The sequence below is a fragment of the Clupea harengus genome, chromosome 10 (genome assembly GCF_900700415.2).
Source record: "Clupea harengus chromosome 10, Ch_v2.0.2, whole genome shotgun sequence".
Lineage (NCBI taxonomy): Eukaryota > Metazoa > Chordata > Actinopteri > Clupeiformes > Clupeidae > Clupea > Clupea harengus.
The window spans coordinates 12,985,756-13,119,651 of record NC_045161.1 but is presented as its reverse complement, the minus strand read 5'-3'; the positions used below and the strand labels follow the sequence as shown (position 1 = coordinate 13,119,651).

At 43.8% G+C, this 133,896-nt stretch overlaps 1 protein-coding gene across 2 annotated transcripts; it reads left to right on the top strand.

The window, feature by feature from the left end:
* The first annotated feature begins 29,587 nt into the window (after window positions 1–29,587).
* Window positions 29,588–70,308, top strand: znf644b (zinc finger protein 644b). Of its 2 annotated transcripts, none has more exons than XM_031575418.2 (7): window positions 29,588–29,848; window positions 35,395–35,444; window positions 56,319–59,117; window positions 60,532–61,158; window positions 65,711–65,833; window positions 66,034–66,136; window positions 67,962–70,308. In XM_031575418.2, the coding sequence occupies exons 3-7, from the start codon at window positions 56,333–56,335 to the stop codon at window positions 68,176–68,178; spliced, it is 3,855 nt and encodes a 1,284-aa protein (XP_031431278.1). In that variant the 5' UTR covers window positions 29,588–29,848; window positions 35,395–35,444; window positions 56,319–56,332; the 3' UTR covers window positions 68,179–70,308. The 2 variants fall into 2 exon arrangements, with proteins under 2 accessions (XP_031431278.1, XP_012694882.2); XM_012839428.3 differs by having other exon boundaries at window positions 60,529–61,158.
* Window positions 70,309–133,896: the final 63,588 nt, after the last annotated feature.

The window sequence follows — 133,896 nt, the reverse complement described above, 5'->3', positions numbered from 1 at the left end:
GGCTCGAGTGTGTCGAGTGATTGATGTGGCGGCAGGTAGAAGAAGCGGGCGCTTTGTCACGGCGCGCTCAGCCCTATCGGGCCGTTTCACAGGGCCGTGTGAGCCCCACATCTACCTCGTCTGCTTTTCACATTCACTGCATAAAGCACTACCCTCGCCACGCACCAACACCACATGACCTGCAGCGCCAGGGCTCTCCACAAACACACCATGACTGCAGGATGGGGACGGGGGTGCGGTGGGGCGGAGAGCGGGGCAGGGGGTGGTGGTGGTGGGGTGTCACGGAATCTGTTAAATAAAAAGCATGCAGCAATCTAGGTTTATTTGTTACATTAAGGATCAATTGCCATTCATCAACAAACTATTTATTGAGATTACATAATCATTCAACACTTCAGGAGAGGGAGAGGAAATACGAGTAGTGTGGCTAGCTTGGCTTTACCATTGTACTAGTTGAAGAAAGAAAATGAGAAAGACTGTCATTATGAAAGAGGAAAGAAAATGAGAAGGACTGTCATTATGCCTGTGGTCACCATTTCCCATTACTACAGAGGTTCATTGCCTATTCATGTTCTGGTCAAAGGATGTGTATACCTAAAGCACACTAAACTACCAGAGGAGGGATCGGTGTGGAAGAAACCCTCACGTAGCAGTATATGAGAAACAAGAGCAGTCGTGGGTTTCTACTCTGATGGAATAGTTTAATTTAAGTCACCTCTTTCCCTCTCCCTCACCCTCTCTCTCTCTCTTCCTAAATCTGCTTGTGAGCTCCTTCCTATTGGATTCTCATTTGGATCTATCAAGTGTAAATATTTCAGTCTTCCATCCCTTGTATGTTTATGTCTACAAAAATTATGAGCGCTAGCTGACCTAATAAAGCGGAGTAGCTGGATGACCTCGCTTTAAAAAAAATTAACAGATGGTATTGGTGCGCTGGCTGTGAAATGGGACGTTCAGCTACGGTGATGAAGTGGCTCTGGTTGGCGACAGCAGACAGATTCATTAGGCCATTTCTCCAAACCTCTCCCTTCAGAGCGTCCTCTCCCCACCACTGGATGACAATAACAGTGTGTGTGTGTGTGTGTGTGTGTGTGTGTGTGTGTGTGTGTGTGTGCATACTATAGAACTCTCTGTGATACAAGTTTATGTACGTTTGCTGTGCACCTTTGTATTTGTGTGTGTGTGTGTGTGTGTGTGTGTGTGTATATGTGTGTGTGTGTGTATGTGTAGGTCTATGTCTGTGTGTGTCTGTGTAAGTGTGTGTACTGTATATACAGTATATGCCCAGTGTTAGGTCACTTCTGGCCACGACTCCTGTCTGGTCTTCTCTCCTCATGGCTTAGTCTGTGATTTGCGAGTGTCCTTTGTCCAATGCAGTTAAACTATGATGCATCATCCAGATGGATTTCAAGTGTATGGAGTGCCAGTGTGTGTGTGTGTGTGTGTGTGTGTGTGTGTGTGTGTGTGTGTGTGTGTGTGTGTGTGTGTGTGTGTGTGAGTATCTGTGATAAAGGTTGGCTGGTAGAAGTGGTAGGGGTGGTAGTAGTAGGTAGCAGTGACAATGGTTATTGGATACCACAGAAAATATAAAAACTGTAACAGTATCAGATGTGATATTTATGAGAACAGTAAAAAATAGTCTGATACAATTCTGTGTTACACTGTCGGATCAAAGGGGTGTTGAGATGACACAGATTCTTTGTTTCGATTTGAAGGCACATTCAGTAGAATGTTCTAGTTTAATTCTCTTTTGACCTTTAAACAAGACTTTACAAGCCTTTTGCTGGTCTCTTAACTCAGCTCATTGTGCCAAATTCAATATCCCTCTTAAAGATGGGTGACAGTCCTCCAGTTTTATCACGCTGTCATGGCAATCTCATCTCGCCGCCATGTGCCATGTGTCATTTCATCAGCAATACTTTCAAACCACAACTGCTTTTCCATTACGCTTGGTTCGTGAAGAAATATCACTTAGCATCCCACAAAGTTAAAAGAGTCTGAAGTAAGGTGTAGTAGTTGGTCCAGTTTTTTTTTTTTTAAAGGAGTGTGTGTTTAACCAATCAATACATACTCAATATCAGAGAGAAGTGCGTCAATGGCCTTCTGGAAAATCAATGAGTAGGCTGCTTAAGTGTATCTACTCAGCGATGTTGTTCCAGAACAGCGACTCACACAAAGCCTTTTGTCCTTTGTTCTAATGTGTGCTAAACTGACTGAAACAGTTTGGAGGAGCTGTGAAAACTAACAGACGTTAAATTCATCTTGTTGACTGCACACGGGCCAGGGATCATTCACCACCTTCCCCTTCTTCCTGTTTTCTTCATCGTCATTTACTCCTCCCTGTGTTACTTTCTGTTCCCTTTCTCTGTCACCTTTTCGACAGAACAAAACAACAACAAACAAACAAGGATGACTTTCAGTCAGTTTTTTTTGCACATGTGTTATATATGGAGGTGACACAGGACAAACACACACACACGCACAGACGCACACGCAGGCCTGAGGTCGCTGTGAATTCACTCTCTGCTTTTAACCCATCCCGAATCGTCCTTCCTCCAGGATCCTCCAGGAGCAGTGGTCAGCTTCTCAGCGAAGGTACATCACCACCTCTGCCGCTCTTTCTCTTTCTTTCTCTCTCTCTCTCTAGTTATCATTATCTCTCTTTCTTTTTCTCTCTCTCTCTCGCTCTCTTTAACGTCTCTTTCTCTACTGTTCTCCAGAGAACTCCACATCAGTACCTCAATCTCTCTTTCTCTCTGATAAATACTTTGGGCAATTGTGAAGGTGTTGGATAAATGAATATGGAAACGTGGTCGTGTGTGAGGCTGTTATTTCACTGATTTATTTATAATACATTTAAGGTTTGCATAGTTCTTCTCAAATTGAGTAACAATGTGCCAGTGAAGGCTTTTTTCAAGTCAAAAGTCTTTGCCAGAGACGGGCCTATCCTCACCTCAGCTCCTCTCCAGGCCTCACCTCATGCCTGGCGTCTGAGATGGCTGTGCTCCTGCCTGGGCTCTGCTAAGCTCATCTCTGCCTCCGAGGATCCCTGGGGGATGTTTCAGCGGAGGAATCTGTGTATCAGTTCATACCGTCTGACTGCACCACTCGCTTTGGCCTCCTTCGTCTTCCCAGAGATCAAGGCCATTCCCAGAAATGACTCTGTATGTGTGTGTACATATGTGTGTGTGTATGTGTGTGTGTGTGTGTCCATCTGTGGTTTTGAGTGTGTGTGTGTGTGTATGTTTGTGTGCATGACAGTATCTGACTGTGAGTGTGTGTGTGTGTGTGTGTGTGTGTGTGTGTGTGTGTGTGTGTGTGTGTGTGTGTATGTTTTGGGCAGGAGGGTTATGACTTTGTGTGTGTGCGCACGCGGACGTCTGTACATCACATAAACATCTCAAACAGCCGGCCTCTGGAGTACCTCTTGCGTCTGCAGACAGACACAGCTGTTGGCGAGGACAATTCAACCTGCCAGAGAGTCCACGAGCGACTTGAGGTATGATCAAGTTCGCCTAGACTCCTTCACTCTCCCATTCTCTCTGCTGGAGGAGAGGAAAAAATCACCGCCAGCTTGATTACTTCTCGAGTAAACAGTCCTGTAAAAAACTCCCCACCGGCCCCCTTCAGAGGGGCGCGGGTCAACGGGGCCGATTCCTCACCCTTATATGGCCGCCGAAGAACCCAAACGCGGCAGATAACGACCTGCCGGGCCATTCGTTTCGAAGTGATGGTGTTTACGTGACCATCTCTGACTCGCAGAGATTACGAGGGTATCCTATGGAGGGGAGCAGCTGTGCCGAAATATTTACGACTCAGGAAAGTGTTGGGGGTGTCGGCAGGGGATAGGGGATGAGGGAGTGTAAAAAGAGGGAAAGGAGGTGGGGGGGGGGGGGTGTACCTTTGCAGTTATGTGTCCTAAAAGTGTGACAGTCGAATATTTGCATAGGGTTTACGACCAGGGGGAGTTGGTCGTACGGATTGAATATTACTTAAGGGGGGAAAAGAGGGATGGAGAACGGTATACTGTAGTTGCCAGAAGTGTTGGGTCTACGCTGAGGAGTGTGTGTGTGTGTGTGTGTGTGTGTGTGTGTGTGAGTGTGTGTGTGTGTGTGTGTGTGTGTGTGTGTGTGTGTGTGTGTGTGTGAGTGTGTGTGTGTGTGTGTGTGTGTGTGTGTGTGTGTGTGTGTGTGTGTGTGTGTGTGTGTGTGTGTGTGTGTGTGAGTGAGGATGCTAAGCATTCCTGCTCACCCTGGAGCGCCTGGCTGCAGCTGTGGCTTGGCTGCTTCGGCAGGAGATGTCACTCCATGGTTCTACACAAATAGATGCACTGCAGACACTCACTGGGACTCCAGTGATGAGGATGTGGCAGCGGTGGAGTATTTACTGGCCTCCAATCTGGTGTAAATCAGCTAGAGGCATAGCATGCGTGTGTGTGTGTGTGTGTGTGTGTGTGTGTGTGTGTGTCTGTGTGTGTGTGTGTGTGTGTGTGTGTGTGTGTGTGTGTGTGTGTGTGTGTGTGTGTGACTCTGCATTTATGGTCCTGGGTGTAAAAATGTTTGTGGATGTGATTAAGGTTGTGATGACAGGACATGTTTAATAGGAGTAGGTGGCCCATTCCGTTAATTGTATAGTGAAGACAGCATGGCGTAAAATGAGTGTCATAGATAGCCTGGCTTTGCCATTCCACGTTCAGTGTGTTCTTTGTGGTCTGAAAGCATTCCACTGGATACCTGGATTGAGCTGTGGGTGTCTTTAATGAGTATCAGTTCCAATTATACTGAAAGGGATTGGATTAGCTCATAGCTCACACCATCAATGTTGGGCTCATGAGATCTTCAGGGTGAATAGAGTCAGTTTTGTAGAAAAGCCTTACCTAACTTTACATTGAACTCTTAATACACGCCAGTATAGGTTCTCAAATAGTTTGTTAGTTTACGGTAATCTAGCCATTTGTACACATCTCCTCTTATGTCCATACACTACAGTGCAATTCTAGGTCTGAGAAACCACAACTCTGGAGCCCAAGCACCTGCACACTTCACACTTTCAGGGAGAGTCACCCTTGGCTCATCACACTCACTGAACACTGGACATGTACACTAAAATCCACCAGGAAGGGAAAATCAGACGCTTGAAACGGCACATTTGAAACTGCATTTAAGATAAATGTTCTCAGTCAGAGTATTGTAATAGCTTACCCAGATGGACATTATTTACTAATTAGACATTTTGGCGTCCTTTGTTGGACCTATCCGATATCGCTTCAAGTTTGCAATACACTAAATTAGTCCACACTTTGAATACTCCCATATCATAAATCTCTCACCTATAAATCACTCACAACAGTACTGCTCTAATGAAGCAGCGCCTTTATGCTGGAAGAGTTCACACTATTTAAACAAACTTGATATAGGGTTTGAGTGCCAGTGTTGCACTATTATATGCTGGGTCAGGAGATTAATGAAAAATTAACGGTTGTGCACTTCCACTCCACACACACACTAGCACGTGCACACATACTTGTACACAGACATACACACACACACACACACACACACACTAGCACGTGCACACATACTCGTACACAGACTAACACACACACACACACACACACACACACACACACACACACACACACACACACCCTTGTGAACACAAGTTTATAGAGTTGAAGGGCAATACAATTCTTCTGGGCCTCTTTTTGAAACCTCAGAAGATAAATATGTTGTGCTTAATTCTGCTCAGGCCCCAGTTTGTGCTTTTTAGTGCATAATTCCCCAGCAGTGGTTTCGTAGAGGTCAATTAAATATAATTTAAAATTCCTTTGAGTGTAGCATCATGAGAAAATAAAGAGGGAAGAAATAAACATCCATTTTAGGCATATCTTAAATGTGAGCAAAAGCAGGACTATTAGGTTTAACTGTGCATGAGTGATTTAATGCTGGTTTCTATTTAGTTGGCATATAGCATATGTTTGATCACACTCAAATGAATGCAGTCCAGTAAACCAGATGACATTGCACTCTGCTAATTGATTATGCCTTTGATATTATACAGTACACGATGCATTACAGCTCAATAGCAGCACAATTAGCCTCTAAATGCCATTATTCACATGGCATGCTGCTCTCCATAGCTTATTTAATGCACTACAGGCTCATCTGAACACACGGCGCTCTATGAGCACAGAGCTATAAATACGAATACTTTGACCAGCATTTTTGTAAATATCCTGGCATGAATGGAAAACCTCCATTTGTGTTCATTGCCAACGCCTATAAAAAGGCACCCTGTGTGTATGTGTGTGTGCATTTTCTGCATTATATGAGTGTAGGTATGAGGTCACATGTGTGTGCCAAACATGCAGAAACAATGGACAGAAACAATAACCACTCCCTCCAAATAGCCTAAACCCTCAGAGAGGTTGAGAGGTTGTGGCTTATTGTAGTTTGCCCCCCTGTAAATAATGATTTCGCGCGAGCAGATTTTTAATGTCACTGTACTGGCCATTGACATGCACGTCGGCGCTGCGGGCCAAACATTGAGGGAGAAAATAGCAGAGTCTGATGAATAAGATTATAGGAGCACTGGCCAAGTCCTAACCCAGGAGAAGAAAGAGGTCTTTTGTTTGTTTTTTTGGTCGGAGGGGCCTGTCTCTTGAGCTACAGCGTAACTATTTACAGTAAAACTTCTGATTGACCAATCCCCCGAGGGTTTTGGCCGCTCGATGAAACGAAGTAAGAACAGCGCAAAAAGAGAGAGAAAGCCCTCAATCATCATGTGGAGTATCTGTGGTCGGAGAGCTTTAGAATACTGATTATAGTGTGTCGAATGTGCTTAGCGGTGTTTGAGCTTCGCTTGTGTAAAAGGACCCGTGCTCGCGTTAATGGTTTTGCATACTTCCATGAATCCTTCACCGATGTGAGCAGTGTTTTTTTAGATGAAACAGTGTCCATCTATGAGGTTATTTTTTTGTCCTTCCCCCTCCATTTTGGACTTGGCCAGAGCATTTTTTTCATCCCCCAATTATAGCGCTATGCACAGAGGAAAGGGTTTGTCTATAGAACAAAATAGAGAACCATCCATTTTGGCCATTTTATGTCTCTTGTGCTTTTGAACTTTTCCACCCTTTGGGGCTCCATATGGAACCTTGAGTGTCCAAAGCGTGGAGGAAGCATTAATGGGCTGTAATGCATGTACTGGCGGCTGTGCTAACCCACCACCCCTGTGCCAGTTAGCAGTTAGGGTGGCCATGCCTACTCCACCATTGCACACGTGGTATATGCAGTGGATTCAGAAAGTATTCAGACTTTCACTTTTCTTTTTACATTTTGTTATGTTGCAGCCTTGTGCTAAAATCATTTCAATTCATTTTCTCCCTTGCAGATCTACACTCAATACCCCATCATGACGAAGCGAAAATTTATACAATTTTATTGCAAATGTAATAAAAAGGAAAAACTGAAATATCACTAGCATAAGGAGTGTCAAACTTGCATTGAGAGACTTTGTGTGAATTTCAAGCATTTCCAGCTTGGATTACGTATTTGACTGGTCAAAAAGAGCAAAGTTGGATGAAGACCCAGCTACAAGATTATCTGGTCTGCTGAAACCAAACTTGAACAGTTTGGCCTCAATTCTAAGCATCATGGCTGGAGGAAACCAGGCACCGCTCATCACCTGCCCAAAACCATCCCAACGGTGAAGCATGGTAGTGCAGCATCATGCTGTAGGGGTGTTTTTCACTGGCAGGGACTAGGACAAAGTGGAGATATCTTTAATTGAAACCTGGTCCAGAGCGCTCAGAACCTCAGACTGGGCCGAAGGTTCACCTTCCAACAGGACAATGACCCTAAGCACACGGCCAAGACAACGTAGGAGTGCTTTAGGGAAAACTCTGTGAATGTCCTTGAGTGGCCCAGCCAGAGCCCTGACTTGAACCCAATCGAATATCTTTGGAGAGACCTGAAAATGACTGTCCACCGACAGTCCCCATCCAACCTGGCAGAGCAATGGCAGAAAAATCCCTAAACCCACGTGTGCAAAGCTTGTGTCATACCCAAGAAGACTCAAGTCTGTAATCGCTGCCAAAGGTGCTTCAACTAAGTACTGAGTTAAGGGTCTGAATACTTCTGTCAATGTGATATGTCAGTTTTCCTTTTTAATACATTCAACAGCATTTCTAAAATCCTGTTCTTGCTTTGTCATTTTGGGGTATAGATTGATGAGGGGAGAAATTAATTTAAGCAAAAGGCTGCAACATACCAAAATGTGAAAAAATCAAAGGGTCTGCAAACTTTCTGAATGCACTAAATGTTGGTATGTGAGTCTGCTTTTGTGTGTGTGTGTGTCTGCTTTTTGTGTGGGTGGTGTGTGTGCGTGCGTGCAACTAGAAAGTCGCTTATCACTTTTTCTTTTTTAGATTTTTTCTAACAAAAGTAACCAAGGCCATTAAACTTACCACAAAAAGACAATTACGCCATTCTCCCCCAGAGCAGTCCTATTCCAATATGGTTTACATTTTAAACACATATTAAAAAACTGTGCTTGAGGACCATGTGACTGTTCCAGGCGTGGCGCATATGTCTGTGTTTATAACTCTGGGAGTGATCTGAACTTCAACAGTGATGGGGTTCAGACTTTATCTTCATTCTCTCACCAGTGCTATGGTGGAAAAAAAGGTTTGCGTTCTCCCCTTTATCAGTCATAGTTTGTCAGACAAAAATACACTGGTGGACGTGGGGCAAACGATGTGACAACTGGGCTCTTTGACATGCTGTGAGCCTGTGACATGCTCTTTTTGTTGAGAATTCTCATCTGTGGGTCAGTTCTGCAGAGAACATAGACAGCTGTGTGCAGGCATGAGAGAGAGAGAGAGAGAGAGAGAGAGAGATATAGAAAGAGATGGAAAGAGAGAGGAAAGAGAATGAGAGAGAGCTGTCACATACATCTCAGCATTTAGCTAAACAGGAAATGGCCTAATGGTGTCACAATCCATTTCACAAATCCATTCCTCAAGCCACTGGGTCTGAGCCCGACAAGGACAAGTGTGTAAGTGGAGGAAGCCGCGCCCCTTTGTAGAAATCAAATTGGCGACATCCTCCGCATCTCTCACAGGACAATCACTTTCAACTCACTGCACATGTCACAGTATAAATCCGGCAGGAGCAGGCAAATGTGATTAAATGGGTCTGTGTATGAGTGTGTTTATTTGTGTTTGTGTGTTTACCACCCATGGTCCTCCAGTTCCATGTTAACAAGCCCAGAGGAGACTGGTTGTCTATGCTGCCTGTGCTGTCACCAGGTACCTGGACTCAACTAGGCTGCAAATATACTGCCAGAAGCGTCACCTCTAATAACATATTTAACTCTTAATTTCTATTTAGAAAACATTTAGAAACTATTAGAATGGCTTTCTCTGTGTATAGACTTGTGTTGGAGTGGACCACGATAATATGCATATGCATTTGTATCCCTGAAAACGCTTCAGTTTTTCTTCAAGCACCACTGGGTGTCCTTGAATCTCATTAAAAACCAACCAGACTCATTTTTATTTCATCATTGCCTGAATAACAGCTTTCTTTTCCATCATGAGCTCACATCTCCTCTCTACTGCTCCCTCTCCTCCGTCCTTACCTACCTAGTGTTATAAATTAGTTCCTTCCAGAGGCAAGAAGGGAAACAGTTGAACCATTCAGCCTCATGAATAAGAGCCAGACGTGGAGGAGAGGAGCTGGGCTGAGAGCCCCTGATCTGCACCCCTCTCTCCCTCTCTCTCTCTCTCCCTCCCTCTCCCACTCTCTCTCTCCCTCTCTCTCTCTCTCTCTTTCCCTCTCTCTCTCCCCCTCTCTCTCTCTCTCTGTCTCTCTCTCCCTCTCTCTCTCTCTCTCTCCCTCTCTCTCTCTCTTTCCCTCTCTCTCTCTCTCTCTCTCTCTCCCTCCCTCTCTCTCAGCCTCCTTCTGGGGGCTGTGAAAAGGCAGCCTGTGCTGGATCCCTCCGTGTGCACGTGGCAGGAGCGGGAGCCTGACTACCTGCTGCTCCCAGCCACCTGTTGCTCAACGCTGAGAGAGGGAAGAGGGGAAGGGGGAGAGGTGAAGGACAGCAACCCCCCATCCTCCCCTAGACTCTCCTCAAGAGAGAAAGCTGGAGAGTCGCCCTGGCTGGCGTAAGCCCAGTGAGTCGCTCTCTGGTCTGGAGAGACAGATGTACAGAGAGAGGAGGGTAGAGACAGACGGACAGAGTGATAGAGAGAGGGAGGGAGAGAGAGAGAGAGAGAGAGAGAGAGAGAGAGAGAGAGGGGAGCACAGCCATACACATGCTCTTCTCAGCTGTATGGAAACGCAGGGGAAATGTTAATCACACACACACACACACACACACACACTCGTCTGTATCTGCAGACAGATCCAGCTCAGACGGTGACTGGCCACACTGGAACTTGAGTGCAGAGACGATGGAGCTCCCGTGGGACGGCTCCTGGCAGAGAATCCCCTGTCCCTCGCGCTTCTGTCCCTCTCCTCCGGAAGAGGAGGAGGAGGAGAGGAAGAGAGGAAGAGAAGAAGAGAGGAGAGGAGGTAGGGAAGCGGGAAGGAAGAGAGGAGATGAGCGTTCCTCCTGTGGCGAGTGTCCTCTGGCTCCTCATCTGTCCGCAGAGCCCCGTCTGACCTCGCAGGGGGAGTCCAGCGGTCCTCTGTGTGCCAGATGACTCTCCGCTGTCGGGGTCCTCTCCAGCACACAGACACTGTCCTAGACCCAGCCATTTCCGAGTGCAGTCACTCCAGCTCCAGACCTTACGAATGAAGCCCAGCAAATGGCTCTGGTGGCTGTCTGATGGCTGAAAATGATGACATACTGATGAATTAAAGGTTCTCCGGTATGTCGGATAGGGTATATATTTTTTGTTTTTGTTTGTCAGCCTCTTCCATTTGTTCACACCTGGGGATGTGAAGCCCTGTGTTTGGAGAGTTCAAGGGCTTTGATTCAGACAAACTGCAACGCTTTCTCAGAAAGGTCTAGGTTTTCCTCTGTGTGTGAGAGCAAACATCTCTTCCTGGAAGAGCAGCATTAAACACCCTAGATCAAAGAGACAAGAGGCCATTGCCTCCGAAAAAAAAGAAAAAGAAAGAGACCTTTGCTTGGCCAAAGCCCTTCTGACTCTGGTAATGAGTGCTATCAGTACTTCAGTGCAGGGTATTTGATTTCTCTTCTCAGTCACAAAGAGAACTGGTCCTTATTTAGGGGCTATCAAAGGAGTTAGCTTTGCTATCAGGCAGAAGGATTTAAAGGGGGGCTCCAACATTTTTTAACCATGGCCCAATTTTCCATCATTTTGGGTCCAAATGTTTACTAGGGACAAAAACAATCGAAATCAATCGAAATCGGTCCAGTATTGCGTTAGAACGCTATAAGCGGCAAACTGCACAATGGTTATACAATGTAATTAATGTACCTTGAGAGGATCACTACAGAGATACACCTGTGTCTGTACTGTGTCTGTAACTCTAAAGAAAGTCAGAAGTGAGGGGCGGAATGGAAGGGAGGAAGGTCTGTGACCATAGCCGAATATGGCTGTTGGACCAGATTGCTGCTTGTTTGCGCTCGCTTACCTCCATCCCCCCTCCCCCCTCCCCGTTGCAAGTCTTGAGTCCTGTCATGTTGTAAAATGTATGTGCTTATGTGCTGAGGTGTTTTTTTTCCTGCTCCCACACTGTACTCCTCTAGGAGCATAGTCTGGGGGTCGCCTTTTTTTTCTCCTCCCTTTCCTCATGTTATGCTGCAATTCTTCCCTCAACCTTGTCTTCCCGTCCTGTCTACCCCCTTGTCCGATGGCGCTTGTGTAGCGGCCGTGGAGATCTCGTGCAGGAGATAGTTTGGTGATACTATAGCCTGCATGGAGAATACCCCCAAAAATTCCTAGTATCTGTATACATGGCGAAATAAAGTTGAATTATGGAATTATGGAATTATTAATTATGGGAAGAGAGAATCAGAAGAAAGCAGATCAATTCATACATACACAAGCATCATACATGCATCAGAATAAAACATAAACCTAAAACATATTAGCACACATGCAGCATATACTGTATACACTCAAGGACACTACCAGTTAAATGTTATGGGATAACTCAGGATACATACAATTAAATGTTATGGGATAGCCATATGCATTCTGAATGTGGGGGCTGTGATACACTTCAGAATGAGCGCGTCACCTCACAGAAAAGATTATATCCAAAGTAATATAGTTGAAGAAAAAACGTTCCCTCTCTCTCTCTCTCTTTCCCTTTCCCTTCACCCCCTAACCCGATACCACGGCACAGGCATTTGGTTGTCAATGCGACCTTGAGTTTCTCTGCCTGCAGTAAATCAGCTGTGTCCTGAAGGTGGGCGCTGTCAGTCGAGGTGAGCGGCCCACACCTCAGGGGGTGCTGGCCCGCTTTCAGATGGTATCGCTTGGCTTCCATTGCCATAGGACATGTGTTGATTGGCACGGCCGGAGGGGCCGAACGGTTCCGCACTGCCAGAGCAGGAGTTTGGAGTGGCATGGCGCCAGCTGCTGGGCTAGCGTCAGCCCAGCTGAGATCACTGTTTGCGTGTGTGAGGGACCTGACTGGGTTTTGAAGAGCTGACATGCACGCATGCATGCACGCGCACACACACACACACACATGCACACACACACACACATCTTCCATATATACATCAGTCATATTTATTCACACACACACACACACACACACACACACACACACACACACACACACACACACATCTTCCATATATACATCAGTCATATTTATTCACACACACACACACACACACACACACACACACACACACACACACACACACACACACACACACACACACACACATGACCATCACACACATTTAGCCACACACTGACACAATCATACACATGCACACTGAAATATACACACTGCTTTGTGTGGGGCCAAGTCTGTGGTGAGTGAACCCGGTAGAATGAACACCTACTGTATGTGCATGTAAACAGGACATTATGTCTCCCAGACTTTTAAATTTAGTTTGGTTTCACCCCCCACCCACCCCACCCCAAGCCTCTACACACACATTGTTTTTTCGGAGCAACTATGTTGAACAGAGTCCAATTTTTGAAACCACACACAATTATACACACACACACACACACACACACACACACACACACACACACACACACACACACACACACACACTCACTCACACTGACCACTCACTTGACCCCTATCTCTCTCTTCAGAGAATCGGAGATAAACAAAACAATGAAGCTAACTTTAACTCTGTGGTTCGGACTCCCTAAATCACTGATGACAGGCCTCATATTCCATATCAGTGGGGGGAGCAGAGTGGAGGCACATTCCAGGGTCTCGCTGTTGTTGTTGTTGTTGCTGTTGTGGCCAGCGTCGTCCTGGAGACAGGCGCTGGAGTCATCTCTGAAGCGATTTGCTGAGGTCGCGAGGTGTCCTCCACCAACTGGGGTTAAAGGGGCGGGAGGGGGGGGGGGGGGGCTGCACCAAGACCCTCTCCAGTTGAAAAGCCTACTTTTTCCTGATATACACAATCACCTTAGCCCTCCCACTTCGCCCACTCATGTACACAAACACACACACACACACACACACACACACACGCAAACACACACACGCAAACACACACACACACTCACACACACACACACAAACACACACACACACACAACCACACACACATACACAAACACACAGACACACACACACACACACACACACACACACATAAACACACATAAGCACACGCAAACACACACACAAGAACACAAGCACACATAGACAAAAAAAAGAAATACAATCACACACACCCTGACCTAGGTGTCCCCTATCCTCCTTACAGATATACACAGGTACCCAACAGAGTCTCTCTCTCTCTCTGTCTGTCTATCTCTCTCTATCTCTGAGGGGGGTTATACTGAGGGTTCAGGAGTACTAATGATGGTTTATGGTGCCCGATTCCCCTTTTACTCTCCAGTGAGTTCCTGTTTACTCCCCAACAGTTGGCAAACACTCAAGCCAGAAGGTTGTGTATATGCGTGTGTGTGTGTGTGTGTGTGTGTGTGTGTTGTATGTGTGCGCTAGGAGGAGCACTAAGCTCATTCACAGAGCTGTCAAGGCCAGTTGTGATAGAAAATAATGTACCACAGGCTTGTCTGACTCCTTGGAGCCGAAGGGGTGTTGAGACCAATATAACACTCCCTATCACAATGTTAAAAGCTGGCACCTGGCCAAAATGTTTACTCACACACTTACATACACACCTTCACACATGCACGCTCTCTCTTTCAGTGTCACACGTGCACAATGAACAAATATTCACACAAGTACGCACATACACACACAAACACACACACACACACACACACACACACAAACACACACACACAAAGAAGAAAACATACACACTAATACATCCTCGCACAAGCACGGGCACTGTCTTAAGTACACAAAATATAGCCTACAAACTTTTGCTTAATTCTTCATCCCTTAAACCCATTGTAAAGTCTAGAAATCTGTTCTTTTTCATGTGGATAATCATGTGCAGTCACAACACCTCAGCCCCTGGCACAGGACCCGCTCATTCAGAGTCAATGAGCTGTGATGCTGACACACAGCAGAGAGGGACCCTGTCACATAATTATAATTGTAGCCATTCCTCACGCCGGCGTTAACTACAGCAATTAACCCTCCAAATCACACACTCTCCAGGTTAACTAGTCATTATTCAAGTAAGAGCACAAAAAACTGACCACGTGCCAAACACGCTCACACACACACACACACACACACACACACACACACGCACACACGCACACACACACACACACACACACACGTGCACATATACACTCAGGCTTACACAGGAGTATCTGTGACACCACTATGCATACACACTGACACACAAACACACACGCACACACACAAACTAAGCCAGCTGGATCATAATGAAAATCTGCTCCTTCTCATATTAATATCTAGCTGCTATCAACACTTAAAATTGCTGTGGTCTATTTTCTCTTCCGCTTAATCTCCCTCTCTTACACTTTCTCCTTGTCCCTTCATGAGGACAGGTTTAACCCTGTGAAGCGCTGAAAATTCTTCAGCGTTGGCTCCCTCTTGTGGCGCTATACGGAATTGACAGCGGGGAGATATAGCTATCCTGTCATCTCCTGTCGGGGCCGACCTGCTGCGCTTCTGTGAGCCTCTCTGCCATTTTTCACTGTACCAACAGCGCCTTGACTGCTACCGTTTGATGGTAGATCAATGGAGTGTGCGAGGGCTTTGGCATCCTTCTGGAATTTTCGGCGACAAAGGCATACAGACGCCATTACCCTTCTTGCTCTCTCTCTGTTCTCTCTCTCTCTCTCTCTCTCTCTGTTTCTTTCTCTCTCACCTCTCTGTAGATTTGGCTTTTACATTTATTTTTCTTACATAAATTACATAATGTTCTGTTTTGTCTTCTAATGATAATTTGTATGCAAAACATACAGTGACAGGCTCAATGGCATCCATAGCAAGGTTAAAATGTTAAGTATTATGACAAGCATTGATGTGTAGCCAGTGATGATACATAATGACAGGAAAACAGAGATGCGCCTGTTTCAAATGATAATACTCCTACCTCCTTTCTTTAACCCAAAGTATTGTATATTTACATTTAACTTACTCATTTTATTTCTAGATCGATGTGTTTGGAGGACATGCTCCAGTCCTTTACTGAAGTGATTAAAGTGAGGTCAGTTGCATTCATAGCCTGCAACACATTCGAAAACAATAGTGGTAATAAGACATTTGAAAGGCACCCACAATCATGCCATTTATTAAACAATGAAAATTGAAATAGTTTGAAATCAAAAAGCTGAAAATACTAATATCAGGTGCCTCTAGACAGGGATAGAAAGAGCATGTGGGCCAGACTGGTGTCTATTGGTGTGACATATGTTCTTTAATCAAATCATATCATTTAAGTAATATCATATTATATTTATAAAAATTTCAGCCGTTTAATGGATCTTATAATAGATATGGAAACCCGATCTGAGCGGATCAAACCAGTGAGATGTGCAGACTACACTATGGAGGGCATGTGTCAAAAGCCAGAGTCTGCATTCCTGTGCAATGCAATCCAGTTCAGCAGTACAGCACAAACACACACACACAGCACACACACAGCACACACACAGCACACACACACACACACACACACACACACACACACACACACACACACACACACACACACACACACACACACACACACGCATTTCTGCAGCTGGTTGTACAGGAAGTGACTTTTGTTACAGCAAGCTATGCCAGACAGTGTGTGTATGTTGGGGGGATAGGATTTGAACTGAAGGGTAGGGCTGAAGGTAAAGTGTATACATACTTCAACAGGAAAGAGGTGCCCTGGAGTGCTTTTCTGAGAGTGATCCATCCAACAGGCCAGACACCTGAAGAGCAGACTCTGTACTTACAAACAAATACAAAAGCTCTTCTACACACACTTACACACTGTCTAGAGACACACACACACACAAACACACACACACACACACAACTGCCGCCTGGGTAGTAAATATTCTCCTGCTGTGCAGAACCTTGTGCTCTCTCTCTCCCTAAAAAGGCCTGAGGATGGCCTGAAACAGGCCTTGCTTGCACACTAGTGCACTCCGGAATCCCAGCTGGATGTTCTCCAGCCAAGGCATTCCAAACCTCCTCTAAACAACTCCCAAGTAAATATGTTTTCCAGCTAACCATGTAAGGCCTCTGTTTGTTGGTTAGGGAATTAAAAAGGGGACTCAAATAATAACACAGCCAGTTTGATATCTATCGCATATCCAATTATATCCAGTTGTCAGCTTGCTCGTGTGCTGCAGGTCTACACTGTGATAAAACCAACCGCCTCCAAAGGATTTGAAGAATATAACGATGCTGAAATGACTGTGATTACATGCTTAAGCCCACGCGTAAGATGCACCAGCCGCAGAATGGTCTCTGCCAAACGCTCGCTAAATTTCGTCAGTTCTGGAGAATCATTAGAGCAGACGAAAAAAGCCGAACGCGACATCACTAATTTCCCAATGGGGTGATCCAATAAAAAAACAACCCCCCCCCCCCCCCCAAACAAACAAACACACAGAGACTAAATTAGAGCATGGAAGGCCACATCACAATAGGGCTCAGATGTTGCCGTTCTAATTATCCATCTCTTTTCGTGCAATTTGGTACTATTTCTTTGTGGGGTCTGTTTTTTGTATCGTGCAGCAATCTTTTATCTGACCTGTCAAGGCAACTACATCAAAACCCAAAAGGCTACCCCCCCCCCCCCCCCTCCCCCCAGCCCGTCCCTCCAGCCATCAAAATCTAGCATCTACCAAAGGACTCAATTTGTTTGACGGCCTTGGCCACTAAATTTCCGCCAGCGGTCTTGTTTCGGACTGGAGTCGGCTGGAACAGCAGCCCAAAAGCCTTAGTGCACCCCACCAGCATCTATTATTCTTCAGTGAATCATACCCAATTCTCTTTATAGCATCTGCCAGAAAGGCACAAATAGGTTTATTGAAATAATGAGTGTGTATATTGGGCAGACACGCACACAGACACACACACACACAGACTCACAAAGCAAAAAATCACAAGATATTTCTCTTCCTTTTGAAACAGAATAAAGAGATCGTGATTTTTTTAAAGCATTCAGCTTACTGTTTTGCCATAGCTGGGTTGAAAAGAAATGGAGAAAAGCACGCTAGTCTTTAACAAGCCGCCCTCATCTCAAGTGAGCTGAACTAATCAGTCTGAGAAAGTCGCTCAAGATCTCTCATTTGTGATGAGTATCACTCAGCCCCCAAAAGCCAGGGAACATGAAAGAGCGAGTCAGTCAAGAGGTTCGCTCTCTCTGTAATCTAGCTCAACCAAGTGAACGCTAACTTGTTTACTCAAAGATCAATTCCCCTCTTAAATAAACAAAACAAAACAAAACAAAACAAAAAGTAAATTACAAAAAGAAATGACACAGCCATGAATTATTTACTCAGTGAAATAACCTTAAACTTTCTGTTATTTGGCCACAAAAGCTTCGCTTAAATTCCCCGCTCCGAGCAGGGTCGCAGGAAATCAGCCGTGGAGCTGTGGTTGGATCTTACTAAAGGCGGGCGTAGCGCGCTCCTTTATTGCAGCAAAGTTGCCAGTGCCTCTGGCCCCCTCGCAAAAGTTTACACAAGTTTACTGAGGGCTGTTCCACTGTTCCTCCGCTCCGACTAATCAGCACCAAATAAGGGGATGAAATCAGCCCCATGCTGGGATCAATACTGGTGGATACAGAGGATTTCATCATGGCGCTCGCAAATTGTTTCAAGCCTGACTGGAGTCCGCGTGCATAGAGGGCCGATCGATTGCTCGCTCACATCTGAAATGATCTGAGTCAAAATGGAGGCTTCAGACATACACTGTAAACAGTTGATTTTTCTTTCATGGGGGAAAAATGATCGTTTGAGGAGCGGCTGAAACTCAAAGAGCTGAAAAAGCCTCTGGCCCTGACACAGTGGTTTGAGCTTCCATACAACTCAGGGAGGGAAAGAGAAAAGCTCTGATGCAATCTAATCCGATGTACAGCAGGAATGCTAAATAACTCTGAATGAGTGCGCTATGCTACAGCTTTTCATGGTTTAGATCCTTACATGCCAGTAATTAAGGACAAAGTTAATTGCATCCAGTGGTGCCACACTTCATACCCAAGTATGGGGTGGGCATGGGGTGGCCTGGCAGTTTTGTTTTGATTAGTAGCATACTGAAGAAGCTTAATGTGATAATGTGAAAGTAAATTGGAATAACCTTGAAATGTTTAAAATACAAACAAGAAATTAACATAGTTTGATTGAACTTTTTAATGAAAAAAACAAGAACCCCCAACTTAAACAAGAAAACAAGCAGACTGAGCCTAATTTAGCAGTCACTGAATAGTGTGGGAGTGACCGTTGTCATTTTGTATGAGGCAAAATCCCTATGAGAATGATTGGGGTTTTGGAAAATTGACAAAATAAATATGTTAGTGTTATATGTCTCAATTAGACCGTAGACCCATTATATCCCTAAAGTATGTCTGTTGCTATCACTCTGCTACCAGAGAAAAAAATAACAGACTCCTAGAAAAGGCAAGTCACTTAGCTTAATGCTTCACCGATTTTGCAAGGTGAGCAGAAGCTAATCATAGCTAGCATTACCGATCAGGGATTGCAAGTGTTCCTCACAACAACCATGAAGTCATCTTAAAGCAGCAATAAGGAGTTCTGTTCCAAAACTAGCAAGCTAACTACTTAAAAGGCATGCAAATACCTTGCAAACACCACCAACAGCCCAGTTGACACTGATAGAATATTGCCAACACACTAACTGGTGTCTTTTGGCAGTATAGCTGGCAATGTCAATGTCAATTTGGCAATTTTTGCAGGGTATTCCAGCCCGGTATACAGAACTACATAGGGCATATCCTGGATGGCTAGTGGAAAAGACACAGGTGTTTATCTGTCCTTCACATGACCATATGCTATCAAAATTAATTTGAGGATGGTACCAAAACTAGTTGCCTAAAACCATACCTCAAAAAGTGTTAAATTGTTGCATAGTGTTACTTTAAGTAAATACATTGATTACATAAGGATTTGATAGCCAGGGGAATAAAATGGATCAGAAGTTTTAGGCGCTATAGCTGTAATGTTGAGTTTAATAAGAAATCGCAGGGTGTCGGGTTAAGAGTTGTGTGTAACCATGGATACCACCCTAGAGTCCCTCGTGTTGCCTGAGGGAAATGATACTGTCGGTAGACGATGGGTGGTAAGCAGACGATCCTGGTAAGGTCCTGTTATTAGCCTGATATTAGCCAATCAAACGTATAGTGTTTTCCGTTCCGGTCAGGTGACCAATCAGAGTCCAGAATTGCTTCCTGTTACCACCGATCGTCTGCTTACCACCCATCGTTTACCGACAGATACGATGTAGTCCATTCTTTTTCTGCTTTAGCATCTTGTTAGCAACACCTTTATTTCTACGAGACAAGACAACAGTTCATTACAAAAGACTAACTTTGCAGATTTTGTGAAAACCCATTCATTTTTCCATAGGGATTTTTTCTTAGGAATCAGATAGTATTAAAATGCTAACACTAAAAACTGCAAACTTCCAGTCGACTCCCATACTCTATTAGCATAATGATGCCCAGATGTTGAGCTGGAACAAAACAATACTGCATGGAACTGATTCTGATCTGTGCACCATCCTAAGTGAGTTAGTGGCCATGTAGGCATTCCTAATATAATTGACATGAGTTCTACTGACAATGCCTGTCTTGACTGCCATTCAGCAGTTTGAGAAGTTTAGACAGAGACATTGGTAGTATTTTAACTAACTGAGTTTATTAACTAAGAACTACGGCAAAATGAGAGCCAAGTCATATTTTGGCAAGAGCATTCCTTTAAACTACCATGAAGTTGGTTCAGGTTATATAATAAGATAATGTTCCAATCAACTGATTTCTTTTCAAACATGGCCTGTTTAGCAGTGCAGTCTTTATCACACTGCCCCATTCTCCATGCGCTCTCATTCACTTCTGTTTACTTCGAGAGATGGTTTCTCTACGTATACTGAAAATGAGCCTCTGTGGTCGTACAACTTCCTTAAGTGTGCGTACCATAAAGGAGAATCCTGCGGGTGCCCCGGATTGCATCCATCTTTCCGTTAACTGCATTGGGAAAAAAAATCTGAACAGAATGTATGGAAAGTGGAATAGTTAATTACTGTTACTTTGTACTCTCTGTTACTGTTACTTTGTACTCTCTGTTACTGTTACTCTGCATCTCCCACAGTCTGAGGCTTATGGTGACGCTGAGATTGGTTGAGTGTTGGAGCAGGCTGTGCCAGTCCACACCCAACCACTACAGAAGTGGAGCCAAGTGTTCCTCCCTTGCTCACTGGTACAGATCATGATGCTGAGTCATCCTTGGTCAGCAAATCTGTGATCCAGAATTATTCCCCTGGCCAACACCATAAGCAGCACAAAGCCAAAAAAGGCCCTTACACAGTCTTCCAAATATGGCCTGAACCTACATTTATTTTTTTGTTTCCAATTCGCTTTCTTAGAATTCCTATAGACTCACAGGGATGATTAAGATGCAGACAGGTGAGACTTTTCAATATCATCAGAGTTTGTATTGACTGCCCAGGGGTGAAACACACAGAAATAAATATACTTTTCTACAAATACTGTTCTGTTACGGGTAAGAGCTCTTTTTCCCAAACATTGGATCATTACACACCAAATCCACATTGTGTCCTCTTTGTCTGTCCACCCTAAGGCCTCACTTCGAGGCAGTCTCACCAGCATGGGTCTTCAATGCTTTGAGTTCAATGGATCTTTACTTGTTGAATATGTACAACTAGAACTACAGCCTCCAGAGAAGCGAGCCTGCGGTCACACACAAGACAAGTTCCTGAAAGGGAAGTCATTTGAAGTGAGCCCAACATCCCATCCCCATCGCCAGAAAAGAAAAAAGATAAAGGAACAACCATAAAATAATCTTTGAATAAAAGTCCAGTGTCTGTGATGTGCATTTGCTCCTCCTTTCCCATAAGTGATCCAGTCTCAGAGATCTATACTGAGTGATACTGCCTGCATGTCACCAAACCGTACAATGGTATTATTCCTAAAGGTGTGCAAAAATGTAGAGCCTATGTAAACCCAACAACATTAGCACAACACATTCTCGAGATGAGCGCCACAACAAGAGAGTGGACACGACCTCTTAGTGTGGGAGTGGATGGCTTAAATAAGGTTTAGATCTGTTCACATTGATGAGACTGTTGGAAACATTTTGTTGACATACTGTTCCTTTGGGTACGCCTTAGTGAACCATAACAAGAACCTGGGTTTTGCCAAGACTTGATGATGACCACTGATTTGCACTCAAACATGCTTCCTCACGCCCTTTTTTAGAATAAAAAATTCCACTGGAAAAATTGTATCACTGACAAGATAAAACTTGCCATCAGACTGGAGTGACCCAGTTTATTCTATTACAACATACAAATACTCTATGATAGATTTATAAACTGAAACGTTTTAATGGCTGTTGGACTAGATAAAGGGGAATATCAGGCAGTGAGTCCAAACTCAGAGGTGTGAAATTACACACACATTAAAGAAACTCGCTCTAAAGACGTTAAGAAGTTTAATATTTTATGACAGGAAAAAAACATTGCAAGACATGGCTACCACTCTTCAAAGGAGCAGAGTTCAATATGTGCAATATGTAATATAATCAGGTTTAATGGATTAAAACAGCCACAGGTATTGCTAAATATTTTAAAAGACATGTTGCACACTTAGTGCAGTATATTTTTCTAAGGTTGGTTTTAAGGCAGTGAATGGTCAGGGCTCTTTTAATCAGTTTTCATGTGCCCCCTTGTGGCTTCATTGTCCACTGCAAAGGTTGGTGCCAAACCCATGTGTTTCATTTGCCTAGCAGAGATATAAAGGGGCATTTGTTTGCTACTTTCAAGCGTGTTCAGGAAAGACCAGTCAAAAACGGCAAGCAAACCTCAAGGGAGGTTACATTTGCTACTTTAGCTTGATTGAAGATTGATTTTTTTGAAGATAAGTCTCTTTGGAATGTTAGAAAACAAATGGGCCTGAATAGCTTCCAGACTGCCACTATGCCATTTTGGTGTGACTTAAGATGATTTAATGCACGTTTTAATGCACGACTAAACACAGCTTGCAGTTGCAATTTGCACAAAGCAGCCTACAGTGTCTTTTATCGGCAAAAAAACATTTAAAAGGTAATTTTAGGTCATGTTCTTAACTTTGTCGTATCAAACTAAAGCAGGGAAAGCCTCCTTTAAGAACGGCCACCACGTGTCCTTCTCCAGATGGACAATGATGACTTAAATAATTAAAATAGATTTGGTTGGTTCCAGTTGCCTTTTAGCAAGGTGTTACTTACTGTAATTCGTTAGAGGAAACAAAGCTACAAACTCTGCATGAGGTATGAACACTGAGGGATGCAGAGCATTCTGTTTGAGAACGGTTTGGTAAATACAAGAACTCTCTCACAAGGTCTCTAGACCTCAGCCAAGGCCATGTATCACTACATACGGCACTTAAAAATAGTGGCATTCGCTCTCCTCCTCACCACATCCCCAGAGGATTTGGCACAGCTCAGACTGTTAAACTTTCATTTACAAGGCATATGGATGCTTACGTCTCAAGGTTCAGCTTTCAATCATTCATCAGAGCTGGGGTGATGAGCTGTCACCAGCCAATCATCTCCCTTCATTGGCTCTCCCTTCAACATTTAAGTCATTCTGAAGTGTCAAAAAGGGCAACATGTGTTCGCCCCTCGGCCTTGGATTTGCTGAAGCCTTGGAGTCACTGGATGATCTAAGTGTGACGGGGTTGGGTGGAGGACTACGTTTTTTTCTTTGAAAGGCACTTGAGGACTCCCTGGAGGACAGGTGGAATAACTACAATAACAACAACAACAACAAAAAACCTGTGACCTTCAATTAACACAGTACGGCCAGAGAAGTGGGGCAGGCTCCGAGTGACTGGAGCCACACTGAAAGAGTAAGCGTGCCGGAGAGAACGAGGGGAGCGAGGGATGAGATGCACGAGCGTAAGCGTGCCCCTCTCCCCAAGTGCAGCATCTCGAGGAGGGCAAAAAAGAGAGAGAGAGAGAGAGAGAGAGAGAGAGAGAGAATAAACCCTCCGCAGGTCAGAGCGGTGAACTCTGTAATCTTTTGTGTTCTTTCGCGTGCCCCCATGATTTAAACGGCTGCTCTGCCTCCTCTCTTTGTTAACAGGCTGCAGCATAATGATGTGGTTTTCTGTGATGTTCCAACGCCATGGCTTCAGGCTGCAGCTTAGTCGGCAGCACACGGGATCAAGAAACACAAAAAAGGGGGTAGGGAGGTTGAGTTTGAAGGGGGGGTTGGGGGACTGGAGGGGGGTAAGACAGTGAAAAATGGAGAAAAGTGGCTTGCTCTACCCCAAGGTAGGAAATAAATTGCAGATGATCACTAGTAGCATGAGGTACAAACAGCATAATAAATTGTCAGAGGTTTTCTCTTCTTCTTCTTTTCTCCCCCCCCCCCCCCCCCCTAGTTCTCTGTCGGTAAAAAAAAAAGAAATAAAAATCAAACTTGGGGCATGCATGCTTGGCAGGCAGGCCATTAAAAAAATTACTGTGTGCTCTGAAAACAGAAGCCCACTGTCACTTCACATCCCTCATCCCCCAAAAAAGACTAGGGATGCATGACGATATCGGCACGACATCGGTATCGGCTGATAAAACTTAAGAAGTTAATTATCGCCATTTCTGCCGATGTGCCTGGCTGAGAAGGTCTCAGGGAAGCATCATAGAAACCTGTTCAAGTGGAATTAGATTTACATTTTTATTTGAAAATGTTACTTAAAAAAATAAATGTGGCATATTTTACATCTAGTCCAAGTTTAAATGATTCCTCCTTTTTCCTGAGTGAATGTCTGCATTTGTTAAAGGATACATTTAGAGTAGAATCAACGGAAATGTTTTATGTCTGTTTCTAAAGCAAGTAGGCCATCACAATAACAGTATTAGGTTATTGTCACTGGCACGGCCCAAAATGAGTTCAGCATATCGAAAAATGTGCATCCCTAAAAAAGACAACCCACTCTTCAGGCTCTCTACGTATTGATGCGCTGTGCTGTCTTTTAGTGCGTCATATTGTTTCATACGGGCATAAAACGTGCTTATATTTTAACTTGAATTACTTTGGCAAACATTTGTGCTGAGAGTAATGTCATATACAAACGTTTCTCCTTGATGAAATCATGTTTTTCTTGTATTTCCTTCCTTCAGTGTTCAAACACTTATGACTAACCATTTTCTTTATTTGCCATTTTAATGTTAAATGTTTGGAGTTTGTCATTAATTATTAACAGAAGCAAATTCATGAAAAAAAAATCAATGTTCTACCATATACAGAGTCCATTCCACACGTTTGATTAACTTAATATTATTTAAAAAAAATTGTGAAATGCAATTCTACAGCAATAAACAATGAATCAGTTTTTTTCAAGTATATTTCAAATATCAAAGAAACATTACAAGACAAAAGATGAGCGGCCTAAAATTAGAACCAAAAGTGTCATACTACTATTTGACTATTTGATTTGAAGATGTATGTGCTAATAAAGTCAAATGTGTGTGTGTGCTGTTTGTGTGAGTGTGTGCTGTATGTCTGTTGTTTCAGATGTGAGCAATGTGACTACAAATGAAGGGTCAGAGCTCAATTATATTGCCCATCAACTCCCTTTTGCATTTAGGACACGGCCATCAAAGCACCTCACTGCTACACCTATGGGCAAACATATGATGCAGAATATAGTCAAACAAAAACTGCTATTGTATGGCTTCAAATCCCCAACTCATTTCACTACTGTCATCCATATGCTAATCTGGTTCAATTTTGTGATATATATAAATGACAGATTACATTTTTTACAAATAGCTCATACACAAAAGGGCCCAGCCAGTAAGAACAATTTATTGAAAAAACTATTTCAGTCCATGAAACAGAGTAAACATAACGCATTACTACCCACCTTTAATTAGTAGGGGGAAGATGTGGGATAAACCAGTCATTTTCTTGGTATTACCATTTCAATTGCTCAAGGCGAATGCTGTTTTAGGGATTGTTAAATGGTAATTGAGACACTGTCAGCCATATGACTATTGAAGAGAGAAAGAGAGAGAGAGAAAGAAATATTAAAATGCTTTCTTGAGTAGCGATAAAATATCATATCAATTTGAGCTGCAACCTTGCCACTGCGGTTTAATGATGAGACATAGAGCAGACTCAATGGCTCCTGTCAAAGAAGGATTTACCTTTGGAATCCAGACTAATGAGGTTTAATGATCGGGTAAAATATGACCATCAAGGATGAATGACTAAACATGAAATTCAAATGAGACATATGAAATCCAAGAAAACATGACTAATTTATCTCGCCTATGATGTTGTCATGCTACCTGAAGACCTTGTCAATGGCTCATTTAAAGGGGTTTATTGTTTTTTCAATGTCTGTCTTTTCTTTCTCTCTTTCTTTATTCCTTTCATCCTCGTCTGAGTGACAGATCTATAAATTTGATGGTATTGAATGTCCAAAGGCACTGTATGTACTTATGGACTTGTGCTGAATGCATTTTCATTGCAAGCATCACACTCCTGTAGAATACAGCTAATTAAAATGAATGATTTTTGTTGTCTTACAAAGTGGGTCATCTGTGTAATACCAGCTTGTACATAGGCCATGATCTGACACAAGAGGTTTTCTGAAAAATATCCAATAGCTTAAATGTGGAAGCACTCAATGCACTGTTTACTTATACATAACAACGATGGGATTGGGGGCATCTGCTTAGCAAATAAATAATGTAATAACATCAATAATTCACTGACAGTGTGTTATCATTATACAATTTAAATGAGGGTTAAAGCTGACTGGGATGCCTGTGTGAGCACTCCCTTCACTGCTGAAGCATACTTCTACCATTTCAAATTTTAATATGGAATATTAAAGATATGTTGCATGAGAACTCACTAGGCCAAATAAAACTCTTTCCGCCCAAAAAGATGACAGCCACTCCATGCTACATATTTTTGAGCTGGTTGCTTCACTGTGTATTGCAATTTGTATGCAACCTTTTGGCATTTACAAACCAACTGCGTGGGTAGTGTTGGTTTGTGGGACATCTGTGTTATGTCTAGGAACGGCCAACACTGTCCATCTGTTACACCATAAGCGGCCTGCTGAATGACTCCCTGCCACCGATTGCCAAGGCACATTCGCCAGTGCAGCTTGACACCCATCACTGGGGCCTGACAATTTTGACAGACGTTTTCTGACACTCAACTCTTGACATAATTGGTGTTAAAAAGTTCTACTGTCCCATTCATAGAGAGGCTTCTCAGGGTCAGATACAGTGGCCGGTTGCATTTGTATTGGCCCTGACTCTTATTGCATGTTACCCTCATCTGATGCTCTCTCTCTCTCTCTCTCTCTCTCTCTGACCTCCAAGCACTTGATGTGGACAGAGAGCAGCAGTTCTTTGGCCCCCATATTAACAACACCCACCTGTGTGACGCAAGGTCTGGCCAGCCATATAGCATCAGGGTGATTGCCTCACACTGGCCACACAGAGCAATACAGGGGGTGGGAGAGACACTGATGTGTCCAATTAAGGCCTAATGGTCACAGCCAGGACAGGGGTAGCCACGGAGACCCAAAATGGCCGAATTTGGACACTGACATTTGACTTGGCTTAAAAAGAAGCACGACCAAAGAACAAACATGGTCGAGTTCTTTGGAGACTTGTCTTTTACACTGATAGCCTGGGACGGCATATGACAACACATTACTGGTTGACTTGATAAAAGAGATGGAAGTCTTGCAATGGCATTGCATGAGAAGTGAGTGCGTATGGAGCAGCCAGCCTCTAAATTCAATGCTGAAACTTTTTTGACTTATTGTTGGCTTTTTTCAGCCAACACATGTTAAGGTGTGCCCAGAAACCCAGATTGCAAAAGCCCAGTGGACCACAGTCGGCCCACTGGGGGCAGAGCTGGTGGTCCACTAGCCCTATTGCTCATCGGCCTTTGGGCGGTCCACTGGTGAGTTACAGACAAACAGCCCACCGTTTTCCACTTGCATTAAAAAAAATTCTCATAAACCTTTAACATTATAGATGTTACCAGTGCGTCTAGTCTTTAATTGACAAAGTCATTTTTCAACTTGAGAGCCTTCTAGTGCTGTGAACAACTTCTGTTTAGTGATGATATTTTAAATAGACTATGCCAAGGATATGACTGGAAAATTACAGGAATTGCTAACATTTTATGTTATTTTCTCAATATTTACGCCCAGTTAGAGCCACTGTCGAGGTCCAGTGGGGTGCCGACCAAAATCCACCGGATATGCTTGCTATCTGGGAAAAGCTAAATCAATTAGGCTATACATTATGCACTGTGCAAGTGTTTGTAAGCATGTGTGTCATTTTTCGTAGTTTGTCAGCAAAGACTAACGCTTCATAAGTACACTTGTAGGTGTTTATGACACATCAATATGCTTAGCCTAAGCTTTGCAAACTGTACCCTAAAATGTTACATTGAGTGTTGATATGTATCTCTCCAAGTTAAAACATTATCAGTCATATTGTCAAGGTATTGTCATATTGCCTATGTCTTAAATGTTCCTATATTAGTTTCTGCAACATTTTTGTTTGTGAAAATTCAAACCTTAGTTTCTAATTGTAGCCAATTGCTAACATGAACAATGTGTTGATAGATTGATATGTTACATTGCTAACCCCCACAGCTGGTTGATCATAACAACATCAAGTCTACTTGTGAACAAAGGACTACATCTGGAAACAGCCCTTCTCATCCTCAGATTAGTTACAGTTTTAAAGATCGCATAGCCCAATGACTGTTAAAACAATGGACAGCACACACTCAGTACCTATTCTGTTTAGTATGCATATTCTGACTTCAAAAGGCACTTACTGCATAGACTGGCTCCAATATGTTGACCAATTTGGGCTTCATTTCTTCTCAACGTACGAGCATAACACCATGTGGTCCATCATTTTACAGTCATATGTTCAGCCTATTTAGTTGTTCGCAAGCCATGGACTATTATTAGTCTGAAATTACATTAATATTTTGAGGGTGTCATGTCTTACAGTAGACTACAAAATGTTTCCCATGACCTCTGGAAAAGATATTGACTTTCCACTCAGTCAGAGGAACAGAACAGGCTATTTTTTGTTGTCAGTGAGATGTTGTCCCCTTCTCCCTTCTTGTATTCCTATCAATATAGTTATAACTATAGTTATTACTAAATTCACGTTAAGGTCTATATTAAATTACATACACGCCTAATTGTATTGTTCAAGGGATATTTTACCAGCAAATCAGTCATTTATGCATTGAACATCTAGCCTATGTTTGGCTCCACTATATAAAAATCATGGCAATGGGCCTGGTTGGTGCAAAAAGTTGCAAGTATAGTGTAGTTGTAGTATAGTCTCTATTGAAGACATTCAGGTGGGCCATATGTAGTTTATTAGCTATGTGCGATTTCAGTCGAGACATTTTCAAAAGCCTACATCTGTGTCGAAATCACACAAAAAGCATGCAAAATAAATGACCATTGCACTCTCCAAAAAGTAAAGGAGAAGTAGGTTTTCTTCCTTGAAATGTATATTTTCCGCTACACTGTACAATGAGACATACATCTAGCTATTAGCAATTTAGAGTGGTTACAGTTCTGCTATACGGTGGTTGGTGGTAGCTTGTCTGCCACCATTGCTGTGATCTTCCAAACAGCAATTTAGAGGCAAGAATTTTTGTAGCGTCTGCCTGGAATAATCCATATTGTTAGAAGGGGACCCGTATTTTAGTCAGAACAAACTACGGTCACATACGAAAGCGGAAGAAATCAAGACAATGCCGACCCATTCAAATCATACCATATAACGTTTAATAAAAAGTGAAAAACATTCCCGTACCATTACAGTTTGCAGATATTGTGTTTCCCAAGTGCATGCTACTCCGGCCACATCCCTATCCCGAGTTTTAGTTCAACCTGCAGAATTTTAAGCAAAATGGCGACAGGGTAATGGATGGAGGACGAAAACGAGCAGTAATCAAATGTAATGGCAAACTTACCGATTACTATCAATTTCTGCACTGGAAAGGTAGGTATCTATCTGATCCGGCAACCCTGTCGATACAGTATTTGTGCTTATCGTGGAACGACAGCAATGAGGCGTGCTATTTGAGCACAGGTTTGGGCATTGAGCGTACCTAAGGGGTTTACTCAACGTAGATAAGAAGCCAGACATGCATACACTGTTATTAATATCTGGTTAATGGCATATATCGACTTTGTGCATGCTCAGTTAACGCAAAACAGTTGTGTCACCCTTTGTCGTTGTTCTGAGATTGCATTGCACTTTAGAAGAAAGTTAGAGCGATTGAACAAGTCAATGCACTTGCTAGCTTTGTCGTCTTCCACCGAGCAGGAACTTGGCGTTTTATCCCCTTTTTTTTACAAGACTGTTGTCAGGATCGATCCAAAGCAGTGTCAATCACGAGATAAGGCAAACCGTTTCCCCGTGTTAGCACCGCTCTCCCCCTTTCTACCTCCCCTGTGTAGCAGCTGCTCCTAGTTGGAGATTTGACACTTCAAGCATGTAAAGGGGAGAAAAGCATTGGCATTCTCTTACAATCAAGGTCGCTTTCGGTTTCTGCAGTCAGAGCATCCGCTCAGGCATTTTGGCAACGGCAAACAAAAATTGTGCTCTGCAGCTGGCACGATTTCAGACTAAGTTCACTGTTACCGAATAGCAAAGGTACCCTTAACTTAAAACATCACCGCAGTCTGCCGGTGGCATAATAACAGATGGCGTGCAGCGAACAGGTTTTGATTATTTGATGGAAGCCTGCATCTTGCTGCCCTTGTAGGCCTTCGTCTTGTAATTGCACGAATTATTCAGTGTTGTTTGAGGTCGCCCTACGTGAAAGGAAACCGGCTACAAATGAAAGCTTTTAACACTTTAATGAAGTGTGGTTGAATTGAAATTGTGTGGTTATATAAAAATGTTTGAAATAGTTATAGAGAATTCAGACTGTTTAAGGTAACCACAACCCCTTTTCAGGTGACAAAGAGGGAATGATTCATTGCCTGTCTGAATCTGATGTAATTGACCTCCTTGACAAATAGCCTAATCCTTTTAAAGTGAGGATGCTTAGCCATGCTGTCAATTTAGGTGGTACTGATGTTACTACTACTAGGGAGAAAAAAAAATTGCACTGCGGAGATGGCTATATTTGGAATGTCTTGTGTGAGATAAGTAACATAGTAGGCCTATATAAGTCAAGCTGCAAGTGGTGCAAAATTCCCAATGATTTTGTGATGGTGAATAGTAGCTTGAATAGTGAGCTCCCCAGTTAAATCTCTATAGTATCTCTGATTAGGTCTGGTGAGATGTAATTCCCGTATGCCTATTTCCTGTAGCGCTGTTTCCATGCAAAAAAACCCTATTTTTTCTTATAACCTCCTTTATTTTATTGTTTATTGTGGTCATATTGGGTTTTGGTCAAATGATCATGTAGGCTCCTAAGGCGCTATATTCTGTAATAAAAACGTCCTGCCCCAGTCCCAAAGTTAGGGCCACTTATTTTCAGTATTTTCCACTGATGTACCCAATACCCCCAACTTCCCCTCCAAAAAAACTTGACACAGCTTCTTCCAGAGTTTCCAGCGTGTGTGTTTCATTTAAGTGGAGCTACACTACACAGCATTGGCTGTAATAACAAAAATGTCAAAAGGTTAAGTTGATCTGATAAACAGTATAGCTTTGGATTTTTTATTCTTATATCTCCATAACTTCTGTTTACAAGGATACTAAAAAAATTGTGTTTTTTTTGCAGTGAAGGCACTAATCTGAGTTAATCATATGTAAAGAAATAATTTATAAATGGATGTAGCCGGGCGTGACGTGTCCATTTTTGAGTCTGCATGGCTGTTAGGTGTCATAAAAACGTGAAAGGCCCTCTATAGTGCCAGTGTTTTGGTTTGTCCCTTCTGGGCTACCATAGAAACATACCAGCGCTACCACCGCAACATGGTGGCCTCTGTGGAAGAGGACCCGCTTCCTACTTAGATACAAAGGGCTCTTTGTAAGTGAACGAAAACACGATTTCTAGTTACAGATGATTATACATCAATGAAAGTTATAATTATGAGTGCTTTATTCCATTTCTGCTAATTGATCACCCTAATCCTCTTTAAGTGTTGAAATAACCAGGGGACATTTGTCCCAACTACTCAGTTCATGAGCGGTATCTCAGTGTAACAAGTTTGAGGGGCTACTTTTAAATCATATAAAAAAACTGTCATGTGACTGTCTGGGACATCATCAAATAGACTGAAGACCTCTGTGGTGCAAGTTCTCTTTCTTAATTATTTGATAATACACCTTTTCATGCCGTGGTAACGTACATTCCCCAAAAATAGAGTCAATATGCCAACAAGGAGATAAGAAAGGAGATAAGAAAGGAGATAAGAAAGGAAATAAGAAAGGAGATAAGAAAACAGATAAGAAAAGTATATAGTCAGAATAATAGCCTTCCATTATTTCTGGACAAAGAGCCCCACCTTCCTATAAAACAGTTTCAAGAGAAACCATTGAAGAGATTCTCCACTCATCCTGATTGCATTAATTTATTATAAGTGAACATAATTAATAACGAGTTTTTATTCATGTCAGCCATTTTATGTTTGCATCAGATCTGCATTTTAGCTATTGAAGAAGAAAGCAGGATGCCTTGGGTGTAAATCCAGATCACCCAGTAATCAGGAATTTGTCAGATGCTTCTGTTGTCATTTCCTCAGGAATGTTATTAAAACTAATTTTATGATACAGTCTAATACAATAACAGTACAATCTATTCATTTCTGACAAAACGTCATTCAGAGTAGGGAACCATGGTCATTCAGTGTAACAGATATATTTATGCAAAAAAGTAAAACAATATACTTATACTGACCTGTCCTTCTGACAATATATAAAATAATGTGTGATCAAACTAAATGTAATTCTATTTGAAATGAATTTGAAACGTATTGCTGACAAATGGGTAAAATCTTGTGGTTTGAAGGATATTGGCAAAGTGTAAAGATTTTAAATTACAAGTAGTATTTGGGGGCTGCATTATAGAGATGTAACGATTTACAGATAGGAATCAGAAACCGGTTTTATCGGTAAAGATGCGAATACATTGGTAGATGGACCCCTGGATCATTCTTAAGTTATGAATTGGTTGACTGAAGCTTTGCTGCTAATTACGCTTTGCTGTCATATTATTTTCAAAGTAGTAATGACTGCCTCTCTTTTGCTAATGAATCTGCACAGCATCTTTTTACTTTTTACGAGAGTAACATTAGCGTTATGTCGCTAATATATACTACAATGGTCATTGCTCAAATTAAACCCTTCCACAATTAACTGGTAGCAAAATGTAGTGGAACAGACACACTATGCTATCTCCAGTCGAAGATGCAACAGTGGTTTGGTCATGTTAGCATTGCGAAAAGGTATAGATGTAGGTATAGCTAGGCATAACAATAGCTCGTTGGATATTAATATTATTTGATTTCAGTGTTGAGGGTTCATAAATTGCAATGTACTGAAGGGCTAAGACTTGTGTTTTTTTTTTAATATTAATTTCACATTTCTCCCCCTAATTAATTGCCAAAGTGAGGCACCAGGGCATGGGTGTGTGAGACAGACTTCAGTTTATATTCTTGAATAATAATGTCAACATTTTTTTTTTTCTAACTGTGTCTTGTAAAAGTAATAAACAGTTACTGGCCACTTTTATAAAATTATTTCATTATGATGGAAAATTAATGTCTACTTTAAACAAATGTTAAGAACTGTATCAGATTGTATTGTATCGTATTGCATCGCATTTAATTGCACTGAGCCGTTCTGTAGTAAGATGTATCGTCCCTGAATCATATCGTAGCCCATGTATCTAGATATGTATCGGATCGTCTTAAAAGTGGGAGATGCATATTCCTAGTCAGCAGGCTTTTTTTGTCACTTTTATTGAAAGTCGAAATCACATCAGGTTAGTCTGTGACCTCCAGTGGAATCTGCTGGAAAATTGCCTGATTAAATTCCCATCTTCAAACTCATCGTGTGGTGTTTATGCCACAGCTCCACTGGGATGTAGACAAAGAATGGAGAGTGTTGTTGAAGTTTAGGCTTCACTCATTCTGAATTGCGATCCTCATAGAAAAGTCATTGATTTCCTGCTGTTATTTGTGCGGTATAACACCTTGAAATGGAAGAAAAACAAAGTGTTTGTGATGATAATAGCACACTCAAAAGAGGGCCATTGTTTTTTAGCGCATGTTGGTGATGAGAAATAGGCAGTCATATAGTGTCAATAGTATCTCCAGCATCACAGTAAAGTTGACCAAAGCGCCAAATAGCCCTTTATGAAATGCACAGTCTTTTTTCAAGGTTCCCCTTACACTTAATTAAAACGCTACTGAACTGAGAAAGTAGGCCACCTCAACATTACCTTTTCTTTATTAAATGGGTAGCATAAATCAGGTTCAGAGGACACATGATTCTCAAGACAGTCAATTTGTTAGCCATTACCTTGATATTATGTTGAAGTACATCACATTGAGCTCTGCACACATTGCCCCCTCTCACACACTCGCGCACCCGGCACTTACAAATCTGCACCTAAATCCCTTGCAGATAGACTTCCTGGCAGAGCGATGGAATAAATCGCTCTTATCAGTCCACGGCGCTCTCACACAAATTGATTATGTGTCAGATGACAAGGTCAGATATTGGTAGTGGAGGCTCATCGCTTCAGTGTGGCGAGTGATTGAGAAGGGTGCTACATGCCTAGCCTCCACGCCTGCTTTCCCAGCACCCCGAGCAGCAAATGAGGACGCAGGGGAACTACTTAATGGGACAACGCTGCCCTGAATTAGCAGCTACACCAGAGAACATCTGTGCCGACAAGCTATTTCAGATAGCTCTTGATCTACCTGAGAACACTGAGACCCGCAGAAGAGAAAGAGGAAAAGGGACAGAATTATCTTCCCTTCCTGTTTTTACCCCTTCACAGCAATGCTAAGAACTTATTTTGTGCAGTGCAATGTGTAACCGACATGTCTTTGTTTATTTCAGCTAGCCATCAGGACACACTCTGTACTAATGTTTCCTACTTTCTTGTGCGTCAGCACTTATTTAATCGAGCATAGAAGATCCAGGAACAATGTAAAAGCTGAAAAGTGTTTCCACAAGGTTAAGCGTTCATTGTGAGTGGGCACAGTTTGCAACTTTTGCTGATGCTCGAGCATCTTGAGGCTTAGGTGAAGGATTCCTTCTCTTCAGAGGAGCCCATTTAATCTCCTCTCTTGCCCTTCGGTTTGAGAACATTCAGTCCACCGCCTTCTGGGAAGGCTCTTTGTGGCAGTATTTTATTTCTTTAGTCGCACAAAGGAAGTTGAATTGAATGGCATATTTGCCTTGACAAAACATGGGAGACTTTCATGTTATTTCGAGTGACTGGGCTGTATGTGGTCTTCTTATGTGTGGTCAAGGACTGTAGGTGACATTTCACTAACTCTGCAACTGAAAACCTGAAAGGAAGAAGTTTTATTGGTCATAGCACATCGTCATATCAATAATGTTTTGTTTTGCAGATGGGATTTCAGGAGAAGTCCAGGCAGGCCCAATGCTGTGGAACAGAGTGGTAAGGAAACTTTTGTTATTGCATTCCTGTCCTCTGATGCCCAATGCCTGACATATCTGCAAGTCAAAATGTGAAACTGACCCCTTGTGTAATCATGGGGTCCTTTCTTAGACCCAATAGTTCTTTCACCATGCAGTTATAGTAATGTAGAATATTACATTTTAAAGTGGACAAGTGGATTAACACAGACTAAAGGATGAGCCCCAGATATTTAAATCTAGGAGCATTTCACCAAACCATGGCCTTTGCTAAGAGGGTTGTCAGCTGCAATGCAGTGATGAGAGTTGACCAGCATGGGTGAGCACCTCCTATATACATGTATTTGAAAAGGAAACATGTTGGCTCTCCGGTAGGAGACTTTGCTAACTTTAATTCAAGACTAAATTATGATTAGCATGATTAGCAACGCAATTTTGAAAGATGGGAATTTCCAATCAAATTATGAGATTCAACTTTAGTTAGTTTCATATCAACATCTTGTTAGCCAATTCACTATGTTAGTGTAATTAGCCTAAACCTTTGGTTCATATAAACTGATTAGAAAAACAAGAAAGTTGCATACTCTATGCTATGTCTCTATGCTATGCTATGATTATGCAATGTCTCCAGCAATGCTATGTGCATTACATAGATAATTAGGAAAGCAGGCACAAGCGACTAAATGTAAATCTTGTGATAGTGAACCCACAGGGTTATGCTATTCCTCACTTGAACACAACTTGTGCAATGATGTGAAATTTGGTTGGTGCAATTTGTTTTATTACACTCTATGCTTAACATCAAAGCGTTACTGTCGCGGTGTGGTTGTGTGCACTTCCACAAGCCCCCAGTGATGTGAATGTAATAGTGAGAAGTTCATTAAATGTTGCCGATAACAACACAGAGCGGTTCGGAAAACAATGTTTTTCAAACTCCTTTTGATAAATGCATCATTTCATGTATTAATGCAGTGAATATAATGTTTTATGATTTGTTGATAACATCAATTGAATGAATAAAGAATGGGTAGTGCATGAACCTTGAGTCTTGAAATATATAAATGATATAGGATTTCTTTTTTTGTAACTATTCAACTAATCGGGTAATTGAAAAAATGATCTACTGAATAATTGATCATCAAAATAATAGTTAGTTTCAGTCCTGTACTATAGTTGCCTGTCCATGCAATGAGGGCCCTGAGTAATACTGAATACTGACTTTGGTGACACTGTATCTTAACAGTTATGGTAACAAAGCAACTTGAATTGAGTGGGCGAGTGAGTGAGGTGCGTAAGTGAGGTGTGTGTGTGTGTGTGTGTGTGTGTGTGTGTGTGTGTGTGTGTGTGTGTGTGTGTGTGTGTGTGTGTGTGTGTGTGTGTGTGTGTGTGTGTGTGTGTGTGTGTGTGTGTGTGTGTGTGTGTGTGTGTGTGTGTGTGTGTGAGTGAATGAGTAAGTGAGAAGTATGTGGTTGAATGAATGAGTGAGAGAATCACTTTTACAGAATGGATTTCAGAGTAAGCATAACGCTAGCTCATAATGGAACATTGCATTTACAAAAAATCTAATTGGACAACAGACAACAGTGTCAGACATTTGTGTGTGATGAGGAGGTAGTATGATGCCACCATGGATGAAGATGTGCTCCTCCAGGGGAGCATTGGAGGCAGGCACTGAAGTCTCTGATGGCCATGGACCAAGTCAGACTATAGTACTGCTAATAGCTTTTTGTTGAGTAAAATCCCATTTCTTGCATAACCCTAGTAGGCTGTAAGGTATAGTCTGCAAGTAAACAAGATTATTATCAAGGCAGTGACACTACGAGATGAGAGAAATCCTATAAATAGTTTTTTTTTTTTTACAACATCAGCAAAATGTTGTTTGGGCGAACATCATTTCCCCAGTTTAGTGAACCTACCCTGCTTAAAGTTGCATTTAGCATTTAGCATCACTTTACATCAGACAAACCCAGATGGGGTTTGGCTTTGGCCACTGAGGTTTTTGATAGATTACGTCGTCATAGAAATATAACAAATTGGCTGACAACCATGATGCTGTCCATGTCTGACAGTCAAAAATAGATTTTCTGTTTCTTGCCACTGAAGTGGAGGGCAGAGGTCAGCCTGAAGCTTCATGGAGAATGAAAGGTGGTTTTTGCCTGTCCACAAAAGTTTCCACTGTTTTTTTATTTTTTTTATATACGTTTTCAGAACCAGAAAACTCCATTGTCGTGTGGACTCGAGGCCAAAACGCAACAAAATGTCTCAGTTTTCACCGTTGTGGTGTGAACCCCCCCGAGAAGAGTGTTTACTCTGACAAATTCCTCAGAACAGAATGTGGAATTTGTTGACGCTGCTGTAGTCTCTGTCTCCAACCTTGGATGTGACAGCAAGAAGTGAAGCCCGCATCACGTTCTAGACTCGCGGCTGCACTCCCCTCACACCTTCAGCTGTGCTTGCGGGGTATGTGAAAGAGCTCTGATACTATAGTGGCCTGTCATAAGCCTCACCACATCTTGTGTGTGTGTGTGTGTGTGTGTCCGTGTGTGTGTCCGCAAGAGCGCAGAGGACGATTGGGAGCGCACAGGCGCTGGCAACCTTCACGCTGCTCTAATTTAGCAAAATGGGCCAGAATATTAAATGTGCCTGAGCTGAGCTGAGGCCGGTGCAGCAGAGTCATCAGAATAAGCGTGCGCCGCCATGCCGGGTCGGGCGTGGGAGAGAGAACGCTCTGTGGTCACTCCTCTGCCGATGGTACCAAATCGGTAGCAAATGTTCCCAGGTGTATGAAGTGCTGGCTTTCTACCTCACCTGTGATAGGGGCTGTGTTCTATATAAAATGGTTTGAAGTATCGAGAATTTGTGGTACATGTACTGTAGCCCACTAAACAGCAGTATCTCCATTATAGTTATCAATATCGGAATCATGCTTTTTAAAAATAAAATATTTTGTTTTCATTTTTTCAAGGCCAAAAATATATACAAATGCAAGGCCTGATCAGCACAAGAAGCAAAGAATACACAACAGCACAACAACACTGTTTCCCATGTCTTTACCATGCCTTCATTATTGTTCATCCAGAAGCATTTTTAGGTTTTGACCCAAAAACTATTGACTGTGCCTTTAATGTTGCTGCTAAGCGTAACGGTGCTTTTTAAGTGTTGCATTTATATGTATGATGCCATGCAGTTAATCACTTAGTAGTGTGCAGACAGAGCCCCCAATTCCCCAGAACTCATTACCACTCATTAATCTCCTCTTGCATTAGTCTCCTCATTAAGTCGCTAAATCTGTAATAAGTGGCCTCACCTGCCTCTCCCAGGTGTGAAAGAGACTCTGGCTGGGGCTGTAACTTTTTTGGCACCTGTGGAAGCAGGTGAGAGTTTACCCTCCCCCTCCCCCTCACCCTGCTCACTATGAGTAAGGTTGCCGATGGCAAGGCTCAGCACAAGGGTAGGAACCACCGTTTTGCCTCTTGCACCTTCAACCTTTTGTTGAGGACCAAAGCACTGTTGTGGATGGCGTCTGCCACTAGGGGGCACAATATGACTGCTGATCCCTCTGACCACTACGGTGAGCCGTAAGCTTTGAAAATACCAAAGTGCCACCGGTGGTACATTGTGTTGGATATTTTTCTCGTAAATGCAGGAAAAGAAATAATTTAACAAATCCAGTTAAAGTTTTAGGTATAATGAAATTACTTTGTAACCTTTGAATATGGTTCTCAAGGAAGACATGTCCCATAGTGATGTTGATGTCTTAATTACTATGAATAGGGTAGTACTAAATTGAGAGTCCATCTGGTAAGGCTATGGAGAAGGTTAAGCAGTAGGGTAGGTGAACTGCAATTATGTATAAATGACTGTAAACTACAGTTGTCTCAGTGTTGCATGTCTCCCCCCATCCTCTCCAGCAGTCACTGCATTGTCTGAATATGAATGTGTATCTGTACCTGCGGTCTCTGACAGGAAGGCCAAAGGCGTAGCATTCTAATTAAAATCTGACCGAAAAAGGAAAAAAAACTACAGAGGATGCGACCGAGTCAGAGAAGACATGTTTGTAAAGCGTGTACAAGCAGCGATTCCTCGGAATCGATGCAACCAAGGCTGCAGGAGTGTTCCATTGACGCGCTGAGACACGCTCGCTCGCTCGCTGAACTCCAATTAACCAAAATGAAATCCACTCTTCCTAGGCACTGAAAAGGGTAAAGGCAAAAAGTTAGCCACAAAATCGTCTGCAAGGCTTCAGATCCATCCTCTCCTTCACTGTCATCCCCTCTGTCTCTCTCTCTGTCTCTCTCTGTCTCTCTACCTTTGCAATATCCATCAAGGTAACAGTTTGGACGGCACTGTCCTCATTAAATCTCCCTTTTATTCCCGGCGCCGGATGTGATATTTGAGAGATTTGAGCCGGGGTTGCACAGGTGATGTACAATTATGCTGATTCGGCGCAGTCGGAGCTCCACGCAGTGTGAAATTTGGCATTCTCAGATGAGTACCGGTGCTGTAGCTGGTTACACAATCATTAACCTCCGGCCCATTCTCGCTCACTCTCTCTCTCTTTCTTCTGGATGTCTCCTGCATACAGATCCCCCCTTCCTTCCAGCATTCTGCGCACAACGCACACCTTCTGATGGATGACCTTCAGAAGCATAGATTATTGGTATTTTCAAACCCTTTTCGCAGTGCTTTCACAAGCTTGCGCGGGAATATATAATGAGAGAATGTGGGGGATATACGTTGGATTGTTTGACTTAAAAATGCAATTGATTTCAGTCCTATACAATTATATAAGGTAATATAAGTTTACCATAGTGCAATTTTTGTGAGGATAGTAAGATAATACTTCTATTAAATTGCCGTTAGCATTAAATAAAAAAATATAGGAGCTCTTTTTCAAGCATGCACAGAATGTGCAGAATTGTGAAGTGGTTTCTGGGCTCAGGCCCAATCATTCATTCATGTCCCAACCCTCAACACAGTGACTGCAAAACCAGGAGGACGAGTGACCATCCGTCAGTCGGAACAACAACTGAGCCTCTCTCTCTCTTTCTCTCCCTTGCGCCACCTTCTAATCCTCTCACTGCTCTGTCAGTCTATCGCAGTCTGAAAACCTGCCCCCAACTGTGGCTCTCTCAGTACTGCGTCGCTCACATGGTTCAGTTCTCAAACACTGACCACATAGAGACCATGTAGATAACCTGCTTTGGTTTAGGACCTGGTTAAAAACCTAGAGCTCAGTTGGTAAAGCAAGAGGCTGTCATTGCCAAGAACAGCACTTTGATTCCTGCTGGCAGCATAACAGTTCAGGGAAGAAAATGAATCGTTGTATTGTGAGGTCCTCTGGACAGCTGCTTTCACTCTTATTGTGATGGCCTACTTGATGATACAGACATAAAACATTTCTTTTGAATCTTCCCTAGACATTCACTCATGAAACATAAAGAATCGTTTAAACTTGGACTAGATTTAAAATCTGCATATCTGCCGATTATTAACTACTTCTTAATGGGCTAATACTAATGTTATACTGACATCATCGTGATTGTAATAAAGTGCTCGGGTTGTTTCAGAGGTTCCTCTTGAGCTCCTGAGCTGAATTTTTGGCTGCGTAGCATGGAGCACCACAGTGGTTTGTAAAGAAACTGTGGAAAGAGTGTCTAGCTGTTGAAGCACTGTCATATTTAGAGCTGTTAAAGTATATTCCTTGAGAGGAAACTAACTGATGGGCCCAAATATGGGTTTTAAACTAGAATGCAAAAAACCCAGTTTTTCTTTAAAACGTGCCAGATTGATGAATTCGTTTTACAGCTTTTTAAAATGATTGTGTATACTACATTTTTGAAATAAGTGCTGAGTTTCTTAAATTTCGGCACAAAAACATTCCAATATCTTAAACATAATGGAAGACACCTCATACGGTAACACTGCCTCAAAACAATTTTCAGTCCCCCCATGATTTTTTAGATTTCTTTTGTGGTGGTGATTTCTAAACATTTCAGGGGGAAATTGCTAGTCTTGTTTCTCTTTATACCCAACTTAACCTCCACATATACTAGAAAACAAATTATTTTTTGTGTGTTCCTATGTCTTCATTTCATGCAATGGAGACATAAGAGCACTAATTTTAGATGCGCCATCTGATATCACAACCATAGACAGTGTTTCCCCTACCGTTATATTAGGGGGGCGCCCCGCCCCCCTGGAAGGTCAAGTTCATTTTGTTCAATTTTATTTTCTATAAAGCGCCAGATCACAACGGAAGTAATTTAAGGTTACCTTTCCTATAGAACAGGTCTATAGCTTGTTCTTTTATTAAACAAAATAAATAGCCTTATGTTATTTATCTTATTTACACGACGGCATGTAATTTCTGTCTCTACATGGTCGCGCATTTACAATTCTCTGCTCTCTGTATCGCGCATGGCGGAGTTCCGCCGCGATGCGCACAAACACACACACACAGACACGTGCGCGCACACACAGGTGAGCACGCTCCCACCAGCGGAGATAATTGGGCTTAAGAATCAGTGCACAGCTACGGACACTTTTAAGCTTTAAAAAACTAATATCCAGGCGTTCATGAATCCGGCAGAGATCTTTTCCTAGGTAGGGTCGACAATGAGGCCCAGTGAGAATGGCTAAAACAGACGTGGAAACAGAACGTACGTACAGAATGTCCGCACCGAAAATTCAGAAATAGATCTGGCTTCCATTTTTTATCATTTTCCGCGAGTTGTGCGTGGCCCTTTTTACATAGAGTCTGGTAATAAATCTATGAAATGTAACGAAAATTATTTATTTTGCTGTGAATAATGAAGGAAGCAATAAATCCGATTATTTGCCAAACCCTCAAGAGCTGTTGCCATGGAGATTTAACGTTACTTTCTGTTTGAAGACAAGGTAGCAGCTAGTGTTGAAGAATGGATGACTTGAAATTGGACGACTTAAAATTAATATATGAAATTGAACATCAACACCTATACGGATAAAATAAATAAACAAGGATAGCAAAACAGATTGATAAGCAATGAGAACGGCAGAAACACAGGCAGGACGTCAGATGACGAGACAGATCATAGTGACACAGGCTGTTTTTTTTTTTTCGTCATATGAAGGCTGAGACATTCATAACATTTTATTCAGTCTTACTGGTCCTTTTGTAATGCCAACATGTGCACTTCGTTGTGGATAAGTAAAGCCTATTTTGCTACATTTTTGTAGTCCTGGTAATCTTTTGTTTGGCATATTGGTGAGGTTATTAAGAGGACCATTTCTCAATCGTTTTGTTCTTGATGAATTAATGTTTGTTTATTAATCAATTATTTTTCAACAAATAACTCAATTATAATTACAAAAAGGACAATTCACAACTTTTTATCGCAACTTTCACTTGTTTCGCCAATTTCATTGCAACAAAAACCTAAAAATAAAAACTGTCATCGCAACTTTTTGGAAAAGCTCCTGCGAAATCAGGAGTTTTAGGCCGCAAATATCTCAACTTTTTTCTTCTAGAAGCCCAGAAAGATACACCACTGCAGCGACAAAAGCTGCATACTTTGTGGATAATTGTCATAAAAAGACATGTTCCGATGTTTAGTTGTTATATTGACTGCTGTCATTAAAAGAAACACATGAACACCATGATTCCTTTAAGCGTTTGTGTCGGCGCGCCGCACACCGTGCCGCCCCCCCCCCCCCCCCCCCCAAAGCTGTAAACCTAGGGGAAACACTGATAGACATTCACAACCACCTCTGAGAACTTTCACAACCACACTTATACGTCATTTCATTCATGCTAGAACGTATTGAAATTAAATAAAATATCAAACTTTGAACTCAATCACAAGTTGTTGTCTATTCAGAACAACAGTCATGAGGAATCCTATACTATTGTATCAAACCGTATTTAACATTTCACAACTGAATACAATACCATACACTCCTGGCCTTACTTCACAGATATTCTATTCACAGAAATAACCTTTCAATATGCATGAAGTTAAGAAGGGATTTTTATTTTGATGTCTGTGCAAGATGAATGGCAGAATAAACAGTTGAATTCAACAATATGCCTTAAAGTTTTAGTCATTTTCGAATAGTATTTACAATTTCACAACTGAATACAAGGCCAAATAACACAATGTACAATTAGTTAATTCAACTTTCAGGTAGATAACCGTCATAGCTTCCGCTATGTTGTGAATGTCCTTGTAAAGCAAATGTCCTATATCAAGCTAACTTCACACCGGTCGTCAATTCATCTAATCATGCACCTGACACCAAACGAATGAGACATGAAGATTTCAGTCCTATACAATTATATAAGGTAATATAAGTTTACCATAGTGCAATTTTTGTGAGGATAGTAAGATAATACTTCTATTAAATTGCCGTTAGCATTAAATAAAAAAATATAGGAGCTCTTTTTCAAGCATGCACAGAATGTGCAGAATTGTGAAGTGGTTTCTGGGCTCAGGCCCAATCATTCATTCATGTCCCAACCCTCAACACAGTGACTGCAAAACCAGGAGGACGAGTGACCATCCGTCAGTCGGAACAACAACTGAGCCTCTCTCTCTCTTTCTCTCCCTTGCGCCACCTTCTAATCCTCTCACTGCTCTGTCAGTCTATCGCAGTCTGAAAACCTGCCCCCAACTGTGGCTCTCTCAGTACTGCGTCGCTCACATGGTTCAGTTCTCAAACACTGACCACATAGAGACCATGTAGATAACCTGCTTTGGTTTAGGACCTGGTTAAAAACCTAGAGCTCAGTTGGTAAAGCAAGAGGCTGTCATTGCCAAGAACAGCACTTTGATTCCTGCTGGCAGCATAACAGTTCAGGGAAGAAAATGAATCGTTGTATTGTGAGGTCCTCTGGACAGCTGCTTTCACTCTTATTGTGATGGCCTACTTGATGATACAGACATAAAACATTTCTTTTGAATCTTCCCTAGACATTCACTCATGAAACATAAAGAATCGTTTAAACTTGGACTAGATTTAAAATCTGCATATCTGCCGATTATTAACTACTTCTTAATGGGCTAATACTAATGTTATACTGACATCATCGTGATTGTAATAAAGTGCTCGGGTTGTTTCAGAGGTTCCTCTTGAGCTCCTGAGCTGAATTTTTGGCTGCGTAGCATGGAGCACCACAGTGGTTTGTAAAGAAACTGTGGAAAGAGTGTCTAGCTGTTGAAGCACTGTCATATTTAGAGCTGTTAAAGTATATTCCTTGAGAGGAAACTAACTGATGGGCCCAAATATGGGTTTTTAAACTAGAATGCAAAAAACCCAGTTTTTCTTTAAAACGTGCCAGATTGATGAATTCGTTTTACAGCTTTTTAAAATGATTGTGTATACTACATTTTTGAAATAAGTGCTGAGTTTCTTAAATTTCGGCACAAAAACATTCCAATATCTTAAACATAATGGAAGACACCTCATACGGTAACACTGCCTCAAAACAATTTTCAGTCCCCCCATGATTTTTTAGATTTCTTTTGTGGTGGTGATTTCTAAACATTTCAGGGGGAAATTGCTAGTCTTGTTTCTCTTTATACCCAACTTAACCTCCACATATACTAGAAAACAAATTATTTTTTGTGTGTTCCTATGTCTTCATTTCATGCAATGGAGACATAAGAGCACTAATTTTAGATGCGCCATCTGATATCACAACCATAGACAGTGTTTCCCCTACCGTTATATTAGGGGGGCGCCCCGCCCCCCTGGAAGGTCAAGTTCATTTTGTTCAATTTTATTTTCTATAAAGCGCCAGATCACAACGGAAGTAATTTAAGGTTACCTTTCCTATAGAACAGGTCTATAGCTTGTTCTTTTATTAAACAAAATAAATAGCCTTATGTTATTTATCTTATTTACACGACGGCATGTAATTTCTGTCTCTACATGGTCGCGCATTTACAATTCTCTGCTCTCTGTATCGCGCATGGCGGAGTTCCGCCGCGATGCGCACAAACACACACACACAGACACGTGCGCGCACACACAGGTGAGCACGCTCCCACCAGCGGAGATAATTGGGCTTAAGAATCAGTGCACAGCTACGGACACTTTTAAGCTTTAAAAAACTAATATCCAGGCGTTCATGAATCCGGCAGAGATCTTTTCCTAGGTAGGGTCGACAATGAGGCCCAGTGAGAATGGCTAAAACAGACGTGGAAACAGAACGTACGTACAGAATGTCCGCACCGAAAATTCAGAAATAGATCTGGCTTCCATTTTTTATCATTTTCCGCGAGTTGTGCGTGGCCCTTTTTACATAGAGTCTGGTAATAAATCTATGAAATGTAACGAAAATTATTTATTTTGCTGTGAATAATGAAGGAAGCAATAAATCCGATTATTTGCCAAACCCTCAAGAGCTGTTGCCATGGAGATTTAACGTTACTTTCTGTTTGAAGACAAGGTAGCAGCTAGTGTTGAAGAATGGATGACTTGAAATTGGACGACTTAAAATTAATATATGAAATTGAACATCAACACCTATACGGATAAAATAAATAAACAAGGATAGCAAAACAGATTGATAAGCAATGAGAACGGCAGAAACACAGGCAGGACGTCAGATGACGAGACAGATCATAGTGACACAGGCTGTTTTTTTTTTTTCGTCATATGAAGGCTGAGACATTCATAACATTTTATTCAGTCTTACTGGTCCTTTTGTAATGCCAACATGTGCACTTCGTTGTGGATAAGTAAAGCCTATTTTGCTACATTTTTGTAGTCCTGGTAATCTTTTGTTTGGCATATTGGTGAGGTTATTAAGAGGACCATTTCTCAATCGTTTTGTTCTTGATGAATTAATGTTTGTTTATTAATCAATTATTTTTCAACAAATAACTCAATTATAATTACAAAAAGGACAATTCACAACTTTTTATCGCAACTTTCACTTGTTTCGCCAATTTCATTGCAACAAAAACCTAAAAATAAAAACTGTCATCGCAACTTTTTGGAAAAGCTCCTGCGAAATCAGGAGTTTTAGGCCGCAAATATCTCAACTTTTTTCTTCTAGAAGCCCAGAAAGATACACCACTGCAGCGACAAAAGCTGCATACTTTGTGGATAATTGTCATAAAAAGACATGTTCCGATGTTTAGTTGTTATATTGACTGCTGTCATTAAAAGAAACACATGAACACCATGATTCCTTTAAGCGTTTGTGTCGGCGCGCCGCACACCGTGCCGCCCCCCCCCCCCCCCCCCCCCCCCCCCAAAGCTGTAAACCTAGGGGAAACACTGATAGACATTCACAACCACCTCTGAGAACTTTCACAACCACACTTATACGTCATTTCATTCATGCTAGAACGTATTGAAATTAAATAAAATATCAAACTTTGAACTCAATCACAAGTTGTTGTCTATTCAGAACAACAGTCATGAGGAATCCTATACTATTGTATCAAACCGTATTTAACATTTCACAACTGAATACAATACCATACACTCCTGGCCTTACTTCACAGATATTCTATTCACAGAAATAACCTTCAATATGCATGAAGTTAAGAAGGGATTTTTATTTTGATGTCTGTGCAAGATGAATGGCAGAATAAACAGTTGAATTCAACAATATGCCTTAAAGTTTTAGTCATTTTCGAATAGTATTTACAATTTCACAACTGAATACAAGGCCAAATAACACAATGTACAATTAGTTAATTCAACTTTCAGGTAGATAACCGTCATAGCTTCCGCTATGTTGTGAATGTCCTTGTAAAGCAAATGTCCTATATCAAGCTAACTTCACACCGGTCGTCAATTCATCTAATCATGCACCTGACACCAAACGAATGAGACATGAAGCAGTGGCAGTGAGTATGACAGACTGGGCATCACTTTATACCATCATCAGGAGGCCAGAGGTCAGGCTGCTGAACAGCAATAGGTATCAAGATAAAAAAAATTGCTAAATTGTGCAAACTGACATGTCTGTTTTTAGCTAGCTTGCAGACTCTGTTTTCATAACAGGAAAGGCTCTAAAGTCCCTCATTAAGAAGTAGCCTACGGGCTGAAGTAGAGGCATTAAGACGTCAGCATTCTTTTAGGTTTGTTACAATTAGGTTGTAAGTGAAGACTTACATAATTACGTAGTTACAATTTGATAATGACTTAAGTAACTGTATGGGATTTTTAACAAACTGGCCGATAACCGACGTAGCTACGCTAACACTTTTGCACTGTACTGTATACATAAAAAATGTACTGCACTCTGCATCCTCTTATATAGCAACATGACTGCCCTCTCCATCCTCTTATATAGAGACATGACTGCTCTCTCCATCTTCTTATATAGCAACATGACTGCCCTCTCCCTCCTTTTATATAGCAACATGACTGCCCTCTCCATCCTCTTATATAGAGACATGGTCATTTGGGGTGTACAAAGTAGAACATTAGTTTGTTGCCTTGTAGTGTATGTGTAGTGTGAATTAGCATTTCAGGTTTCAATTATGGTGTCTTAGTGTGTAGTAAAAATGTGAACAGGAATAGAGGAATACTTTCATGCATGCAGTTCATCCCTAAAATGTTCATGAACATTTCCTTTATGAGGTCATGTGTGAATGGGAGGAGGGATCGATATTCAGGGAAATCTGTACCGACAATTTCCCACCTCTAGACCTAGTAACACTTCAGAGAAAAGGCCTTTTTGGCTGTGTTGTGAATGAAAGCAGGACCATTGCAGGCACAAGCAAGCAAATCCATCTGCCACTTTCTGCTGGACTGTCCCTTGCCCCATCTATCCCAGCAATGGCATGTGTAAAAAGGTGCAAGAGGGAAATGTTCCTGAATGTAGCTGGATGTATGAGTATTGAAAAATCACTACAGGTTATCCCAGTAATTTACCCAGAACTATGTGTGAAAGAGACTTTAGTTTTCCTTGTCACGGCCTGGATATAGGCACTAATCACTGACTGGTGATGTCCACAAGCTCTGCGGTAGAGTCCTAATGTCAAATCTGTTCTGTCCTTGGCCGAATAGCATCAACAGTATGACTTATTCCGGTAGGATAGGAGGGTTAGAGGTCGCATAGCTATCAAAATAAGCAATTCTGAAGAGCTTTAATTTGCTCAGCTGTTTTAATAATCTAATGACTGGCTGTCTTTTGAACCATTCCTGTCTTTTGACAGTGGACTGACGGCAAAAATGCTCTGAGGCTGGAAAACAGACGGTGGTGGAGGAGGAGGGGTGTGGGGAGAGGTTTCCAAAATCCTCCCATCACCAAAACCCCACCATTGATACAATTATATCAGTTTGACTGAAGAGCCAGATAAGAGAGATGGATAGCTAGAGCGAGGGGCACAGACACAGAGAGAAGAAGAGACAGACGGAAGACAGTGAGAGAGAAGATCTCCCCTCCTCCTCTCCTCTCTCTCCCTTTCCTTCCCTTGTCTTCCTCTTTTGTATACATTTACCATTACACTCATTAGCTTCCCATTGCCTCCAAGCAAGCAGCTTTTCCACATCCCCTCAGGGTCCCTGGGGAGGCAATTTGCATCTCTCCGTGGAGCCTCTGGCAGGCCACTGAGGTAACAATCCCCCCTCCCCCAGTCCCCTCTGAGCACCACCCCCCCTTTCACCAGTCCTTCCTTTAGCTCTTTGACATGTTTGGGGGCCAGGGCTGATTGAGAGGCTCTTGGATGTTAATGACCGACAATGAGGCTGGGTCCACCTCTTCATTTAGGGCTGAATTGATGTCATTGACAGTGGCATTGAATACTGATTTCCACACTCCCTTCCCTCTTCCCTCGCTCCCTCTCTCACGCCTTTCCTCCCTCCTGCCTGTGGCGTGTCTCTGAAGCTGAGCTGGACTCGAGGGTGCTCGGGGGGACACCGGTCCTTCAGGAAGGCTGGCCTCTTTGAGATCACCACGGCTTGGTGTCTGGTGGGGAAGGTCAGGCGCGCCGTTTGATTGGAGATTTGATCCTGTCTGATTCAGCTGCCAGACAAGGCCTCCGACCGCCAAGAACAGCGATGGGACTCATTATGAAATGCTTTAGGCCAAGAATATGTCTTTCTATCTGAATACAATGGTCTCTGAGGATGTTTTTTATTAAAAAAAATGTGGGCAGACAGTTTTGTTCCATGTATGGCTTAATCTGTATCGTGCATGCTCTGGTAGTGTGGGGTGAGATTTATTTTTTCTTGGCTTTGTGGCCGCCCTGTGACAAGTAGCACTTTTGCACACTTTCCCCTGTAGAACATTAAACACAAATACATTTTGTAATGGCAACTGTGACAAAACAAAAAACAAATCTCATTAAGTTTTTATTTTTTAGTTATGAGTGGGCTGTTCTCAGGACTCAGAAAAAGTTTGTTTATCACTTCCTGTGACTTTTTTATTTTTTGCTTGACGGGTCTCCCTTTGTCTTTCCTCTCTCAGTCTTCGTAAACCATCTCAATGTTACCTTTACAGGAGAGGATTGGACATCTCATAAATAAACAGCAGTATGGCAACCAGGCAACCCCAAAATTAGCTGCATTGTATTACCTCTGCTATTCCATTACCCCTACCTTGTGTTCCATTGAGAAGTGTACCTACGGTACTATATGATTTCCTTGTAAGAGAAACGTATACGTCTGCAATTCTAAAACTTTTGAAGATGTTGCCTGTCCTCAAGAATTGTTATAGCCATTAAGTGAGGCCACAATTTCGCTCTCTTCTCTTTCTCCTTCTCTCTCTCTGTCTGTCTTTCTCACGTTCTCGTGCCAAGAGCACGCTCGCCCTTCACATTATGCCTTGTAAAGAAAAGGCAATCGTCGATGTTTCATCTTGATATGTGCGGTGCCTGACACTCCTCTAAATTTAAGCGCACTGATGTCTGAGGCAGACTGGATCCCGTCCTCAATTTGGAGAGGAGGTTTGACATGGCTGCCTTTCATCTGCGGGGGGTCACGTGTCTACTGCAAAGCGGCAGCGACAAAGATAGGGTTTTTTTTTTTTTGCTGTTTCTCTTCTGCCCCCCCCACCCCCCCATGACACCCTGCCTCCTTGCAACTCAACCTGAGACAGATGCATCTCCTCACGCATCCCGATCACAGAGCCTTCTTGTAGCCCATGCAGCCCCCATCGTATTTATACAAACTCTGGTTATCATCGCATTTAATGAAAAGCAGCATCTAGCCCCTACAACTTCATAAAAAAGTCTGCACCTCAGAGAAAAGCATGCTCCATATTTCCATGTTTTTCTTTGAACAGATGAACTGAGATATTTTTTTCTCTCCTTCAGTCTCCCTTTCTCCTCAATGCAATAACGCATGCAAATTCTTCTCTCCACCTTCCATGCAAAACCTGGAAGAACACAATTAATGTAAATTTTCCTCACCGGGGTTTTAATAAATGCACAGTTAAGTTTCTGTAGTGAGGTGGGTCGATAAACCTGACAGCCTTTTTTTTTTTTTTTTTTTTTTGTCTCCTCCTGTGCGGGTTCTGTTTTTTCTTGTTCCTTCACCTTTCCTTTTTTTCCCTTTAAAGACACATCCTAAGATATGAACTCTGTATGTCTGACTCCTCATGCTGCAGGAGACTGGTGTTTATCAGGCGGACGCTCTGCTCACTGGAGAGGAGACTCTGGGGCTTATCGGCCTCCACATTGTGAGAGCGTTCTCATTAAAAGCGTCACATGCCTGAGAAATTTCAGACCTGCTGATTTTTTCCTTTCCTCTCCTCTCCTCTTCTCTGTTTCTCTCCTCCCAGTTTCTTTCTCTCTCTTTATATATATATATATATAAAAAAGAGGCAGAGAGAAGGAGAGAGAGAAGTTTAAAACTAACAAAGCCCCTGGAAATCCCCATCAGACAACCCTCCCCTAATCCGTTTAATTTTGAAAGGTATTGTTTAAAGCTTCAAAGTTTATATCGTTTAATCCTCCCCTCCTCTCCCGCCTCAACCCCCCCACCCCATCAACACTACAGGGCAGCAAATGAGGCCGTGTCAGCAGCTTGAACAGAGCTAATCTGCTCCGCACAACAGAAAATCCTCCTTCAAGACAAGGTTGCACGGGTTTTCCTCTGAACTCGGACCGTTTGATGTTCCCCTACCTGCTATTGAACATGACTCCCGCCTTAACCCAACTGTCACTCCCGCGCTGTCCCCTTTTATCACACCCCCGAGTGCTCCTAGACACCCCCCCCCCCCCCCCCCCTTTACCCAGCCAACCCCTACCATCCACCAAACTTCCTCCTGCTCTGTGCTAAAGCTGCTGGCACTGGAGTGCAGCCATTTTAGGTGATCGCCCATCTTTCTTTCTGGAGGTGAATGTGTGTGTCTGTGTGGGTGTGCATGAGGGTCTGTTTGAGAGAGGAGGGTGTTAGTTAGGAGGAGTTAACCTTTCAGAGCATAAGTGTGCAGGATGTGATTAGGACTTGGGTTCAACTTGATGAGGAGAGTGCAGACAGGATGTGTTGGCTGTCTCTCTTCGACCCGAAAGCTTCTCTGTACCTCTTGGGCTTAATTGATTGGGGTTTGGGTTTGGGTTTCGCGTTGCAGTGTGTTTGCGTCATTGCTGTTCTCAGCGGTCGACCTCAGGAGAGCAGTCTACGATTTAAAAGGGTCATTTAGTTGTTTTTCACACCCCATCAAAAAAATATCAGGTAAATCCAGAGTAATATGCGATATATTAAATAAACATGTGCTCTCACTTATACAAGAAACATAGTTATTCATTGACTTTTTACAACAATATTCAGCATTGTGAAAGAGAGCAGTACTGAGCGTTTGGATGCAGTCCAGCTGTCAAGTCAGACAGAATCGGACACCTTTTCAGACTTTCTCTCCAAAATATGAGTTCTGTAAGGGTGAGAGTTATGAGACTTGTGAAGCCTATTTCCAAGAAATATTTTCACCCTGACCTATTTGTTCATAAGATTCTCCAGGCATCTTGGCGTAAAAGTATGACATGAAGTTTTTGTGAATGAAGAATTGCTGAATTGAGGTATTTTTACACACAGTAGGTAATCATGAACACTAGTAAAAGATTAGTCTAAATCAGATCACCCTTTTACTTGATCTTTTGTGCAATCAAGCCCGGACGGAAATATGTATGAAGTATTGGATTCTATATTTGTGCCATATGTCTAATTAAGACTGAAAGATTTAGGAAATAGTTATGCAGCCTCTAATGTTAACTCTGGATAAAGCAATATTAGTAAACACATCATTACTGCAAGCTTGTATTACAGTTTGACACCCAGCTTCCAGAATTTCAACACCTTGACTGGCTGAATTTCGTTAAACAACTTGATCTTATTGAGGTTTTAGAGGAGCTTCAAACAAATTGGTGTTATATTTATGAAGAACATATGAAGCTTCTGTCCGCTCGTATCTGATAGTATTTGTTTTTTTTGCCGAAGCTTATATATTGAACTTGAATTTAGTACCAAATGGAAACCATTGTCAAAAATCAGGACTTGAAATGAAGAAAGCACGTAACATGTAATAGATGTAGTGCTTAAAGAATAGGATGAATGAATGTTATTACATTGCACAAAATTCCAAAGAAACAAGCAGTATGTCAATAACATGTAGGCTTGATGTAATTTGAATTTTTGAAGCTCACAAACACATTCCGGTGTGAAGTTGGAAATCACAAGTAAAAATGTATGAGGATATGTTTAGCTGATGTGCAAATGTAGTCAGTTAAAGTTCTCAGTTAATGCAGCAAAAGTACCTGGTGCACACTCTGTTGTAATTCAACCATCTGTGTGAAGATCTTAACTGTTTTAAACATCTCTCAAGCACTGTATGGTAATGCAGGAGCATTTTCAACACGTATTGCTACTCCGAAAAAGCAGACTAAATTGATGTCATTTCTGAAAATTTGAATCTAGTTGTGAATGTTTTTGTACATACTGCTCAAGATCTTCTCAGGTTTGCTATCACTGTAGGAAAGTCTTAAACTGTCATATATATTTTAACAGTGGGTGAAGACAGTTGTGCATTGTTACAGTTCTTGGATGACTCCTGTCTTTCCATTACAAAATGACAAAACTTGAACGAAAAAAAAACAGGCTTATTTTAAAAAGCCAGACAAAGTTTGTACAGTTCGGCTTGCAATGAAGCACCATAGACGTTGGAGTATCTGAATGTTTTTGATGAATTAGTCATGAAGAAATGTTTGGCCTCCTGCCTCATAGACATCAAGTTAGTAAAACTTGTATTTGACTTGTTGATCTAAATTGGCAATAGAGAATAACTGCCACTATTCCAGCTCCCATTTGTCCATTTGTCCCATTTGTCCAACCTGTATCATTAGGTGTTTCTACCCCCAGTGGTCTGACCTGGGAGGATAGGTAGAGCAGGTGAGGTAAGACAGGGATGGAGGGGAGAAGCCAAACGGGTATGGTGGAGAGCAGAAGGGTGATGTGTCTGCACCTGAGTGACGCTGGTCCCAGCTGGTCCTAGTGTCTGCATTGCCAGGTTGGGTTAGAGGCCATTAGCAGAGCGATAGGAAACTCCCTGACATACAGCCCAATCAGATGAGACATTGAGTCTCAAACCGCCCCCATTCTCAATAAATCTCCCTGTATTGGCCTGATGATATCTTCTTAAAAGCTGTTTTGTATGGGTAGCATTAGTGACATGTGCTGTTGAAGGTATAGGAGTGCAGACACAGACACATAGAGAAATGATGCCTCCACATTAGGCTGCTTCTTTGTATCTTGTAGTAGTTGTTTATAGTTTTATATTCGCAGTAGAAGCTGTCAAACATGAAGAAAACACAATGGAAAAGTTATATCTGTTGTAAGTTCAGAAAGGGGGAAAAAAGGAGAGCATTTCCTTGCTCTGTGTTCTTACATGATTATTAAATATACCAGAGAAGGTTGATTTTATGTGGGACTGGAGAATAATGTGTAATGATAATAAGCAATTATCACCTCGTTTTTTTCCCCAGCGATAACCTCAAGATGAGGTGCAACAAGAGTGTTAGTGCAAGTGACAAAAAAAGAAAAAATGGGATCCAAAAAGCCCTGCAACATATGCACGTCACAGATGTGTGAAGTGCCCTTCTAGCTTGTTCCGACTGAGCCCAATAGGACCTCCTCTGTGACTGTGTTTTCACATTTTGTTCCAGTATTCACATTTTTCATTTGTGAAGTGAATGAAACTAAAGAAAATAAATACAAACATAACCGTCAAGAGATGAATGTAGCATATCAACACAGATTGATTTAGGCTTTAGCCTAAGTTCACAAAGCTTGTAACACTGCTTCCAGTGGGTCAAAGTCCGTTTTTATACAGACTAAATGCAAATCCGAGGGATTTTTAAAAGATTCAATGCAGTTGACTTCCCTGTTTTTTTTTTGTACACAGAGCATTGCATAGAGTGTGGCATGTGGCTCCTTGCTAATGAGCCTGCCATGAACGTGAGACCTGAAATCAGGTTCTACCGGGCCGAGCCACCCCCGCTGTTCTGGGGTGTAAGCAGTGTAAGTTGGCTTTTCAGAAAAACACGGGGCATATGTTCTGCCTCCAAAAAGCACCCCCCCACCCCACCTCCATCCCAGTCGCTCTTTACTCCCACCCCAAACCTCCTAACACCATGGCAGATGGATGGAATATGGAGCTGGGAAAGGTTTTACCTCTGAGGTGGTAACAGTGAAGCCACTCATTAACACTGAATTTACCACTTCGTTAGCGACGAGGCTTCCTGTTGAGCTGAGCCCCGCATCGGGGATGACAGATCCACAGAGCATGCGTTTGTTGACTTAGGAGACACAATTGGAGTCTTCCTAAAATGCACACACATTAACACAGACACACAAACACACGTGTGGCATTTAACAAATTTTGTAACTCAGACATTCAGTCATAACTCAGAAAGGCAGGTCTGTAAATAGACAGCTCTGTGAAATTAGATTTCTGCCCGTCCCCTTCATTTAGAGGTGCAAGGTGGGGAGGGGCCAAGTTTCACCTCCCTTGTGTGTTTACTTTCAGAAGGCAAGCTGTCCAGTGTTTGTGTGTGTTGTTGTGATCTATGTGTGTAACTGCATATGTGTGTGCGTGAGAGTGTCTGTATGAGCCTGTTTGTGTGTGTGTGTGTGTGTGTGTGTGTGTGTGTGTGTGCCTGTCTGTGAGCTTTTGTGATGACATGAGATTTTCGGTGTGTCTGTGTACACTGGCACATGTGCACCAATTTGTCAGGATTGAAGCAACAACGGTCTCGTGCTGGGATCAGCTTTGGCACCATCTGAGAGTGCTAAGACACAGCCCAATCTCATAGGTCGTGCACTTCGTTCCCATGGAAATTGATCAATTTTAGCAAGGAGGCTGAGAAACTTCTGAGTGTGGGGGGTGGAAAGGGGGTGCAGATGGGGGCAGGGAATGGGGTGGGCTGTGGCAATAGAGGGTGGACAGGAAGGTTCCCTCCCTGGTGTGTACACACATTATTAACCCCCCCCCCCCCCCCCCCCCCCCCCTCCCGCCCGTTCTCCTGGGTTCCAAAGGGGAGCTGTAGGCTGGGTTGTGAATAGAGGTGGGGAGCCCTGTGACGCTCAGAGTGATGAATGCCCCTCCTGTCACGCCTTCACTCCCACCCCTCTCCATTTGGGCGAACAGTGGGGGGACTATCAGGGCCTCCACTGTGCAGCCACCGGTTCTTTGTGTTGGGAAAAGTTGTCATTTCACACCTTGGCAGTCGCCAAGATAGCACCTGCGTGAGGTGATGGCGTCTAGCTGATACGCACATTACTGTTTTAATTCTGCTGTTGTCAAATGCTCCCAATGTCATTTTCCCCCCTGTAGGCTGTCTTAAGGAGGCGATCTCGCACTCGATCAGCACGTAGAACTAATCATGTTCTCTCTCTCTCTCTCTCTCTCTCTCTCTCTGTCTGTCTCTGTCTTTCTCCTCTTCCTTTCCAGACTGTTGAGCCAACATGGCTGACATAAAGTCTAAAGCAGAAGAGGACAAAGAGGGGGACCCAGCATCTGACAGGCCTTGGTGTCTGCAAAACCTCCCCTCTCCTACTGTCCAGAGCAAAGCTACAGGTCTCTCTTCAGATTCTGAGTACAGGCCTTTCAATGGACCCCAACCAGAACCAGCATCACCTTCAGGAGAGATTATTAATGGATCTCCGTCACATTCCACTCGGGAGGGGCAGCCACAACTACTGGAAGACACTGATGGTGACTCGACCAGTGGCAGTGGCCCTAACTCACCAGAGGACACACCACAGCTCTCCCCAAAATTCCCTACAGGTCCTCAATTAGACAAGATCAGCTCTGGAAAAGACAGAGTAACAGAGGAGATCCTTTTCGTTAAAACCAAACCTCCTTATATAAAGGCAGAAGAGGCATCAGCATCTGAGGCTGCTTCTGAAAGTGATCATAGTGATTTTGAGCTCCCACGCCAGGAAGTGCCACGCAACCGCTCACTTAATGAACCCACTGGCCAAAACCGGGTGGGTAAGGGGGGAACTGGTGCGAGGTCCTTGTGGGATTTTGGTTCAGAGTCCTCGGAGAGCTCTTCAGAGGACTGTGAGGAGGACTTAACCTGGGAACCACAGAGTGAATTCATGCACTTCCTGATGAGCAGTCCCAAGAAAACAGAGCCGTCGCCTCCCAGTCAGAGCCGCAGGAAGAGGAAGCTGAACGCCGTGGACAGGGCCGGAGACGGTGGCTTTGTTCCCTTAGCCAAACAGTCCTTGACTTATGATTGTTCTGATGACAATGACATGGTCGTTAGCAAAGAACACAATATCAGGAGGAAGCCTAATGCCAAATCACCTGTGGTCCCCCACTTAGATTGTAGCGACGGAGCAGAAGACATGAAAGAGCACTTTATGAAGAGGAAATGCCATGAGGGAACTGACACTGAGAGCGCCAAACCAAATCATGTAAGTGCAGAATTGGTGTCCGACCCCGATGGTGAGCCTTTGTTCTTCCCCTGTACCAAGTGCAACGTCAACTTCAAGGAGAAGGCTCACTTACACCGGCACATGCTGCACCACCAGGCACCTCCCAACGTCAACGTGCCACGGCCCTACATTTGCCGTGAGTGCGGTCGCTCCTTCCGCGACGGTAGCGCCCTGCAAAAGCACATGGTCATCCACCAGGCACGGCGTGAGCGGCTGATGGAGGAGATAAAAGGCCTGAGTGAGCTCCAGGATGAGGGCCGTCAGGCCCGGCTGCAGTGCCCGCAGTGTGTCTTTGGCACAGACTGCGCCAAGACCTTCGTGCAGCACGCCAAGACGCACGAGAAGGACAAGCGCTACTACTGCTGCGAGAGCTGCAGCCACATGGCTGCCACCCCACAGGAGCTGGAGGCGCACAGATGCACAGCCCACCACACCAACAACGTCTCCACCCACGCAAGGCACCCCGGGGGTCGGGAGGACGTGAAGACGGGGACCAATCGTATCACCTTGTTGCACTGTAACATATGCCCCTTTAGCACACAGAATAGAAATATCCTTAAAAAGCACACCGAACTTATTCACCGACAGCCATATTTTGGGAATGAGGATGATGAGGATGAGGGGAAACCAGTTAGTAGAGTTGCTGAGCCGAATAAGCTGGGCTTGGACCTGCGTAGGTTAACCAGCCAAGCTAAACCCGGCAACTCTCGCCTGTCACAGCTGAAGCCAAAGCTGAACTCGGAGACTCCGGCTGAAAGGAGGGGAGGCGCACCACCCGTTTGGTCCGGCGGCATCGCTGACCTGTGTGTGCAAAACAGGGTCTCACAAAAAGCCCGGAAAGGTTTCAGCTTGCCGCTGTTCAAATGGACCTTTGGCGGTTCAACAAACAAGCTGTCATCATCTCTCCCGAGACTTGACAAGCCAAGCAAATTATCTCCCCCACCGACAGCAAGAATAGATGTGACAAGAAGCCTCCTGCATGATGAAGAGGGCAATCAGAAATGCGCAGGGCTGAGGCCAGAAGACAGGGAGAAAACAAAGCATACTAGTGACTCCGAAGCGTACTCCGATGCCAAAACAGACAGGATCCATCAAAACCACAAATGTGACCCCAACAGTGACATTCCAAGTGGTAGAGAATTACTATTCCAACCTGTCCCCCACAGGACACTGTCCAAAAGAAAAATGTCCATCCCATATCATAACACACTCAAACCAAAAGCAGAACCAATATCACCAGTGCTCACAGAAGACGAAGAAGAAGAAGATGATGATGATGAAGAAGATGATGAATATGATGATGAAGAGGACTCCCTTGACTTCAGAGATTACTCGTCCACGTTCCTCGATAGCAGTGAGAGCCAACGGAACCATTTTATGTCTACGAAACCACTCTACCTTCCCAGGTCGCGTTTGCCCATTCGAAAGGACATCCTTCATTCTAACGGCTCAGAGGACGAGGAAGAGAGCGATTGTGATGACATCCATGACCTGATCATCAAGGAGGAATGTGAGGAGACCGCCGTGAGCCTGGATGTCCCATCTGCAGAGTCGATTCATGGATCCTTCTCTGAGCGCCAAGGCCCACCTGCTTTCACCAGCGACAGAAAGTCTTGTCCATACTGCCCGGCGTTGTTTGAGTCAGGGGTGGGGTTGTCCAATCACGTACGTGGACATCTGCACAGGGTCGGGCTGAGCTATGACGCTCGGCACATGGTGTCGCCTGAGCAGGTGGCGTCTCAGGACCGGCAGCCACGAATACGAAGGAAGGCACCATCCACCAACTCCCGCCGACTCAAGAAAGGTGTAAATGCCCTTATTTTAAGCCTCACCATTTTTTTTAATAATGTATTGTGCCATATTATGATTGCTTAAGGTGTGAACTGTCATAATTAACATTTAACAATAATCAACATAAAGACAGTCACTTAAAGTTACTTCCTCTGTGAACTTTTATCAAATGCATGCTTATTATTCGACCCAGCTGCTTACATTTGTTGCAATACAGGTCGAGGCCCTTGGTCACTTTTGTATTTATTCTCTTCTTGAACACAAGCACTCACCCTCATAGACAGTCACTCACACTTACACCTTGTTTTTAGCATGTGCGTTTATGTTAAAGGCTCAACCGGTAGTATTTTTCCGCAAGAAACAGCTACACAGGAAACAACAAATATAAACACCTTTTCAGATCATGGCACAACTTGTGCAATTGTGGGGGTAATGCAAGATGCAGGTCAAGGTTTCTCCAGCCTCTTATATAAGCAGAGTCAGGTTCAGTTATTACACAGAGATATCCATGCAAAGCAATAGTGTGTAAAGGGCTATCAGGCTCTGTATGTCTTCACAGTCCCCAATGAAATCGTAGACTCTTTTTTACTATACAGTTATCATTTGATATAAACAAGATATACACAGCAATATAATTGACTATAATTGATTATAATAGACTTGAATGAGCCTGTAGCAGAACCTTTTAGTATAATTATTGTTGCGAGCATTCCCATACTGAAGTGACACTTTCACCTTTTCTTTCTCCTCATGAAAATGTATCTAGGTTAACAAATTGAAAAGACCAAATAATGCATTATTATGTTTTGAAGGAAAATGAATTAGCATTTTATATCACAAATCTGCAATTCCAGAGGAATGAAATGACATTAACTATGAGCTATGCTTTGCCCTTTTGACTTACTCCTTCATATCAGAATTATTGCAGCATGAGTTCACTCTTCACTCTCAAGTGCATGCGATCATTACATATTAGGCTTTAGTTTAACCTATGAATATGTAAGCTGGAGGCCAGAAATGACCATATACCAAACTACAACCACTTTGGAGCAGTAATTGCTGTGTACTCAAGCCTATATAGGTCATTTAATGAGCACATACTGTACAATCCAAGGCGAAGGACGGTGGACATTTCACCTTGTCCTCTGCTAACATAACAGCTTTATCATCTGAAACATATTAGAGAGTAATCATCAGTTCACCCCACAGAATAGACGTCTTTGGGCTTTGGGTGTATTTCATTTCTGCCTTCCATCTTAAACTAACAACAACACTTACTCCAGTTGGCTTTGAAATTAGATCATCTCCCTACCTACCTGTTGTGCCCTCCCTAAATCTCTCTGTACGTCTTTTACTCTCATCACTTATGATGTTTGCACTCTCCATTAACCATCTGTAATTCGTATTCTTCCCCCCGCTGACAGCAGTGGATAAGCCAGAGTCTCAGACAGAGCACACGTGCCCTCTTTGCTGGGGCTGGTTTGACACCCGGACAGGCCTGTCCAACCACGTCCGTGGCCACCTGAAGCGCATCGGCCGAGGCCTGGGCTCCGGAGACCCGGGCTCCAGCACCCGCTCGCCTCTCTGCATCCTGAACGAGCTCCTCAGGGACAAGACAGAGCACCGCAGCCTGCTGGGCCTGCTGGGCCGCCGGCCCTCCCACACACGGCCCTTCGTCTCGCAGAAGTTCGCCGGCAGCGATGGCCTCTTCCTCACCCCGACCGGCATTCCCATCAAGGTCCAACACTCCAGGGCTCAGGTCGGAGTTGGGGGTGGGGGCGAGTCCAAAAGCCGGCTATGGTTTGGGGAAGAGAGGACGGAGAGCAAGAGGAGAGAGAAGAAGGTGGAGGAAGAGGAAATCAGGGTGGAGGATCACGGGGGTGTAGATGGAGCCCCGTCCAGCACACTGGTGGAGCTGCTGAGGAGGAGGAAGCAGGAGCAGGAGATGAGGGAGAGGCACCAGACCCATGCCAGGCGGCAGCTCCCCATCAGCCCAGCCAGGGAGAGCGTAGCCAGGCTGGCTGTCCTGAAACCAGACCCAGGCTGGAGCCAAGGTAAGAAAGACAGGTCACCATAGAAAATAAATAGATTAGATTAGATTCCTACCTGCAGTGCTAAATGTTAATCATTAGTCTAGTTCAGGGGCTATCAAATATGTTTATGTTTGTGTCTGTTCCTAATGTCAAGCCTACCTCAGACATACTAATCCTGAAATGCTTATTGATTAGTTTTCTTTGAATGTCTAAAAGTTTTTTTCATTAATAACTAAAGGCTGAATCACAATATGCCTTTGTTATGTTTTTAAAGATTGTTGAAAGTTAAAAATGTAAAAATCAAACTAGATTAAATTGAAAGTGGAACAGTCATCCTTTAATTAGATATCGAGCCATTATTAAGGCAAAACTCAGTGCTCGAATGACAGACAACTCATATGTTCAACTCTGTGAAAACACAATCCTGTGTGGTAGCAAGCACAATCTGTCTCTTTCAAAGGACAGCCGAACACATGATTGGCCTTGTTCCCATTGATGTGAAATCAAAGGAGATGAGCTACGTACTCAGTGCCGCTGCTAGCCATTTTGGTGCCCTAAGCATAACTCCTTTATGATGCCCCCCCCCCCCGAGAAAAATCGTTTGCTTCTGCCAGTTTAACATTTTATTAAAACGAAAAAGAACAACTTCCTCAACCCCAAATGAGGGACACTTTCTTCCAGGTGTGCGCGCGCGCCAACAGCTGACCAACAATAATGGAAATCGCAAGGTTTCATTAGCCATACCATAAACCTGTTCATTTCAGTGTAATTTTGGCAAACTACTACTTTACTTGCTTGGATGTATTGTTCATAGTAATAGTCATGACAATTATTACAAGTGTCTCTCAAATTTCATGTTGTTTTCTTGAAATAGCATTAGACCAAGGCTGCCCAATTTGGGGCCCGCACTCCGATCAGAATCAGAGTCGTAGCATTTTAACCCATTTCGAACAGGGCCTCTGTCTCAACGTCCTATGTTACTCAGACTGGTGGCAGTTCACTGCCTGGCCACAGATTTAACATTGTTTTAGATGGGTCAAGGGGGGGCGCTATTTCCCTCTTGTCAGATCCATAACTTTGCAGCTAAAGTTGTGATTCCTGGTTGCTATGGTTATCTAGCTAAGGAAACTTTTAATAACAAACGATTTAAATGGAAGATTTCCGTTTGCATGAAATGATAGCTAGTTATCTAGCTAATGTTATAGTCTCCTCGATTTAACTTCCACAATTATAATGTGTGCCTGTGACACTTCGTATGAACGAGTTCATATTCATGAGTTCATATTCACACATATTAACACCAGTTCATTATGTGTAAAGAATGCTGATATGAAATATGAAAACAACCAGTAGTCAATGTGCAAGCTTCCAATTTAATCGTGATTTAAGATACTCTATTTGAGTTGGGGCTGTCTGTCCTTCAGTCGAGGCATGATGATCTCTCGCTACAAGTTTCACCTGTTCGTGTTGGCATAACAAATGCTTGTGGAGTCAAGTGCAGTTGAGAGGCGCTTGTCTCCAGGGCACAGATTACACTTAACTGTTATATTTTTCTCTTTTCACGGATACAAATAAAAAAGGCTGTGATTGGAATACGGGACTGGAGCTGTCGCTGACGGGACAAATCAAAATCACCCATAATATTTCGGGATGTCCCGGACAATTCGGGGCGGGTGGCAACACTACTTGCACCTGCGTTATAACATATTTGAGTGTGCTAACATTAGCAATAACGTCAGCTAGTTCGAGGTGTATGCATAGGCTAACCATTAAATTAGCAGCACATTTCCCGTATTTAACAATGATTACACATGGACTTACCTGAAAGTGATGCACGGGCATCATCTCGCAGTTTCTTTCTCTTTCTTTTGTCTGCCCCTGACTCCTGTTGTCTTTTTGAGGCCATATTCGAAAAGTTGACCTAGCCTACTGTCAAAGTTCGTCAGGCCACTGAGATAGGAAAGGGCACCCACGGCGAGCTTGGGAAGTTGAGTGCGTATTTTTTGGGGGGGGGGGGGCACCAGCGTAACTTTTTTTGAGAAATTAAATATATATCTTGTTCTGCCTGTTTTGTGATATACATGCCTAAACGGTGCCTAATATTTCTATATGAAATAATATCGGCATTATAATTATTATTATAACTATGATGATTTTTCAGTTGCCTATTTTTTGGTGCCCCCACAGGAGTGGTTGCCCTACGCACAGCGCGTAGTGCGTGTTATGGGAGCGGCGGCACTGTACGTACTGTATCTGCTGATTCTCTATGAATCACACGCTACCCTGAGAATTCTATCTGTTACCATGACCTTCAACATGTGGTGCATGGGTTCAGAGCGGTGTCTGACTATGAATACAGGAAGAGGAAAAAGACTAGCTTCAGCCCGTCGATCTATAGGCCTGATCAGTGCGCCACCTCAGGCTGAGCCTCCTCCTCATGTCCCATAAGCTCGTCCGCCCATGTTCTACCACCTCTGTGGCTTCTTTATTATTTACAGGAGCTCATTTTAAATCACGCCATTTCAATCACAGTTAGGTCCATTAAATACGAATGCACAATACCTCGCTCCATAGCGCAGGTCCCCAAAGATGCCACCACAGTTAAGGGGAAGGAGGGCGATTGGGTGGGGGTGGCATAGTTGGGTTCAGGGAATGGTGGGCAAAAAAAAGAAAAATGGAATGGAAAAAAGTTTGCCATCCGTGGAATTATTGTAACATGCACAAAGAGAATAAATGTCACCAAAAGTGCCTTTGAAATTGAAATGAAAAGCCACGGTGGCACTTAGATGTGTGAGCCGTGCAGCGCGTCAGCTGTGTGTACACACCTTCTGTTTCATGTCTGTCCAAATAAAGAGTTGTGCTCCTGTGCGCCGAAAGCTGTTAATGAAGATTTAAAACGTTGTATCGTTATTTATTTATATGTGGTTTTGAATCGTCCATCACAATTTCCGCATGATCTCTTTACAATCAATTGATTCGTTCTACTGCATCCAGTTAATCAAATGTTCAATTCCTGAAGCACTTACGATTCTAACAACTTGATTGCTGTGCGCTCAGAAAGGCGACAGGAATTTCAAATAGATCTACTTTTTTAAGTGACACTTCAAATCGGACAGTCCTTCAAGCCAGAGTCTTCCTTTCTTGATTATTTCCAGACAGAAAAGAAATGCTTTCATTTTGAAAGATATTTTCATGTCAGGCAATTTCCTTTATACCCACTCGTGTTGAAAGGCTTGGTGAAAAAATTTGGATGTTATGTTTTAAAGACATTACGATAATTAACCAACAAAACACTTCATTTGTCTCATTTTATTGTCAGTTGAACAATTCGCAACTCGTTTGAATATCCTTTAGCTTGTCACAGTGGTAAGAAAGAGAGAGGTGTAAAAACAGATGTTTTTTGCCTATTAGGTGTGAAACGACACTGTAGTTCTCACTGTGGCTTTCACACTATCACTGAACACTACTTTTCCTTTCTTTATCTTCTCACATTATTTTAGTTGTTGTTGTTCTCAACAGACAGGTTATATATGGTTTTAGGAAGTAGTTTTAGAATACCTAAGGCCATATTGAAGTCACTGTTACATATTTTTTTGTTCGTTTGTCCTTCATGGCCTTTGGAATTGCTCATTGTCTTTGGAACTTTTTTCACAGTCTGCCAATTTTTAACGATGCCATGGCACAGTGGATGATCTCAGGGCAGAACTGTTGCATGGCTAGATGTACCTCAGCTTTACTCGCTACCAGCCATGCAGCTTCTTTTTCAGCTCAAAGTCCCTTAGCACTTCTTGAGCAAGAGGCGATATCTCGCAAGTATGACACAATGACCTAAAACAGCTCGTAATTAAACAGCTTGGCACCGTCGACCCCACAGCCCTCTTTAAATTTAGGTTTGAGAGAGAGAGAGAGAGAGAGGCAGCACACACCACACCATCTCCGACTCCTTGCCGCAAGGTGAAAATAAGCCCCCTGGAGTCATTAGGTGGTGATAAACATTGCCTTGAACAACACCTCCTGCGCTAGCGAGTGTAAAATAGAGCGATCTCTTAGATATGAAAACAGATGGAGGGCGAGGTGAAGACACTGAGGGAATAACAGTTTTACACCACCATCTCCATGCCTGCTACACCATGCTAGTGCCTAGCTCAACTAAAGCTGGGTAAAACTGGCACCAAAAGTGTTAGCACATTGGCTCCAGTGTTATGCAATATCTGTTGATTACTTCACAAATATTCCAGGGCATGAGAGGGATGGTTCTTTAGACCGATGAGACCATTGGAAAGATGACCACCGTTGTAACAACATCGCAGAAGTCACTGTGACAGTGTACGTTCTGAACTGTGGCTGATAGCACAGATTATTGGGCATCATGGTCAATATGGTCCTTACTGTACTCCACGTCTGCCAAAATAAAGACGATTCATCTTCATCTTTCAGAGTGGAATTATCTGTTCCTGTGAATTGTTTGTTGTTTGTGATGAGTATGTTGTAATATGAGGAATCCTATGCAGACTCTACCCTCAACTTGTTAATGCTTTGTTGTCGTTGATTATGTTCATCTTTTCTCTTGTAGGGAAGACTGACGTGAAGAAAGTTTGCATTCACTGCAATGCGACCTTTCACAGCGCTGTCAGCTTATCCAATCACCTTCGAGCGTATGCTCGACGGAAGAGAGCTGCTCTGTTAGAGGGGACAAGTATGTCTTTCACTTCACCCTCACCCTGCTATTCTCTTTTTTCACTTTCCACGTTTTGTGTTAATGCTGCAGTTCACTCCCTGATAATCCTATTGTCATTTCTCAGTGTTTATTCTCCTCCTGTTTTTCTCGCTCTCTGTCATTTTTCCATAATATTTCATAATAGATTTACTGAATCTGCTTGAATTACTGTCTTCCAGCCTATGATTGCAAACAGAAGAAGCCGAGATCAAGACCAGGGCCAAAGAAGAAAATGTTCTCATTGCCACACTCGCCGGAAGAGATCTACAGACTCACCTGCAGGTACACATCACCACCCCTGTATCTGAATAGGAGAATGTCTCAATTCATTCATTCATTCATTCATTTATTAATGTATTCATTAATTAATTCATTATGGAAGGAAGGAAGGACAACACATTCTGAAATAGTTTTTTGACCGGCAAGAAATATCCAACACAATGGAATTAGGTTGTCCATTTGTGTCAGTGATTTTGTTGCTCAGTCAAGTCAGACAGTGTCCTGCCTCTGTCTTGTCCACACAAATGTATTTTATATATTTATAATCTATTTTAATCTTGTTATTATTTATAGACACTAGTGTCTACAGAGCTACATTAAGCTTCTGTAAACCTGAAAGAGATCAAAGTTGTTCTAGTCATGCCTCCTGAAACCCCACATCCTGACTAAATTCAAAATAAAATCAAAAGATAAATACATTTTCACTCATCTGCTACCAACTTAGCTGTGATATAGCCAATTATGTGATTGTGCTGCTGTAAAAACTGAGTGCTTAGATATGTTTTTTGTTCGGCGAGGATCTGGTTTAGTAGTCACAGTAGCCTATTGAATACTGCATTTGCAATTTTATTGGTAGAGTGAAAATGTAGGCCACATTGTGTATATCGGCTTAATTATTAGGCCATTGTAGTAGGCCTGCAGTTTGCGTGTGTCTATTAATTACATCTATTAAACCACCCCAGAAGTAGGTCAGGGCTATCACTTGGTTGTTGGCAATGAGAACCTGTCTTGATCATTAGGCTCCCTCACCAGTAGACATTTCAACAATAAAGCACATTTTGCCAGCTGCTGGGCGTAATAGCAACAGTATTTAGCTTGCCATAAGTAGTAGAAATTCATAGGCATCTCCTCTCCATAGGCATTTCACACAATGAAATTATTAGCTCATTCTCATCCGGATGCTGCAGACACACCTAAAAATAGATCATTCTAGTATAAAATCACAATATAAAAACACAGCATAAAAACATAATATAATCACACTAAAACACAATATAATCACACTAAAACATACACGCACTTACAGTAGTACAGCAATACACACATACATAAAAGATATAAAAGGGATAGTGTAAAGTAGCTGAGCCTTAGTGCAAATTTGCCCAATGCAGTTTGTCCCTGTCTACAGTAAATGTCCATGACATGTTTGTGATGGAGGTACAGGTGGGAGTGGTAGAGGGAACATTTATTTGGGGTAGATACTGTTTCGAAGTCTGGATGGTTTTGTACATTTGCTTCGGCACCGCCTGCTGGGCTTCAGGAGGTTGAAGAGTTTGTGGGCTGGATCCCTAATGACTCTTCAGGCCCATCTGCAGATTCTCTGGTCGTAGATGTCCTGCAGAAAGCAAAGGTCTGTCCCTGTGATTCTCTGGGCTGACTTTACCACTCACTGCAGTGCCTGTTTGTCCTGTCCGGTGCAGCTGTTAATCCACACTGCTATGCAACAGCATAGTGCACCTGTAGAGGCTGCTGAGGATTGATGGTGACCTGCCAAACCTCCTCAGCCTTCTCAGAAAGTACAGACTCTGGTGAACCTTCTTAACCAGATGCACTGTATTCGCCGACCCAGCTTTGATCTTCACTGATGCACCCAAAAACTTTAGACATGCTGCTGTCCCCCAACTTGGACCTCTACCTCCTGAAGTGAATCCTTCTTCGTCCAAATCCAAAACACGTCGGAATAGACAGTAAACCTACAATAAATCTCCACCAGGCTCGCTTTGCACCATTTTCCGGCCCTATGTGTAAACAAACATCTGGTGCAGCAATTGCACTCTTACACTGCACCACCGAATGACAGCACATTTCTGACGTGTGTCTCTCTCAGGTTCTGCGACCTGGTCTTCCAGGGTCCCCTCTCGGTGCAGGAGGACTGGATCAAGCACCTCCAGCGCCACCTCATGCACACCAGTGTCCCGCACACAGGCGCCGCCATGGTGGAGGTGACAGCCGTCTGCAAGGAGCTTCCCCCGCCACCTCCTCCTGAGCGCCTAGTCCTGCCACGCCAGCACACTCCCCTTCAGGTGCCCCCCACAGTCTCCTAAACTGCACCCACCCCCCCACCCCCTGCTTCAGAATCCCTGCACATGTATATAACTACATGATAGATATATATTATATATGAAATATATATGAGAGGTATATATACATAAGATGGATATATAGAGAGGTAAGAGATTTTTTTCTTCTTCCTGTATTGCACATCTACCTTGTCAGTCCATCTGTTTTGGTATGGACAACTCTTCTGGAAGGCTGACACTACCCTCTTCACTTGGGTTGGGAAGGGAGGCAGCACCACTTACTCAGCAAGTTAACTACGACGAGATTATTTTCACCAAGTTTAAGTTTGGCTCAAGCTTTGCCAATCTCTCAGAGTTAAGGGCTGGGTGCATTCAAAGGTGCCCTCCGTTCGCGATGCAGAAGTCCTTTAGGTTCAATAGCCAACCAAAAGCGACAACACAGACCTCAGAAATTGTGTCAAAAGACCCTGACCGTTATACACATGACCTCGCCGGACCTAAATGAGAATGGGGTCATCTAATTAAGAGAGATCAATATGGCTGACCTCACAGACGCAGTCCCTGCCTATGCCTGGCAGGCTCATCGATGGCAGTCACACTGATCAAATGCTGTCTCGTGTCTTTTTACATTGCCAAGTTTCTCAGCGATGAAGGCCCTCAATCTGTACTTGTGCTACATTTTATCATGTTAATTAAATGAGTAGGAATCACTACAGATCCTACACATACCATTCACTGAACAAATTAACTGTGAACGTGTGGCTAGCTGTTTTTTTTTTTTGTCCAGCCTTCACTGGTGAAATAGACTCTACAAACCCTCAATTGTAATGCAATACATTGAAAAAGGTGAAATCCGGGTTTTCTTGTATTTAGAATGTTTATAACCTAAATGAAGCACATTGTAACATGTAATGTTGTTTGATGCTGTAACTCTTCCAAATATTGCTTTAACGGAAAAGAAAGCTTTTATTCTCACTGGAAAAATGGATATTATTGCTTTAAAAAGAAGATAAGCTCATTTCTTAAGATCAGTTTCAGTGCTGATCACATTTTTATGGTGCTGATCCATCAAAGCTGACATAGCATTCAGAGGAACACATTCTTCCTTTTTCTTCCTTTAACATGAAGAGTATACAGAGAATATGTGAGAATACTAGATACCTGTTTCCAAATAACAACTAATCTTACAGTGACTGGCCCATTCTAGAGGACCATTGGGACGATCCGTGACTAGATTTGTCCCGTCTTGACAATCGCAATAAAATTGTCTTGATTTCAGGCTGGTCTGAAAAAGATCACCTTCCCAGACTGCCCTGTTGTGTGATATCTAGATATACATTCAGATTGTGGATGTATTTATATTTACACCGTGAACTCAAGAGTACGGAGTGGGAACAGCGTAACTCTGCGACTGTTACATGCAATGTGATCTGGATGTCATGTGTGAAAGACCAAGAGTCAGTGGCAGGTATCCCTGGCATCGGCCATGAGGCTGTAATCTAAAATCATGTTTTCTAAAGAACCTCTGTTTGTGATGTTGGTAATCTAACTGTATGCCTGTACAATCTGTGTGTTGTTGTATCTGTATCTGTTTGGCCAAACTGCTCCTTGACTGAAGGATGACCATAGGACAAAGATAAGTCTGCAAATGCTCTTCTTGTATGCAGAGTCCCATACAATCAACATTGGTTAGAATTTGAAAAATCATGTAGCCTGGGCCAGGTCGAATTGTTATGCACAGTAATTTTGTGTTTTACCATTTTTAGCACTTAAACACACCCAATATCTGTGTCTATTCAGATAAAGGGGTGGACACCTAGTTTTGCTAGGTTCAACTTTGCGACTCATCGTGTAATTTAAGAAAACATAGAAAACTTCATGTCCATATTTTCTCAAGTGTTTTGTTTGGTGTACAGTACAATAGTTGTATCAAACTTAGTGTAATTAACACACATGCAGATTTCCTCAACGTTACTGTCTCACGGAGAGTGTCTCTAAGATGAGTTGTTATAAGGAAACAGGACCTAAATGTGTAACCCTAATCATTTTTTAAGGGGGTTTATTTTGACCGCGCCATTTGCATTGTATCTGTTTGGCTTTCTGTGATAAATACAGCAGTCACTCGCAGAAATAAAATCTTAAGGTTTATTCAGATTTACCTGTACGGCTGTATCTTTTTATTTACATTTCTATAAATGCTTTAAACATTTGGAATTGGCACACCAATCATCTTACAAACTTTTGAAACTAAAGATGTAAAGCGTCAGCTTCTGGGTGAACACAGACCTTTGAAATGGCGATGGCTCTCAAGGCCTTTTTCTCTGGTCTTTTTTGAAAGGCAGCTTCTCTAGGGATCTTTATTGAATGGTTACACCTTAACTAGTGATAGATGTGACATACAGTACTGGTGTGTCATCTTTTGTGGAACATATCGTCAGTCAGATGTCTAAGAAATGTGAACAAACTTGAAAGTGAAGTTAGAATCATGTAGACAAATGGGGCCATAGGAATTGGGAAGAGGCTAGGAGACCTGGACCTGAGCACCCTGTGAGGAGAATCTCATCCTAGATCTCACTGCCTGATGGGAGACCTGACCATTTTGTCCCCCGGTAGTCGAGACCTCACATTCAAGACAAATACCTCTACAATTAATTTGTAAGTCAACTGGCTAAAAGTACACCTCAATTTCACTTCTAGTCATCCCTCTTCACAGCGTCAGGAAAAGCCGACCAAGCCCTGGATCAGGCCTTAAGCTGGAGCGTAAACAAGAGTTGGGCCCAATACACTGGTAATCACCAAATTAGCATGTGATGATCATAACCCTATCAAATGCTGACACAACATGTGCTAACCGTCCTTACCACAGTTCCAGTCCGCTCCATCCACAAAAGGTTCCCGTTGCAGGGATGCGATAACATTATGTAATCTGCAAATCATCTCTCCTTTTCCTGTTTGGCTCCTTTGTGTCTGGGGATGTTGCGTTTGGGAGCGGTAGAGGGTCGGTCCCTTGATCACCACTTTTCACCAGTCCAAAAGCACCCCCCACCTTGCTGAGAGGCCCCAGCTCCACCCAGTAGTCTATCAAGGGTCCCCTAAAGTCCCCCACCATCCGTCTAAAGCTACCATCAAAGCCCTATAAACCAATTGCCGTCGGACAGCTCCGGAGGGAACTAGGGACGCCGTACCCCACCACCACTCTACTCCCTGATCTCCCCTCCCTTTTCTGAGGGGAATAATTGTAGCACTCCGCGACTTCATTAGCGACTCCTGGTCGTATCAAAAGGATGCTCTTCATGGAAGTTGGAAGCATGTCCTGCACAGACGCTGTCCCATGGGTGCCCCTCTCCCCCCCCCCCCCCCACACACACACCCACGAGGCACAAATGAATAACGTTAAGCCGAGGATTGTAATGAGATTGAGCAAACCATGACCAGGATCGGCTGAATCCATTATTCCACTGGCAGCATTATGAATGAGGAGGAGGAGGAGGAGGAGAAGGAGGGCAGCAGTGTGTGTATGTGAGGGGATGGAGAGGCTGACATAAAGAAATGTGCTGCTGACGTCGTTGTGGCCCCCGCACTAGCCATCTGCCATGGGGATGCCACGTTAGCAGGACAGCGCATGCTTATCATTAGGCTCCCTATCAAAGGGGAGCCCTCTCTAGAGAAGCATAACCATCGACCCCCCCTCTTCACCAGCAAGAAGAGAGGGAGACATGGAGGAAGGGGGGGGGGGCTCAGAGTGAGATGCAGAGAGGGATACTAGTGTATGTGTGTATGCATATGTAATTCAACCAGTGGAAATGATGGGGAATAATGAGTTAGGATTGCAAAATGAGAGAAGAGGCATGTATTTTATTTGTTAAATCGAACACTCCAGAAAGCATATGCTGTGTGAGGAGGCAAAGTTGTTTCATATTAATAGGGCTGCCTTAGGAGATCATTAAAAAGGGCCTCTGGCTCATAAGTACATCCTTAATATTTCATTGGAATGGTGACAAGGAAAAACACAAATGCACTTTTGGGGAGGAAAGGAGAGAATAAAGGCGACGCTGGAAGGGGGAAACAGAATAAAAGGACTTATAAAGCATGGTGGTTTAAAACCAGCGAGCTACCTACCTAAAAAGCATGCAAAAATCTAACAGCCCAGTTTGGCACTGATAAAGGTGGCGTCTTTTGCTGATATTGTTGGCGATGTCATGCTGTGAAGGCTTTTCTTACATTTTCACCAGGTGTATTGACCCGAATCACAGCATTACATAGCACACAGACGTATACAGGCTTGGCTGTTCTGAGCTAGCAGTACCCAGATTCCACTCAACTGCAGCAATGGTCACTGCTTAGAAGAGAAAAAAAAACAGGAAAGAAGAGAAAAAAATCAATAGGTTTCCATTATCTGGTTGGGCAGTGTCACTGGCCTGTCAATGATCCTGTTACAGTCACAGCACAAGGGTGAGACAGGTCTCCAGTCAATCGCCGCTGACAAGAGGAAAACATGCTGACAGCGGCCAGGAACAAGTCAGAACACAGATTTGCACTTCAAGCGGCCGTCCGAAGAGGTGGGGTGTGAGGGGTGTTGAGGGTGTCTGGAGCAAGGGTGCTGGTGATGTGGGGTTGGGGGTGGGGGGTGCCTCACGTCCAAGGAGTTGGAGGCCCAGTGGAGTGTGGAGAGGGTTGAGGGGGCAGCGTGGGGGAAGGAACTTGGGGGTGCTGGTTGGGGGGGGTGCTGTCCAGCCATCCTCAATGCCCCCCCCCTCTCACACACACACACACACACACACACACACGCACACACACACCCCTTACTTGACTGTCTCGCGTCTCACCAACCCCTGCTTTTATCCCTGCCATCAATTATTTACCCTGGGATACACCAAAGGAAAAGCTCAGGTACAGCGATTGTGGCCGAGAGATATTCATCACCCTCTTCCTCATCTACACTCTTGCCCCCCCCCCCCCCCCCCTTAAAAAAAGGCAGGATCGAGAATGGTCATTGTGAATAAGGTTACCTATTTTTGTTACAGTTAAGATGTCTGCCTTCATATTTTGAATTGTTTGGGTTTGGTTCCCTTATGTGAGCCACTGTTCCATGCATCATAGCCTTACAAAACTGAGATGTACTTAATTAATTTTGGTAATTCACTGAAAGTTAACTAAACTCTCTTTTGAAAAGTTGAATACAATTTACGATACAATTGGGTTTTATGTAAAAGAAAGGGACGTTGTTTCTGGCAAAGTAGTAGTTGTTTGATAGATCCCACTCTCAGTAGGACCATGCCAGTCTGGCCCGCACTTGAACCTGCTTAAGAAACGGCTTCACCACTGACCTCCCGACGCCAAATAAAAGAAGACATCATCCACCCCTCAAAAGCACAGAAATGAATGCATTTTGACAAGAATAAAAAAAAAAGTGTTTTGGATGCACCATCTTAGTTCTTCTAAAAAATACGTCAACTCTTGTCACCTCCTTTCTTTCTGTCTCAGTCATATGCTGTTTGATTTGCATGTAAAGATGATTCATCTGAACTGTTATTTTAACGCATAACGTCGGAACTATATTTGTTACCGTAATACTTGCGCTTTAGGTTAACCTGCTACGTTCACTCACCTGACAAGTTAATGTAAGATTCTTAAAAATGATTAAATTGTAGACATATTGTCGTTGTATAGTGAAAGGAAGACTTACAACAAAAGGTTAATTAGGAATTAGCGTCTTCTCCCCCCATTAAATACTATCAGCGTATGTCTTGAAAGACTTCTTGCTCGGGGCATCTAATGACATCGTGTAGAGGCGATTAATTAATGCATTTTTCTCAGTGTAAAACGGCATTTTTTTTCAATTAGGCTTCATTTTCAGCGACCCTTTCGGAAGCGAGTTGGAAGATGACTGTGGGGAATTCGGGTTAATATGTTGACAAGACCGAACAATCCTGGGTCATGTTGCGCTCCACGCTTGACTGGTCCGGTTCAGTTCAGCAGCTGACAGGTCCTAATCATGTACTGTTGCCCTAAAGGCACAGGGACAGAAAGACAAGTCATTATGGAATTATAGACTAGTTTGTCGGCGTTAAATTGAGACATAATTAGGACTGGAATCGTTATTATGGTCTCTGTTAATTGGGCATACAAGGATGTTGTGGTATTATTTCAGGATGTTATGGTTATTATTTAATTAGAATTAGAAGTCGAAAATGTGGAATGTAGAAAATGTGCATTAACAGCCAAGACTTAGGCTACATGTATCCGGTTCATTTATTAATATAGTAACTGTTTTACGTGAAATATCTTAGGCTATAAGTATATTTAGTTGGTAATGGTAGGTTACATGGCCTCGGGCTGAATCCTAGGTGGATACTATTTAGATGACGGGCCTTATGTCCGATATTGATCGACTCCTTACAGTGAGATCCAAACATTCTGTTAAATATTGGGGTTATGATGTTCAGCACAGTATTACATTTATTGTGCAAAAAATTAAGTACAAGCTTTCAAAAGGAGGAAATGCGGTATTTTACGTAATTAATCAATAACATGGAAGCAAGAGCTCCTCACTGGTGTTATTATTACACGAATTAGCGTAAATTAGGGGTTTATGGTGTGTCTGTATTTGTACCCTATATATAATGAGTCATATAATGTTTGCGATATACGGAGATGAATGCTGCTCAGGAAATTAGCTTGTTAGATGACAAGATGAAACCTGATAAGAATAGATTTTGTTCTCTTTTTTTTCCACTCAGCAGCGCATTGGCAAAGCGACTTCAATTCTGTAGCAGGCAAGCGTGCTTCATGTCAATTCCAATAGCACGTCTCAGTATTAATGTGTCATTTACAATAACCAAAATAATAATGTAATGGAAAGTCCTGCTCAGACAGTGACATGCTTGAGAGTGATGTTGCACCTCTGGCCACGCCATTTTTCCTATTAATTACCATCTAACGGATGCCTTCAGAGATGGAGGTAGGTGTGACGGAGTGCTGGTCAGAGAACAGCTGCCCCTCATCCCTCTAGGCACAACCTGACCTCGTTTTTTTACTCCAGTAAATTGGAAGGCTTGACAGGCCACCAAAACGCAAAGAGGTTTTGATTTGGATATGGGAGGAAATGCAGAATATGAGCCAAAAATGACGAGTCAGACAAGGGCTTCAGCGGAGAAGGAAACATGTCATGCGTAAAAGAAAGCCCTCAGCGAGCGTAAATTCATTTGGCTACAGACCTTCTCAACAAAAGAAATCTCGCCGTGAATGCTTTATTTTTTCACTACTGTTTCTGTAGTTGAGCCTATTCGCGTTTTTATTCTATAGAGTGTGGATTGTCTTGCTATTTATAATCTTATAAATAATAATAATTTGTCTATACAATATTGAGGAGACACCTTTTAATTACTTACACCCTACGTAATTTAATATCATTGTATTTAAATTAACTCCCCGTGCTGCGTCTAATCATATTTGGCATAGCACATTTTGTTGTAATATCTCCGCTCCAAGGAAAATATGATTCTCTGACACATTTCTGGAAATATCGTCTGAATGCAGATACATAATACCACTAGCCTTAATAAAATGCGGCGCAAACTCTCCCCACTCCTCCTTTTTTTTGCTGGTGTTAATTGATCGTTTTAAACCAAGGCAAAAATAGTGGGATGTCTGAGCTTATCACATGACATTGTAGAGGCTGTCTTACTTCTGTTTGCAGTACAAAAGCCTAGATGACTGAATTGTTCATGAAAAGTGATGTTATACCAGGGCAGGACGCCAGGGGACACTACACCACGTGTATTGCGGATGAAGTGTGACCTGAGCATCAGAGTGGAAAGAAAGCCTCAGTTAGGTCTCATTTTAAAACCATTAGCTGATTCTAGTACCAAGAGTAGATATGCCAGCTCTTCCTGTAAAGATGCAATAAATATAAGCAAATACATTACTTAATTTGCAGTCTCCGTGTGCAAAACAAACAATAGATATATGGCATTTATCCACATCTGGGTTATATTTTGACAGATTTAAGAACAATAGGCGTCAATACGTAAAGGAATCCAGAAAGAGCTTGGTGATTTGGCTTGTTGCGATTGTGTCTCCATATTGCATCCAACATAATACAAATTTAAGTAGCCCGTATCGACCGTCTATTGCAAGCATAGTTCTGCGATAATGGATTAAATGGTAACATATGTCACGGCGTTCATGGCATAAGTCACACCCTCTCATTAAGCCGTTTGTAGGAATAATTGTTTGTTGTGGTGGTTCAGTCCTCGGCGTTTATGTCTGATCTTACAGTAATAGTTTGTAAGTTATTTAACTGTTGCCTCTTGCTTTTTTAGTTTACCGTAGTATAGGCCTAGGCCTACAACTCCGAAGAGGTCATGTATGTCTATTTAACTCTATATACAATAATTCGGCCACAAGCATAGGCTAAGTGTCACAAAGTCTTGTTATATTTTTGAGTTGGGCCTATGCATATCCGAGGATATGTGAACCACAATAGGAAACATTAGAGGCATAACAGTTTCATGATTCAAATCCCCAGTGCATCCCAGAGGTTACAAGGCCTTTTTGAGACCGAGGAGACCTTGGCGGCTGTGCAGTCCGCTTTCAGCGAAATATCCTTAATTGAGTTTCAAAATTAGAACGTGAACACCCTTAGATCTTTGCGCTGCCAGGCCTTGGCTGCTGATGCCGTATGTGTCACAGACCCACCCAGACACTGAGTGAATGGGCGGAGAAGTCACGCGTTAAAGGCCCAACATCCTTTGTGACATGGGTGATACGGCACTGGGATGAATAGCACCGAAGAGCATCAGCACCATGCAATGCAAACCTATCCATCCACTGGCGCACCCTAGACTGACATGTATATTTGAAGCTGTTCGACACAGGTCTGTGTTTTCCAGTGAGACTACGGTTTCAACATTATGCAGTTGAAACAGTACATCCTCAAAATTATGTTGTATTTGTTGCACAGATGCATGGGCTGTTTTAACACAGCACATAAATAAGGAAACACAAAACAAACAAACAAACAAACATGCCAGTACCTTTCCAAAAAGCAGCATATAAAAGAAAACGTCAAACTATCTATTTATTCTTCTACAATATAAAGGCGGAATAGTCAACCACGTGTATTGCTTCGCCAGCGTTTTCTGCTTTGTTGATATATATATATAATTGCGACCCAACTGTATACAGGCGTTAGAAAAAAGTGTCAGGCGACAAGCGCATATAGAGCGAATGACAAAACAGAGAGGGAGTAACTGACAGTTGAAAAGACAGTCGGTGTGCTGCTAACAGGCAAACGCACTAGTACAAAGTCACGCAAGCCTTTGAGAGTGTAGCTTGTTTCATTGCAGATCTCCCAGGTTGGATCTCCTGTCGATTTGATAGGAGAAAAGAATGAGCTAACATGCCCTGTTTAAGAAACAAACATGCAGATTAGATTGTGTGGGGGTGTGGAAGGGTAAGGGGAGAGGTTGACAGCACACCTCGGCTCTAGCTCAGCCTTGTAAATAGCATAATATAAAGCAGTCAGCGCGGTTGACAACATTTATCATCACCCCGCAGCGAAAAGCACAAACAATAACGTTGTAAATTAAGTCCTAATGTGCCCTAAACTTCAAATGTTCTGTGAAATTGAGTATATTCACGGGAGGGACTCTTAGCGCACTTACACAAAGAGAAGCAAATGAATGCACTATTTAGTCAATTACAATTAGCAAAAGGCAAAACACCAGGCCCTATAGGCCTATCATGTAATATAAACTTTGCACGTGTTGCAAGGCTAGACTAATTGTAGATATTTTATCAGGGCTTAATCGCCTAATGTTAATGTGTTTGTTGGTGTTTGGCAGTTAATGAACATGTTAATTGCCTTAATTCAACGTGATAAAAAGGAGCCAACTCGTCACGTTCATTCACTTTAATAATTTACCCATTTTGGGCGTTTTTTTTAAAGGTTTAGACCTGACAAGGCGTGTGTTAAATTTCGCTGCTCATCATGGGAGTTGTCACCTGTTACTGCCTGTCACCGCCACAATTTCACCTTCCAACCAACCCCTCACCGTATAATCACTCGTGGCCTTTACCACCATGATGTGCAATAGGCCATGTCGAAAAAAATAGTTTATATTTCAGCTATAGAAAAATAAATGAAATGAGGGATGATGCGATGCTCCACCATTCAGTCTCTGCTTTTTTATTTCCCAGATATAAATGCGTTTTGACATGGCCTGTGTTGTTACAATGCAACATTCCCCTTCTAATTTTAATCATTGTGTGATATCTCAGCCTGTAGCGCAATGATATTTGAGAGTACACTGTGAAAAAATCCTTTGTCTGTTTTGCAAACATCCCATTTGTCCGATTTGCAAACATCTGTTCCCCTATAATGTCATTATAACTATAATAATGGTAGTTAAGAAGTTATCGTGGACGGTGTAGGATATTTCAAGGACATACGATTAAAAGCAACGGGCCTGTTTCACTCTGCAGAAATGGCTTATGTTGTAGGCGACCCCTCTTTATTGCTCTGATAAAAGGGTGTATTTCCCATATTGTAGCCAACTGAAACGTGTTAAGGGGCTGGGTTGACTTTCCAACCCAGCGCCAGGGATAATTATGACATGATCCATCCCCTGCAAGACAACATTATTCGCGACTGGCCCGGCCGGATTGAGTGTGTGTGACTAAGCACGATCCCCGTCGAGAGCAGCCCGTTAAGTATTCCATTCTACTCGCCTCCACAGGCCCCATCCAAGGTTGATCTAATCACCAGATCAACAACCCCAAATCTATACGAGAACAAATAATGGAGATGAAATGAACAAATGATTAGCATGCCGTGAAAAGTACAATACCGTTTCTTACTTAGCATTTAGATAACTGTCTATCCCGAGGAGCGGGCTTCAAAGTTGAACCCAGTTTAGACGAGGGGGATTAATTCTGTCTCCTGCATGCTTCATTGAATCTCTCATTACCAAACTTTGTCTGTATTGATGTAAGATTTGATTGAAGATTAGAGCATTTAGTAAATCTTGCTTTTCCGCGTGTATCAGGTTTTTCCAAGCGCACAGCACAGCGCCCGCTGGTCAATACCCTCGCTTTCATCCCGTGTCTGCTTCATTTAAACTTAATCAACTCCATCAATGAACTGGAACAGCGTAACGTTCCCCTGGTACAATGCTGTTCTTTTGTTAGATAATTCTCTGCTCGCTCTTTCTCTCTCAACCCGATGCCACTAAACCCAAAATTACACTATGATGAACTATTTCAATCAATATGGTAATGAATATTGGCTGGGGTTGTCTGTTTGCAAGGGTTTAAGGATGCATGTGACAATACTGACATTCCCCTCTCTCTCTCCCTCTCTCTCTCTTTATACACAATCCAAACTACCCTTCCTGTCGTTGCCATCTTCCCATCCCACTTTTTATGCTCGCGTCTTTCCACTGACATTGAAAATTGCTCATACAATAGAAAATGATGTATCCTCGCAGGGGAACTATCCGTGGCATACTGGAAACTGAAAACCGCCCGGTGCATGCATTTCTTCTCCGATAAATTATTTGCACTGCGTACCCTGTTAACCAACAAGTAGGCTATCCCTTACCAGAGAGCAGAATAGATCAATCATGGGTGGCAGTTGGTATGTGGTGTTATTTTTTTTAATTTATATATCTCCGTCCTTGCTTGTGTGTACCTGTGCGCTTTGTCCTTCTGAATCTAAAATGCGATGCTTGGCACAGTGCATCATTTTTATACTGCTACCCAAAGAGCCATTTCGAAAGTATTTGCAAGGAAAATGTACGTCCCCATCTGTTGCCACGCTAATAAACGTGCCACCTTCCAGGCCTCGCCAGCGGTAATCATACCTTTAATGATCAACTGGCAAGTGATATACAACGTTCCATAAAAAGGAACCAACGCTTCCTCACCGCAATTGCTTATAGTGGGGTCTTCAGTGTTTCCACACTTCCTGGTCATTTGTTATGCCTGCAGATGTGCTAGAAACTCAAGGTTCTGAACGTTATCCCAAACAATCCATCATTTTACTTTGCATTGTGTATAAAGAGTTGGATCGTTTCTGCTGGTTGCCCTGCATCACACGCAAATTTTGCCATCTTGAAAACTTGTTAATAATACTACCTCTTCATTTAAACTGAAAGTTTGGGGCTTGGGGGAATTCATTATAATAAAAAGCATCTTAAGATGTGTGACTGCTTTTATTCAGCGGATTAGCCTTTATATTACTCCAGACCTCTGGGTAATCATTATTATCACAATTTCTACCATAATTACAAATTCTTATGAATTAATTTGCAAGGCACCACCAATCACAGCATCAAACAAGAGAATCCTGTTTAATTAAAATTATTAATATAACTGTGTATAAAGGGCTTTAACAATCCCCATTTGACCACATTGCTCTCTTACATTATCTAAGACCTGGTTTGATAAGAGAACGCAAACTATGAAGGATCATCTATGGGGGTTCATAAGTAATGACATGTGTTGGTTCTTTGCTAGCACAAGTGTAGCTGTCTGGGTGTCAGACTGATCATTCTGAAGAAAAACCAAAGCCAAGCAGTATATTCTGGGTACCCTACAGTAAACAGCACAGCTGGTGAGTTTACCGGACCTAGGCCTTCATCTCTAGAGAATGCTCTCCAAGCAGAGGTATGCACTCTGAGCTGCAGTTCATGCACTTTAGCCGTCCTCCAGTAGGGGGAGTTCAGAAGTCATGACCCCCACCCCACCAAACCCCAGGCGGAATGCCAGAAAGAGATTTTTAACAGGACAGGCTCAGCCCTCTCACCAGCGGAACAAGGCCCTTAGGGAGCTATATGGAGCTCATTTGAGCTCCGAGAAGAGAAAAAAACAGCCTAATATCGCTTTTTACACACCTGCCTTCCTCTGCAGTGACTGCTCAAGAACGAGCGTGTTTTTTTTGCAAATAAACAAAGCAAAGCACAGTGGGAACCCCATCCCCCCCCCCCCACACACACACACCCCAGCCGCCATCCACCACCAGCAGAAATTGAGAATTAGAGCCATTTTCCCAAGCAATGTAAATGTCTCTTGGTTGGTGCTTTGGATGTGTGTAATGGTGTTTTCTGCACCTACCCCACAAAGGTCCCATGATGTTCAACCCTTCATAACCAAAAACCAGTCCTGGCATGCATTCCCATTATTTTCATCCGTGAGCATGGCGTGCACAGCGACTGGATGTGTGATCATTGGTGATAAACATATAAGCATTACACTTATCCAATCCTGTGGATACAGTGTGAGTTGGGGCCCACAGTGGCGTAAAGCGAATGGGTAAAAGTCTGTGTCCGTTTCAAAACTGGGTAATGAGAAAAGCTCATAGTAGGTTCAGCACAGTTGAATTTATGCAGTTATTCCTGAGAGTTTCCTCCAAAGTTAGGAGTCGATGTCATCTGTTTGTAGGAGTATGCTTGTGTTTGTGTGTGTGTGTGTGTTTGTGTGTGTGTATGTGTGTGTGTGTGTGTGTATATATGTGTGTGTGTGTGTGTGTGTGTGTGTGTAGGTGTGAGAGAGTCTGAGATCCAGCATGGGTTCTAGGGCCTTTGTTGCATTGTTCTTTCCTCAGTGCTGTAAGTGAAGGAAGGATGAGGAGAAAAAACTGCACTGAACAAAAAATAATGCAGAAAACATCAAAGAGGGACATACAGGTACAGCAGTCTACACACGCACCCTAGGAGACCACAGGGTGAATGATTGTAATGTTGTGTGTGTGTACCTGTTTGTGGATGTGTGCATGTTCATATTTCTGTGTGTGTGTGCGCACGTGTGTTTGTGTATGTCTTTTTACAACATGAGCATCAGATGGAATGAATTGGGAGTGCCCTCTCTTCTAGTCTCTCTGAGTTTGTGGTGTGGAGCGAGGCCCCCGCTGCTTTCATCTCTCTCAGAGAGTGGGTAAACAGCTGTCATGTTTGATTGACAGAGGAGCATTGACTGTACATGCGCAGGTCCCGTGGTGCAGCGAACACTCACTCTCACCTCAGGTGCGGGAGTGAAGGGACGCTAAACAAGAGGCAGCGCGCCAGCATCGCATTTCAGGGGCCGCAAAGTAACGGACTGTGAGAGAAGCAAAATAAAAAAATTAAAAATCTCAGCTGACCCCAGACGGTCAATCGCAGACCATGTTTTGGTTCTGGAAATCTTCAGATGCAGTGTGCATTTGCCAGGCTAACATTTCCCAGGAAAACAGAGGTTACCCCCTCTAATATGACTTCCGAAAACCAAACATACTTTTTTTTAAAAGCAGTCAGACGTGAACCACACTGGTTACAATAAGGCAAGAGGTGGATGGTGTGTGTGTAGGGAGGGTCGGGTGGGGGTGGCGAGGGGTGAGGTGCGTGAGGGGGGCAAACACTTCCCCTCTCACAAAGGACAACGTGTTCACTGATCCATGGCACCTCTTACAAAGCTGTGCGTCTTGGACGTGCGAGGGAGTAACGACTCGTGACAGCTGTGTCTTTCAATCGCCGGCGATTGCCTGATGAGGCCGTCTCAGTTGTGACGCGCACACGTACATCCCCAAAGGGCCCATGAGCAGAGGCCGACTGTGCTGTACACCGAAAACAAGGACTGGGCTCGGTTTGTGATACGCATCAGTGTATCATGAGGCATCATGGGAAACACTACAACAAAAAAAACCCTATGTTATCTTTTTGACTGCTGCCATCTATCAAGTAGCTCCAGCACTTTATTAGTTTCCAGTCAGGCTACTTGTTAATGGTTTGATCTTCACTGGTGATTAATTTATGAGCGCTCATACTACGTCAGATTTGAATGTGACTCAGAGGGGATATCACTGCTAATTTGCTTTTTACAGTTGTAATTATTCTCCCTAATGGAAAAAAAAACTTTTGTAGGATTCATCAAGATTCTCTGTGAATAGCCTTGTTGCAAACTTAATATTGTTAAAGGAAGTAGCTTCCACTAATGATGGGAAAACGCATTGGACACTTGGTCAAAATCTCAAAAATAATTTGTTGTTCTGTGAGCTGGCAATAATTCTAGGCCTTTGTTGATAAAGCTAAACTGTAGAGTATCAGCTGTGTCTTTTGAGGATATACTGTAGTTGATACGACCTTACAACAACAGGAATTGGAGTAAAATAGAAGTGAAACCCTGACTCCTCATCTACGCATATGCACAGCCAAACTCTACCCACTCACTCACTTTTTTCTCTCTCTCCTAATCTAGACTATCTTCACTATGGGACGCTGCTGTAGTCTCTCCACCCGATCTACCTGTAGAAACCCTCGGCCAACTGCACCTGTTAGGTGAAAATTCACCCTTAAGTTAGTTCTGGACTCCGAAGTTGTAGATCAGTATATTTATTCAATAACAATTGCAATTGGGCTCACTCACAACACAAGGATGAAAAGTGAAGCCCTGATACTCACAAACCACAAGGGTTATATACTTAAGATTTATCTAATGCTGACGCCATAAATGTTTAATCATCTAGTTCTCGACTGAGCTTTTGTAGTATCTTCTCAGGGTCGAGAAAACAATAAGTGGCGCCAGTTAATCAAAGTTACACATATACACAGAAACACAGAAAAGCCATGTCACTGATATGAAAAGCATAAAAGGTCATTATTAATACAAGCACTTGATTCATATATTCTGAAGTAATTATCAGTTTGGTAATTATCTCCATCAGCACCCACCGCCAACGCACTGCCATACACTTACTCTACCTCATACCCTATGCTAGCATTTATATATAATATATATTATTGCCACCACCGACATGTTTCTCTGTTCCTACTGTCCTTACCCCTGTAACAGTAACCCTATGAGCACAGTGTATACCCACTAAACTGGTCTTGTATGTATCATGTATATACCACTGGATGTCTGTATATATATTATGTACATCTACCAAATGCATGCGGTGTACAACACTTGTTGTTTCCCTTTCCCTTCTGCCACACAACCCTGCCCACCCTATCTCCACCCGGCCAACCTCAAGCAGATGGGTCCCCCCCTATGTACTGTGGTTCTGCTTAAGGTTCCTTCCTGACTAACAGGGAGTTTTTCCTTGCCCCTGCTGCTATTGTGCTTGCACTAAGGGGGTCCAGGCTCTGGGCTCTGTAAAGCGCCTTAAGACAATTGTATTGTTATGGCGCTATATAAATAAAATTGAATTGAATTGAATTGAATTAATGGTTCTGCAGAATTACATACCTCTAGTCCTGCATTCGCAGGAGCTATTTTCCTGCTAGCTTATGTGTGTGATCTTAGTAATGAAGCAATAAGCAAATTGAGACGTCCGTAATGCAGTAATTCTAACCCTACACACTCTTGCATCAGGCCAAAGTTGTGGTTCGCTCCCGAAGTGCCACCGTCTCCCTTGTCCTCAACCGACATCGTGGACATTTCCTTCTCCAGCTGTGTCAAAACCCGTGACAAATCTGCTTTTGGAACCTGAGAAACAAAGAGAGGTGAGGACAAGAGGGTCATCCGAACCTCTAAAACATCCATCTACCTCCCCAACCCTCCCCGGGCCTGCCCCTGCCTCTGCCTCTCAGAAAGCCGAGCCGTCTGATCTTGGAGTGCGGCGGAGCGGACGAACGCAGAGGAAAAGTGGGCTGAGTCACAGGTACGGAGCGGAGTGCATTTAGGACTTTGAGTGGCCGACCCTGGCCGCGGCCACAACGGGATGAGTCGGGCTGTGAATGGAGCCCATTGTGTTGAAAGGATGGATGGCAGGGGTTGTGATGGTGAGTGATGTGGATCTATCTCTTTTGTGTGGCTGTACTTCTTTGTGCTTGATTCTCTCCTCCTTCCCTCTCATCTCATAAGGTCTATTAGACCACAGAACAACTCTCTTATTGATTTCATGTGGAGTGCATTTGTTTGTGCTCTTCTCTGCTCTGATATGTAATGAGCAGTCACCCAGCATCATTACAGGACTTGGTACCTCAAGCCATCTTAGTTGAAGAGCCAGCTGAAGGTGGACCCCATTAATCTACAACGCACCCACACACATATTCACGGTCATCCACAAACGCACACTCTTTCACACTCACTCACACACACACACACACACACACACACACACACACACACACACACACACACACACACACACACACACACACACACACACACTCAAAGGGTTGGTGTTGCCAATGGGGGAGCAGGTGGGCTGGTTTAGGATTCATTTATGCACTCTGACCAGCAATCTCTCTGCTGACTCTCCAGGACAATATCGGCGTTTGCGTTTGTTGTTGTTGTTGTTTTTTTTATTTTTCTTCCTCTGGTGTGGAAGCGGCACAAACACCGGTGAGCACTAAGCTGTTTGCTCATCTGCATGGCTCCGCTGGCAGAGAAGCGGTCCAACTCTGTGATTATTTAACTAAAGAGAATATATGGATCAAATGTGGAAAAACAGAAAAAAACAGATGAAAAAAACTTGCAATTATGTCCTTGATCGGGTTAAGCTGGGCTTTGCCAGCCGCTCCAGCTCCGAGCGGGCCAAAAAAAAAGCGGGTGGCACCAAGCCCTCCGACCGACACCCCCTCACGCTGATCCAAGAAGAAAATGAGGTATCAACACGTCAAAAAGCCTCCTCTGCCATCCCTCTCTCTCCTATCTCTTTCCCACATCTCTCATTCCTCAGATCGCCGGCCAGGCCCCTCCACTCGCCTCCCCAGCACCTCTCCTCCTCCTCCTCCTCATCCCCCTCCCGTCCCTCCCTCCCTCCATCCCTCCGTTCTGCCCCCCTTGCTCCCCGTCCTAGATAATGGAGCGCTCTGCTTCTGTTAGTCTGCCAAGGGCTCTCTGCTGTTGGCCGCGAGTGATGACCTGAGGGGATAGCGTGTGACAGCCAGGCTATAATAACGCCTGGAGCCACGGGCAAAGCAGACCCCAGGGCTCTATTTTTAAATACTTTATACTTTAGACCAGGGCTAAGAGTCATTTATTGTTTTTTTTTTTTTTAGGTCATCTATATGGATGGCATTACAGTGTGTCTAGAACAGTGAAAGAGAAGAAGCGAGGGATAGAGAGGACGAAAAGAAGTGGAGAGAAGAGAGGAGAGCAGTTTGAATCGAGCTGGATCTTTTTTGCAGAGCGGGTTATGAAGAAAATGGAATATGATTTTGCCACAGGGTGTAGAAGAACCAGAAGAGGAGAATAAATCTCTGTGCAATATGCTATTTAATACAGTCTAAAGGGGATATCGCCCTTGATAATACCTATAGTATCTGCAGAAGTCTGACATGAACGCAGAATTGTGCTCACCTTATGCCCAGAGCTCACCTTATGTCTGCATTAATATGGTGAAAGTTTGTACAACTGTTTTGAGCATGTTGTACGGACATATGACGTTACCATTTTGAGGTTCTTGAAATGTTCTTTAGCTCTTCAGGAACAAAAGAGGGGGCCCTTCAGGTTGGGTCTTATCCTGTCGCCAAAGCAGGTGACATTGGGGGAGCGAGAAAGGGAAGGACGTGAGTGATGAGAGCGAGATGTGATGCCTGAGCGTCACCAGGTCCTCCTCACAGAGAGTGTCTCGGCCTGTGACTAGCTCTCACTCTGCACCCCCATCCCAAACTGTGTGATACCTAAGATGAGATAATAAATGCAGGTCTTGGAGATCTTAAATTAGTCGATATGTGAGCTTATCCACAGTTTCTTGGAGGTGCTACTGCATGACCAAACAGTATGCAATTCAATTGTAACCGTTGTTTGCTTTTCGAGACGTGACTCTCTGCATTCTTTTTAGGTTGCTACTCAGTGACCGAGGGCGTATTGAGGGCGTATTGATATTTGGTGTAAGTTGGTTAAGTTGGCTGTTGGTGGTATTCCCCTCCTGTCCCTTTCCCCTTGTTAGCTGACCTTGGTGTTGGCTCTGCCAAGGTCAACTGTTTAATTTCCAGGGAGCAAACAGAGTTTAAATGTATGTATGGTTTCGGATCAAATATATGCTAAATAGATAAATAAATATACTAATGGATGGTCTTTCCATATCATAGCCTCTTTTTTTTTCACTTGCAGTGTTGCTTTTGGGGCATCAAGGTCACCACATGAGGAATTTGTGCGCACCAAGGGCTTATGTTAAATACAAGGACATTACCTTGCGCCTGGAGTATTTTTAAATGTACTTGGTAGGTTTTACAAATACCTGGCTATCTTTAAGCATGTTTCATATTTATTCATTCCACTAACTCCTACGCAGAGGTAATGGTATAACTGGCCGGACTCGGCCTCTGCATAACCACACTGACACTGAATTTGAACTTGTCAATGTTTGAGTTGGCTGTTGGAACAGTATTATTGCGGAGAATCAAGTATGTTAACTTAATACATATCAATTCTCACTGTTGTTTTATTTACAATTCATTGGTGTGCGTTAGTAGGTTGCCATTTTCCTAAATTCATCCAGCAATACTGGGTTTTGATGCTAATATTATTGGCAAGAACTAAGTGCTGTGTAGGTATACACATTATTCAGATGGATCAGATTCAGCTTAGCCGCACGCATTGTCACACCAAAGTAACTGCATGGTGGGAACCACAGACCACAGTGGAGATAAATCAATACCAGCAGCATTGGAATGGTGATGTTCTTTTCCCGCTCTGTTCCTCCAAAACCACATTCTCAAGAGGGTTAAGCACAGTGTGTGATGTGTGTAACGTTTGTTCTAAACAAGCGTGTAAATCTTGTTGTTTGCAGAGGGAAGCCTGCTTTTGTGGTACCCAGGTTAGATGTTGTAGAACAAGCTCAGGGGAAGTGGTAGGTGAGGGGGGGGAGTGGAGTGGTGGGGATGGGAGAAGGAGAAGCCTGGTGGAACCCAGCTGGAATTCGGCTCTTAAGAGGAGCACTTGCGAGCGAGAGGGATGGAGAGGAAGGAGAAAGTGAGAAACAGGTAGGTGAGGCGAAGGGAGGGGAGGGGGGGGAAGAGAAGGGACAGAGCTAACCAGAGCTAAGGAAAACATGCTTCACCTTATTGATTTTGTCGATCGCTTTAAATGAAGAGCACTTTAGGGCCAAAAGCTCACCTCCGCTGGCTCTGCTTGGCGGCCAGGTTGACAGAGAGGCCCGTCAGAGAGGGCAGTAATTAGGAGAGGTGGGGGCTGCCCCGACCAGCTGCGGACCAGGGCCCCTCTCTCTCCGATAGCCCCTCACAGCTACCTCACTCAGGTCTATGGGCAGTTTTTCTTTTTTACTCGCTGTCGGAAACTGCTGGAAGCCCAAGGTGTTTGCTATCATTTTCTGAGGCGTGTGACTTTATTGGAGCCGGCTGATGCATTGGTATGTCACGTCAGGTTCATAGCAGAACAGAAGAGTAGATGGTCCAGAAAATGGTCTTATAGCTGCAGTGCTGTGTTACCCCTACAAATATCTCTTACACACTCACGCAGACAGATGTGTTCTTGTGTTGGTGACCTCCTTGTAAAAAATCCTGCTCCTGGGCAAACTCCATATATACAATGTCTTCACTTGTGTTAATGATATCCTCCTAATCCTAGTATCCTTAAAAATGAAACACACAGGGTAGGCTAACTCTTTAAAATAATGCCAGCCAGCCAAAATAGTTCCCAGCTAGAAAACTGGGTGTTTAACTTTAGGTTTATGATAACAGTAGCAATATTTGAAAGTTTTTTGCCAGTATGAATAAATTCACTTCCAAGGAAGACTCTACGCTGTTGACAAGGCAACTGACTGGAGCCTAAGCAACACATGGAAACACTAATGAATGTCTCATTCCATAAGTTTAAGTACAGGACAGATCTCTGCTCCGCTTGATGATTCTCTTACCAGTGGAGCTCTCCTCACTGCAGCACACCAGCGAGGCAACTGCAGCAGCAGCAGCAGCATATTCACCACACGTCACTCTATTACAAATGGCTTCTTCAGGCAAATATTGATTAAGTCAAGTGTAGCGTCATGGCCCCTTAAAGAACTTGTCAATATTCACCGAAACGCCCGTGAGAGGCCTCATCTGTTTCTGGCCCGTTTCCAAGCAAAACTGACATCTGGAGTCAGGAGCCAAGCGCCTCTCATCAGATTACACCTCCAGCATCCCAGAGGCCCTTTCTGCACTGCGAATATGGATCGCTCTCATTGTTCGGAGCTTGTTTGCCTAATATTGAAGAGTCAGGAGACATTTTAACACGGGGTCTATACACTGACTCTGGCTTTGATATAGAAAAGCAGATGGTGTAGGCCTGGTGCCGCAGTCAAATTTGCATGGAAAGAAACATGTCCTAGTCAAGTGTTCCCTCACAGGGCCTCTTTCCTCTGAGAGAGTGAAATAGTTTTGTTGATTCAAACCTACAGTGACTACTGACTGTTTGACTATTTCATCCTCCTTGACGGCTGTTTGTATTGTATGCAATATTTCACCAGGCCCCTATAGAAATCCCTAAGAGAAAGAAAACAAATGCCCAGCTCTGATCTGCTGCAGAGACAGACAGCCGATATCAGAGTAGAATGAGGCAGTGGCACAGGTTTGTATAGTTTCCACTCATTGATTATTAAAGCGAAATCAACCACTGCCTCATAAGTGGAAAATAAATATCCATGCCTTGTAAGCCCCTCAACCAGATCATGTAAATGCAAATTTCTCCAACCGAATCTCATTCCTCCTGCTGGAGCTGTGTGTGTGTGAGAGAGAGAGAGAGAGAGAGAGAGAGGGAAGAGGGCTGGTGGGGGTGAGGGAATGAGCCCTGGCTTTAACATTCTCCGCAGTCAAGTTGTAAATCAGGGGAAGTAATGGCTGCATAATGACCAGCTTGTGGTCTGGAGCGGATTGAATGATAACAAAGCAGGCAAGTCACAGACGGTTGTACATTTAGTATCCCAATGCGCTGCACGGAGAGAGAGAGAGGGAGAGCGTGCGCGAGATAGAGAGAGATGGCTGGATGGCTGGCAAGAGGCAGAGGGAGATAGAAAGAGAAAGAGGGAGCGGGGATCTGGTGAGTAGCTTGGTGCTCCTCATTAAAGCACTTGTCGACGTCTTGTACATTTTTAGCGGAGCACAGGGGTGGAAAATTCATCTGACAAACTTCATAATGCGGGAGAGGGCAGACGGGAGTCCCCACCCACCACTGGCCTGAAGAGAGAGAGAGAGAGAGAGAGACAGAGAAGAAGAGAGAGAAGGAGAGAGGTGAGCCAGAGAAAGAGTGAAACAGAGAGGTGAGCCAGGGAAAGAGTGAAATGGAGAAAAAGAGAGAGATAGAGGGGAGCCAGGGAAGGGGTGCAATGGAGAAAGAGAAAGAGAGAGAGGGGGGAGCCAGGGAAGGAGTGAAATGGAGATGGAAGATGTGCAGAGAAAGAGGGTAACAGATCGAGCAATAGGGACAGAAAGAGAGAGAGGGGGGGTGGGTGTCAGAAAATGAAACTGGAGGAGAGAGGGAGTGGGGAAAGAGAGAAACAGAGATGAGAGTACAGGAAAAGGGACAGACGGGGAGAGAGAGAGAAAAAGGGAGGCAGGAGGCAGACAGACGGTGAAGAGGAAAAAGAGGGAAAAAATCACCCAGACATACACAAGTCACACACAAAATAATAGACATATAAATTGCTTCGTTTTCTTGTTTTGGGTGATGTCGATTTAGCTGCTAATTGGTGACAGAAACTGTCAAACGGGTGGCAGCTAGTGATTGCTGTGGCTCCTGTCAGGATTAGGTGAGAGAAGAGGAAGAAATGCTTTTCATCTGATGAAGGCAGGAGAAAAAAAGATTTGATGGCAGCCCCCACCCCCCCACCAGCCTCCCCTGTTTGATATTTACCCAAAACACATTAAAAGACAAAGAGGAGGGAGTAGGAGAAACAATAAGCCCGGCATTATAGTTTGCACCTCTTTTCTCTCTCTCTCTCTCTCTCTCTCTCTCTGTCTCTCTCTCTCTTTCCCCCTCCTCTGTCTCTTTGCTGTCTCTAAGATTGATCAGCATGTGTTTGTTTGTAGAATATTTTTTGTTTGTTTGCTTGCAGGATCGAGCCAAACACACATGCACCAGTGTTGAACCTATTTATTTAAACAGAAAGCGAGTGAGAGAGAGAAGAGGGGAATGAGAGGAATGGAGAGAGATGAAGGCTGACTGAGGGGGGAGAGTTTCCTCTGAGGGAGGGGGGGGGAGCCCTGCCTTGACTCCTCTGCCTATCCTCCTGGGCATTAAAATGAGCAGTAATTAGGCTTTGATACTTTGGCAAATGAACAGTAATTAGAGGCTGCTGTCTGAGCTCCTTAGCTGCGGCACAGCTCATTGCATATTCACGCTGTTATTGAACACCCAGATTAGCGGCTGTGCCATCCCTGCTGCTGCACGCTGAACACACTGAAGGAACACACACACACACACACACGCACACGCAGACACGCACGTGGGCAAACACAAGCAAAGAGATACACATGCACACACACACTTACATATAAGCATGCAGATACACACACACATGCATATACATAAGCATGTTTGACAGAAACAGAAAGACACACACGGAAAGTCACACATGTTCACATTCACGCACACACAATGATACAGATATTGGCTTTAGAGATGTCACTGTATATGTTTATGTTTGCGTCTGTGTGTGTGATGTATTTGGTGGCAGTGAAGGTTATAATGCTATGCTTGTGTGTGAAAATGTGCTTGTGTGTGTATGTGTGTGTGTGTGTGTGTGTGTGTGTCCGTGTGAAGTGGAGTGTTCATGTGTTGTAACAGCATTACTGTGGCTGCTGGTCTATGTGTCTATGCACACATACATGTAATGGTCGGGGGGTGTCAGGGGGAGGAGGGGGCAGGAGGAGCAGGGCTGGAGACAGGTCGCGGGACCCACAGAGGGGATTTCGTGGTTATTAGAAGCGTGCCAGATCATGGGCCAATTATACAGAAAACTGTCAGTCAAGGCGGACTGGCTATGTGATTAGCGGGCCCTGGGAAAAAAAAAGGGAAGAGGAGGAGGGGCAGAAAAAAAAGAGGGACAAAAATCAGGTGAGGAGGAGTGCGAGTCTTTTTCCAGGGGCAGCTTTGATTTGCTAATAAGAGGGAGAGGGATGGAGGACCCAGGGCACGGTCCCCAGCTGCAGTCCGACACCAGGCGCTTCATTTTCACCCTGACCTTCTTAGCAACTGCTGCTTTAATCCAGTGGAGAGGGGAGAGGGGCGGCTTCTGTCTCTATCTCTCTCTCTCTCTCTCTCTCTCCTTCTCTCCATCTCTTTCTCTCCATTTATCCAGCTTTTTAATGCTCTTCTTCCTTATTTTTTCCTCTGTCTTCCTCTCTCAAGGGGGCTGTTGCAACCCCCAACCCTACCCTACCCCCCCGTCTGTCCCACAGAGCAACTGTGGTTGGGGGTCACACACGATAAATGAGACCAACACACCCCCTCTGGTCAGAGTCGAGGACACACACTCACACTTTAACAATCAAAGCCAAGGCCTGTATCTCGCAATAAGAGGCCAAATGGCTCCCTAATTAGCTGTAATAGCACTTAAACACACTAATTCCTGCCCTGGAACCTCCCTGACACGGTACAGCAACACATACACACACACACACACACATACAGACACATTTCGCAAGGGAGGGGAGAGGGAGGTAACGGGACAAGAGGAGGGTGGGACAATCAGACAGCTTTTTCTTACTTGGCAAGCGGCTCCATTTTCACATTGCAGCTTCCGCTTTTTAGACAGGGAGGGGGGCTCCAAAGGCTTCTAATTTAGTGGCTGGCTGTTCGGTGGTTGACATTGAAGGGTGGGTTGGGGGCCGTTTTGAGGGTGACAGTTCTTGGCAGTGGGTGTGTGTGTGCATGTGTAAAGGAAAGTTTGCCTGTGCACTGACATCAATGCATGCATAGGTATGCATGTTGTCCTTTGTGTGTTTGTGTGAGAAAGTGGGTACTTGGCTATTGCAATTGCTGTGGACTAGTTTGTGTGTGTGTGTGTGTGTGTATGGGGAGGGCTTGGGTGTGTAAGGCCATTACGACAGTGTTTTGAGTCTGTATGCATGTGCATTTTTGTGTCCTTGTGTGTGTGTTTCAGTATGTGTTTATGTTTTTCAGAGTTGTGTGTGTCTGTTTATTTATATGTGCATCTCCTACTTGCACATCTCTGTGTGTGAGGGGTGAGCATGTGTGTCTTTGTGTGTGTATATATCTTTTCTTATGTGTATGTATGTGTCGTGTGTGTGTGTGTGTGTGTGTGTGTGAAAGAGATTGTGTAAGTGAGGTGGGGGGAGAGACAGCAGCAGCAGCGGCGGTGGTTCCCCCCTGACAGCTCTGTGGCAGCTGATGCATGGGGCCCATGCTAATTCGTCCAGTGCGCCTGTGATGGAGCCTGAAATCTTGACCACACATCCCATTAGCCCCTGTCTGTGACAGGAGAATAAAGATATTATAAAACTCCAAAGACTGGGGGAGGGGGTGGGGTGTGCAAAGGGGGGTGTGTACGGAGGTCACACTGAAAGACAGACTAGCGACAGGACGAAGGAGCAAAAGCCTGGTCCAGAACGGGATCCTGAAGCCAGGAAAAACAGCAATGCAAATACTGTGAAGTCTCAGCACTAGATTTTTCACCTTCTACCAAGAGAGTTATTGATGAGTTGACCTCTTGGGGGGTGGGTTAGTGGTGATGGATATGACCATGGTGTGGAGCTGCAAAGGATAATAAAGCATGCTGTGAATCATTGTCTTGAACCAAGATAAAAATAGAAAACATGTGTAAACCACTATAGACATAAAACAAATGATGTTACAGTAAATACCTTCATGTATACTGTATAGACATACATTTTTTGCGTAGGGTATCTTTTAAGGTATAAATGAGGTGCACATGGCATAGATTGGGTTTTTCCTTTTCAGTGCTGTGATACTGTGTATATCTGTACTGCTCCAATTACAACTGGTCCTTTTTAACAGGGAGCATTTTCAGCATCCTAGGGACTACGCCAAAAAATGAAAGAACAAGCAAAAAGGAGAAAGAAAGATCAAATCAGGAGACTCTAAACTCACAGGTGTGTTTACTCGCTATGCTCCATCTTCCTTACTGGCTCCATCAGACTAATATTTTGACAAGTGGTGCGCCAGATATAAATGACCCCGCAGCCGCTGGACAAATGGGCAAAAGTGTTATCGGGTTCGCTCAAGCAGACACTGCACAGTGCGTTTGCCACACACACCATCGTTGTCTTGATTCCCTCACCATGTTCCTCCTCCCCTTCTCTCTCTCTCTCTCTCTATCTCCCTCTTCCCCCCATCTCTGCCGCAATTCCCAGGGTTGACAAATAGCGCAGAGGAAGCTTGGGCGGGGAGAAGGCATGAGAGGTTACAGTGACAGACATGGAGCCGCAATTATCACAGGTGTGATGAAGGAGCGCCGGGCGCGCGCACGTCGGGCCGTTAATTACCGTCCTTTTTCCACGGGCCCCTAATGCCGGGAAAAACATGCAATGACAAGTGTGTAAAAGAGCAAGCACTAAATTACTGTCAGGAAAAATAAACGCGTGAGCCGCTGCGGCCGGCATGGTGATTTACGGGGGCAATTAGTCACCGCCCCCACCCGAGCTGCTGAGGACAGCAGTGGAGCGAGGGAGTGTCAGAGCTGTGGGAAAGAGAGTGAGAGAGGGGAGAGGTGGAGGATCGAGTACAGAAGAGAGAGAGAGAGAGAAAAGAGAGAGAGCGAGAGCGAGAAGGAGAAATAGAATGAGAGCAAGGAATGGAGGAAGAAAGAAAGGTCAGAGATGAGGGAGAGCTTAGAGAGAGTGAGACAGTTTAGAGTGAGACAGTTTAGAGTGAGTTAAAGAGAAGGAGAAGTAAAATGGGAGACAAAATGTCCCTCAACACATTTCCTCCTGTGACAGAGTGACAGGGTGAGAGGGGAAACCTAGGAGGCTGCCGCTGTCATTTTCAGTAGTGATCTTCTATGCTGCGCAGGCCTCCCCTGTCTGTTGGTCCACTGTGCCCGACTTCATATCACCCATCTATCTAAAATGTTTATTCAATTAAAATAAATGATGAGAAAAATCTTGAGGTGTTGTTTTTAGTGTTTACACAAATACGCAGCAAGTCACAGGGCTGTGCAAGTGAGCCTATCTGTGTACTGTACCTAGATATGTTAAATAGGACAATAATCTGTTCACAGCGGGATCATAATTGCCACACTTGACGAGATTGATTCATTTTCATCAAACACGATATCAAAATCAAACAGCAACCAAAAATCCCAGCCCTCCAGAGTCGATCTCCAAATCAAAGCTCTTAATGTCATCAGTGGATGGATTGCATTTTTCTTTAGAGCATGATGCAAACAGCTTTGGATTACTTTAATCACTAAACGTTTGAAATGAGCAGTCCCACTTGCAGACACACATCAATGGGCCCCTTAATCGCGCTTTAAAAGAGACACTGAGATGACACTCTGGTTCAAGGCAACTTCTTCTCTCTGTCTGTCTATTAGAAAGCAGGGGTTCACACAATGTCTGTCTGTGTGTGTGTAGAATGGGTTTGAGGTGGGGGGGGGGGGGGCATTTACTCAGTCACATGTCCTTCATGTCATACATTGTATGACACAAACTGGAGCTTTCATCACGTTCTAAAAATACCTGCTGTATATTTTTTTTAAGAAAATTAAAAGCCACTGGGAATTCGCCACACGGACATAAAGGCAAATGATATCTAATGGCCAATGACAGGTTGTGTCATCTCGTTTTTGTTAATTTCACTCATTTCTGAGTCATTGAGTGTGGCGTGCACACCCACGTCTCCCAATCAGACAGGGCTCTGAAGTGGCAGTGTTGAACAAATAAGAAATAGTCCCTTGTTAAGGAATTGTCAGAGCAAGTGATGATTTACAGTCATGTAAAGACGTACAGCTTTTGTCAGGGAGGGTCTGCAATAACAATGTATAACAAAAGGGAATTGGCATGCATGTGAATTATGTCTGTTGAGCATCTGAAGAGCATGGTGTCCAATGAATTTATATGTCTTTTAAAAGACACTTATTTTCAAGGTTTATGCCTGCCTATGTCTGTGCTTCTGAGTAAGTTTCCGAAACTGATGGTTTTGCCTCTGTGATGGACAGGGTTGACATATCATGTGTTAATTAGAGTGACCTCTCAAGTGTTAGTATTCCCTACTGGGGTCATGCCGATTAACACAAGGAAAAAAAGGAACAGGCATCATACAGTGTTACCCTAGTTGATGAGATCTGTGCAATGTGTGTGAGAATGTAGTGTATGCGTGTATTTTTGTTTGGGGGGGGGGGGGATTTGTATCTACAGTAGGGGGGCTAGTGAGTTAATTTGCAAGGTTGGGCCCGTGTTTCCAGGTCAGTAGCCTTGGCCATGCTTGGCTACAGCTGTCTTGCACATACTTATTGGCAAGGAGGTGCCACAGGACTGTCAGGCTGGCAAAAGTGAGCCGCGAGTGCACACACCGAGGAGAGGAGGTAAGTGGAGGTCTGGCCAGAAAGACCATGTGCATGTCCAGCCCTCTCTCTCTTCTACCCCCCTATCCCCTCCCCCCTTCTCTCCCTGCGGGCCTTGCCCACTGTCCTTCAGTTCATGGCAGCATCAGCCACAGGCAGCGGAGACGCCGGGCTCCCTCCTCGAGCTGTCATCCCCAGTTTGCCACAGTGAGATGAAGAAAAAGCGAGAGAAAGAGGGAGGGAGAAAAAGAGGAGAGAAACAGCTGGTGCCGGAGTCGGAGGTTGATGAGCGAAGAGGAACCCTGGCAATCAAACGGGGGAAAAAAGGAAAGCGAGCGTGAAAAAAAAACACAAAGCTTTTTTTTTTTTTTAAGCAGACCATCTTCAGCCAATATTGACGGTGGTCAAGGGCATCTTTCTTTGTGTCTGACGCAGGTCAATACATCTTAGTCATCCCGCATCTTATTTTTATCTTGTGTGTCCCCCACCTCTTTGCTTTTCCTCGACCCCCTCCTCCTCTCCCACACACGCAGACACACACAAACACACACTCACACATAGCTTTGCCAGCCACCCGAACGAAACTGTTCCCCTGGATCATCACAGTGATATTTTTTCAGCTGAGACATTTTTCTGACTGGCTTCACCCTGAGCTGTCACATCAGACCTCTGCTTAACGCTCTGTCACATTTATAATCAATACTGCTTTTCAAAAGGCTAACGTCTTTCATATCGCTATACAAGCTCTGTACCCTTACCTCCCCTCCACCTCTTGCCTTTCAGCCCATGCTCTGAGACACTCATCTAGCTCTGTTAGTTTTTTTTTCATCGCTTGACAAAATGTGCAAGGAGAATTTTACAATTTTTAACAATTTTCTAAAAATTTTATTAGCTTAATAGGCCGTTGAACCCTGAAATGCTTTCTTCTTTGTCTTTTAAGGGAAAACGATTATGTTATATTTTGTGCAATTCTGTATGACAATTAGTGGCTGTTGCATTTGTCATTATTTGAATTATCATGCAGAAATCTTTTAATGTCTTACTACTTTCACTTTCGTAAGACGTAACACAGTGCGCATGGTCGATAAGGTAACAAGGGGGTTGTGAAGGGAACAGCTGCATGCGTAATCGCACGTCTGGTAACTAGCACCCATGAAGACAAAGGTCAGACTGCATCAATTGCTCAGTGAGTTCATCGTTCCTGAGGGAGCCTCAGGTCTCAGCATGCACTGGTAAATTAACGCACATTGTGATAATAGCATTTACAGGGAGCCAAACAAAAGGATGACACGCCTTAACAGAGACGAACGCTTGCATCACTCATGCCCTCAGAGAGGATTCCCCTCCTCCTCCCTCCTCCTCCTCCTTCTCCTCCTCCTCCTCCTCACACATGTCATCAGTCAGACAGTATGTTTGTTCTCAGCATCCTGTATGGATGGCCCACGTTCTTTAAGGCAACACTAGTAAGAACCAGCAAGTCAACAATGGCTTGATTTGCCCTTGAGGTGTGTGATTTTTTTTCCGATCTGTGTGAAAAAGCAAATTGATGATGAAGAGATTAATGTTGAGTTTGTCTCATTGTGTTAGTGAATGAAATTAAATTAAATACTTGAAGTGTACCGATGAAAATCTGGGTCGGCATTGTCTCTTTTGAATGTTGGCATTTAAATGCCCCCCCCCCCCCCCCCCCCCCCCGGTAATATTACATTTATTAAGCACCTTATGAGGAAACGTTATCTTTCTGATAACCTAATAGGAGATGAGATATACTAATTATCTGGTGAGAGGTACTAACTATCTATCATTTGCTTATACATGCAAGAAAAATTTACATATTTCCTCTTCATTGTCTCCACATAAGGGCCAATGTTTAGAAGCTAACACAGGGCCTCAACCATGAGGGCAAAACATCATCAGAACTACATCAGTGCTCAATTAGTGCTTATTTAGTGCCAATTAAAAGACTGAATGGAGAGGGAACCTGCTTAACGAGGGCTCCCCCAGGATGAGAGTGGATGCTTTTCATCTTACTATGAGTGGCATAGTAGTGTACTATGTGTGCTGTCGAGAGACAAATGTAGTGATATCTCCCTGAGTTAAAAAATGTCTTTAATTCAACATTTCAAGTGAGACAGTGAAATTCCTACACGTTGGCAAACACTTTGATTACCTCATGAGGGTAATTGTGTAAGGTTGAGAGTCGATTGCCTTGGCGAATAGAGATGTTATCCCTTAATGCAGTGTATTACCAGGGCTGGGCTAAATTGCAGAGCTAAGATCTAGTGGACAGGAGCAGTTGGGGCCATGTCAATTGTTAATCCTGATGTTTAAATATTCATCTTCCAATGAGGGAATCGAGCCGCTTATACAAGCAGCTCTTTTGATGTCGGACAGAGGCCAAGGCAGGTGTCTTTGCATGTCTTTGTGTGCCAGGATCGTTTATCCATATGTTAGGGCTGTGATGCATTTTGCATGGAACCCGGCCTGCCCCGCCACACTCCATCCTTCCCCTCCTCCATCAGTCTCACCCAACCCTTGGGTTTTATATATTCTCGCATTTTCCTCCACCCCCATTGTAATAACATGCATGCTTAAAGGAAGGGGGATGAGATGAGGGTGCGATATCTCTGCACCTGTCAGAGTTCTCAAGGATGAGACTTTACACGTTGCACTTTTTTCCCTCTAGAGTGCCTGTTGTCATCCACACCACAGCACCATTCCTGGCACAGACTGTGTGTGTGTTTGTGTGTGTGTGTGGGTGTAGTGGGGTTTGTTGGAGGTCACCAGCTATAGCCTGACTCACTTGGCCCGGAGCTCATCATCTCACTCCACTCATTGCTCCACAATGAGGGAGAGTGTTGCCGGTGTGAGCGGATTCCAGGGAAAACAACTACTTAGCACTCCACGCCGCTAAGTGGGATTGTTGTTCCTCGCTCCACAACAAAGCCCCGCTAACCAGCCACATGGCACACGACAGAACACCGCCGAGAACGAGGAAAGCGAGGGGAAGAGGGAGGAAAAAAAAAGAGAGGTCCATGAATCAATCTGGATAATGGCGAAGGAGAGATGGAAGCAGGGAGAGAGCAGGAGGACGAGAGGGAGGGAGGCCAAACGTAATAAATAATACAGTAACAAGGCTAACTAATGAGCTGTTGCCAAGGTGAGTTTTGCAGTGTAGTCCTCCTGCATTCAACCCCCCCCTTCCTCCCTCTTTAAAAAAAAAGAAAAGGAGCAGAAGAGAGAAAGGGAGAGAGAGAGAAAGTCCTCTAATAATGCTGGGGATGATGAAGCGATGCCATAAGGCAACACCTGCGCAATTAAAGCATCGGCTTCTCGCTCGCACGTTACATTAATTTCAGCCCCACTTTGTAAAAAAAAAGGCCCAGTGAGCACTCTAATAATCTGGTCTACTTGACTCCGTGTCTTGCTGAAACGGGGCGTCTAATTAGGTAAAGGTAATTAATTAGAGATAAACGGAGATAATCAGACCCGTTAGCGTTCTCTCTGTCTCCACATTAAGACACCCGCACTCTTCCGAGCCTCTGCTGGCTCCACCACCCTTTGTCCAATTAGGACATAACTGCATAAAGATGCAGTCTTGATGGACATGCAAGGCCAGAAAGGAAAGCCGCTTCACTTTAGTAAGATTCCTCATGCACACTTGGCAGGTGAGGACAAAGCAAGGAGGCAAAATGTCTCACCATCAGAAAAGCGCCTCTAGATCACATCAATATTTAAGTGCATTTGAGATTTGGAGACGTAAAACATTAGCATAATTGAATTATCAATTCCAGAATCACAAGTGTGGAATTTAATAATCCAGGAGTTTTTGTGGGTGATAGATGAACACTAAATACTGTGTGTTTCGGAAATAATAATTGAAATATCTGTGATGAGACAGTGTGATCCAGTCGACTAAGAAAAACAGAAACCACAAACAGCTGTGCTGTGTACTCTAGTCGCGCCTCATTTTTCTCTCACTGTTAATTGCTCAGAGATGGCTGACTGGGCCCACTGCTGATGGTGGCAAACCAGCGCAATGTTTAACACAGCATCACATTAGCGAACACATGAGCACACATCCTTTTTTTACTCCTCTTCGTTCACCCTCTCCTCTTGACATGGTTGTGTGTGTGTGTGTGTGTGTGTGGGGGGGGGGGGGGGGTGCAGGAGGGAGGGTGTATTAGAGCCACTGAGCCTTGAACAGCTGCCTTGCAGTAGTTTCAGTTTTAATTACCAAAAAAGAAACCCGAGAATAGGCACAATTTCCACCCAAAAAAAAATCCAAATAAATGAAAATAAAGTGGGAGAGCTCGAAATGAGGCAGAACGAGTTGGCAGGGTGATGCAGAGCCGAGAGCAAGGCCTCTTTCTCCGTTGCACATGTTCCCATCATGTCCAATTGTCGCTGATTAAAACAGCCCCACTCTCTGTGGCGACGAGGAAACTATCAGAAACGCGCACACGCTTTCATGATTATCGTAATGGATGTTGACTTTGCATATAGGTACGCACTGGGAAGGAGCAAGAGACGAGAACAGAAAGAGAGAAGATAAAGGAGTGAGGGAGAGAGAGAGAGAGAGATGAAAAAAGTGAGAGAGTCAGAAAGGGGATGCTAGGATGCTTGCACACTGCCTGCTTCTACCCCCCCACCCGCCATCCCCTTTGAGTGAAGGAATATTTTAGGGATTGTTATTATTATTATTTTCCTCTGCTCTTCCTCCGGTCCTTGTGTACACAGGGGAGTCGTCTGCTACAAGGAGGCAGGGCGCTCCCTCGACACACATCATTAGATAGTTTTTTTTTTTTTTTACAAGCGACAAGCAGGCTATTTGGCTGTCATTGAGATTGTTTGAAGAGAATATGTTTATCTCTTCCATACACATGGGGGACCCGCATCAGATAGGAGAAAAAAAAACAGGGGGGAAAAACCCAGCTGAAGATCACCCATGAGCATTTGACACTAGCGTTATGCTTTTGTCAATATTACAGCTTATAGACAGACGGGAAACAGCCTCTAATTGGCAGCTCGGTGGTCTAGGTCATGGAACATGTGATATGACCTTTAACCTTGGCTGCAATGACCTGATGTTTGCCTGTGTTACAGCTGCTAATTGCAGAAGAAAAAAAGTAAACGACAGGGAAGAAAAAAAAAAAGAGGGGAAAAATAAATAGCTCTTTAGCTGGTTTCATCTTCATCTCCTCCCGTTTTAATTTGCGTTAACGAGTGCCATCCATTTTACATGACTGTGGAAACCATTTTTAAAAATAGCAGCATGTGGGTACTGGAGCAGGAGGGGGAAAAAAGCTTTTGCATTAGGCTGCAAGATCTAACCCAGTTCATTCAGTTCGAGCACAGCTACTCCACACTTATTTAAATACATTGATGTCTGAGTACATGTTTTCTATAGTTGCATTGATTTGACCTCAACCAACTGTTGCCTTAGAATGTCTTGAAGAATTTATTAACAATCTAGAGGGTTATCATTTCAGTTAATCTACAGTTTGAGATAGACTGTATGTAATGGTGTTCAAATAGGGGGAAAGTGAGAGTGGGGTGGTGTTGAAATAACTCAGATTCTGAAAGGTTGGCTGTCAAACAGACAGCAAAGCCCCAATATGCTAATAAGCCGCTACACGCCCGCGAACGACTCAGTGTGTAGAAGCGAGAGGAAGGTTTACATGTGGCTGTGCCTATAACCAGACAGCTGTGGGAACCGAGGAGGAGTTTTGCGCGGACATGATGGACTGTCACGCCAGGAACGAGGAGCGATAATCCCGCCATCACTGCCCCAAAGTGTAAGGGTTTGAGTGTGCGCATCTGTGTGTGTGCTTGTGTGTGCGAGCACGTCATTTCCAATTGAAATGAGACAGAATGTCGGCACACAGATCCTCATTACGCTGTTTCCCTGAGGGGAACCAACGGCAGCGCTTCAGTCAAGAGGAGGAGAAAAAACGAGAAGAGGACGGCCCTCATTCTAATTTTCCCTTCTCTCTTTCTCTCTCTCTCTCTCTCTCTCTCTCTCTCTCTCTGTGTGTACTACACGCAAACAACTAGCAATACAGGAGTTAAAACAGGGGGAGGGGCAGGAAAGGCAAACACCACATCAAATTAGAGACAAACACAAAAACAAACACGTGTGCTAAGTGCTCAGCATGATGCACAGAGTGACTCTGTTCCCCTCCTCTCTTCTTACAGTTATCCAATCTCTCCTTTGCGCGCGCGTGCCACTTTCTAACTGCTGAACGTTCACCAGCGGGCTAAAGCTGTTTGCTACGCGGCGCCCAGGTCACATTGGATTGGCCGCTCCGAGCACAAACACGGCATGAGGGGCAGTCGTTGCGTCACGCTAGCCGTGTTCCGAAGTGTCTGCATGAGCGTCTGCTTGCTGATTGCTAGGGCGCCGCTGGCGCTGTTTAGCTAGTTTGACTACATCAAGCTCCCTTTCCAGACGGCTCTTACTGGTGCGATTAGAGCGCGAGAGAAGATGAAAGGTGTTCGGTGTATTTTTAAAATTGTTGATTTTCCGCGTAATGATAGCTGGTGCAATTAAACCCTTGCTGCAGGCTCTTGGTGTCCTTGTGTGAAAAATCTCAATTATATATGTGTGTGAAAGAGAGATGACTGTGTGTGTGTGTGTGCGTGTGTGTTTGTGAGTGAGTGTGTGAAGGAGAGGAGGAGATAGAGAGAAATTACTCTCTGTGTCTGTGTGTTCATTGGAATAGATAGTTCTAAAGGTGCTGGTGCATGCAACAATTTTCTTAGATTCATCAAACCCAAGTTTGAGCCTTGCAGAGGAAGAGTGCTACACAAAAGCTAATTTATTCAACGGAAATTAAATCGAAACAGCTGAGAAAGTGCTAAAAACAAGACAAAAAAAGGATTAATTTCAGATTTTATGTCTGATGGCTGCATAGATTGGATAGATATGTTTAAAAAATAATCACTTTTCACAGCCAACCATATGGAAGTGTGCAGCCTAAAGAAGAAGAGGGTCATGAATATTGATGGTGTTTCTCTACCCTGCTGTGCAGAGGCTAATGCATTCTTGCATGAGGAAATTCTGAGCGCCTGTTGTTAAATACACTGATGTGATCACATGGGCCTGTGTCCATGTGTTGTATTTTGTCATCTTCTGTAATTATAGAAAACATTCCTACTGTGCTTGGTAATTGTATCCAATCAATATATAACCTCTCTATTTCGTTTTTGCAGAAGTAGAGAGGGTGGGTACCATGACTTTTCTTGAGACTGTATGTGCATATGGAATGTGTGTGTCTCTGTGTGTGTGTGTGTGTGTGTGTGTGTGAAAAAGGAATTTCCGCAGGGTATTTTCAACCATAAAGGGAAATTGTCACAAAAGTTATTGTATCGCTCCATGATATTCTCTTTTTCAAAAACACAGTCACTTTAGATAATATCAGTGACAGCCTGTGAAGTGTTTGGTGGGAGAGGAAACACTATGTAGGGCAAAGCGTAGTGTGTGATGCTGGCTGTCTAACCGTTAGTTTTTTCTTTCATTAGGGATGGACAGCCTGGGGTGGCCCGCGGCTTGGGATGATGTGTGTGTGTGTGTGTGTGTGTGTGTGTGTGTGTGTGTGTGTGTGTGTGTGTGTGTGTGTGTCAGATATGGAAAAGAGGGCTTGAAAGAATGGTAAACGGGAACATCAGAGTGGCTCCAAGTGGCCCCAAAACACAAAAGTGACTGACTATTAGCTTAATATTGGTTGCACGACGCGCCAACGACTTAGTGCCGCAAACATTCATCGCTAGTGCCAGGCACTTTCAGCAAGCATTTCATCACCCCCCCCCCCCCCCACACACACACACACACACACACACACTCACATACTTGCCTCCACCCATCCCTGGCCCTGTGAAATCCGCTGTAATTTTGCAAGCAGTCAGAGCGTTTGATGGAGGGAAGAAAGAGAACGAATGGAGAGAGGGGCATTTTTAATAGCGGCTCTGGATAAAACAGGGATTGTGGGGAGATTTCTTTTTTTTCTCCTTTCCTTTGTGTGTGTGTGTTTTATGTGTGAGAGTGTGTGTTTGTGTGTGTGTATGTGTGTGTACATCTTGGGCCGCCTGATGTGCCTTCTATACCTCCAGGCGCGGCACTGGAAAATTCAGCGTGAACTTTCGACACTTAAACGCTAAAATGCGACTGATTTGGAATGATAATAGGCACCCTAATAGAAGTGGATCCCCAGCAATGGCTCCGAGTGCCATCTCCCATCGCCGTAATGAAATGTGAGCAGACAGTGGGAGAAAGAGGAGTGGGAGGAAAAAAAAGAAAAGAGGAGACACAGAGAGAGAGAGAGGGCATGGAGAAGTTGAAAGATAGCACAACACAATCGGGCTCGTCACTTGTGCTGCGAGGTAAAACATGTCTCCCAGCCGTTGTGGTTGGTTGTGAACAAGAGCTGGGGTAAAGCCAGGAGGGTGTAGGGGGGTGGTGGTGGTGCAAAGGAGAGATGGCGCTGGAGGTTGGCAGGGGCAAAAGAGCGAGGCAGAGATGGTGGTGGTTCGGGGGTGTGGGGGAAGGCGGTAGGTCATCAGATGCAGTTGGGGCTCCACGAATAAAGAAGACTGCCCCTCAGCGTCCCCAACATTCTCAAAGGGGACGGAGGTGTCGGGGGGGCAGACAGCACGTCAGGAGCCCACTGAAGGCAGGGCCTGGGCAGACAGGAGGTACTGCCTCTTCTTAGGCACTTCCTTCACCAGATAATATCGCTATAGGAGCTGACCCAAAAGGGAGGCGAGGAGAAGAGGAAAAAACCTGAGAAACCGTAACAGAAGGTTGTCTGAAGCGCTCCGTGGCCCTCTCGCAGTCAACAAATGGCTCCAGGTAGCATGGTTGCTTCCAGGGTGAGGAAAATATGAAACAACGCCAGCGGTGGTTTGGCTACATCATCAGTACAGAGGCGTTTGTAATACAACTGTGTAATTATTCTTCAATTAACGCAAGTGACAGCCTCTCCACCTGTGATGAGCTCAGTCATTTATCACACACGTGCTTGTCGCAAAGTATGCTAAAAATGCTACCAGTGAAAATGCCTGTCATAATGTCCTTGAAACAAGGGGGAAGAATCAGTCATGGTCCACTCCTTGAGAGTCCATTTATGTGTGTAGGAGCCTTTGATAGATGGAAAGGATGAGGTGCAGGGGTATAATTACCGCGGAGATGAATCAGCCTGTCGCTAGCCATCACGGCGCTAGGTGCTTGGCGTTCGCGAGACTCACAAGCGCCCGTCACTTGCAAATCACCTCATCAGATGCATGGTGGGCTTCCCGCACCCCCCACCTTCCAACAAACAGATACTCTCTCTCTCTCTCTCTCTCTCTCTCTCTCTCTCTCTCTCTCTGAGACAGTAGGAGTGGGTGTTAAGACGTTTAATTAGTAAAGACTGGTCTCCAGGGTCTGGCACCGATGTGGGGGGTAAATGGAGGAGATGTCCCATCCTGCTTGCCCGTTGTATGTGTGTGTGTGTTTGTGAGAAAGTTAACGTTGGTGTGTGTGTGTGTGTGCCTGTGAGAAAGTTAGGGTGGGTGCTCGTGTCTGTCCTTGTGCCTGTACTTCTGTGCACACGTGTGTGAATGTGTGCGTTGGAGTGTTTGTATACAGTACCAGTCAAAAGTTTGGACACACCTTTTCAATTTAGTTTTTTCTTTACTTTTATTATTTTCTACATGATAGATAACACTTTTTTTGTTTAGTACATCATTCCATATGTGTTCTTTCGTAGTTTAAATGTCTTCAGTATTAATCTACAATGTAGAAAATAATAAAAGTAAATAAAACACTTCTCAAAAAAATGAAAGGTGTGTCCACATTTTTGACTGGTACTGTACATGTCTGTCGTTGTGGCCATTTGTGGTATGTTAGTACAGTGTGTGTGCATGTATGTATGTATCTTTGTTCCTGCGTTTGAATGGGTGTGCAAATATATTTTCATGCATGTGTGTGTTTTTGTGTTTATCGGAAGAAACCTCATCTGGAAAAAAAGAAGAAAGAAAGGGCGAGACATACATAGAATATAAACAGACACACACACACATATGCACACACACACACACACACACACACACACACACACCCACACACACACACATATGCACACACACACACACACACACACACAGAAGAACAAACAGAGGGATACACACACAGGCAGAAAAACTGTGAATGGATAAAAAACGGTAATATAATACTCCCCCTAACTCCACCAAACAGCTCATTAGCGATCTGTCAGTGAGTGCCGTTTATTTGCCATATGATGCCTGGAGCCTAGTAGCACAGAAACAGCGAGTGTGCATGGTGTGTAATTAGATTGAAATAATAAAAAGAACCGGGAAAAAAAAAGCTTTATTAACCCCCTAAAAAGTGATTTAATTTTTTAGCACCTCTCTCTCTCTCTCTCTCTCTTCATCTTGGATCCTTCTCTTTCTGTTTTATTTGTTGTTATCTTTGGTATTATCCATCTCAGTGGTGGTTGCATCATCAGTGACAGCCATTATCGCAGCATAAATAAAAGAGTTTTTCTTTTTTTTAAAACCAGGTTCATCTAGTTTAGGTTGCTGCCGTCACCGTCGCTTTGCCCTGCTCTGCTCTGTTCCCAACATAGAGTGTTTTCCTTTTTCCCCAGTGGTACAAGCACTTGCGAATGGAAGGCGCCGGAAAAACCGCCAGCAGTGTCACGCGTGGCCCCATGTAGCGTTCATGTTATTATTATTTCTGATGCGTTTTAATAACTCCCCCCACCACCCGCTCTGCACTCCCTGTTCTTGGCTTTGAAGACAATCTTCAGGGAATATTCAATCTAAGCATTCTCCTTATTACCCCGGATTCCATTGCACACACACACAAAAAACTTTAGTTAATTAGCCTCATACCTATGGGCTACAATCTTTTATTATTTTCTCCCTGTTTTCCTCTCGATATTATTACGCATTTTGATGACAGTCTTACGCCCTCCCCTCCTCCCCTCCTCCCCTCCTCCCCTCCTCCCTCCAAAACTCCCCTTTCTCCCCTGCGTTCCTGTTTTGTAATCAGAACGCCCCATTGGCACTCATGTTTTTTGCATGTAAATTGGGGCTAAGCATGTGTTTTTTTTCTCTTCCTCTTATTATTTTTTCCTCTCTTTTTCTTTTGCTCAGCATCCTCCCCTCCCACTAACAGCGATGGCCCGAGGAGTGCCCAGGCGCACAGCGGATGTGACGGGTGGCCTCCTCCGGAAAACCGACCACGTGCCTTCCCCAGGTCCTCTTAACTCAGTCCACAACTCGTCCCGTCTTTCTCTCCTCCCTCTCTTCCTCTCTTTCTCTTTCTCTCTCATTCGTCCTGTGTGGTAGGGAATGACAGAGTTTTGATGATGTCTGTTGAAGTTCCAACCCCCCATTCCCCAGTCTCAACTAAAGATTCCCTCAGCAGCTCTCGCCAGAAAACTCAACACATGACTCTTTAGAATGCATTTTACAAATCAATAAGCCATCCCTATGGACTCCCCCCTCCGCTTCTCTCTCTTCCTCCCCCTTTCCCTCTCTCTTTCTCATAACTGTCTGTGTCACTTGCTTGCTATCATTTCGAGGTAAACTCCTTCCAGAATACTTCGCTCCATATCCGCGAGCTATGCACCAACCTCTAAAGGGATGCTCCACATCGCCAAAAGGCCAATGCCAGGGACTCCCTGGTGACTCGGGCGGATGTTATGCACAACAGCTCACAGGGCACAGTCACAAGGGACCTTTGTTCACAGGCAGGCAGGAAGGTAGGGGGGTGGAGGTGAGGCTGGATATAGGAGAAACTTACTAGGAGGTACTCATCATTTTAAAATGGAGAGCTTTGTTTCCTTCGTTTTATTTTTTTTTTTTCTTTTCTTGACGTGCTGCTTGAGGTTGAAATCCAAAGATACGGAAGTGAGAGATGGTTCAGGTGTTTGGGTAAATGTTGTGTTAACAGCACATGCCTTGTTCTTGGGCAAATAGGGAGAGAGAATGTCGGAACCCTTTTTTCTCACGAGGGGCCCACATACCCACACATTCATTTTGTGGTGTTCAAAATATTCAGGCTGCCTTTATCACAAAGAAAGGTGTGTTGGGATTTAAGCCTTTATGTACTGTAAAACCAAAGCAATCCCTCACTTTATCAAACAGTTTGTTCATTATATTGTCAATTATATGAGCTACTTTATAGATTAAAGCAACACTATGCAACACTTTTTGAGGTATTTCATGGGCAAGTATTTTTGGTATCATCTTTTTTCATTTCATTCAATTCAATTTGATAGCATGTGGTCATGTGAAAGATAGATAAACAAAGCTATCGTTCCCACTGGCCATCCAAGATATACACTATGTAGTTCAGTGTCACAGGCTGGAACACCTCTCGAAAAGGTAAGAAAAGCTTTCACAGCAAGGCATTGCTAACTATACTGCCAAAAGACACAAGCTGCATTTTAGTAAGCTTTTCAGTGCCAACTGGAGTGTTGGTGGTGTTTGCAAGTTTTTTCCGCGCCTTTTAGGAAGTTAACTTGCTCAGTTTAGACCCAAATCCCTTACTGTTGCTTTAAACCGTTCTCAGCACATTCACCACAATAGTCATCCCTGTTTAAGGCTTTTACCTGCAGTACAGTTTCCCTGGGTTCCCAACAACTGTACGTCTCAGTGTAAGGACCAGAAAACACCATGAGCGCTCTTGACATTCAAAGTCAAAATAGTCTGAGAAATCTACTAAACCTCTAAACTTGTGTGTGTTTGTGTGTGTTGAATGCCATGCTGCCCAGATCTGGTCAGATTTGCCCCAGGGTGTTTCTGTTTTGGGGAGAAAGAATCCTCTGTGAGATGCTTCACCCAGATGTTGAAAGCTGATAACAGAGAGAGCGAGAGAGAGGTAGAGACAGTGACAAAGAGAAAAAATATGTATGTGTGTGTCTCTGACAGAGAGAATAAGAGAGAGATGGTGTGGAAGAGAGAGAGAGAGAGAGAGAGAGAGAGAGAGAGAGAGAGAGAGAGAGTTGTGTTGTGTTTATATGTGAGAGTCTGACCTGTGCTCTATCTGCCTGGGCCTTTGAGATTACCATGAGACCTCTTTGAGAAAGAACTGTAGGCGCCTTACCCACATTATTACAGTATTACACATGTGTGGAAGCACAAGCCTTTCAGTGACAGCCATTCAGTCAGATTTGTTAAATCTGCAATGTAGTGCTGTTTGAATTCATAATCTCTGGTTGACTTCAAGTGGGAATGGGAATGATGCTTTGATTTGATTGACCACTCAAATTCAGTCAGAGCAGTTTCAAAAGTTAAGAGAAACTTTGTTGATAGAAAAAATAAACTTGTAAACACTTGGGAGTTAAGATCAGAATATGGAGTTCATATTTTCATATATAACTGAAGAGTGAATTAGTAGATGTTTTCCTTCTATGCTACAACCCTATTCACAAAGAATAACTTATCAAATGGAGCTTCTTCTCTCCATTCAAGCAAGGCAAGTGGTTAAAAGTTTCTGTGTATTCTGTCATCTGCCTTTCCTCCCCAAACTGAAATCCTTGTTTTGGCTGGCATCACTCTAAAGGGATCTATTTTAGTTAGTACCATTATCACACAAATGCTCCTCATTTCCACTGTCACCAGCACCAGTGCCATTAAATATGCCACTGCAATAGTATTGCTCTCATTGTTGCAACATTTGCCTCACGCTCAGCAGCCCCACACTGGTAGAGGTGGGCAGAAACATCGCGTCTGGTGGCAACTCGGCTGCAATATCACAGCTGGTGGTTCCTCTCAATGCTAACCAAACAGTCAGCTAAAAAACTCATTAAAATCAGTGAAACTCATGAATGTGGAGATGGATGCTGATGGCAAGTGCAGTGAATTTAAGTCTGCGTACATCTACCAAGCACTGTTTCCATACTGGAATGAAACGTCTTCTTCACTTCAGTACATTTTCTTCCATTTCTTTGTAGCTGTTGTTGTTGTTTTTGTTTGGTGTCCTTTTAACAAAGCTGCCACTTTCTTTTGATGCTGGTCCACTAGCACTTTCAATAAAGTGTTACTGCTGCCAACACTGGTGCCAACACTTCCTGTTATAAGCACTAGTGATTTTGCTTTCTTAGCTTTTCTATAAAGAAGTATATAAATATTTTTATGGCTCGGTTGTGGAGAGGGGACATTTTTTATTGTTATTACATTGGGTGGAGTATCATTAAACATGAATATTTCAGTATTTTAATGTGTGTGGTACTTGCACTCTCTGGAATGTGTTGACATATGGATCCTGTTCATTAACAAGCTGGATATTAACTGCGGCAGTTAAGGCTTTTGCACCTTGGATACACACAAGAGCCCCACCTGGGATTGGAACCTTCTGGTCACAAGTCTGGCTCTTAAACCATTATGGCTAATTGGACTGGCGCAATAATTCATAGTCTATGCTTATTATGCACAGGAGTGGCCTGGGTATATAACCATATTTACTTCATGCAAAGCAAGGGTGAGCCACCATGTAAAACAAAACAAAAAAAAACCCAATTGTTATTTCCTTAAGATAATCAGTGCTCTGTGTTTTTGCTTCATCACTGTCAGGGTTGCCAACTCTTACGCTTTTGGCATGAGACACTCGCTTTTATGTCCTGTCTCATGCTAGAATGGGGAAAAAAACATTGACTTCAATGCATCTCACGCCAAAAGACACACCTGCTTTGGTCAAATATTGACACTCTCACCAATTCTCACGGCAGGTCAGCCTTAAAAGTTGGCAACTCTGCACTGTCCTGCATGTTTGTATCTTGAGTGAAGTTTTAGGTTAAAGTGTCTCCCAGCTGAATGAATGCTAATGTAAAAAATGTCGCTTTCCCCCCATTTTAACCTCCCTTTTGCACTACTTTCTGAAGGACTCATGGATGTTGCATTTTATGGGAGAGCTACAGAACAAAAGAGATAGAGAGGGGAAGAGACAAAATAACATGCAAATGAAGAAAATGAGAAAAAAAACAACAGTGGCGATAGGCAAAGTACTGACCTTTGACCCATCGAGCCTTGACTGAACTGTGCATAATTGGATGGTCAGCGCCAAGGCTAATTAGCATAGCATTGGCATGTGCTGGGCCCCTTGGGTGCCTCTGTGCCTTCTGCTCCCCCCACTGTCATTGCCTGGCACAGCTCATAGACCGGTGGCATGCCCTGGCAGTCAGTGGAGCTGCTCTTAGGGCAATGCAGGACGTACAGGGGCAGCAAAAGGGGACAAGGGGGGGGGGGGGGTTCTGAAGCATCCGAGACCCCTCAGGTCTGCCCTGGTGAAGACCGCAGCACTGCCGAGGCTCCCTCCCCGCTCCCTCCTTCATGATACGATGATATATGGAGTCCATGGAGGCCCCTGTGCTCTGTGTGCGGCGTGCCCTCTGTGACTGCGGGGCAGGGGGGCAGTGCTCACAGGCCGTCCGGGTGCCCGGCGGTCCAGCATGGTGCTGTGGAGTTAGAGGTCGAGTACAGCGATGAAATGAAGGGGAAAGTGAAGTGGAAGGACAGTTTTTCTTGTGATTTCTGTGGGCTGTGCTCTTGCTGCTAATTACTAAACAAAATAAAAATGTATCAACTCTTCAATGAGGAAATGTTCCCCACTATCCCAAAGACAAACACTGACAAAATGTAGAAACCTTGTAGAAAAGAATAGAGTAAAATAGAAGAAAAACTGAATAGGAAAAAAAATAGGAAAAATTCTGGTGAGTATACGAAATAATATTAAATACCTTTTTTATCTTATAAATGTGATGTATTATTATTGTTGCTATCCTGCGACCCTCCCCTCATATTTCTATTCTGATCCAGTCGCTAACCCCCTGAGTTCCATCTGACTTACATGACCACGGTCCACAGGTTCATCTGCCCCCCTCCCTTCCTTCCTCCAGGTCCCAGCTGGTCTGAAAGTGTGTGTGTACCGTGGTCAGCGTGTGGCTCATCGGCTGGCATCTTAGCGAGCAGAGGTGGGCAGGGGGGTAACGAGCGTGGATGGTAACGATGTAAAGTGGACGTCCCCTAATCCATCTGAGCATGCAGGGCGCGGGGGGCGGGTGATGGATTGGCGCAATCGGCCCGGCTGGCTCGCTCTCATGCAGGGCACGAGCTTGTCCCACACACTGCGCTCCCAACATGGCCGCTGTGTTCTGATGCCCAGATCCTGGAGCAGTGCTGTGGTTTGTCAGGCAAGAACCCAAGACTGTTTAGAGATTTGTAAGAAAACTGTGATACATTTCAGTAACATTAAATAGATTAATGTTTTTTTTTTCATTGGCAATAATCAACACAAACATGTTCATTAATTTTGATATACGGATAGTTAATTAGATGTCATTTACAGTCTTGTTCCATAAATATCCCTCTTTAAAAGCCCACTTTAACAGGAAGAGCAGGAGCGTGAGGTAACAAGCCCCATAACGCACTCCCTCATTATACATGGAGCCAAGAGTGCGAAGAGCTCTTTGGAGGCTGAGATGTCTTTAAATATCCACAGTGCCACTGAAACACCAGCAGGGTCAAGTGTGGAGACCCAGGGGCTGAGGCAGATGCATTCACCCCCTCTCTCTCTTTCTCTCTCTCTTTCATATCATCTCTCATTCCCTTTCCATTCATTGCTGTTTGATGCCTATTTTCCTCTTCCCTTTCTTTCTTCCAAATTTCCTTCTCCCTCCAACCTTCTCCATACCTCTTTTTATCTTAATTTTCCTTTTAGGTTTCTCTCTGTCTATCATTTCCTTGCATTCCCTCCCCCTCTTTCTCATCCTCCAACTTTTTATTCTTCTCCCTCCATCCCTCTTTCCTCTCCTCCCCTCTCCATGAGTCCCAGACGCAGGGCTCGGTGTGAGAGATAAGTGCTTCTCCAGAGAAAATTGCCTTCCACATCTGGGCAGGCCCATCCAAGGTGTGCATGTTTAACGTCTGACCATTAATCACCAGCAGACAGTCAATTAAAGACATCTGAGCTGCAGGATCCGGGCCAGTAAAGGTGTCACTGGCAAAATAAAACACCACCCCTACAGCCAGCGGTAGGGGACCTCCCAAATTAGCACTATCACAATCATTTTAATGCAGTAAAGAAGAGAAATGGGGGGAGAGTAGGAGAGAAAGAGAGAGGAAAAAGGACATAAGTGAAGAAAGAAAGAAAGACAGACAGAAACAAAGAAAACATAACGGAAGAAAAGAAGGAATGTGAGAAAAGAAAATGATGCATACAGGGGTGTGGCAACCTCAGTGAGTATGGGCAATGACAGGCTTTCACACTATAATGGGACCTGTTACCTAAACATCCCAAACCATCCTACCTATTTCCCAAAACGATAAACACTATTTTTGTTTTCACACATGATCCAGATTTATTTAACTTATTTTGTGAAAAACTCTACATACAAACTTTTTCATATATCACTTGCTGCACCATGTGCTCATTTAGAAAGCATTGGCACTCAATATCCTTAACTCAAGTCATCACAATTCTAACTAATTGAAACAATTAACACACAATTCCTCAGGTGGAAACACTAAGAGTCAAAAATGTTCGCACACCAATCAGAAAAAATTGCACTAGAACGCCACTTGAAGTCTGAGCTCTGACTCAGAAAGTTGGAGGAGGAAAAAATGAACGCTGACTTCAGAGTCGCGTCATTTCACCAAATTGACGTAATCAATATGATGAACGTCCCTAAAAGCTCATTTATAGTCCAGGCGACAAGTGTCACTTGACAATTGCGTTGAAGTGACATTTGTGTCTGATAAGGCGTCGCAAAGCTTGTCGTGAACATCTAAAGTTTTGAAAGGGAAGAAATTCAATGGACGTTTTGCCTTGCTGGATAAAGCCCTGGCTAGTTATTGTCTTTAGCATCCTAGGTAGCTAGCAGTGTCAGCTGTTAAGTTTATATTTGATGAAACCTTGACTTAAAGGCAAACTTTGGGAATTATCAACCTGGGCCCTATTTTTAGATTATCTTGGGGTTCAAATTTTTACTAGGGACAAAAGTGATCAAAATCAGTCCAGTACTGAGTTAGAACCCTAAAACTGGCTATACAATGGAATCCTATGGAGCAGGCATGCACGTCACAGTAAACTGCTTGTTTTGGCCACTGACAGGCTCATATGTGTTATCATAAGGATCTGACAACATGGTAAGGATCCCTACAGAGATACACCTGCATCTGTTTACCTCAATAACTGTAAAGAAACTGTAGAAAATGACTATTTGTACAGTCTGTGTTTTACCTTTCACTTTCTGTCTCTGATGTAGCACCCAATTTCAATGCCTGTTGTCGATTATTGAAGGGAGGTGCTTTCCTTTGAGTGCCCACTTCACAGTAGGCCAATCAACTATAGACACCAAATCGGGTACTACGTCCAGTTGTACATAATTGCCTGTATCCAACACATAAAAGGAAATTGCACTGATGAGTCATCGCCGCATCACTGTGTTTACATTTAACTCAAACTCTGGGTGGGGTCCCCTGCAAAAACAAAACAAAAAAAAATAGGGCTGGCCCTTCTCCCGTGTTTTTTTTTTTTCAAAACGAGCATACAAAAAGCAACTGGATGACATTATATGAAATTTTAGTACCAAGTAGAGGTCCTGTAGAAGTCTCTCTGACTATTTCCCTCTTTCTCTCTCAGGCTTTTGCTCTTACATATGTTGTGAAGGGGGGGGGGGGTCTGTAGATTGAGACATCAAGTAGGGGTGTCAGTGTGTGTGTGGGGGGGGTGGGTGGGTCAGAGGGGTCAGGGCACCTCTTCAGCCCAGTTGACCTTCAGCCAGCCACATCTCCCCACTGTCAAGTTTCTCTTAGAGAACCGGGGCACCTCCGCCCCAGGAAGCATCCTTTGTCATGGGGTGGGAGACTGAAGGGGGGCGTTCCAACTCACAATAGAGACGTGTATTTGTGACCCCACTGCCCCATGTCTTTGTTCTCTTCTGTCACAGTACTGCTGTTGTTATAATAGTCTTAATCTTCCTTCTTTTATGGTCTTTGTTTCGTAGACTGACTTTACTTTCTTTCTTTCTTTCTTTCTTTCTCCCCTCCGGCGTCAAAGCTAACAAATAACGCTGACAGCGAAAGAGTGAGGTGTGGACACAGTGAAGTGATTTCTTTTCTTCTCCTCCTCCTTCTTCTACTTCTTCTTTTGCACTCTGTCAAGAGAAACCAAATTAAAAACAAGTCTGTCCATTTGCGAGCATAATCACGGTAAATTGCCCATGGCTCATTTGTGTTTTGTTGTTGCGGTGGGGTGGGGTGGGAGGGAGGGAGATGGTGTGGATTTGTCTTCGTTTGACAGCTTAGTTAGCAGTCCAGTGGAGTTGTGAAATATCACACATTGCGCAAATCGACGGACTTGTTTATCAATTGGAACGCAGCGTACAAGTGAAAACACCACAGATTCAGATGCTCGTCCCCGAGACGGCGCTGAGATCTTTTCTTTCCGAGTCTCTTTCCAGTCCACCCTGAACGTTTTGCTCTTAACAATACTTCCCTACTCCCAGGCCCTACGTTAGGTCACATGTCTCCTCATATGCTCATAATGTATGCATTATATTTTCTCCTCCATTGTTTTTTTTGTTGTTGTTTTTAAATACTCAAGGGAGATTTTACACCCCAGTCCTAACAGAAGCTCATCACACTAATGACAAACAACAATAAACATTCATTCGCTCATCAGATGGAGTTATGGCTCTCTCCTTCCCTGTCTCTCCACAGCACAGCTCCACTGGCAGTTGGCAGGAGTTAATTGTTAATTAAACATGAAGCAGAAGTGTAAGCATGGCAAGAGGAGGAGGGCTCGTTGCCGTGTGTGTGAAGTGTGTGTGTGTGTGTGTGTGTTTGTGTGTGTAAGGGGGGGTCCCTAAAGAGCCTCTCCATAAACAAACTGGGTTTGTGCAGGTTTGAGTGGCACCCTCCCGCACGGCTCTGGTGCTGCCTCTCTCCTCTCATCTCCTCTCCCAGGAGCGTCATCCCCAGCGAGACCAGCGCCTGGCTAATGAGTTGTTTGCAGACCTGCGGTACATAGTGGCAGTGACCTCCGACCTCTACCCACCAAGTCTGCGGGGGAAAGGGTGGTTGGAGTGTGAGACAGAAAGAGAGAGAGAGAGAGAAAGAAAGAGGGAAGTCTCTGAATAATACAAGAATAGGATTTGACTTGTGATGGATTTTGTGCAGAGTTGTCTGGTTTCCTTTTATCACAAGTGACGCCTCTTTTTTGGGGGAAGTGCTGCAGAAGAACTGAACCAGCACTTTATTCCAAAAGACATTTTTCCACTAATAAAACAAAGCATTGGGCAATTTATGACACACCAAAGATATATGGCTGTCCAAAGTTATCTGCATTCCAGTCACAATGTGAAAAAACAATGTGGCACATAGACAAAAACACACACACACACACACACACACACACACACACACACACACTTGCACACTTACACATTAACACATCACATAAAACCCTAACCCACTTGACTGAACTCATTTGTTTACTTTGTGTAAGTAACTCGATGATTGCAGCAAAGCTTTTCATGTCATATCAAACTAGATCAAATGACAATCGTAATCCTCTGTGCTACAGGCATGATTTGGTTAGGGATTTTTATGTAGGCTCACTGTTGATATCATTCACTAGTCAATGCTGCATTATTGCATACTATTATACAGTCTGATAACCTGATAATTACCTGATAACTATACCCACTTTTAAGTGAATGTGCTTTATATTGTGGTTTTTCAGTGTAGTATTTTAGCAATTACAGGTTTGTCAGTGAATTTTCAAATGAGGTCTCTTCACAGGTTGCACTGGGTAACTAGGAAGCACTGCGTGTGTGGAAGCAGGGCAACTCTTAAAAAGTTTCTGTCTCTCTGACCTACCCCAGGGAGATGGATGCAGGACCATGCCGATGGCGATGCACCCGAGGGTGCCAGGAACCTCTCCTAGCACAGTGGTTTTAAATAGCACCGTAAGAAATCAGAGTGAACCCTCCCGCCGTGCTGTCATGTGGAGTAATAAAAGTGGTGAACGGTGGTCCCTCTTGTAGTGGTGCCCCCCCCCCCCCTTCTTTCCTTAATCATTTATTTTTTTCTGCATTTCTTTCCTGCTCAGACCTGTTTTAATGGCCCTGATGAGGAGATAATTACCAGCTCCATCTCTCTCTCCCTCCTCTTCCTGTCTCTCTCTTTCTTCTTACTTCTCTCTCTCTCTCTTTCTTCCACCTCTGTTTCCCGTTCACCCCTCCCCATCTTCATTAATAACAATAAGCAGGGTGGAGGTTAAAAACGCATTTAATTGCCTTTATGTTAATGACATTATGAATAGCCTGCGTGCAGAGTCTCTAATTCTGTCCAGTGTGTGGCTTAGCACACCGCTGCTCAGTCTCTCTCTCTCTCCCCCTGGAGGACTGCTCACTTCATGCTGAGGCTCGCTCTTTTTCCCTCTCTCTCTCTTTCTCTCCGTCGCTCTCTTTAGTTGGTCTGTTTTTCCTCCACTGTTTTGTCTCTTTTCCATCTCTTTTTCTTCCTTCCTTCCTCTTTTTTTCTCCTCTGTGTCTTTTTGACCGTTTTGTCTTCTGTCTTGGTCTCTTTCGCTGTCTGTCCTCATCTTTTATCGCGTCTCCTCTCCACCCCTGGTGGCGTGGCTCTCCACAAAGAGCCCAGAATGGATGTGCTGCCACGCTGTCGGAGTCGATGACAAACCTGGTGTACGGGCAGGAAATTATCAGGAGAGCTGGACGAGGGAATGAAGCGTATGTGTCTGCGCTTACGGACACATTCATATAAAATCACACACAGGCGTATACATACACACAGATAGAAACACACACACACATGCACAAACAGACAAAAGATATATATTTTATCCTCCACACTTAACTACAACCCACTAAACACTCTCTCGTCTCTCCAATACCTGCTCTCTGACCTCTGCAGGTGTGTGTGTGTGAAGCAGTGACGGCTAAATTAACAGCCTGCTTAGCAGTAACGATGATTCAGGGCCCTCTCAGCGTTGCCATTTTAGCCATGAATATTACAGAGCAGATGAAATTCAAAGGAGCTCTGGCCTTTTATCTCATTCAAATTCCATTAGCCCGAGAGCAGTCACGCAGAGAAATACCTTAAAAAAAAAAAAAAAAAAAAACAGAAGCCATGGTCAGTTTTATCCAAATGAGGCATCAGAGATGAGCTAATCCCATCTGAAGGACCCGGAGCCAAAGACACACAGCTCTTTAGACACTCATGATCTCCTCCATTTCGGTCTTTCGCTGTCCACTCCTCTTTCTAGCCATCTTATTCCTTCTCTTTCCCATCTCATTTTTTGTTGTGTCTTTCTAAGTTTTACGTTTAATTGAAAAGGGAAGTCTTTGGCTCTTCAGTCACTGAGATTTGCCTTGGTCATACTTCATCATCTGAGAGAGAGAGAGAGAGAGGGAGGGAGGACAGGAAGAGAGGGAGATAGAGAGGACAACTACATATAAAGCGCTGGGATGAGCAAAAAAAAAAAAGCAGAGAGGAAAAACACTCTGAGACTGCTATATGTCCTCCATTTACCATAAATCTTTGCTGGACATCCAAGAGTATCTCCCTTGGGATGAGTGGAGCGGAGCTGTGCAGAGCCATGCATATGCACGCTGCTGTTAGCGCGCTGTACAGTTTTGTGAGGCACGGCACGCGTGGAGGAGTGTGACGTGACGCGGCGTGGTGTGGGCCAGCAGGACCACTGAAGGAGCATGTGGGAAGCTGTTAGTTTACAACCAGCGCCAGACAGAAACCAGGCCAAGGGGGCCATGATGAATGGGTACAACTCCCCAAGCAAAAAGATGACCTGGATACTCCACTCCACTCCTCGTCCTCCTCCTCTGCAGCCTCCTCCTTCCCTCTCGCTCTCTCTCCTCTGTTTCTCTTTTCTCACTTCCCCCCATCCGCACCCCCCCCCCCCCCCCCCCCAACCATTGAGGCAAGTGGGCCAACATTTTTCAGCGTCTTCTCACCCGTAGCCATGCACGAGCTATGGTGGATGTAACAACCCCGACTCCCCTCCCCTCCCCAGCCCCCCTTCTCCATCTCCCACTCACCCCACTCTCTAGCACCCCTGACCCTGTAACTGCCCCCACCCCACCTCACTGCTCCCCTTGCCTCCCCCAAGTAAAAAAAAAATGTAATCCCTATCCCTGGGCCGGGTAATTTGATCAAATAGCATGCACCCTTCCTTACCACTTATTGGCCAATTAAGTCAAGTCCTCACACAGGGGGTCCAGCTGGCTGGCTGTTATCCGGCGCTGGATTGATTGAAGTCCGTGGTGCGATCTATGAGCCGTGCTTTAATGATCTAGGTGATAATGCTTGTAATTCCTCTCAGTCAGGGGACTCTGCCGCGCAGCTGTTGCCACGCTAATCCCTGTCCTGATACACTGAAGTACCGGGGGCTGCATTAATCTGTCCCTCCAATTCTCCGCTGTTACTGTGTTTTTTTTCCCCTTTCTCTCTCTCTCTCTCTCTCTCTCTCTCTCTCGAAATCCCTCCATCCCCCTCCATTTTCTTCATTCCTTCTCTCTGTCTCTCCTCTTGGTTTTTTGTCTCGTAACCATGAGTGCATGTGGGAAAAATGACATTCAAAGTGCAGGTAAACCCATAAAAGCTGAAAATAAAAAACAGACATAGAGGGAAAACAATTTATACCTCAATCACATAAGAAAGGCTTTTATTGTATTCAATAATTTGTCTTGGTTTCTCTTTTTGTTATTCTTATTCTCTGTCTGTATTTTCTACTTAACCAATTACCCAGTGTTCAAACCCCAATTGCACAGTAAAAAAAAACCCACAAAAACAAGTGCAATCAATATGATTTGAAAAGATTAAATCTTTTACAAAAAAAGAGAAAAAATCAATGAATTCATGTGTCATTTTCAAAGGCGAGGCATATTAACATTGAAGGAGGTAAGGGGGAACTAATCCTCCCTCTAGCCATGGGCCTAAAATATCAAATGATCATAATGAAGTCTAAATGCATATAAATGTCCAGCATTAAAAAAAAACCTGAAGGAGAATTGTTCATTTGATTCAGTACCACTCTTACTTCGTGCTCTTATTTTGCTCTCCTCTATGACTGATTTAGAGGTTTATGGGAAGTAAATTAATGGAGTTTGAATGTACGTAGTATGCATGCAATATATAATATACGTAAATATATATATAATATATAATTCTTTTCTTCTCACCCTCCTTTTTTCAATACTCCTGTAACAATCAAAGTTAAACTCCATCCAGGCCTCCAACTTTAACTCGCCTCAAACCTTTCATTCCTCGAACACTTTCTTTCTCTTAAGGTGAGTATTGCATTTTTTATGGTCAAATGAATGATACAGCAGGCCAGACTGGAGTTTGAAGCATATTATGCACAAAAAGAGACAGGCATATTCTTAAAAGAGCATGAGAGCTGGCTTTTAAGTTGACATCAGAGTGGGGAAATGGCATAGGAAATGGCTTGAAAGTGCAGAGGGCTGCTTCCCCTGGAATTCCCCAGCCGGTGTCAGATGGTAAATGATTTTTGATCAGGCAATCACAGAGAGGCCACATTGAGGGGGCTCCAGGCATCACTCCCGTTGCACTGCGGGGCCTTTCATGATCTCACCATTCCTCCACGTTCATCCCTCGCACCCTCTCTGCCTGGAGAGAGGAAAGGAGGAATACAGGCGAGACCTCCACATCGCACCAAACGCCCCCCCCCCCCCCCCCCGCTTCTCTCTCTCTCTATCACTTCCTCTCTCACTCACAGGCCAATGCAAAGACACAGTGTTTAAAACCACAGACACACCAATAACAAGACAGGTAAAAGTTACACAGTTATCTGCTCACATGCACAAACAACCAAATACATTAGGACACACACACACACACAAACACACACACATATAGACACAGACATGCAGAAGTCAGTAAGCCACTCCTTGGAGACACGGAAATGCTCCCGAGGGTCAGGAGGTCATCAAATCCAGGTGGAGTCTGGGAGATATTTATCACAGCAATGAGCTGACGGCCCGGTCTGAAGAGTCGTCGCTATCCTCAGACACGGGCCCCAACAGCTGCTGCTCTGTGGAGCCGACGCCTCTCACCTGCCAATAAAGAATAAAGATGCTCAGAGTGCACACAAGGGACTCGCACAGGCCTCTCATGGTACCAACACACACACACACACAAACATAGACACACACACATGCACATATGTTTCTCTGGTAGTGCTACTCTGGTCCCATGATTGTTGTTTTATTTGTTTATTTGTATTATTACAGACATCAAAGCAACAACCATGTTGTCTCTCTCTTGTATACACACATAATGTCTCTCTCCCTCACACACAGAGAGATACGGAAAGTGTTAAGAATTCTGAAAAAAGCTGAGCAGTTTTGTATGTTTTTTTTATTAAATTTGCATCACTTACTTCTACAATTTCTATTTCCCTTCCAGCCAAGCTTCCCTTTTACGTAAAACACCCATTTGAACATTACTTTAATATGAACATTAATTTGAATTTGAACGTTAATTCTACTCTCAACATAATTCACTTCTCCCCCACCATCTCCAAAAACGAAAAATAAAAGATAAAAATCAAGATGCGTTAAACCGCAGATGAATTAAATATAAAATGGCAAGCAAACAGGCCCCCCCAACCTAGCCCATCCTCTTGCTTCTTTGGAGCGTTACATCGCTGGGTGCCACAAACCATATCTGCCTGTTTAGGGATGAAAAATTGGGCACGTAAGCAAGGCTGGCAAGGGGGATCAGTCTCATGCTAAAGTCTTTAGCGGCGGGGGCGTAATTAGCGACTGCTCTCTCTCTCTCTATCTCGCTCTCTCTTTTTCACACACACACACACACACAGAGACACGCACTCTCTCTCTTCATTCCGGCTGAGATGCTTGCTGTCGGCATGGTGATGTCACCACCAGCCGATGCTCCCACACTGCGTCAACTCGACATAAACATTAAACATCCCAGCCTTCCACACAGTTGCCTGCTGTCTACAAAATGTCATTCTATCTCGGGTCTCAGGGCATCTACGCAATAGTGAGATGCCATTTTGGGGGGGGGGGGGGGGGGGGGTGCTGGTCTGTTGTGCATTTCATGTATGTATATTTGTATAAAATATAAAATACAAGGGGCTTTGTATGTGTGTATACATTATTGTGTGTGTGTGTGTGTGTGTGTGTGTGTGCGTGTGTGTGTCTGTCTGTGTCTGGGTAATGGGGTAATGAGTGTCAGAGTGAAGGGGCTGGTTAGTGGCACTGAGGCAGAAGAGACAGGAAAGGCAAACACGCTGTAATTAACATGTGGGCTGAGGAAATGAAGAGGGTCACTGGGTAATCACAGTCCAAAACACACATTACGCACATTGGAGGGAGGAAAGTGCCTGTGTATGTGTGTCTTTTCACCTTTCTGCTTATGTCTGAGCGCATGTGACATATGCACAAATACACTGGTTATCTGAGTGCTTGTAAATTATCTGTTTGCAACACATGGGTAAATGAATGTAGCCTATATGTGTGTGTGGTTGGGAATGTCTATGCTTGGCATCTGTCTGCCGATTGTTTGAATTACAGAAGAAAAATGTAATAGTGTTATATGACTGTGCAATTTTGTTAGCATCTAATTCTACAGTAAATAGGCATTCTTACCTTTTATGTAGTTTCCACAGATGCGTTCGCAGAGTTGATGTGTATGTGTTTAGTCTCCCTGTTTGTGTGAATGTGTGTGTAAATATTTGTGTGAATAGGGGCGGCTTGTGGGTTTTTAAAGACGGGTAGGAGCAAATGCACGGTCCTGTAAACACGGTTGAACGCGAACGTCTGTTGACTTGTGTTCTTATTCTTCATGGCAGGGTTGCATATGTTCCTCTAGCCCTGCTCAGCCCGTCCTTATTATCATTCCAATCAGCAGAGGCGGGCAGAGTCACATTAATTTGTAGTAATTAATGGTGGCGATGCATCTGACAGTGCATGCTAACGAGAACCCTTTGATTGTTTGGATCTCTAACCGCGGCTCCTCTTGTTTGCATCACCTCCGAGGAATTTGCGGATATCAAAGCGCGGCGCTATCTGATACTTGTCAAAAATGGGATTTTTATAAAAGTTTAATTCTTTTATTGATTTAGGTTGGGTTTGATGCCTGCAGTGTCAGTTCCCTTGGTGCAGCTTAGTGGATTCAAATGCTTGTCACCAGCTCGGCCTCCTTTTTACTGAGAACAATCGCCATCGGCCAGCCCAACAGGCATGGTTTAATTGCCATTAATTAAAAGCATAAATCTTTTTTTTCTCGTCCAGCACTCGTTGGCGCTCTTTAACAGGGCTTTACGGAGCGGCTGCTGTTTTTTCTTCTCTGTCTCTCTCTTCTCTGTGCGCTTGTCAGAATCCCTCCTGGCAAGTGATGGTTACTCACAGCCCCCTCCATCTCTCCCTCTCTTGCTCTCTGTCTCTCTCTCTCTTTTTCTCTCTTTCCCCTCCTCTGTCTTTATCGCAGTCATTTTCTCTCTTTATCTCCCTCACTCGGCAGACGTTTCTAAAATCATCCCTTTAGTGCGCTCCCCTGCCTGATAGGATGTGAAGCGCGAGGGAGCGCGCGCGGTGATATTTAGCCAACCGCCTCTCTGCCTTTATTGCCGCGTAATGAGGTCAAGTGAATCTCCACGCATCCACGCTCAGATGCTCGCCGCCACTCAAATGCTCCCTGACAGCGCACAAACGAACCAACAAACACCAGGCCGGCTCCCGGAGACGTGGACACCACTAAAGTCCTTACAAAAAGAGAGGAAAGATTAATATCAAACCACCACTACACCAGTTTATATTTATGTATAATAAAACATTTCATTTCCAGATAAAATGCATTGGTGTGTGTAAGTGTGTAAAAAATGTGTCTTTAGTAGTTCTGAATGGGAGTGTAAAGAGAGGGAGATGAGCACAATGATTGCTGGTGGCGTCAGCACATTTCCGTCCACCCAGTCTTCTCTCTCTCTCTCTCTCTCTCTCTCTCTCTCTCTCTCTCTCTCTCTCTCTCTCTCTCTCCCACTCTCTCTCTCCCCCCTGTTTTTTCCTTCCCTCAGGGTTCTGACCCATGAGTCTGGGATGCCCGTCATCATGGTTGCGAATCCACTTTCACATCTACCTGTGTTCACATCCATGCTCACATGCACAAATACACACACACACACACACACACACACACACACACACACACACACACACACACACACACACACACACACAAGCACAAACACATACATGCAATCCTCTTACATAAAAGCACATTTTTACAAATGTGCACACACTCATAAAAACTGATATACTGTATATACATTGCTTATGTTCACACATATAGTGTATAGTCCAGATACATGCACTTTTGAAAACGGAGCATCTCAGGTGCATGACCGAGACACACACAAGGAGAATAAAAAGGTTGAATAACTATTTCCAGCCCAGGGTTGCACGGAGAGACGGCTGGATGAATATAGCATAGCCTCGACACGAGGCTGGCCACTTTACTGAGGGTGATCGATGATAGCCTCAGCACACTCAACAAACATCTTAAGTGGATGCAGTTTTGTTTAATTGGGAGCTTTGGCAGGGCCAGATCTAGCGCGCCGTGGTTGGATGCTGATCATGCAGTCCCAGGAAACTGCCCGGCTGTGAATTTTTGTAAACTAAATGTGCCCGCTCGCCATCTTCATCTGTAGGCAGCTCAGAGCTCCTCACAAGCCCTTCAGTTTGACCTACATAGTGCTCTACCTGCGAGTTAATTCCCTCAACCTCCATCAGCACTCGCCTGACAGGGGTCACACACACATACACACACACACATACACAAGAGGGTGCATGCAAATATATACATAGACACTTGAAAACACAGACACACAAACAAAACTCAGAGACAAGCACAGAAACAGGCAAACACATAAACAAAGTCACAGACACAGAACCACAGACACGCATAAACACACACAAACTTGGAGACACACTCACACAATGTTGGAGCCCTAGGCGAGATTTTGCCTTGGTCCCCATGCTCTTAACTCCAGTTGAGGATGCAACAATGTTTTGGTTATGTTAGTATTGCAAAAATGGATCCTTGCTCAACGTGAACTTGAACTCACAACGTGTGTGTGTGTGTGTGTGTGTGTGTGTGTGTGTGTGTGTGTGTGTGTGTGTGTGTGTGTGTGTGTGTGTGTGTGTGTGTGTGTATGTGTGTGTGTGTGTGTGTCATGAAATGTGTTTATTGCAGTATAATGGATGAAGTCATATGTTCAGGCACCATAACACTCTATCCTAAATATCAGGTAATGTTAGACTGATAGAAAGGAGGTCTTCTTAGGCTGCACCCATAAACGCAGGAAGATCTTATGCGTATGGCTGCAACAAACACTAGAGCCTTGGCTGCTTGGTAATTTATCTGTGATCTGGGGACACATGCTAATAGTACATACCTTTAACTGTTGATGTGACAGAAACTCACTAGTGATATAGAAGTATCTAGCATGCAATGGTCTCACAACATATGTTAGTAGCCCACTTCCGGGAAAAAAACTAAAATGTAACACCCCTCTGGCATTTTGTGCCCTAGGCAACCGCCTATGTTACCTATTTCACTGACTGCCCTTGCACTCACAAACACACCTACATGCACACACACACACACACACACACACACACACACACACACACACACACACACACACACACACACACACACACACACACACACACACACACACACACACACACAAACACACAGACACACACACCGGTAGACACACAAACATGTGCACACACACAGACACAAGCACAGTCTTCAAGTTTTCCCCCCACTCCTCATTGCTGTTAGCCATGAACCTGAAAAGGAAGTCCCAATTAAAATTCAAATAAGCCTCTTTTAGCAGTCTCTTACATTGACAAGTGAACAATGATTTTCCCGTATTGGTATCTGTCAAAGGTCTTGGAAAATCCTCAGTTGATAAGGCCCAACGCTTCCAATTAGGAGCGGAGCAAGGGCTCAGTCAGTAATGATTTCCATGTCCCTGTAGATGAGGCGCGGACACTTATTGCAAATTACGGACAAAGAGCCCTTCTGTATTGATGAGAGGCAAAGCAGCCAGCGCCCCATGTTCCCATGTTCTCATCAGGTACACCAGTAACAACAGGGGCCCCAGTACCCAACCCCCCCCCCCCTCATCTCTCTCTCTCTCTCTCTCTCTCTCTCTCTCCCTCTTTTTTTCTTTGCTCATTTCTCAACTCCTTTTTTTTGTCCTCCCTCCTGCTCTCTCTATACCTCATTCACCTCCTCTCTTTCCTCTCTCACCTAATTGTCTCCATCTCTTTAACTCTGTCTCTCTCCATCTACCCCTTTTAATATATAGATACCCCTTCCATCCTCCTCCTTTTCCATCTCCAACATCTTGTTCGTTCTTTGAACGGTGCGCTCGTAACCTTGCTGTGCATCCCTGCTGACAAGACCAGGAGGGGGATGCTGTGGCAGGCTGGCGGGAGGCAAGTGTTTGACTGGTAACTGTGTGAGCAAGTGGTCAGTTATTCTCATTAGTTGAGAGCTTGCTCAGGGTGCACAGGGGGATCCAGGTTTCAACATAATCAGAGCAGTTGGTGTTCTATTATGGTATTTTTTCCCCCTAACTGCATACAACAGCACTTTGGTCTGGTCATAAAAAGTGGCTATTTGCTGATAGAGATAGCATCATAACCATTAGGTGCATTTCTGTCCGTTTCGATAGCTGTGTGAAAACCAATAATCCCAAGGAGTCGAGCAGGAATGATGGGTATAACAGCAAGTCCAGTTTAAGAGGAGTGCCATTCCCATCGTTATGGTGCCATTGGGACTACTGGAGGAAACGATCCTATCGCCCTCTACAATTCACATATACAAAACACAAATGAAATGCATATTTACCTCTATATAGTCTCACAATAGGAAGCACAAAAGCACACACACGTGAATACATAGTTTATGAAAAGCAAACTCTCTCTCTCTCTCTCTCTTTCTCTCTCTGACACACACACACACACACACACAGTGATCCTAATACTTCCTAAAGTGGGCGAGTGACGACTGACCCGACTCATCACACTTTTGACCTACGCATGGCTTTTCAGCCAGTTCCCAGCATTAGGGCAGGTTTGTGGGCTGTTTGGTCAGGGGGGAATCTTTTAGCGGTTACACCTCCTGACCCCCTCCACATCCTATCCCTCAGGTGGAACCAAAGAGGAGGGCAGGGAAGGGGGGGGCGGGGTGGGGTGGGGGTTGCCCTCCCCCAATCGAAACTGCGGGCAGGAAACCGCTCTTTGCTCCTTGCTTCAGGGTCAACTGCATCTGGAGTTCAGCTGACTCCAGGAAAGCAACCCCTGGACCTACAACTGCAACTCTTAAACACAAACACTGAGGATGTCACAGGTGTCAAAATCAGTAGACAAGACAACCCCCTCTTGAATAATTTAATACAATAATATATACAGCACAGGTTGGTTGGCAGTTTAGGAAAAAGGAATGAATGCATAGATGATTCAAACTTCAATTTGTTCTTTTGTAAATTTTGTTGGTGAGCCTTATTGAAAGTAAACTCACCTAGTACAGTACAGAGTGCAGGTTAATAATGTTGTTTGTTTTGTGTGTGAGGTAAAAAACCGTGTGACAGTTCTGTTGTACATTTTTTCAGTATTGAGCCTGGCCCTTTGTAGTTGTTAAAATTGGCCTCAACTTTTCGGAATTTGTTGTGCCTCCACTATCTGAAGATGAAAAGTGTCATCTGCCTTTGATTTCACCAATCCTTTGTGTCAGAATTGACATGTTGGTTGACAGGGTGAAGGGAGAAGAGGCATGAGGGTGGGAGTGTGTGTGTGGGGTGGGAGTGTGTCTGTGTGTGTGTGCGTGTGTGTGTGTGTGTGTGTGTGTGTGTGTGTGTGTGTGTGTGTGTGTGTGTGTGTGTGTCTGTGTCTGTGTCTGTGTCTGTGTCTCTGTGTGAGAAAGAGAGTGAGAGAGCATGTCTGTGTGTGTGTGTGTGTGTGTGTTTGTATATGTGTGAGAGAGTGTGTGCATTTGCATGGGTGTAAGTCTGTATGTGTGGATCTGTGAGGATGTGTGAGTGTGTGAAAATACACATGTCTTTGTCTCCATTTTTTGCCCTGGGCTGTGGAGGCAGACAGGGGCCCAGTGCTTTGAGGTGAGTGCTTATCAAAGCTCCTGATTAAGTGTTCAGCTCAAAGTCTATGAGTTCAGTCACAAATGCATTAAAGGGGCAATGGAGAACGATACAAAATGAAGACACATACACACACTCATACAAAACACCACTGTGCACATCACACCCACACACGTGCAACCTGAGTTCTGGTTTGTGGCAACATATGAAATCAGGGAGAAGTGAAGTGTGTGTGGGTGTGTGTTGGTGTGTGGGGGTCACAGCTGCAAATGCCTTTTGTAGTTGGAGCAAAAGACTCAAGGCAAAAGAGTGGTTGTTGGTAACACTTTCCATCTCTGTCATCGTATGTACTTGATCTCCTTTCTCTCTTCCTTTCCCTCTCTAATTCACTCTCTTCCAAACCCCCCTCCCTCCTCTCTCGCTCTCTCTCTCTCTCTCTCTCTCTCTCTCTCTCTCTCTCTCTCTCTCTCTCTCTCTCACACACACACACACACACACACACACACACACACACACACACACACACACACACACAACTGCCCCCCAATTGCTGCTCTGTTGCCCTCCCACTTCCTTGTGAAGTGAGGTGTGTCACCTCTGGCTGGCCGCCCCTGTGTTGTGTTGTGTCTGGAGGAGCGAGCGCTCCCTGTACCGCTGGTGTTACTACCATTAGCTGTTAGCTGCCCTCGTCTCCACTGCTGCTGCTGCTGCTGCTGCTGTTACGGCTGCCTTGGCGGTGGTGGTGGTGGTGCCCTGCGGTGGAATGCCGGGCCGCGGGCGCAGCGTCCGCCTCAGCTGCTCCGTCAGGCGGCCGCGGCTAACGCCTCCTGACTGCGCTGGGCTGTGTTTGCCTCGTGTGGTCATGTCGCATCAGCTCCGCTGGGCGTGATGCTACGGTGCGTGATGCCCCCTGTCACTACCCACTGCAGCCCACGCCCCCCTCCCACCCCCCCAGCTCCCAATGTACATCCCAAAAATGTAAACACAGATATCCATGGACACATACATACATACACATATGCACCGCAAAATCTGTACATATGGATGAATAACCTTTCAAACAAGAACAAACACACACACAAATACTAACATACATTTATTGTTTACATGCACTAATACATATACAGTATACATATAGGCGCATGCATTGTACATGTACTTCAATATATGATATATGGTGCTATTTATAAACATACAGTCACAGACATGCTCTCTCACTCTCTTTCTCACACAGAGACACAGACACAGACACAGACACAGACACAGACACAGACACACGCACACAGACACACAGACACACAGACACACACACACACACACACACACACACACACACACACACACACACATTTTCCACTGCTCGGAGTGTGTCTCTGGCAGTTGTTCCTTGGCCCATCTCCTGATTCTCCATTAGATGAGAGATGTTGTGATTTGGAGCTTTTCTTGTTGTTGTTCTCACAACCCCAGCGCATGGCATCTCCTGCAACTACGCCCGAGATAACCAGAGGCCTCTTATTACAACTCTCTCTCTCACACATTTTCTCTCTGTCTCTCTCTCTCTCTCTCTCTCTCTCTCTCTCTCTCTTGCAGTGGCCAGTCTGTTTTTTTTTCTCCCCACATCTAGCACAAACCCCCTTCCCCCCTCCCACCCTCTTTTTTCCCTCCCTGTTCTTTACCCCCACATTTGAATTTCCAGATAATAGGCTTTGACTTCTGGCTGCACGTTTATGGGTCTTTTCATGTTATCAGCTTAGCTCATAGCGTGGAGCTGGAGAACACAGACTCCAACTGACAGGCCATCCAGTCAGCAAGGCAGCCCTGTCAGGAACCCTCATCCACTAATGACTTCCCTTTAGTCTATTTTCTGTCTCATTGGCCGTTTCCTTCAAAAACAAAATTGCTCATTTAAATTCTCATGCCTGGGGCCTTTTGGTCTTCAAATATTGTTGGAAAGTGAAAGGATTAGGCAAAATATGCTTTTTTAAAATGTTAATATATTTTCTGGTTCACTTTCTCCTCGGAGGCCAATTAGTGAATTTCTGCTGGCTGCATTAATGTCAAACTGACATCCCCAGCTATAATTACACTGCGCTTGAAACCTAACTTTCACTTGTGGGTAGATGCCTGTGTATGCCTGCCAGTGACACGGGGACTCACTCTGCCAGCTTTTGATCATTTAATCATTGCTTTTCCCTTTCTCTCCCTTTCTTTCTCTCTCTCCACCTCATCCTATATCATGCTTTCTCTCTCTCTCTCTCTTTCTCTCTTTTCTCTCTCATCTCCTGCCTGTTCTCGCATTGTTTTTTTTTATTTCACCTGCTCCTCGTTCCTCTGGTTGATGACTCCACCTTTATTCCCACCCTGTTGTCCTTTATTATTCACCCTCTTTCTTCACAGTTTTTGTTTTGGTCTTTTGTTTTTAGGGCTTTTTGTTTTATTTTTTCATTCGCTGCTGTTGTTCATTAGCGTGCCTATGTTCCGCCTCTGCAGAGCGGAGAAACCAAGAGGGTAATAGTCCCATCAGGTGCCCACATACCCCCATAAGAACACTGTTTACTCGGATGATTCTTAATTGACATTGTGGTGCTTCTACTGTGCTTTATTAGTGTTATTGTTATACACTGAGTTTTGAAATGCTAATGGCGTCTAGCCCGCGCGTGCCAGTGTGTGTGTGTGTGTATTTGTGTGTGTGTGTGTGTGTGTGTGTGTGTGTGTGTGTGTGTGTGTGTGTGTGTGTGTGTGTGTGTATGTGTATGTGTGTGTGTGTTTGTCAGGGGCTGTCAGTGAGAGAATTGGGAGAAATGCATAGCCATCCTGCTGTTTTACCCCCTACCCAACTCACACATCACCAGACACACACACACACACACACACACACACACACACACACACACACACACACACACACACACACACACCTACACAAGGCATATGAGAGCCAGTGGGTGTCAAGCAGAAGAGACAGGTAATGATGGCTAACGCTTCGGCGGATGAATATGAATGCTCCCCATCAACAAGCAGCCATAGCACACGCTGCCAGTGGTCCACTCCTCTTTCTCTCTCTTTTCGTCTCTCTTTTCTGTCCCAATCTTCCTCTCTCCTCCTCCACACTCTCCTTTCCTCACTCTCTCACTCTATCTCTCTTTCTCCCCATCTCTCTCCTTTCTCTGTCAATTGTCAAGGAAGCACAGAGAAATCATGAGACAAGACCACATAAATATTCAGTGAGGGAAAGGAACATTTCAGGGAAAATTGATTTGTTTAACCTTTAAATATGCATAAACCTCATTCAGGAAGGTGATTATTGACTTTGCTATAACAATCACAGAGCCATAACAACAGCAATAAACAATGTAATAAGTAAGTTAACTAAGTAATACTAATCAGTTAGTGATGGAAAATTCATGGCATCTTATCAATTATGTACTAAATCAAAATCAATAATGGACATATTGTACATAGCTGTGTACATAAATATTTCTTTTGGCATGCATATAATTATCATGCACAGCTTGTATGATTAATTTTTCAGAGGTTGTGAAACATGCTCATTTATTTCTTAATGCAAGGATCATAAAAAGGAGATTTTTTTTCCTCAGCAATTCTCTTTATTGTTTTTTTTTCATTATATACATATGTTTCATACATAATGACTATAAACCATGAAAATAAGCTAAAAACACACAACAGGAATAAAAACGTTTGGCTTTGGACACTCAATTGCAAAAGAACATATTCTAAATCGTCCCTTCATCATATGTCCAATGCATTCTAGACAGTTTAGTATATAGACATGAATAAGGAAATTTAACCACAATGAAATACAAAAGTCTGATTTCTTTTAAAAACCAATACAAAAATATTTTCTATCATGTGGTCTGTTTTCTTCATCACATCCCATTTCCCAAACACAACATAATGATAGCAGCTATTTAATCATTTAACATGTCATATGCAAGCCATGCATCAGATTTCCCATCACCGTGTCAAACTCAATTGAAGCAAAGGCTTCTGGGGATTTTTTTTTATACTCCTATGAAGACATTTCACAGTGTGGTCAGAATTTAATTGGGCTCATCTCTGACACTGTGGGGTATGTCTTTGTGAAGGTAGGGGGGAGGGGGTGCTGTGGGTGCAGTGCCCATGTCTTCTTGCCTTGAAAGCAAATGCATACACTGTACAACAGCAGCCAACTCCGATTGTCTTGGACTGGTGTGCAGGAAGCAGAAAAACCCCTTCTCTCTGTGCCTAAATTTAGATGACAGCCCACTCTTCAGTAAACAACCGATATCTCCCCCCGCGCTCTCACACACACAGACACACACACACGCACACACATGCACACACACACACACACACACACACTCAGCACAGACACCCCCGTTTACCCTCCAACAGCCTGTCAGTTAGGATGCCAATCATGGTAATAACCCTGGGATGGTTTTTAAATGTGACTAAAGCGGGCCTGGACAAAATCAATCTGCCTTTTGTTGGCTGGGAAGGAAATTCCTCTCGCTGGAGATTGTGTGGGCTTGGTCAAAAGTGTGTGTGTGCGTGTGCGTGTGCGTGTGTGAGTGTGAGTGTGAGTGTGAGTGTGAGTGTGAGTGTGAGTGTGTGTGTGTGTGTGAGTGAGTGTGAGTGTATGTATAGCCCTGTGGCACATTTTGACTACATACACAATGAAAACGCTTATTCTTCTCTCCTTCCTTCTCTCCTCCTTATCTCCACCTTTATTTATGTATCACTTCATCTCTCTGTCCATTCGTCCATCTGTCCATCTATTTCCTCATCCTAATATTCATCTTCTCTACATTATTGCCAAATTGTCTGCAGGTGGTATGATATGACTGTGAAACTGATCCAAATAATATGAGGTGGCACCAACCCACCCTGTGTGTCCCACTACCCTGAACTCTGTCCCCCCTTACACCACAGCCCATGACCTGTAGCCAAGCATGAACCAGGAAAACGCACCCAAAACCACAGCCACTAACACCCTTTCAGAAGCGTGGCGTAATTATTTCTCCGGCACCATCAGGCCAGATCAATCAAACGCCGAGCTGGGCCAGACAGAGTGTCCGGTAACGTGCCGATGCTCCGAGCCCTGAGTGGGGGC

Excerpts from the sequence above, each read along its gene's own strand:
- znf644b (XM_012839428.3), top strand. The coding sequence starts at position 56,333 with ATGGCTGACATAAAGTCTAAAGCAGAAGAGGACAAAGAGGGGGACCCA. Across the intron at positions 65,834-66,033 it reads TGCTCTGTTAGAGGGGACAA|CCTATGATTGCAAACAGAAG; the intron begins GTATGTCTTTCA and ends ACTGTCTTCCAG. Across the intron at positions 66,137-67,961 it reads ATCTACAGACTCACCTGCAG|GTTCTGCGACCTGGTCTTCC; the intron begins GTACACATCACC and ends TGTCTCTCTCAG.